Source organism: Oncorhynchus masou, chromosome 14, assembly GCF_036934945.1.
Source record: "Oncorhynchus masou masou isolate Uvic2021 chromosome 14, UVic_Omas_1.1, whole genome shotgun sequence".
Lineage (NCBI taxonomy): Eukaryota > Metazoa > Chordata > Actinopteri > Salmoniformes > Salmonidae > Oncorhynchus > Oncorhynchus masou.
In genome coordinates this window covers 876,175-1,019,430 of record NC_088225.1, presented here as the reverse complement: position 1 = coordinate 1,019,430, position 143,256 = coordinate 876,175, and the positions used below count along the sequence as shown (strand labels likewise).

General features: G+C 42.8%; 8 protein-coding genes and 1 pseudogene across 13 annotated transcripts in view; 5 read left to right on the top strand and 4 right to left on the bottom strand.

Annotated features, from left to right (window-relative positions):
- Positions 1-8,602, bottom strand: part of LOC135553935 (interleukin-2 receptor subunit beta-like) — a 16,173-nt gene extending 7,571 nt beyond the window's left edge. Inside the window, exons 1-6 of one of the 2 annotated variants that reach the window (XM_064985881.1) lie at positions 8,355-8,602; positions 3,488-3,575; positions 3,134-3,254; positions 2,944-3,016; positions 2,551-2,644; positions 1,592-1,728 (exon numbers count right to left, since the gene is read on the bottom strand). In XM_064985881.1, coding sequence (XP_064841953.1) covers positions 1,592-1,728; positions 2,551-2,644; positions 2,944-3,016; positions 3,134-3,254; positions 3,488-3,575; positions 8,355-8,558 — 717 coding nt within the window. In that variant the 5' untranslated portion in view covers positions 8,559-8,602. Of the gene's footprint in view, positions 1-1,591; positions 1,729-2,550; positions 2,645-2,943; positions 3,017-3,133; positions 3,255-3,487; positions 3,580-8,354 lie in introns of both variants that reach the window. The other variant, XM_064985882.1, reaches the window with a different exon arrangement.
- A 12,988-nt stretch (positions 8,603-21,590) lies between these two features.
- On the bottom strand, positions 21,591-26,308 carry LOC135553934 (SUMO-conjugating enzyme UBC9-like). 2 transcript variants are annotated; one of them, XM_064985880.1, is made up of 8 exons: positions 26,005-26,308; positions 24,930-25,023; positions 24,255-24,340; positions 24,073-24,156; positions 23,759-23,831; positions 22,895-23,004; positions 22,549-22,628; positions 21,591-22,349 (listed from the first exon to the last, which is right to left on the bottom strand). In XM_064985880.1, exons 3-8 carry the CDS (start codon positions 24,318-24,320, stop codon positions 22,286-22,288), a joined length of 477 nt encoding a protein of 158 aa, XP_064841952.1. In that variant the 5' UTR covers positions 24,321-24,340; positions 24,930-25,023; positions 26,005-26,308; the 3' UTR covers positions 21,591-22,285. The 2 variants fall into 2 exon arrangements, with proteins under 2 accessions (XP_064841952.1, XP_064841951.1); XM_064985879.1 differs by lacking the exon at positions 24,930-25,023 and having other exon boundaries at positions 26,005-26,307.
- A 20,834-nt stretch (positions 26,309-47,142) lies between these two features.
- LOC135553933 (mitochondrial ribosome and complex I assembly factor AltMIEF1-like) lies at positions 47,143-51,282 on the top strand. Its single transcript, XM_064985878.1, has 3 exons — positions 47,143-47,230; positions 50,485-50,682; positions 51,033-51,282. The coding sequence occupies exons 2-3, from the start codon at positions 50,619-50,621 to the stop codon at positions 51,272-51,274; spliced, it is 306 nt and encodes a 101-aa protein (XP_064841950.1). The 5' UTR covers positions 47,143-47,230; positions 50,485-50,618; the 3' UTR covers positions 51,275-51,282.
- Positions 51,283-51,521: 239 nt separating this feature from the next.
- On the top strand, positions 51,522-60,295 carry LOC135553931 (mitochondrial dynamics protein MID51-like). The gene is made up of 4 exons (XM_064985875.1): positions 51,522-51,668; positions 51,895-52,075; positions 55,769-56,031; positions 56,229-60,295. The coding sequence occupies exons 1-4, from the start codon at positions 51,522-51,524 to the stop codon at positions 57,054-57,056; spliced, it is 1,419 nt and encodes a 472-aa protein (XP_064841947.1). The 3' UTR covers positions 57,057-60,295.
- A 3,236-nt stretch (positions 60,296-63,531) lies between these two features.
- LOC135553932 (cathepsin D-like) lies at positions 63,532-71,250 on the bottom strand. 2 transcript variants are annotated; one of them, XM_064985876.1, is made up of 10 exons: positions 71,149-71,250; positions 70,726-70,976; positions 70,170-70,338; positions 69,749-69,872; positions 66,397-66,515; positions 65,963-66,162; positions 65,370-65,492; positions 64,923-65,067; positions 64,623-64,721; positions 63,532-64,397 (listed from the first exon to the last, which is right to left on the bottom strand). In XM_064985876.1, the coding sequence occupies exons 2-10, from the start codon at positions 70,791-70,793 to the stop codon at positions 64,236-64,238; spliced, it is 1,209 nt and encodes a 402-aa protein (XP_064841948.1). In that variant the 5' UTR covers positions 70,794-70,976; positions 71,149-71,250; the 3' UTR covers positions 63,532-64,235. The 2 variants fall into 2 exon arrangements, with proteins under 2 accessions (XP_064841948.1, XP_064841949.1); XM_064985877.1 differs by having other exon boundaries at positions 70,726-71,195.
- A 17,008-nt stretch (positions 71,251-88,258) lies between these two features.
- Positions 88,259-91,411, top strand: LOC135553929 (cyclic AMP-dependent transcription factor ATF-4-like). The gene is made up of 3 exons (XM_064985874.1): positions 88,259-88,468; positions 89,364-89,774; positions 90,109-91,411. The coding sequence occupies exons 2-3, from the start codon at positions 89,480-89,482 to the stop codon at positions 91,023-91,025; spliced, it is 1,212 nt and encodes a 403-aa protein (XP_064841946.1). The 5' UTR covers positions 88,259-88,468; positions 89,364-89,479; the 3' UTR covers positions 91,026-91,411.
- A 10,980-nt stretch (positions 91,412-102,391) lies between these two features.
- Positions 102,392-112,617, bottom strand: LOC135554851 (GTPase IMAP family member 4-like; annotated as a pseudogene).
- A 540-nt stretch (positions 112,618-113,157) lies between these two features.
- Positions 113,158-132,307, top strand: LOC135553928 (adenylosuccinate lyase-like). The gene is made up of 11 exons (XM_064985873.1): positions 113,158-113,363; positions 115,715-115,918; positions 118,128-118,172; positions 118,361-118,440; positions 124,122-124,340; positions 124,492-124,582; positions 124,727-124,796; positions 125,176-125,414; positions 128,213-128,302; positions 131,390-131,566; positions 131,829-132,307. The coding sequence occupies exons 1-11, from the start codon at positions 113,217-113,219 to the stop codon at positions 131,913-131,915; spliced, it is 1,449 nt and encodes a 482-aa protein (XP_064841945.1). The 5' UTR covers positions 113,158-113,216; the 3' UTR covers positions 131,916-132,307.
- Positions 132,308-133,483: 1,176 nt separating this feature from the next.
- tmem150b (transmembrane protein 150B) lies at positions 133,484-139,534 on the top strand. Of its 3 annotated transcripts, XM_064985870.1 has the most exons (8): positions 133,484-133,590; positions 133,795-133,864; positions 134,388-134,471; positions 135,998-136,057; positions 137,332-137,399; positions 137,480-137,607; positions 138,098-138,275; positions 138,578-139,534. In XM_064985870.1, the coding sequence occupies exons 3-8, from the start codon at positions 134,407-134,409 to the stop codon at positions 138,772-138,774; spliced, it is 696 nt and encodes a 231-aa protein (XP_064841942.1). In that variant the 5' UTR covers positions 133,484-133,590; positions 133,795-133,864; positions 134,388-134,406; the 3' UTR covers positions 138,775-139,534. The 3 variants fall into 3 exon arrangements, with proteins under 3 accessions (XP_064841942.1, XP_064841944.1, XP_064841943.1); XM_064985872.1 differs by lacking the exon at positions 133,795-133,864 and having other exon boundaries at positions 133,487-133,590; XM_064985871.1 differs by lacking the exon at positions 133,484-133,590 and having other exon boundaries at positions 133,599-133,864.
- The last annotated feature ends 3,722 nt before the right edge of the window (positions 139,535-143,256 follow it).

The window sequence follows — 143,256 nt, the reverse complement described above, 5'->3', positions numbered from 1 at the left end:
CTCACATCAACACCATCATCCCAGAAAACCTAGACCCACTCCAATTTGCATACTGCCTCAACAGATTCACAGATGACGCAATATCCATTGCACTCCACACTGCCCTTTCCCACCTGGACAAAAGGAACACCTATGTGAGAATGCTATTCATTGACTAAGGCTCAGTGTTCAACACCATAGTGCCCTCAAAGCTCATCACTAAGCTAAGGACCCTGGGACTAAACACCTCTCTCTGCAACTGGATCCTGGACTTCCTGTCAGGCCACTCCCAGGTGGTAAGGGTAGGTAACAACACATCCACCACGCTGATCCTCAACACCGAGGCCCCTCAGGGGTGCGTGCTCAGTCCCCTCCTGTACTCCCTGTTCACTCATGGCTGCCCGGCCAGGCACGACTTCAAAACCATCATTAAATTTGCAGATGAAACAACAGTGGTAGGCCTGATCACCGACAACGACGAGACAGCCTATAGGGTAGGAGGTCAGAGACATGACCATGTGGTGCCAGGACAACAACCTCTCCCTCAATGTGATCAAGACAAAGGAAATGATTGTGGACTACAGGAAAAAGAGGACCGAGCAGACGGGGCTGCAGTGGAGCAGGTTGAGAGCTTCAAGTTCCTTGGTGTCCACATCACCAACAAACTAACATGGTCTAAGCACACCAAGACAGTCGTGTAGAGGGCATGACAAAACCTATTCACCACCTATTCACCCTCAGGAGACTGAAAGGATTTGGCATGGATCATCAGATCATCAAAAGGTTCTACAGCTGCACCATCGAGAGCATCCAGACTGGTTGCATCAGTCCCTGGTATGGCAACTGCTCGACCTCCGACCACAAGGCACTACAGGGTAGTGGGAACGGCCCAGTACATTACTGGGGCCAAGCTTCCTGCCATCCAGGACCTCTATACCAGGCGGTGTCAGAGGAATGCCCTAAAAATTGTCAAAGACTCCAGCCCCCCTAGTCATAGACTGTTCTCTCTGCTACTGCACAGCAAGCAGTAACGGAGTGCCAAGTCTTGGTCCAAGAGGCTTCTAAACAGCTTCTACCTCCAAGCCATAAGACTCCTGAAAATCTAGTCAAATGGTTACCCAGACTATTTGCACCACTGCTACTCTCTGTTGTCATCAATGCATAGTCAGTTTAATAACTCTACCTACATGTACATACTACCTCATTTAACCGGTGCCCTGGCACATTGACTCTGTATCGGTGCCCCCCTGTATATAGTCTCGCTGTTGTTATTTTACTGCTGCTCTTTAATTACTTGTTACTTTTAGCTCTTATTCTTATCCATATTTTTTTAAATTGTATTGTTGGTAAGTAAGCATTTCACTGTAATGTTTACACCTGTTGTATTCGGCGCATGTGACTAATAACATTTGATTTTATTTTATTTTGATCATGCTTTGATGTCTATGGAAGTGAAGAATCAGCCAAAAATCACAGCTAAATACTCAGGCACCGGTATTATGCATGACTACCCACTAATCAGATTCACTCTAACTCATTCAGCAGGAACACTGCATGTTCAGCCAATACCACACTTTCACACCCACCCACACAATGGTTTTGTCTCACTCACCCCCCATAGCTGGTCTTCCCTCTTCACCTTCACCTGGAACTCATATGCAAAGATCTTCTTAGACAGCGGACTACCAGCTCTCCAGGTAGCATTTGTCCCATTGATGATGAGTGGGATACCAGGAGGATGCATCTTAACTGCGAGGAAACAGAGGGAGATGTCACAGTCATCTAATACCATGAAGTGGAAATATAGAGGAGGCGTTTTGGTGAACTAAGACCAGGTGATGGGTAACCATGTCTTGACACCTGAAGAGTTAATAATATTGTCATTTAGCAGATGCTTTCCAAAGCAACGTTTACATTGATAGTGGTACATACATTCCGTATTGAATATGTGAATATGGCCCATGCAAGAATCAAACTCTCAAATGAACCAGTGAAGAAAAAGTTCACCCGGCACAGCCGGAGGAGGACTGGCCACCCCACATATGCTCTCTCTACTTCTCTTTCTTTCTCTCTCTCGGAGGACCTGAGCCCTAGGACCATGCCCCAGGACTACCTGACATGATGACTCCTTGCTGTCCCCAGTCCACCTGGCCGTGCTGCTGCTCCAGTTTCAACTGTTCTGCCTTATTATTATTCGACCATGCTGGTCATTTATGAACATTTGAACATCTTGGCCATGTTCTGTTATAATCTCTACCCGGCACAGCCAGAAGAGGACTGGCCACCCCACATAGCCTGGTTCCTCTCTAGGTTTCTTCCTAGGTTTTGGCCTTTCTAGGGAGTTTTTCCTAACCACCGTGCTTCTACACCTGCATTGCTTGCTGTTTGGGGTTTTAGGCTGGGTTTCTGTACAGCACTTTGAGATATCAGCTGATGTACGAAGGGCTATATAAATAAATTTGATTTGATTTGATTTGAAGAAGAACAGCTATAACAGCTATATACAACAGTGAGAGGCTACTCTCGCAGGTACACTAGATAAAAGAGAGCACTGAAAAAGTGGACACTCACTGTGTTCAATAGGTGTGTATTTTATGAGGTTTGCCGCCTCAGACCCGTTACACTCCACCTTAATGCTGGGGAGGTTCTCGTTTGAACTGAAATACTGTAGAGAAACACAGTCAGGAAACAGATTGCATGTTTAATACAGTAAGAACTCCTTGCATCTGTTCTACATTCATGGAGAATAATTCCATTCTAACTTTAATTCTCATTTTCACAAGTAGTTACTATAAAATACATTTCACATGATATATTTAGTTCACGTTTGAAAAATACAATAGAAATCAATATACATTGAAAACAATGAAAATTATATGGAAAATAACATATATGTACAATAACATATTGATGGAGAATAACATACTGTATATAATTCTGATTCTGATATCAGGAAAAACTTACATGGCCCTTAAAGACAAAACTGCAGCCTCCAAAAGAATGACCTTCCAAGGGTTTGAGATCACAACCACTCTGGCTATACAAAACAAAAGAAATAAAATATTTCACAAGGATGCATTTATACCTCAAAACACAATGCAGTCATTTTCTGTATTGCAGTAATAATAAAGACAGACAAAAAAATATTCCTTACAAAAAATTGTTTTCATAGTCTTCTCTTGTACCGAGGAGCTGGCAGGCCACGTCTGGATCTATTCCCGAGCTGTTCCACACACAGGCGATGTTGTTGATGTAGTCATTCACACAAAACAGTCCTTGGAGGGAAAGACAGCAAAGGCAAACCAAAAAGAGTATTACTGTACATTAACACCTATCATTTTAAAATCCACAAACTCACCAACTTCACAAATCTAACTTACATTTTTTTTGGGGGGGGGATAAATTCAATCAATAAATCGTGTTTCTCCACAAGGTGCAGGTACTGTTTGTTTTTCACAGATCTTATTTGAATGAGTAGGCCCGAGAGTAACATGAAGTCACTAGTTACCTTGGAGGTTGTGAGTGAAGCCTGGTGGGACAGACAGCAGGAACAGCAGGTGAAGCATGGACCACATCATTACCGCCCCCGCCCCTGTCTAACTGGAAAACAACAGACGGCATAGATGAAGAAAAGAAGACAAAGAACAATCACTCACAGAGTCTTGGCCATTGCCACCACTGTTTAAATGTAAAACAAAGATGATGAAAACGTAAGATGAAGAGGCTGTTATAACAAAGCACTGGAACACCAGCAACATTTAGACAGTAAAAATCCTGAGTAACAGTTGCATAGAACAGGAGCAGACACGACACTGATAAGGGACATCCTGAATTGATTGTATACGACGTGAAAATCTTTCCGTCACAAGCCCAATACCATTATGACCCACTGTCATCACCTTTGTGCAGTGCAGCTATTCCCTCCGCAAGGCAATCAAACAAGCTAAGCGTCAGTATAGAGACAAAGTAGAATCTCCATTCAACGGCTCAGACACAAGAGGTATGTGGCAGGGTCTACAGTCAATCACGGACTACAAAAAGAAAACCAGCCCAGTCACAGACCAGGATGTCTTGCTCCCAGGCAGACTAAATAACTTTGTGCCCGCTTTGAGGACAATACAGTGCCACTGACACGGCCTGCAACGAAAACATGCGGACTCTCCTTCACTGCAGCCGAGGGGAGTAAAACATTTAAACGTGTTAACCCTCGCAAGGCTGCAGGCCCAGACGACATCCCCCAGCCGCGCCCTCAGAGCATGCGCAGACCAGCTGGCTGGTGTGTTTACGGACATATTCAATCAATCCCTATCTCAGTCTGCTGTTCCCACATGCTTCAAGAGGGCCACCATTGTTCCTGTTCCCAAGAAAGCTAAGGTAACTGAGCGAAACGACTACCGCCCCGTAGCACTCACTTCCGTCATCATGAAGTGCTTTGAGAGACTAGTCAAGGACCATATCACCTCCACCCTACCTGACACCCTAGACCCACTCCAATTTGCTTACCGCCCAAATAGGTCCACAGACGATGCAATCTCAACCACACTGCACACTGTCCTAACCCATCTGGACAAGAGGAATACCTATGTGAGAATGCTGTTCATCGACTACAGCTCGGCATTTAACACCATAGTACCCTCCAAGCTCGTCATCAAGCTCGAGACCCTGGGTCTCGACCCCGCCCTGTGCAACTGGGTACTGGATTTCCTGACGGGCCGCCCCAGGTGGTGAGGGTAGGCAACAACATCTCCACCCCGCTGATCCTCAACACTGGGGCCCCACAAGGGTGCGTTCTGAGCCCTCTCCTGTACTCCCTGTTCACCCACGACTGCGTGGCCACGCACGCCTCCAACTCAATCATCAAGTTTGCGGACGACACAACAGTGGTAGGCTTGATTACCAACAACGACGAGACGGCCTACAGGAAGGAGGTGAGGGCCCTCGGAGTGTGGTGTCAGGAAAATAACCTCACACTCAACGTCAACAAAACTAAGGAGAGAATTGTGGACTTCAGGAAACAGCAGAGGGAACACCCCCCTATCCACATCGATGGAACAGTAGTGGAGAGGGTAGTAAGTTTTAAGTTCCTTGGCATACACATCACAGACAAACTGAATTGGTCAACCCACACAGACAGCATCGTGAAGAAGGCACAGCAGCGCCTCTTCAACCTCAGGAGGCTGAAGAAATTCGGCTTGTCACCAAAAGCACTCACAAACTTCTACAGATGCACAATCGAGAGCATCCTGGCGGGCTGTATCACCGCCTGGTACGACAACTGCTCCGCCCACAACCATAAGGCTCTCCAGAGGGTAGTGAGGTCTGCACAACGCATCACTGGGGGCAAACTACCTGCCCTCCAGGTCACCTACACCACCCGATGTTACAGGAAGGCCATAAAGATCATCAAGGACAACAACCACCCAAGCCACTGCCTGTTCATCCCGCTATCATCCAGAAGGCGAGGTCAGTACAGGTGCATCAAAGCTGGGACAGAGAGACTAAAAAACAGCTTCTATCTCAAGGCCATCAGACTGTTAAACAGCAACCACTAACAGTGGCTGCTGCCAACACACTGACTCAACTCCAGCCACTTTAATAATGGGAATAATGGGAATTGATGGGAAATGATGTAAAATATATCACTAGCCACTTTAAACAATGCTACCTAATATAATATTTACATACCCTACATTATTCATCTCTTATGTATAGGTATATGCTGTACTCTATATCACCTACTGCATCTTTATGTAATACATGTATCACTAGCCACTTTAACTATGCCACTTTGTTTACATACTCATCTCATATGTATATACTGTACTCGATACCATCTACTGTATCTTGCCTATGCTGCTCTGTACACATCACAGTGTGTCAAATTCGAGGGTCTGCTGTCCGGACCTCTGGCATGGGGGTGCCACAGGGTTCAATTCTTGGACCGACACTCTTCTCTTTATACATCAATGAGGTCTCTAGGATAGGATAAGTAATCCTTCTCACCCCCCCCCCCCTCCCCCTTAATGATTTAGATGCACTATTGTAAAGTGGCTGTTCCACTGGATGTCAGAAGGTGAATTCACCGATTTGTAAGTCGCTCTGGATAAGAGCGTCTGCTAAATGACTTAAATGTAAATGTAAATGACTTAAATGTCTCTCTTGCTGCTGGTGAGTCTCTGATCCACCTCTACGCAGACGACACCATTCTGTATACTTCTGGCCCTTCTTTGGACACTGTGTTAACAACTCTCCAGGCAAGCTTCAATGCCATACAACTCTCCTTCTGTGGCCTCCAATTGCTCTTAAATACAAGTAAAACTAAATGCATGCTCTTCAACCGATCGCTACCCGCCCCTGCCCGCCTGTCCAACATCACTACTCTGGACGGCTCTGACTTAGAATACGTGGACAACTACAAATACTTAGGTGTCTGGTTAGACTGTAAATTCTCCTTCCAGACCCATATCAAATATCTCCAATCCAAAGTTAAATCTAGAATTGGCTTCCTATTTCGCAAAACAAAGCATCCTTCACTCATGCTGCCAAACATACCCTTGTAAAACTGACCATCCTACCAATCCTCGACTTTGGCGATGTCATTTACAAAATTGCCTCCAATACCCTACTCAACAAATTGGATGGAGTCTATCACAGTGCAATCCGTTTTGTCACCAAAGCCCCATATACTACCCACCATTGCGACCTGTACGCTCTCGTTGGCTGGCCCTAGCTTCATACTCATCGCCAAACCCACTGGCTCCATGTCATCTACAAGACCCTGCTAGGTAAAGTCCCCCCTTATCTCAGCTCGCTGGTCACCATAGCATCTCCCACCTGTAGCACACGCTCCAGCAGGTAATATCTCTCTAGTCACCCCCAAAACCAATTCTTTCTTTGGCCGCCTCTCCTTCCAGTTCTCTGCTGCCAATGACTGGAACGAACTACAAAAAGCACTGAAACTGGAAACACTTATCTCCCTCACTAGCTTTAAGCACCAACTGTCAGAGCAGCTCACCGATTACTGCACCTATACATAGCCCACCTATATTTTAGCCCAAACAACTACCTCTTTCCCTACTGTATTTAATAAATTTATTTATTTTGCTCCTTTGCACCCCATTATTTTTATTTCTACTTTGCACATTCTTCCATTGCAAATTTACCATTCCAGTGTTTTACTTGCTATATTGTATTTACCTTGCCACCATGGCCTTTTTTTGCCTTTACCTCCCTTATCTCACCTCATTTGCTCACATCGTATATAGACTTGTTTATACTGTATTATTGACTGTATGTTTGTTTTACTCCATGTGTAACTCTGTGTCGTTGTATGTGTCGAACTGCTTTGCTTTATCCTGGCCAGGTCGCAATTGTAAATGAGAACTTGTTCTCAACTTGCCTACCTGGTTAAATGAAGGTGAAATAAATAAATAAATATATCTTTATGTACATATTCTTTATCCCCTTACACTTGTGTGTATAAGACAGTAGTTTTGGAATTGTTAGTTAGATTACTTGTTGGTTATTACTGCATTGTCGGAACTAGAAGCACAAGCATTTCGCTACACTCGCATTAACATCTGCTAACCATGTGTATGTGACAAATAAAATTTGATTTGATTTTGATTTGACTGTAGTACATGAAGAGTTTTGGTAGGCACTTAAAGGCAGCAGCAGAAACTCCTCTAGAATTGATATCTATACAGAATACACATTCATCTGACTGATGAATACTGCATGACTTAATGTTGAACTCTCAATGAGAAAACCTTTTGTACTCTTGTCTCCCCTTAATAGGCTGATGTTGTAGTTCGTTTGCACCAATAGACAGCTAAAAAACTAGACAGTCTAAACACTATCCTCTTGAGTGCTTGTTGGACAGATTCACCAGGTTGGCCTAGATGTAAAAAAACATATATATATATATATATATATATATATATACAGTATGATGAAATGTCACATACGCCGGATAGGTGCAGTGAAATGTATTGTTTTACAGAGTCAGCCATAGTAATTAGGGTTAAGTGTCTTGCACAATGGCACGTCAACAGATTTTGCACCTTGTTGGCTTGGGTATTCAAACCAGCGACCTTCATTGTGGCTCAATACTCTAACCGCTAGGCTACCTGCCGTCCTAAAGATTAGTTTTAAATGACTACATTCGGTGATGCGGCTGACACCTTGATGATAACAAGAACGATACAGGGATAGATACTCAATGATAATTTGGCTTTTATATATATATATATATATATATATATATATATATATATATATATATATATATATAAAATATTAGTCTAAGTTGAATCTTAGAGAGTAAGTGCTAATGCACATGTAAACAAATAGGTATTCAACCTCTTCAGACTTACCCTCTTAGTCAGGGTCGACGTGTCAGCACAGTCCTCATTCTGTTCTCCTACTTTCTTTGCTCTGTTTTGACTATTTGACTTGTGCAGATGCTCTCTCCTCTCTGTCTCCTTAGCCTCAGGTCTCTGTCTGTCTGTCTCTCCCTTTGTGACTGTCTCTCTTTGTGCCTTTAGCGCTCTCTCACTCTGACTTTCTGTCTCTATCATTCTCTCCTGCTCCTTAACGCTATCGCTCTCTTACTCTCTCTCTCTCCCCCCCTCTCGATTGAAGTGCCCAATGACATTTCATGGTGACAAACGTAACCACAACCTCTCGCTAAGGCTGACATTTGCCTGTGTCTTGCAGGAAGCCACACAAAACATTGAAGATTAAAAAAAAGTATAATTACCATTCTCTACAACAGTGTTTATCAACCTTGGTCCTGGGGACTCAAAGGGTTGCCCATTTTTGTTTTTGCCCTAGCACTCACACACCTGTTTCAAATTAAAGGCATGAAGATGAGTTGATTACTTAAAATAACTGCAATAGTGCTTGGTCCAAAACGAAGATGTGGTAGCCCTTCCTAGGACCAGGATTGAGAAACACTTCTCTACAACACATACTCTACAAGCAAAGCCATTAGGGCCCTGAGCCCCGTTATGTGTTAAGGTATAAATGGTGTAGGTATAAATAGTGAATACACGCATCTTGTTTCAGTCAAGCACCGATAAAGTAGGCTAGAACAGAGACGCACGTTTACACAGACATTGCGTTGGAGAGGCAGTTGCAGCACGTTCTGTGTGGTGCATACCTTGGATTGCATTTCTCAAGCGTATGCCTCAAACTGTATGCCTCAAACTGTATGCGTAGACGGCTTGACAGAAATGGTAGCAGAAGGTGAATGTTGAACTTTTGTTGCACACATAACCAGATGATGTAACATCCGGGGTGTAGTGGGTGAGAAGTCAGTTGCAGGAAGCAGAGAGTTCAGCGTAGTGCTATACTTTTTAATGCACAAAAATGGTGACCATAAGCCAACCCCACGAAACACAGGCCGCACACCAAAACAAATGCCCCAAACACGGGGGACTTAAACAGTCCAGCAAAACCTACGAAAATGGGAAAACCGTAACTCACAGACATGCACACAAGTACACCAAACAATCCCAAACCAGGCCTGCTGGTAAATAAAGCCCGACTAATCAGCCTAAAACACAAACAGGTGAAACCAATAAACAGAAAGGGGAAAGGGGATCAGTGGCAGCTAGTAGGCTGGTGACGACGACCGCCGAGCGCCACCCGAACAGGAAGGGGAGCCACCTTCGGTAGGAGTCGTGACAGTGCCCCCCCCCCCAACACACGGTTCCCGCAGCGCGCTGACACTGGGCTCGAGGGCGACCCGGAGGGCGAGGCGCAGGGCGATCCGGATGGAGGTGATGGAAATCCCTCAACAGTGATGGGTCCAAGATGTCCCCCACCGGTACCCAGCACCTCTCCCCTGGACCGTACCCCTCCCAGTCCACGAGGTACTGCAGGCCCCTCACCCGGCGTCTCGAGTCCAGTATGGCCCGTATCGTGTACGCCGGGGACCCCTCGATGTCTAGTGGGGGCGGAGGGACCTCCAGCACCTCCGGCACCTCACCGTCCTGCAGGGGACCAGCTACCACCGGCCTGAGGAGAGACACATGAAATGAGGGGTTAATACGATAATTGATAGAGAGTTGTAATCTATAACACACCTCGTTTATCCTCCTCAGGACTTTGAAGGGCCCCACACAATGCGGCCCCAGCTTCCGGCGGGGTAAGCTGAGGGGTAGGGTTCAGGTCGAGAGCCAGACCCTGTCCCCCAGTACAAACACGGGGGCCTCACTGCGGTGGTAGTCAGCACTCCTCTTCTGCCATCCACTGGCTTGTTTGAGGGATTCCTGGACAGCTCTCCAGGTCTCCTTGGAGAGCTGCACCCACTCCTCCACCGCAGGAGCCTCGGTCTGACTCGGATGCCAAGACGCCAGGACCGGCTGGTAGCCCAACACACACTGAAATGGTGATAGGTTCGTCGAGGAGTGACGGAGTGAGTTCTGGGCCAACTTTGCCCATGGGACGTACCTAGACCACTCCCCTGGCCGGTCCTGGCAATACGACCGCAAAAACCTACCCACCTCCTGGTTCACTCTCTCCACCTGCCCATTACTCTCGGGGTGATAACCGGAGGTCAGGCTGACCGAGACCCCCAGACGCTCCATAAATGCCCTCCATACACGGGATGTGAACTGGGGACCCCGATCAGGGACAATGTCCTCCGGCACCCCGTAGTGCTGGAAGACGTGGTTAAATAGTGCCTCCGCAGTCTGTAGGGCTGTAGGGAGACGGCAGGACTTAGAAAACCGATCCACAACAACCACGACCGTAGTGTTCCCCTGAGACGGGGAGATCGGTCAGGAAATCCACTGACAAGTGAGATCATGGCCGTTGTGGAACAGGGAGGGGTTGTAACTTCCCTCTAGGAAGATGCCTAGGAGCCTTACTCTGAGCGCACACCGAACATAAAACCTAACGTCCCTAGCCAAGGTGGACCACCAATAATTCCCCCTGAGGCCCCGCACTGTCCTCGCCACACCAGGATGACCCAAAGAGGGTAGTGTGTGAGCCCACCAAATCAGTTGGTCACGAACACCAAGCGGCACGTACTTACGACCAGCCGGACACTGAGGAGGCGCAGGTTCCGCCCGTAACGCCCGCTCGATGTCCGAGTCCACCTCACATACCACTGGTGCCACCAGCCTCGACGCTGGAAGGATGGGAGTAGGCTCGGTGGACCGATCCTCCGTGTCATAGAGACGGGACAGCGCGTCGGCCTTCGTGTTCAGGGAGCCTGGTCTATAATACAGAGTGAACCTGAATTGGGTGAAGAAGAACATGGCCCACATTTCCTGACGCGGATTCAGTCTCTTAGCTGCCCGGATATTCTCCAGATTCTGATGGTCGGTCCAGATGAGAAAAGGGTGCTTAGCCTCCTCAAGCCAGTGTCTCCACACCCTCAGGCCCTTTACCACTGCTAACAACTCCCGGTCCCCCACATCATAGTTACGCTCCGCCGGATTGAGTTTCCTCAAAAAGAAAGTGCAGGGGAGGAGTTTTGGTGGCGTACATGGCACCCCAGCCTCGGACACGTCCACCTCCACTATGAATGATAGAGAGGAGTTCGGGTGCGCCAACACGGGTGCATCTGTGAACAGCGCCTTCAACCTATTGAAGTCTCTGTCAGCCTCTGCCGACCACTGCAAACGTACCGGCCGCCCCTTCAGCAGTGAGGTAATGGGGGGCGCTACCTGGCCAAAACCCCGGATAAACCTCCGGTAGTAATTGGCAAACCCTAAGAACCGCTGCACCTCCTTCACCGTGGTTGTAGTCAGCCAATTGCACACGGCCTTAATGCGGTCATACTCCATCACCATCCCCGAGGTGGAAATGCGATAACCCAGGAAGGAGACGGCTCGTTTGGAGAACACACACTTCTCAGCCTTGAAGTATAGGTCATGCTCCAGCAGTCTACCAAGCACCTAGCGCACCAGAGACACATGCGCAGCGCGGGTGGCGGAATAGATCAGAATATCATCGATATAGACAACTACGCCCTGCCCGTGCAGGTCCCTGAGAATCTCGTCTACAAAGGATTGAAAAACAGCTGGAGCATTATTTAACCCATACGGCATGACGAGGTCCTCATAGTGGCCCGATATGGTACTAAACACGGTTTCCACTCATCTCCATCCCGAATACGCACCAGACTATACGCGCTCCTGAGGTCCAGTTTTGTGAAAAACTGTGCTCCGTGAAATGATTCCACCACCGTAGCGATGAGAGGTATTGGGTAATCCCCCTGTCGATGAGGTGGTAATTTAGTCGCCCTCTTCTTACTGAAAGCGATAGCCAAATCGGCATATTCAGGGGGAATGCGCACAATGGAAACCTGGTCTGGACTCTCCACCGAAGTGGCACCGATGGAAACTCCCATACACCTCCCTGAACACTCCTCTGACCACCCCTGGAGAACCCCCTGTCTCCACGAAATCCTAGGATTGTGACTAGCCAGCCAGGGAACCCCCAGCACCACTGGAAATGCAGGTAAATCAATAATGAAGAGACTAATCCGCTCCTTACGATTCCCCTGCATCACCATGTCCAGTGGAACCGTAGCATCCCTGACCAACCCTGACCCTAATGGCCGGCTATCTAGGGAGTGCACGGGGAAGGGTGAATCTATCGGCACTAGCGGAACACCCAGCTTGATGGTGAGTCCACGATGCCTGAATCGACTAGCGCCTTATGCTAGGAAGAGGGAGAAAAGTCAAGAAACAAAATCAAGACAAACATGTGACCAATAGGGGGTTCTGGGTGAGTTTGGTGCTAACTCACCTGGGGTGACCGAGAAGTGTTCCGCCTGCCCTCTCGACTCCCAGACGGGCCCCCCCAGCACCGATCGGCCGTGTGTCCTGTCCGACCACAGCTGGTGCAGAAGGAGCCTCCTCCTCCGGTACCCCTCGGCACGGCCCCCCCTAACTCCATAGGAATGGGAGCGGGAGTGCTAGGTGGTGGAACGGACGGGACCCTCTCCGAACGCCTGGGGGCAGCCAGCAGATTGTCCAGACGGATAGACATGTCTATTAGTTCGTCAAGGGAGAGAGCGGCGTCCCGACGCGCTAGCTCCCTCCGGACTTCCTCCCGGAGACTACACCGGTAGTGGTCTATCAAGGCTCCACCCAGCCCCAGCGGCCAAGGTCTGGAAACCCAACGCGAAATCCTGCGCGCTCCTCTTCTCCTGCCTAAGATGGAACAGTTGCTCATCTGGGTAGTGCTCCTTCGCCGAGTCTGGGCCATTCCAGACCGCGTTGGCCCACTCCAGAGCACGACCCGTCAGGCAGGAGATGAGGACACTCACACTCTCCTCCCCCGAGGGAGTTGGCCTCATGGTCGCCAGGTACAGTTCAAGTTGGAGCAAAAGCCCCTGACACCAGCAGCCGCACCATCATAATCCCTCTGGAGCGCAAGACGGAGAGTGCCAGAGACGGATACGGAGGGAGGAGAAGGTGGATCCATCGATGGAGGAACCAGAGGTGCAGAGAGGAGACCACTCCTCTCCCATCAGTCCATTCTCTCCATCATCTGATCCATCGCCGATCCTATCCGATGGAGGACGGTGGTATGATGGAGGACACGTTCCTCCATCGATGGAAGGGGGTTGGCAGCTGCTCCTGCTGACTCCATCAGGTGGTGCGGCATTCTGTAACGTCCGGGGTGTAGTGGGGGAGAAGTCAGACTCAGGAAGCAGAGTTCAGGGTAGTGCTATACTTTTTAATGCACAAAAACGGTGAACATAAGCTAACCCCACGAAACACAGGGCGCACACCAAAACAAATGCCCCAAACATGGGGGACTTAAACAGTCCAGCAAAACCCACGAAAATGGGAAAACCGTAACTCACAGACGTGCACACAAGTAAACCAAACAATCCCAAACCAGGCCTGCTGGTAAATAAAGCCCGACTAATCAACCTAAAACACAAACAGGCGAAACCAATAAACAGAAAGGGGAAAAGGGATCAGTGGCAGCTAGTAGGCTGGTGACGACGACCACCGAGCGCCACCCGAACAGGAAGGGGAGCCACCTTCGGTAGGAGTCGTGACAGATGATGCTGTATGATTTTGCGCAATGACACTGTCGATGTGATCAAGGCGTCAGGTGAATACACTACATTTAGACGTGTTAAAATAAATAATGGTTTTCCAATATACTGTATATCACTCATGAATGCAAGTCAGCTCATAAAAATGTTTCAATCAAGTAGTAAATGGATAATGGAGTCAAAAGATCCTTGTGAAAGTCAATAAAGTGCAGAAGTAGAAATGGCAATAGAAAGATGAAGATGAGTTAGTATTTTATGATGAGTTAGTATGACAAAGCAAAGGTCATCGGACATCTCATTTTGTAGCCATAGAAAGACAGGCCTTTTCCTCATAGAAGGAGTATTGGTTTGTCTATGGTGTCATGCAGAAGGTCATGGCAGGCACCTGACAGTGTCAGATCTCCAGCATGATACCCATTTCCTCCATTGTTGGATTGCACATACTTACATGTTATGCAACCTACAAAACAACATAAGCAATAGGTAGATAGCTATTTTATGTCACACGGTTACATGAAATGCTTTGTATCAATCAATGTAGTGGAATGAATTTGTTATGAAAATGAAAATCATCCATTCATCATAGAAACCGATGGAAACCTCTACTTGTTACAACATAACAAAAAGCATGCTGTAGTAGAGGCTTAGCACATTGAGATGAGCAGGTCCTGTGAAGTGTATCTGCACATCTTAACTCATGCTTTATCTTTTGGTACAGGAGTGCATTGTGAAACACTCTCTTTATGTGAACGGTGAGGAACAAAGCATTCAATAAACAAAGTGAAGTTCAGGCTTGTGTCGCAACAACTGCCTGTTTGTTCACAGAATGCAAGTGAATGCGTTGGTTTGGCCATGATGGCACTTTGACACCATCAGATATATGGGCTCTGAGTACTTTTCACTCTGCAGCATGGGTTAGGGAGGCTTGCAGAAGAGTGGCGGGGGTGGGGTAGGTGACACACATGACGCTTGTTGAAAGATCAGAGTCCGCTTTGTGGCGGGAAGTTGGTGCGAGGCCTCAGTGTTATGTGCAGTTTGTGTAGAAGCAATAAGAAAAACAATCTCCATCTGTAGACCACAGGAGGGACAGGGGTACAGGGGCTGTGGTGTGTAAAGGGAGAAGGTGAGAACAATGTTTTGTAAAGTGAAGGTGTACCATCACAACACCTCTGACACTTTACTTACTTTTGATGTATTTTTAGACTGTGTTTGTCCATGTATTTATCTGTTAATCAATGCATTTCTATGGGCTAATAGCAGTAAAGCCAAATTCATTGTTTGATAAAAAAAATAAAAAAATATTGATAAATAGATACCTAAAAGGGTCATAAAATTCAAAATCAAATAGCGAAATGATCATTGGTAAGACCATCTTAAAACAATTCCATGTTAGCTTAGTGGAACGTGTTTTGTAATTACTCTAAGTGGGGCCTATCATTCTAATCAGATTGAAATCATATCCTAAACTCCAAAATGAGTAATTTGGTGTTCAAACATTTCATTTTAGAAATGATATAATTGTTTGACTAATTGGTTTCTATTCTTAGAATAGAGGGAAAAGTCACAGCTGGGCTAAAGCTTTTAATTCAAGGCCACATAGTGAAAGTGTTTGTGTCACCCACACTCACAATTGCTGAAAATAAAATACACTATATATACACACACACGAAAGTATGTAGACACCTTTCAAATGAGTGGATTTGGCTATTTCAGTCACAGCGAGAGGTGTATAAAATCAAGCACACAGCCATGCAATCTCCATAGACAAACATTGGCAGTAGAATGGCCTTACTGAAGAGCTCAGTAACTTTCAACGTTGCATCGTCATAGGATGCCACCTTTCCAACAAGTCAGTTTGTAAAATGTCTGCCCTGCTCCGGTCAACTGTAAGTGTTGTTATTGTGAAGTGGAAACGTCTAGGCACAACAACGGCTCAGCCGCGAAGTGGTAGTCTTACGTGGAGTGGAACAGGGGAACCCAAGAGCAGACTCAGACATGGAGACTGAGATGAAGTAACCAAGGCGGATTGCTGGAAAACTAGGGTTGTTGGAAACCAGGTGCAGAGGCCGAGGCTGGAGCAAGAGGGGTTGAGACAGGGTAAGCGGGTCTGGAGGGGAATCCAAGGGAGTAGTAGAGTGGGGAATCCAGGTCAGTGTAGCAGGATGATGAGACGTGGGGCTGGAGACAAGGACCAGAGTCAGAGCAGGCAGAACTGTAGCGGAGAGGAAAACAGCGTCAGGCAAGGAAAACAGGCACAACGGGATAACAGGATCTGAATAGTAATAAACGGCTAGAAAAGTAGACTGACTGAGCAGAGATTACTATCTGGCAGCGTGGAATTGGCAGGGCTGAGTATTTGTTGAGGTCTTGTTTATGGAACAGGTTGCAGCTGGAGGGGATCTGCTCTGACTCCAGCATACCTGTCGCCGCCCACACAATCACACACACACACAGAGAGAGGGAGAGGGAGAGAGTACCAGGGGAGTGGCGGCAGGTCAAGGAGACACAGGATGAGCAGTTGAGGGCGTTGCAGGAGCAGATGTGACAGGTAGGCCACACAAGCTCACAGAATGGGACCGCCGAGTGCTGAAGCGCGTAAAAATAATTTGTTCTCAGTTGCCACACTCACTACCGAGTTCCAAACTGCCTCTGGAAGCAACGTCAGCACAATAACTGCTCATTGAAATTAGTTTACATAACCGAGCATCCGCGCACAAGCCTAGGTTCACCATGCGCAATTCCAAGAGTCGCCTGGAGTTGTGTAAAGCTTGCCGCTATTGGACCCTGGAGCAGTGGACACACGTTCTCTGGAGTAATGAATCACACTTCACCCTCTGGCAATCCGACGGATAAATCTAGGTTTGGCGGTGCTAGGAGAACGCTACCTGCCCCAATGCATAGTGCCAACTGTAAAGTTCGGTGCAGGAGGAATAATGATCTGGGGCTGTTTTTCATAGTTCGGGCTAAGCCCCTTAGTTCCAGTGAAGGGAAATCTTAATGCTTCAGCATACAATTACATTCTAGACAATTCTGTGATTCCAACTTTCCCCCAGTTTGGGGGAAGGCCCTTTCCTGTTTCAGCATGACAATGCCCCCGCCCACAAGCAAGGTCCTTACAGAAATGGTTTGTCGAGATCGGTGTGGAAGAAATTGACAGGCCTGCACAGAGCCTTGACCTCAACTCCATCGAACACCTTTGGGATGAATTGGAACGCAGACTGTGAGCCAGGCCGAATCGCCCAACATCAGTGCCCAACCTCACTAATGCTCTTGTGGCTGAATGGAAGCAAGTCCCTGCAGCAATGTTCCTACTTCTAGTGGAAAGCCTTCCCAGAAGAGTGGAGTCTGTTATAGCAGCAAAGGGGGGACCAACTTCTTATGAATGCCCATGAATTTGGAATGAGATGTTCAACGAGCAGGTGTCCACATACTTTTGGTCATGTAGTGTACTTTAAAAAAATATATTGAAAGATTGTAGAGTGGTTTTGAACCAGCAACTTTGCCAGATATTGAATTTAGATGAATAAAAAAATATGAATTATAATTTAATTATAACAGATACACAGTTCATCAAAAGCTAATTTCCCTAATTTGACACCACAGTCAAGAAATATGTAAGAGTAACATGACGCACAACCCCCCACCACTAAATGTCAGAAGGAGAAAGGGGAACATGATCTGTTGAGATGTATTACTGACATCTCAGGATTCCTTCCACTGGGCTCGGTATGACAGCTTATTTACTGTTGTTGAGTGAGTGAGGTGAGTCAGTATAAAAAAAACACCCCTTTTATCCTCTAAAGCCCCAGTATGAATCATCTCTATAGTCTCTAGACTGAACACAACAAATATAGAGATATGGTTGTGACAAAAAGACAGTTTCGGTGTTTTTTTTTGTTGAAACCACGTTAGTGATGCTGCCACTTTGCATTAGTCTGCTACTTGTTCACTGTAAAAAGACAGCCGAGAAAAAAATCCCCTGCAACCATTGTCATCCTTTGAGCTTTTTAATTTTTTTCCTGTTTCGTTCATTCCATCAGTATCTTATTCTTGTCATTTGAGCAACTTCATTGATAATATGGTCAGGTGGATTATAGCTACTTGCATGTACATTTGAGACTTGAGCACAGATTAAGTAAAAATGTACTTCAATATTACTTCCAATTGTACTTGAAGAATAATACAAAGCCGCTACTACAACTTTCCAACCTTAAACAAAACCTTGGTTGATGTGGTAACCACCTAATTTTGGTTTATGTCATATTCTTTTGTTGGTAAAATTGAATTTCCATTTTACAGTTTTATCTGAATATTGATAGATGCTGGTTTAACCGACAATCACATTCAGTGGGTTTCAGTACTATGAGTAGATTGTTTGATGACAGCTATGAATCCCCTCAGAAGTAAGTGAGTTCTACAATACACAGAACATCAGGTAACTAAGGTGAGGGATGCTGTTCTACTTTTATTGCGGTAAAAGAGAGATCATGAACTTGTGTCTACATACAAATGTGTTGGAATGTGTTTAGAGGTCAGGAGATGGGTTGCTTTTGTAGTTTTGAGAGTTTGTGACAATGTTTGTGTGTGTATGCTTGTGCGTGTGTGTATGCTTGTGCATTGTGTGTGAATGTGAGACTGAACGTACCAGAAAGGGTTTGTAAAGGCTTGCATGTAAATATATGTGTAAAAAGAGATGTGAATAATGTGGAGGGTGCATGGGCGCTGCGGTGAGGGTGTGAAATTGCCACTGCACCCTGGCCTAATTTAGACCACTTGTTCTCCATTGCCTTTAGCGCCTTGTTCAACTTCTGGTTCACAATGTTTCTTTCTGTCCATTTCACTATGAAAGAACAAATAAAAGGAGGAAGAATGAAAACGTGGTTTGAGTATAAGTGGATGTAGCAAGGATAGAGCTATTTGTCATATCATTGGTAGTAGTAATCAAATGAGTGGTGTTTATTATTAGCTTATTATCAAGCTATTATCTAGCTTATTATCAAAGCATATTATGAATACTGTAGCACTATTTGTATTCATAGTACTACTAGGAGTGGTGGTAGTAGTAGTGGTAGTAATAGTTGCTGATATAGCAATAAGTGGCATTAGCAGCAGGTCACCCACCAATGTCATCAGTCCTGCGGCCGTACCAATGCTGGGTGTCTGTAGGAGGGGCGGGCAAGGGGTGACCGATGTAGGAGTCTTTTATCTGGGACTTCCACACTGGAGGAGCTCCTGGGAAGAATAGAATAGAAACATGGACAGGAAAAGAAAAGAACATGAGCATTAAACAGAGGAACCATAATCCTTGACTGAGCTAAACGACTACCACCCCGTAGCACTCACTTCCGTCATCATGAAGTGCTTTGAGAGACTAGTCAAGGACCATATCAGCTCCACCCTACCTGACACCCTAGACCCACTCCAATTTGCTTACCGCTCAAATAGGTCCACAGACGATGCAATCTCAACCACACTGCACACTGCCCTAACCCATCTGGACAAGAGGAATACCTATGTGAGAATTCTGTTCATCGACTACAGCTCGGCATTCAACACCATAGTACCCTCCAAGCTCGTCATCAAGCTCGAGACCCTGGGTCTCGACCCAGCCCTGTGCAACTGGGTACTGGACTTCCTGACGGGCCGCCCCAGGTGGTGAGGGTAGGTAACAACATCTCCTCCCCGCTGATCCTCAACACTGGGGCCCCACAAGGGTGCGTTCTGAGCCCTCTCCTGTACTCCCTGTTCACCCACGACTGCGTGGCCACGCACGCCTCCAACTCAATCATCAAGTTTGCGGACGACACAACAGTGGTAGGCTTGATTACCAACAACGACGAGACGGCCTACAGGGAGGAGGTGAGGGCCCTCAGAGTGTGGTGTCAGGAAAATAACCTCACACTCAACGTCAACAAAACTAAGGAGATGATTGTGGACTTCAGGAAACAGCAGAGGGAACACCCCCCATCCACATCGATGGAACAGTAGTGGAGAGAGTAGCAAGTTTTAAGTTCCTCGGCATACACATCACAGACAAACTGAATTGGTCCACTCACACAGACAGCATTGTGAAGAAGGCGCAGCAGCGCCTCTTCAACCTCAGGAGGCTGAAGAAATTCGGCTTGTCACCAAAAGCACTCACAAACTTCTACAGATGCACAATCGAGAGCATCCTGGCGGGCTGTATCACCGCCTGGTACGGCAACTGCTCCGCCCTCAACCGTAAGGCTCTCCAGAGGGTAGTGAGGTCTGCACAACGCATCACCGGGGCAAACTACCTGCCCTCCAGGACACCTACACCACCCGATGTTACAGGAAGGCCATAAAGATCATCAAGGACATCAACCACCAGAGCCACTGCCTGTTCACCCCGCTATCATCCAGAAGGCGAGGTCAGTACAGGTGCATCAAAGCTGGGACCGAGAGACTGAAAAACAGCTTCTATCTCAAGGCCATCAGACTGTTAAACAGCCACCACTAACATTGAGTGGCTGCTGCCAACACACTGACACTGACTCAACTCCAGCCACTTTAATAATGGGAATTGATGGGAAATTATGTAAATATATCACTAGCCACTTTAAACAATGCTACCTTATATAATGTTACTTACCCTACATTATTCATCTCATATGCATACGTATATACTGTACTCTATATCATCGACTGCATCCTTATGTAATACATGTATCACTAGCCACTTTAACTATGCCACTTTGTTTACATACTCATCTCATATGTATATACTGTACTCAATACCATCTACTGTATCTTGCCTATGCTGCTCTGTACCATCACTCATTCATATATCCTTATGTACATATTCTTTATCCCCTTACACTGTGTATAAGACAGTAGTTTAGGAATTGTTAGTTAGATTACTTGTTGGTTATTACTGCATTGTCGGAACTAGAAGCACAAGCATTTCGCTACACTCGCATTAACATCTGCTAACCATGTGTATGTGACAAATAAAATTTGATTTGATTTTGATTTGATTTATATGTGCTGATAATTCACTTTGCAACACTGACCTGGAAAGATGTTGGTGCGCAGACAGTGTCACAGGCTGTGGTAGGAGCAATGGGGAGGGACGAAGGCTGACCCTTTGTCAGTATAGTGAGGCAGCACGAGAGGAGGAACCTCCGGGCATGCTAAAACTCTCACACAGTTGCAAAAACATAATTGAGAGCTCTGTAGTGTGCATAGGTTATGGTGGAATACCAAGTTTTGGGATATAAACTGAATTATACCATTCCTCTCCAACGCTACTGACCTGCGGCTTGTCTCCAACTGTTATCTCCGGCTGGCCAGTGGAGGTCATTGCCTTGACTAACAAACAAGAGGCGTCGAGGATTCTTGGTCATGTAAGCAGAGAACAGAACTAAAGAATGCACTGCCTGACCACAAGTATTCTTGTTGTTGGTACAGTCCTGTAGGTTTCCCATGTGGTAACCCTAACCCAATTACCTGACATTTGAACTCCATACTCAAGAGCTAAAGGTCACTCAGTTATCCACACAGACAATAACAAATTCAACTATCAGCAAAGAAAGTAAAAGGAACAAGGGACACCTTTAGTATTTTCCATTCAATTAACTTTAATTCACAATTCTTACATTTTGTGTTTATTACTTTTAATACCACAGACAAATATCAACTTGCTAAAACAATAGAAAAGAACATAAGATCCATATGGACCTACATATTTATATTATATACATACACTCAAGTCTTTGGAGGTAAACCTCTTCAGCTCTCTATGCAGCACACTCTCAGCTCTGACATCCATCTTATTAAAGGGGCATCCCAATAAACAATCTACAATTAAAATCAATGTGACCAGACATACAGAAAAATAAGGCTCACTTAACTTACGGGGTAATTTATTTAAGTACAGATTCAGTTACAAAATGATGTATCAGACACTGCAATTTGAAATTATTTGTTATTAAACCTTATGAATATTTGATAAGACTAAATATAAGGCAAAGTAGCTTCCTGATTTATAGATCACAAATTCAAATGGAATCTTACTAAATTATAAGAAAGTGTTTTAGAAGTGAAAATGGCAACAACAAAAATTGTGGACAAATGATTTTTTTGTTTTGTTTTAAAAATGGCTCTCATGTAGGCTACATGACACTTTTCTCATGTAAAGAAGAACATATCAAATTGTAGATTGATCATTGGATTGGTCCTCTAAGTGCTGCTTGCTGTTCAGTACCCAGGTGTTGTATCAGGCTTCTCAGGCAGATGTTCAGCTGAGCTTTATGTGGGGGCAAACTTCTTGGCCTGCGCCCTCACCCTCTTCTCATAGTCCATTCTGTTCTGACTAAAAGAGACAACAAAGGGGGATTAGTCCATTATGAAATTGAGTATCACCCAACAAGGCTATTATTTTCAGTTTAACGAAGTGAGATTATGTATGTTTGAAGTGTCTTAAAGCACACTAAGGGCCCCTTTACCTGTATCAATTATACAGTAGAACTTTCAAAAATATTTTTTTAAAGTATCTATCAACTGAAACTCACCAGTAAATTGTGTAGGCTTCTGCTTGTGCTGGGTCTTGGATGTTGGGTTCATTGAGAAGCTCTTGGATACCCAACAGGATCTGTGAACACAAAACAGATGAAGTCAGCTTTTAGAATGGATTGAAATACAAAACAATGCAGATCAGAAGACAATCACTCGACCAGAGTGTACCATGCTTTGATCCACAAAAAAAAATACAGTAATTTGATACCCGTTGAGCCAATGTCGTGCATTCCTCAAACCGGTGAAAGCACTGATGCCTCTCCCATTCTTTGTGTGTGTGTGTGTGTGTGTGTTTGTGTGTGTGTGTGTGTGTGTGTTGTGTGTGTGTGTGTGTGTGTGTGCCTGTTTTATGGTGATGGCTGGCCTCCAGTCCTTCTCCTCCTCCAGGATGGAAAGACACACCGTGCCAGATGGGTAGACATTGGGGTGGAAAATGGGTGGCTCAAACTTGCCTGAGAGGACATAGAAGAGATTATTAAAAAGCATTTGACGACTTCCTTACCATCGATATCAAAAATGACTAGGAACAAAACACTGCACATCAGGGGTGTTAAAATGTCGAAATTAAATTGGGATTGTTAAAGTAAAGAAAAAATCCTTAATTGTTTTGTTTTTCACAAAATGAAAATCGAAGTGCAGCAATCACAAAACCACCAATTATAGGTCCTGATCGTCCTCATATAGGGGATTAAAGAAATATTATAGAAATACCTAATGCAACAATGCTGTAACAATTTACGCTACTTTATTAACTGGAGCTGTAATCAATGACTGTATATACAGTATGAGAGTAGCAGCTCAAGCAGGCAGAGGCGAGGGGCCATGCGGTGTGAGTGAGTGATGAAGGGAACAGGAAGGAGAGAGATAGCAACCAAGTCGACTCGCGCTGGTAAACTAACTTATTGCTAGTTATTGCTCATCTCATTACATAGTACCCGTCTTGAGCTAATGTTAGCTTGGCTAATTGAGACTACATAACTGTGCTTTCTCCTCTTCAACTTAAGAAGCAGCCTACCTGTTGGCTCTTGGTGATGTAGCCTGTCCTTCTCATTTAACTTAAGTTCTGTCATTTTAATTCCATCTTACTTGATTAGCCTAGATATCTCCTAATAACTTGCCACACGGAGGCTCTAGCTCTTACTATAGCCTAATGCCGGTTTGATGACTTGTGAATAGTCGATAACAACAAGCTGCAGGTTTACTCACATTTTGGCGGCGAGGAAGGATAATCATCCTTGAACAGCATTCGGAGTTTGTATTGGCCTCCCTCCCACAGCGTCTAGAGAATTGAAGAACATAGTTATTACATGCATTAATTGTTCCAGTACACGAGGGTGTGCCTACACACTATAAAAAATACTTTTAAATGAGAACACATCCGTTTGTATTTGTACTTGTGTTGGCCATTTTTTTATGTACTATAAGAAACACTATGATATCTGTTTACTCATTCTGACAGACTGGTAGTGGTTGTTGGGTCTTGTTAGAGTAAAAACTAGAGAAAGTAAAAGTTGACATACCCCCTTCTTCCCCGGAATGGCACATTCCCAGTTCATGAGGTTCATAGTGCCATCAGGATTTTTGGTAGGCACAGCGACAAAACCCTGAGAGAGAGGGAGGGAATAAGGTTTGAGGAACAAGCTTGCCTTCTGCAATTCATCAGAACAAGTTTATTTTCACTGTTTGTATGGTAGCTCCTCACAAATGGGTGGTCTTTCCTCCATGCTTTGCGCTCCTGTGACAGTCTGCTAAGAGCGATACCAGACATGTCTACTCATTAACACAGTCCTGTGGGAAGACAAAAAACACTCAATTAACATGGCTAGATAGCAAAACCACTAGAGAACAAGGATGTGTAGATAACTAACATTTTTATTAGAAATGTCCACGATATACTACGGTTGGATTGAGGGTTGGGGAGTAACTGATAACATGTAATCAGTTACATGTAAAATGATTACAAAAAACCTCACTGTAATCAGCTACATTACAAGCCAAAAATATTGTAATCAGATTACAGATTACCTTGAAAAACAAGATGAATTACTTTTAAATTCAGAAAGGATGTTTGCGAAAAAATATATTACAACTCCTTTGTTTTCTTAATGACATTCAAGTCAGTTCAAGTTTGTTCAACCTGAACGAGTCTGACCACATGTCAGAGACCACTATGATGACACACCAAATGTGTTTGATGGATCCTTTGTCTTCTTCTCATGCCTCTTAAGGGGAGCGTAATCGAAAAGAAACAAAGTAATCAGATTACATTACTGAGTCTGGGTAATCCAAAAGTTACATTACTGATTACAATTTGGGACAGGAAACTAGTGCCCTGCCCAGCAGGTAGCCTAGTGGTTAAGAGCCTTGGAACAGTTACCAAAAGGTTGCTGGTTCTAATCCCTGAGCCGTGCAGCCCTTGAGCAAGGCACTTAACACCATTTGCCTGTGTAAATCACTCTGGATAAGAGCATCTGAAAATGACAAAAATCTAAAATGTAAAATGTTGACTTTCCATATTACTCATGAAAAATTCTTATGACATGAACTTGAAAGCTAATTAACCTCTTCACTAGCTAGCTATAAAGATTTCCCCTCGTTAATTGTGGATAGCAATGATGTGGATATTGCATTGGTCAAATACCACAAACCCCTGAGGTGCCTTATTGCTATTATAAACTGGTTACCAACGTAATTAGACCACTAAATAGTAATTTGTCATACCTATGGTATACAGTCTGATACATCACGTCTTTCAGCCAATCAACATTCAGGGCTTGAACCACCCAGTTTATAACTACGTTTATATAATGGCATTGTCGAATACTCGTTTCTTATTGGCTTGAATGGTATTCTAGAGCGTGCAATATTTCCCTAAATTACATGGTAGAATTAAATGGCTATTTGAGCTACTTTTTGAAAGCAAAAGTCAAATTGAAAACGTTATTGGCATTGTGGAATTCGATATTCATATTAGCAAGCTAGGACTTATGGTTAGGTTAGCTAAACTACAAATATGTGATTACCATGGCAACTACTGTAGCTATGGAGTAGACGTATGTACTTCAGTGGTGTTGAACACATTTCTAGCAGCTAATGCTAATGTGTTAATTTATAGCCATGGTATAAAAAGGGTTTCAACTAGGTGCTCTGTGTTTTCTGTAAAATAATGCAACTCCGTGGAAGGTTACTTCCACTCCCGCAACACACACTCCACGTTATTCATTATTTTCCATAGCACACATAACGTTAGCCCCTAGTGATTATCCCTTACATATGGCTCTGGTTATTGATATTGCCAGTAACAAGCTGGCTAAGCTACCCAGCTAGCAGTCTAATTAGCAACAAACCATCAAACTAGCCAACCAACATACATGCACCCACCCACCTGTAAGCCTAGTTAGATAATATATTAAAGTTCGTTTACAGGTCATTGGTTAGTAGTAGTTGCTTACCTTATAATTCAATTGATAGATGGAGTTCGCTTGTTGGTGTTTGTCAAAGCTAACGTTAGCTAGCTAAAAACTATGAGCTGGGTCGCCTATTTTTTTTACTATCAAAACTAGCTAAAGCTGCTTCGTAATGACGATACTTTCGTGCTAGTAATTCGACCAAGTTAGTTCCCCTGACATAAATAAACTGATTGAGAGATTTCCTTATCTGTTACCGCATATGTGAATACCTGAACGATAGCATTCAGCTAGTTAGCTCGCTAAAGTCAAGAAAGAGGACCTAAATTTGTTTATCTCGACATATCCTACAGGCACTTCGCAGGTCACCTTTCATGGTCTTTCTTTTCGGCCATCTTTGGTGTGGCGTCGTGTTGGCTTCATCTGGTGTTCGACTATTTTTTGGAGATATATTATATATCGAAGCTTTTTATCAATTAAAGATCACTTTGAGTCAAAATGCAAGCCGAGATCTACAAAAACAAAAAAACAACAACATTACTTTAACGTAAGCCAATGCAACGTTAACCAATTAAAAACAGTTATGTAGCAATGACATTTGTGCAGTAGGCTATATTTTATTTTTATTTTTATTTCACCTTTATTTAACCAGGTAGGCAAGTTGAGAACAAGTTCTCATTTACAATTGCGATCTGGCCAAGATAAAGCAAAGCAGTTTGACACATACAACAACACAGAGTTACACATGGAGTAAAACAAACATGCAGTCAATAATACAGTAGAAAAATAAGTCTATATACGATGTGAGCAAATGAGGTGAGATAAGGGAGGTAAAGGCAAAAAAAAGGCCATGGTGGCAAAGTAAATACAATATAGCAAGTAAAACACTGGGGAATGGTAGATTTGCAGTGGAATAATGTACAAAAGTAGAAATAAAAATAATGGGGTGCAAAGGAGCAAAATAAAGGACCAAGGTGGGTGCTACAGGTAGGTGCTGCTATGGTGACCAGCTTGCTGAGATAAGGGGGGACTTTACCTAGCAGGGTCTTGTAGATGACCTGGAGCCAGTGGGTTTGGCGACAAGTATGAAGCGCGGGCCAGCCAACGAGAGCGTACAGGTCGCAGTGGTGGGTAGTATATGGGGCTTTGGTGACAAAACGGATGGCACTGTGATAGACTGCATCCAGTTTATTGAGTAGGATATTGGAGGCTATTTTGTAAATTACATCGCCAAAGTCGAGGATCGGTAGGATGGTCAGTTTTACGAGGGTGTGTTTGGCAGCATGAGTGAAGAATACTTTGTTGCGAAATAGGAAGCCAATTCTAGATTTAACTTTGGATTGGAAATGTTTGATATGAGTCTGGAAGGAGAGTTTACAGTCCAACCAGACACCTAGGTATTTGTAGTTGTCCACATATTCTAAGTCAGAACCGACCAGAGTAGTGATGCTGGATGGGCGGGCAGGTGCAGGCAGCGATCGGTTGAAGAGCATGCATTTAGTTTTACTTGTATTTAAGAGCAGTTGGAGGCCAGAGGAGAGTTGTATGGCATTGAAGCTCGTCTGGAGGGTTGTTAACACAGTGTCCAAAGAAGGACCAGAAGTATACAGAATGGTGGCGTCTGCGTAGAGGTGGATCAGAGACTCACCAGCAGCAAGAGCGACATCATTGATATATACAGAGAAGAAAGTCGGCCCAAGAATTGAACCCTGTGGCACCCCCATAGAGACTGCCAGAGGCAGTGCCTAATACATTATCACTGCGTATTGACTATGCTTGAATTGCCCTGCCAATGTTGTTCTTATCAGACCATTTAAAAATATGATATTTTTTAAAAGTATGATCACACTGGTAATTCATAATTTGTTGTATTACATGTGAGGCACTAAGTGCCTAAGTGAGCATAACAATTGGCTTTTTTTTCTGGACTGATGGCCTGCAAGGAGGGAGCAACGGTCTGCTAAGAAAAGGCGATATTCTACAGCTGATGGCGAAAGTCACATTATTTTTGCCTCATTCACCAATTAAGTTTGTTACTCTGATGACCAGAGAACGTGAAATATTCCTCGATATGAAAAAAGACACCTCATAGGACACATCACTGCACTCTATACTCTTCTGTAAACTGGTAATCTCTGTATACCCGTCGCAAGACCCCCTGGTTGATGCTTATTCATATAACCCTCTTAGGCCTCACTCCCTCCTGTCTGATATCTCTCCTGCAGCCTTCATCCTCCACATACAACATCCGTTTTGCCAGTCACATTCTGTTAAAGGTCTCCAAAGCATACACATCCCTGGGGCACTTATCTTTTCAGTTCGCTGCAGCTAGCGACTCGAACGAGCTGCAACAAAGACTGAAACTGGACAATTTTATCTCAATCTCTTCATTCAAAGACTCAATCATGGACACTCTAACTGCCAGTTGTAGCTGCTTTGCGTGATGTGTTGTTGTCTCGATCTTCTTGCCCTTTGTGCTGTTGTCTGTGCCCAATAATGTTTGTACCCTGTTTTGTGCTGCTACCATGTTGTGCTGCTGCCATTTTGTGTTGCTGCCATGCTATGTTGTTGTCTTAGGTCTCTCTTTATGTAGTGTTATGTTGTCTCTCTTGTCGTGACGTGTGTTTTGTCCTGTATTTTTATTTTATTCATTTGTATATTTAATCCCAGCCCCCGTCTCTGCGGGAAGGCCGCCATTTGAAAGGCTGCCATTGTAAGTAAGAACTTGTTCTTAACTGACTTGCCTAGTTAAATGGAAATAATGTCCATTGCTTGTGTTTCTTGGCCCAATCAAGTGTCTTCTTCTTATTGTGTCCTTTAGTAGTGATTTCTTTGCAGCGATTCGACCATGAAGGCCTGATTCACACAGTCTCCTCTGAACAGTTAATGTTGAGATGTGTCTGTTACTTGAACCCTGTGAAGAATTTATTTGGGCTTCAATATCTGAGGCTGGTAACTCTAATTAACTTGTCCTCTATGGCAGAGGTAACTCTGGGTCTTCCTTTCCTGTGGTGGCCCTCATGAGAGCCAGTTTCATCATAGTGCTTGATGGTTTTTGCGACTGCACTTGACTGACCTTCATGTCTCAAAGTAATGTTGGACTGTCATTTCTCTTTGCTTATTTGAGCTGTTCTTGCCATAATATGGACTTGGTCTTTTACCAAATAGGGCTATCTTCTGTATACCACCCCTACCTTGTCACAACACAACTGATTGGCACAAACGCATTAAGGGGAAGAATGCTACAAATGAACCTTTAATAAGGCACACCTGTTAATTGAAATGCATTCCAGGTGGCTACCTCATGAAGGTGGTTGACAGAATGCCAATAGTGTGCAAAGCTGTCATCAAGGCAATAGGTGGCTACTTTAAAGAACATAAAATATATTTTGATTTGTTTAACACTTTTTTGGTTACTACAAGAGTCTATATGTGTTATTTCATAGTTTTAATGTCTTCACTATTATTCTACAATGTAGAAAATAAAGAGAAGAATGTAGACAATTAGAATGGCAAAATGTACTCCAAGTAGTAACACTTCCGGAAGACCAGTCAATCTGTGGGTTGTGTAGCTTTAACCATGAGACGCCCAGAACCAGAGGTGGGTGAGAACAGTCAATTATATGGAAACGGATCTTTTCCTGGTGATTACCAGAGAGACGCAGGATAGCAGGAACATTTCCCTCCAAAACACGGAAGAGTAGCTTTCCATTGAGAGCGTTGGCTTATAGAGGTGAATCGAGCAAAACAGTGTCCAAGCCCAACTGCTTAACAACCCCTCGGTCCAGAAAACTCTCGTCGGCGGCTGAATCGACGAGAGCAGACAGAGGAAAAGCCTGACTCTGCCAGACAAGGTTGGCCTCAAGCAGGGGTCTGGGAGATGATGGGCAGGCGATTTGGCTCATCCCCCACTACTGCTGAGCCCTCTCTTTTACTGGACACAGGGTACAAGTGGAGACCAGTTGACCAACCTGGCCACAATACAGACAGCTCCTAGTACTACTGATACGCCACTGCCTCTCCTCTGGAGATAGACGGTCCGGCCGAGCTGCATGGATTCATGCCACTATAGCTTTGACCAATTCCCCCTAGGTTGTAAAGCTAGGGTTAATAAGAATTAGGCAAAGACTCAGATTCTGCAAAAGGTTCATTGTAGTTTATTCATGAGAGCTCTCAAGTCAGCCAACATTTGAACAGTCTTTATAACCCCCTATACACACACACACACACACAGGTTTATCCCTTTTCTACCAGCCTTGGCAGTTTCTCGCCGTTCTCTCCTCATGTGTAGTCTACCAACCATCATGTGTAGTCTACCAGCCTGTTTTCTTCCTCTTACACACACACATACATTATTAGAATTATAGTATTAGATGTTTCAGGGTGGAATTCTTTAGTCATTACTTTAAACATATACTGTGCATTCCTTTATCAGTTCATGATTGGGATCTGCCTGGTGATGTGATGCAGTCAGAGAAGACAAGGCACAGAAGCAGACGTCATGGGACATGCAACCCTACCTCCCCTCTCCCTTCGACGCTAACGGAGACGGTTGTCAATGCGGATAGTGAGAGAAATTAGATCATCATGTCCATCAGGCTCCTCTCTGGACACCAACTCGTCCTCGAGGGTCTCAGTAAGTGTGTTCCGGAATGTTTCCTGAAGGGCCTCGTCATTCCAGCCACTCTCTGCGGCGAGGGTGCGGAACTCACATGCCGTCTCAGCCACACTCTGACAACCTTGACGAATGGACAGAAGTCGTTTAGCAGTATCCTTTCCACAGACCGGGTGGTCCAAGACCTTCCTTAGCTCATCTGTGAATCCACTGTAGGAGAAGCAGATAGATGGCTGTCTCTCCAGGAGAGCACCGCTCCCTGAAGGCAGCCAATAAAGAAAAAATAGGTTTAGGGCTGTTGCTCAAACACTAGTGAACATTGTGCAAGAAAGGCTCTGCAAACCCTAAGATTGCCATCATAGCACTCAGGAGTCGGAACAAAAGGCTCCCGGGAGGAGAAGAGGAACTGGAGACAGGTTGTGAATTCTGAACAGAGATTCAGACCTGTAGGTCAGACAGGCTCTGTGAAAACTCCTTGATGTTCTCCAGCAGGGTTTTCAGGGCTTGGTCATGTTGATCAAGAAGAGTGCCTTGCCCCACAAGAATTCGGCGAAGAGTAGTAGAGTCTGCTGGGTTCATTTCTTGGCCTGGTCGTACTGTTACGCAGAGCGAAAACAGGGGAACCCAAGAGCGGACTCAGATGCGGAAGCAGGAATGAATGAACCAAAATGTTGATTGTACACAGAGAGATGTGGAGTGCAGAACCGGGGTAGCTCAGATGAGTTACATAAAAACCAGAAGTGTAGACTGAGGTTGGAGTTGACTAAGTTGAACAGGGTGAACAGGTCCTGAGGGGAATCCAAGGCAGTGGTGGTGAGTGAAGTCCAGAGCAAGGTGGTTGGGTGGTGAGACGTAGTACAGGATCCAGAGACAGGGCGGTAAATGAGCAGATATTAAGATCTGGCAGAGTGGAAGTGTCCGGAATGAGTTTATGTAGAGGTCTTGATTTATGGGACGATTTGCAGCTGGTTGGGATCTGCCCAGACTCCAGCACATCTGTCTCTAACAACACAATCACACCAAGAGAGAGAGAGAGTACAGGGGGGAATTGCAGGTTAAGACGCCACCGATAAACACCAGAGGGCGTAGTGGGAGCAGATGTGACAGTAACATGCTGATTGGTCGACTGTTTGAACCATAAAAGGGTGCTCTGCTATTCTTGAGTAGTTGAATGACCTTTACTCCCTCCGTGTCTGAGGGCACACATCGTTTTCTAGGCTTAAAATGAAGATGTGGCAAACAGGAGTCACAATGTATTCCACTACCAACCTCAGCAATTTACCATCCACGTTGTCGGTAACAGGTGTTTTTTTCTTTATTTATAGATAGCAAAAAAAATGTAACCTCTTCTACACCCACTTTGTGGACCTCAAAACTACAGTGCTTGTATTTCATTATTTGGGCCATTATGCATGAATATGAAGGCTCAGCATTTGCTGTTTGCATGTCATACCTCAGTTTGCTAATCTTGTCAACAAAGAAGTTATTAAAGTGGTTGGAAATATCAAAGGGTTTTGTTATGAACAAGTCATCCGCCTCAATGAAGGATGGAGCCGAGTTTATTTTTTGCCTAGAATTTAATTTGAAGTACTCCAGAGCTATTAACTATATTTCTTTATATCATTTATCTTTTTTTCCATAGTATAGTGATTTCTCAATTTACTGTATGTTTGCCAGTCTGCTGCCTTGTCAGACTTATTTTCTATTCCCTTTGCCTCATCCCTCTCAGCCATACAGTTTTTCAATGTATCATCTATCCATGGGGATTTGGCAGTTCTAACAGTCAGTTTCTTGATGGGTGCATGCCTATCAGTAACTGGAAGAAGCAGTTTCATAAATGCTTTCAAGTGCAGCGTCCAAATGTTCCTCATTGCACAAATTAGACCAACAAATATTATTCACATCTTTGATGTTGTATGAATGATGAAACACAATTTTAGGTCCAGTCTTTGGAACTTTGGTCATAGAAGTAGTGCAGATCTATCAGTGGGGAGTACAGTAACAACAAATAACCAAACCCCAGGGTGTTAGTAAAAATCAGTTTGTTCTTATTGATGCCCTATTACCAGTGGTGTAAAGTACTTAAGTAAAAATACTTTAAAGTACTACTTATGTAGTTTTTTTTAGGTATCAGTACTTTACTTTACTATTTGTATTTTGGACAATTTTTACTTTTACTCCACTACATTCCTAAAGAAAATAATGTACTTTTTACTCCATACATTTTCCCTGACACCCAAAGTACTTGTTACATTTTCTATGCTTAGCAGGACAGGAAAATGGTCCAATTCACTCACTTATCAAGAGAACATCACTGGTCAAATCAAATCAAATGTTATTTGTCACATGTGCCGAGTGCAACAGGTGTACAGTGAACAGTACACCTTACAGTGAAATATTCACTTACAAGTCCTCTTTGCACAAGCCCTGAACCAACAATGCCGTTTTAAGAAAAATAACTGTTAAGTAAAAAATAGATAAGTAAAAAATGTTAAATAAAAGTAACAAGTAATTAAAGAGCAGCAGTAAAATAACAATAGCGTGGTAAATACAAAGGGTACCGGTACAGAGTCAATGTGCGGGGGCACCAGTTAGTCGAGGTAATATGTACTTGAAGGTAGAGTTAAAGTGACTATGCATAGATAATAAACAGAGAGTAGCAGCAGTGTAAAAGGGGGGAAGCAATGCAATAGTCTGGATAGCCATTTAATTAGCTGTTCAGGAGTCTTATGGCTTGGGGGTAGAAGCTGTTAACAAGCCTCGTGGACCTAGACTTGGCGCTCCGGTACTGCTTGCCGTGTGGCAGCAGAGAGAACAGTCTATGACTAGGGTGGCTGGAGTCGTCGACAATTTTTAGGGCCTTCCTCTGACACCGCCTGGTATGTGGTCCTGGATGGCAGGAAGCTTGGCCCGAGTGATGTACTGGGCTGTTCGCACTACCCTCTGTTGTGCCTTGCGGTCGGAGGCCGAGCAGTTGCCATATCAGGTAGTGATGCAACCAGTCAATATGCTCTCGATGGTACAGATGTAGAACATTTTGAGGATCTGAAGACCCATGCCAAATCTTTTCAGTCTCCTGAGGGAGAATAGGCTTTGTTATGCCCTCTACACAACTGTATTGGTGTGATTGGACCATGATAGTTTGTTGGTGATGTGGACACCAAGGAACTTAAAGCTCTCAACCTGCTCCACTACAGCCACATTGATGAGAATGTGGGCATGATCGATCCTCCTTTTTCTGTAGTCCACAATCATCTCCTTTGTCTTGATCACATTGAGGGAGAGGTTGTTGTCCTGGCACCACACGGCCAGGTCTCTGACCTCCTCCCTATAAGCTGTCTCATCGTTGTCGGTGATCATCGGCAAACTTAATGATGGTGTTGGAGTCGTGCTTGGCCATGCAGTCATGAGTGAACAGGGAGTACAGGAGGGTACTGAGCACGTCTGCATGTCAGCCCTGCTGCCTCTGATCTTGAGGACTCACTAAACACAAAGGATTTGTTTGTAAATGATGTCTCTGTGTTGTAATGTGCCCCTGGTAATCTGTAAAAAATCTGACTGATGTGCTTATTGTAAGCTATTTGAAGAAACTTTTGATACTTACTTAATTAATATTTTTCTGGGTGTCTTTCGCTTTTACTTGAGTCATTTTCTGTTAATGGTATCTTACTTTTACTCAAGTATGATAATTGGGTACCTTTTCCACCACTAGCTACTACAACTCTGGTTCAATTGTACAGTATGTAGTTAGACCAGGAATGTGTTGGATATGTGCCATTGAGCATGATCATGCCATCATCCGATGTACCCATGTGAGAGATAGATACACTGTGTCCTGTTCTCTCTGTGTGTTTCCTTGTGCCCATCCTGCCTCGGTCAAAGTCTGCAGAAAGGCGATGTTGTGCTGCCTGCCCTGCGGGAGATGGTTTCAGCTGTGGGAATGTGTGCTTTGTCATGGGGCTCTGATTACATTCTCAATGTCTGGCATTTGTGTTGCTCATCGACTGGACAATTGAAGGAAATGACAAACCTGATCCCTGGCCTGCCTCTATTTGTTCAATTCTAGGCTATTTGATAAATTTCTGCTTATTTGACAACTTGAGGAATTTTAGTGATTTGCTGATTTCTGAGGCCTTTACCTCGACTAACCCTTTGATTAGCAATTAACTTAAATGTTATCTCAGTGTTTAAGTTCATTAAGTCTACAAACTTGCACACAGTCTTTCAAAAGTCTTTCAAAAGTGCAAGACTACTCTCTCTGTGTTTCTCGGGTGTCACGAGAAACTTCTGTGTTGTTGCTTTGCTTGTGATCTTGTGGATTTTCAGGCAAAAGTATTTTGCCTCAAAGTGTAAGGTTCTGCATTTATTTTCTTAGTCAACCTTGTGTTCTGTTTTGTTGTGTTCTGGAACGTAGCCCTGTTTCTTTGTGTTTTTGAACATAACCCTGTCTTTCATTTTTGTTCATTGTTTTCACCTGTGTTAGTTACTCACCTTGTCTCATAAGCTCCTTATTTAGTTCAGTTCATTGTTTTTTGTGCCTTTGTGAGGTATTGTTCATTTTGACTCTACTAATCCTTTTCCTAGCTTGGGGAGAACCAGTTATAGCCTTCAGTCCTAGTTTTGATTCACCTGCCTGTTTGTCTAAATGTGTATGACCGTTGCCTGCCTGTGACCACGATTCCTGCCTTCTGCAATGGCGAAATAAACACCTGCCGCGCTCTGCGTGTGAATCTACACCTTTTTTCCCCTGAGTATTCATTCCACAGAGAGACTCTTGGTGATGGAAGAGATTTAGGAGAGTTGTTTTGGGAGATCCGCTTGTTACAAACAATTTCTACTGCTGTTTTTCTATTTAGGCCCTACTCAAAGCGTTCCAGGAATAAGAATAAGGAAAAATAATAATAGGACCCAGCAACAATGTCATTTGAATGTTAAAAATACCACAAAGTACAAGATATTGACATTGTTTGATGGCTGACGAAGACAGCGTTTATTAACGCCTTGGTAAGAGAGGAAACAATTGAAAGGATCATACATATAAAACAAACAACAATTCACCTCATAATAATCAATATTTGAAAATTCACACAAGTGTGGAATTCTCAAGTGTTTTTATAATCATACGCAAAACCTCAATTTTTTTAAATAGGGCAGAGAAGTGTCCACCTTGACCGATGTGTTATGTTAACAAATATCTTCTCTCACTTGTTTAGACAGTTGACATGCCTGTGAACAGTAATTATTTTGTGTGAATTGAACCAAGTTATTTCTCATTTAACCAGATATTTTGTAACATGGATAGAGAATGATTAAGGGTTTTACATAGAAGAATTTACAGACAGATACTAAAGAATTACAGACATACCGATGTTTCTACATGTAACAAAATCTTGCTTTGGAAAAAAAATGTTATTTGGTACAATTGGCTTGTCTATACAGTACCAGTCAAAAGTTTGGACACACCTACTCGTTCAAGGGTTTTTATTTTTACTATTTTCTTCATCGTAGAATAATGGTGATGACAAACTATTTAGTAACCAAAAAAGTGTTAAACAAATCAAAATATATTTTGATTTCAAAGTAGCCACCTTTTGCCTTGAAGACAGCTTTGCACACTTTTGGCATTCACTCAACCAGCTTCACCTGGAATGCTTTACTAAACATTCTTGAAGGAGTTCCTACATGTGCTGAGCACTTGTTGGCTGCTTTTCCTTCACTCTGCAGTCCAACTGATCCCAAACCATTGTTGAGGCCAGGTCATCTGATGCAGCATTCCATCGCTCTCCTTCTTGGTCAAATAGCCCTTACACAGCCTGGAGGTGTGTTGGGTCATTGTCCTGTTGAAAAACAAATGATCGTCCCACTAAGCGCAAACCAGATGGCATGGTGTATCGCTGCATAATGCTGTGATAGCCATGCTGGTTAAGTGTGCCTTGAATTCTAAATACATCACAGACAGTGCTACCAGCAAAGCACCCCCACACCTCATCTATGCTTCTTGGTGGGAACCACACATGCAGAGATCATCCGTTCACCAACTATGTGTCTCACAAAGACACGGTGATTGGAACCAAAAATCTTAAATTTGGACTCAGACTAAGGACATATTTCCACCGATCTGATGTCCATTGCTCATGTTTCTTGGCCCAAGCAAGTCTCTTTTTATTATTGGTGTCCTTTAAAATATATTTCAAGGCAAAGGGTGGCTACTTTGAAGAATCTCAAATATAAATTATATTTGGATTTGTTTAACACTTTTGGTTACTACAAGATTCCATATGTGTTATTTCATAGGTTTAATGTCTTCACTATTATTCTACAATGTCGAAAGTAGTAAAAATAAAGAAAAACCGTTGAATGAGAAGGTGTGTCCAAACTTTTGACTGGTACTGTATATGAAAATATACAAAGGTATATGATAGGAAATACCTCCTATTTGTTGCCCTTCCTCATCTACACAATCAGCACATTTTCAACACACAATCACTGCTCTCTCATAACTGTAACTCATCTCTTGTTCCTAGTGTTATAGTATACTTTCAGAGTTTTATAGATATGTTGTCTCGCTTTCTATGCATCCCTTAGGACATTCAATGAAAGAGCTGACAGTTAGGGGAACTTTTTCATCAGTCTTTGAGTAACTAATGGGTTAGGGATATTTTAAGGCATGTATTTCCTGGCCTTCAAACGGGGTATGATATGTATGTCTCTGATGTCATTATGCTGAAGCAGCCAACACAAATAGCGCTCTGTACCCATGCCCCACCCACTGGTGAGTAGAGGAATGACCTGCCGCATGTTGATGTACCACTTGTAGGATTCCTCTAAGACAGCGTGATGTCTGAGGGCTTCTTTCACCATCTCGGGGTTGGAGTGACGCTCCCCAAGGCCCAGAGTCTCTCCCAATCCCAAGAGGAGGTCCGATGCTTTTGCCTTGCGTCTGCCCGAGCCCTCCACATATGCTTGATAGAAAGCCACTCCCAGGTGGTCCATCTCTGTCAGCCAAACAGCGCCTCCGTACTTCTCAATCAAAACCTTTTCTCCTTTGCGGGTTAACTTCCTGCCAAACTGGGGCTGGTCGTCCTGTACCCACTCCAAGCAGTCTGGGGAGGGCATCATAGGGATGGCCTTGTCCAGAGTGACTCTTGGGAGAGCGGCTCCTCCTTCCAACTTCTCCAGTAAGTCCTGAACATGTGAAAGGGTTCCAGCAGTGTTCAGGATGATGTTGGAGTGTTTTTTCAGCATTGCATTGGTAAGATGAGCCAAGTATCCCTCAGCTATGTGCATGGCAGTATCCATGTCACCCAGGAGCTCACACTCAACATGGTAGAACTGGTTAAGATGCGTGGCATCTGGATCTTCTCCCCGAAAACTTGGCGATATATAGTATGCCCCCGGCAAGTTCTCTTGGAATCGCAAGAAATACTCCAGCACAAATTGCATGGAATCAGCCAAGTACACACCCTGCCCCAGCAAGTTGACATAAACGGGCTCAGAGTCTGATCCCAGGCCCATCGGAGAGGAGATTGTGTCAGTGGTGAGAGGAGTCAGGGCGTACGCGTACTGACAGGTGTTGTTGAAGTACTCCACTGTGCTGTGGAAGAGGGTATTTTGAATTTGAAAGAGATTGCGGTACCACTGGCTCTTGATGGCTAACATGGAGTGGCTCTGTGGGTCCTCCCAGGAACGAGGAGGCCTGCAATGTGTGATTTTGGTGTGGATTTCTTTTAGAGATTCAGGGCTGGCGGGAGGGCCATCGGCAGATGAGACATACCCGGGGTAGCTTTGGAAGTACTCTGGGAACACCTCAGCAGGCTTGTCACCACGTGGAGGAACCATAGGTATCAGCTTGACATGGGCATAATCAATCTCAAAGCCCTCAAAGATGAGTGCAACACCTCGAGCATGCATTCCTTCCTCCAGCAGCCCAGCTACATTACGAGTGGCCAGGATCAGTGATGTGTAATCAGTCTCTTCCAGACAGAAAATGTTGCTTGGCAGTGGTTTACGTGGCACTAGAACTGTGAGTCCAGGTGTATTAGGGTAGGGAGTGAGGAAAGCCACATGATCACTGTCCTCCCACACCCGCCACTGTTGCTCCTCACCACGGACGATACGGCAGAACAGTCCATTGTGGGAGGGATTTCCTAAGAAATCATAACACAATGGTGCGTTAGGCGTTGGCAGCTTGTCCCGAATCTTGGCCTGAACCCGGTCCAGATCTGCATCTTCCCAGCGTGGGCCACTCTTTGAGCTGCAGTAACCTGGGTCACAGGGCTGAAAGTCCTCCTCCCCGGTCAGATGGGGGCACCAGTTGGTTTCCAGGCCATGAAGTGGTAGCACTCGGATATGGGCCGGGGTCTCGGGATGTGGGTTAAATACTAGGGCACAACGCTGTACCCCCAGTCGTTCGCATAGCAGGTTTGAAACAGCCCGTGCTCCTTGCAACAGTTCTAAGAAATCTGGTACAGCCAACTGAAAGATGCTGCTCGGTCCACTCAGAGTCTTTTGGGTAAGGATGGTGGCACCTGGTGTCCAAGGGTTTGAGTGTAGGTGAGCAACTAGTTTGTCAGTCTCCCAGATCACATTGGAATAACTCTTCATGGGTCTTAGGACTTCGACACGTGCAATGCCACCAACCATGGATGCTACAAAAAACACCCCAGCATTGGTTTCAACAACAGCATCGCCTTTGGCGTCTACAGCAATGATTCCAGCACAGCTGCCCTTCAAGTTCTCAGACATGACTTCTCGACATGCTGCCCTAAGGCTGTAGCCTTTATGATGGTAGAGACTGGCTACTTTTTGAGCAACTGTGTGCCTTAGAAACACATCTCCATCACCAGAGCAGGTTACTGCAAGCTTGTCATCAGCAAATATACCTGCTCCCACTACTGCTGTGTCCCCAACTCGACCCTTCCATTTTCCCACCAACCCACCAGTGGACGTTGCAGCAGCTAACCTACACCACCGATCCAAAGCAACAGCTCCCACTGTCTGTGGATGGTTGTTCTTGGAGGCATTACCAGCACTGAGTTTTGCTATCAGCTCTCTGCGACGGATATCAGTTTGGAAGTACTCCGCCCTCATAGGCTTCTCACTCTCTTCTAAGCCTTGCAAAAACTCTTCTGCACCTTCCCCTACTAAGAGTGAGTGTGCACTCTTCTCCATGACCTGTCTTGCTGCTTTCACTGGGTTCTTCACACTCTGCACACAAGCCACCGACCCAGAGTTCATCCCATTTCCATCTACTATGGTCGCCTCCATCTCATTTTTCCCATCTTTGTTGAAAACTGATCCCTTCCCGGCGTTGAACAGAAAGCAGTCCTCAAGAGCTTGCACACTCCGCTGCACTGCGTCAAGACTACTGCCTCCTTGTTGTAGCACTTGTGCTCCGAGGGTCAGGGCTGTCTGCAGAGCAAATTCAATGACCTCTACCACCTTTGTATTTAGCATCATCTCCTCCCCAGCTCCACCATGGATCACCAGAGTAAAGTCTGGACTCATGTTGGAGGCAGAGTCAGAGGGAAGTGTTGACTTGGACAGTGTCTTGCCTTGGTTTTGGCCTGCTGGACTAATACTTTTGTGAATTTCCCCTTGGGTGGATCCATTCCTTCTTCCTACTTGTCCTTCTTGCAGCAGACACTCCATTGCTCCCATTTGCCCGGCTACGGCATATCTGACAGCGAGAAGCATCACCAGCTTCAGATTTACTTTCAGGCTATCTTGAAGCTTCTCCAACACTGTGGCAAAGGTGCCTTTCCCATTGAGCACCATACGGACCCGGTCTCTCCTCCCCAGGTAGGTTACAGCCAGTTGGTCTTTAGCGTACACATTCCCTACAGCAACCTCCACTCCCTCCATCAAATCCTTGCCAGTAAGATAAACGGAGGGGCACCCAAAGGGGTCAAGAAACTTCTTGAGAGGGTTGTCTGGAGACATGGACCAGCGTAGGGCTGCGAGGTGAGGGCCCACACCATGTCCACTTTTAGTGGCTTTGATCAGGTTCTTGTGCTCCAGGAAAGCCACATGGAACAGACGGAGCAGGTCGTTCGTGTATCGAGGATTGTTATCTGGTCCGATGCAGGATTCCAAAGCACTAATGAGCTGGCAGGATTGCATGGTGAGGGAGTATGTCGGATCGCAGCGGCCGTGCTTGTAGTGACGCATATGGGTAGGGGTTACAAGAATGTGGCTGGCAGCAGATTCCCCAAGAGTCTGCCTTAGGGAGAGCTGCAAGGAAAAGTTGATCCAGGCATCGTACAGGCCCCTGTGACCCCGGAGGGTAGCAAAGACATCTGGGTAAGAGGGAACCTCAAACGTGATTATGGGATTAATTGCTTTAGGGGAGGACTTTGGGGGGTCTGTTTTAGTTATACCCTTTAGTGGGAATGCTAGGGGTCTTGGGGAGGAGGAATCAGCCTTGTTAAGATAGGCTGACCCATTGCTTCCTGTGTTGGCCTGGACTAGGTCCACATTAAGAGACTCAGAGAGATACCACACAGTCTCAGCCACTAACCCAGCCACCATTCCATCCAGTGCACTGTGCTCGAACACCATCCCTGCTGTGCTGTCTTTGAATACCACCAGGTTCACCACCTGTAGAAAAAGTATAGAAAAATCGTTTTTATTTTACTTGTGATACTTGTGATATTTGCTTGTGATGTTGAGCTAAAGAGGAACCGATGTTTTCAAGTCTTGTGTCAGTGAGTTAATAAACTGAAGCTTGTTGGGTGCAATTATGTATGGCTGATGAGCAGTAAAGATCCACTTACAATTTGATTCAATATAGAAAAATTGATTTAACTCCATTATCTAGCATATATTTTTGTCAACACATAAAATCATGTTCCAAGGCCATATCCTCATCCGATAACCCAATGAATCCAGTTGATTCACTACAACACCACTGTACTGTACTGTATTGTAGGGACAGACGCTGGGAGACAAGAAGCAAGTACAGGGAGCAAAACACGAACAGCGTCTGGACAAGGCACACATAACAACATTAATACTGACTCTGGAAAGAAACAGAGGAAATTATAGATATAGGGGAGGTAATTAATAATGTGATGGATTCCAGGTGAGTCCGATGAAGCGCAGATGCGCGTAATGATGGTGACAGGTGTGCGTAATGATGAGCAGCCTGGCGGCCTCGAGCACCAGAGAGGGGGAGCGGAAACAGACGTGACACTGTATTGTAGTAGTTGTCATCCACAATTACAGTACCACAAACATCCCATACTGTACCTTGTCATAGTATCTCAGACAGGGCCCATCTCCTCCTCCCAGTCTGACAGCGTTGAGGGTGTCTGCCAGATCAGCTGGTGGATTGCAGTCTTCCAGGGAGAGAGCCACCACAGCACTCTCCATCAACCCCAGTGAGGCGGCCACTTCCCCACCTGCTCTAAGGATCTCCTCCCTCACTGCACTCCAGGCTTGCCGCTGCAGGGCAGAGAGGCCGCAGATGGCAGAGGGCTCATTGTTCTTGGCAGCTCTATGTTGGCTCATCACATGAGCCACTTGGCTGTAGATGTCAGGGAACGGTAAAGGGGACATAGGACCACTTGGGCTGAGACGCTGCAGTATGTTGACTGAAAATACCTCTCCAGCACAGATTACGATGGCATGGAGGCAGTCTGGGTATACCTGTAATACAAATAGCACATTAAGAAGTAGGAGATAATCACATTAGATGAAAATAAGACAAGGGAGTATGATGAACTGTTATCATTATCATCAGAGATGGTGTATGAAAACACAAAACAACATTGAGTCAAAGTACTCTATTTTTTTCCCAAAGCTTACTTTAATTTCATCTTGGGTCTTCCCAGGAATGCGGCTGGCAGCAAACACCTCTGATTGCTGTGTGCGCTCAGTTTGCCCCTCTCCCTCTACCAGCGAAGGCTCACTATACATCTTGGCCACAGCCCAGAGCAGAGCAGCAGCCCTCTCAAGTTGGGCACACTCCTTCTTGGCTCTGGAAGGGGAAAGGACAGCGGGGATGGCTGTCGAGGTGGGCAGTGGGTCGGTGCATGAGAGCAGCCGGCTCTTGAATTGCTCTGTCACCCAGTTCTCTCGGCCAGAGGCGGCAGCCGCCAAGCAGTTTTGGGCCTCCTGCAGGACCTCCCTCTGTTGGCTAAGGGTGTTTTTGAATTGAGGGTAGAGCTTGGGGCTCAGGGTGAGCTGGAGCACACGGCTTGCCTCTTGTAAGGTGACATCTAGCTCTGGAATAGGGTAATTGAGAAGTGCCATCCTGTCCTGTTGATAGGGGGAACCTAATGCAATGAGAGAGCGAGGATGCACAATCAATTGAGTTACTGTAAAGACACTCAGGAAATTTGCCCCAATATTCCCTCTCAACCATAGTATGCAAAAACGTGACATATTAACCTGTATGAGTAGCAAAGGCTGGAATTCAATCAGGCTATTCATATTATCTAGGAGAAGAGCTCATGAGATACACAGAGGACTCTTTATGGATTCATTTGGCTGAGGTGAATACAATACCTCCTGTAAGGTCAATGTGTTCTTCGAAGATACATTGTGACTTCTCCTTTATCACATTGTGTGTAAGAGTGGCTGCTCTACATTACCCTCATCCCTTAATAATAAGAGTAGCATAGTGTGTGTATTGCCAGTTGTCATGGGAATATGTCTCATGCTGCATGACCCTGTTGGGGTAATTAGATTCATGCTGATTCGCCTAGTCAGTCTCTCTTTACAATGCTGCCTGTTTTTCATTCTTCTAAGGCCGATTCAAGTTCAGCTATGCCTCTGACCTTGTGATTACCAGGAAGTTACTAATTATTATAGCTAAATTAAGTTACAATTGATAGGTTTCTTGTAATACCACCTTCATAAATGGTATAGGTAATATATACGTTCCGAAATAAACTTTAGGATTAAACTGTAGGATTTAAGTACCATATTGTAATATTTACCATAAAAATAAACTAATAACACAGTTGTGTCACTTTTGTCAAAATTGAGTTTCATTTAAACCAGTTATCAGCAAACTAAACCAGCTTATTAGATGTCAAAATCATGTCACAGAATACATTTTTGTTTATTTTGAATTTTCTCTCTTGTACTTTGGAAATTAAATGTTTACAATTCACTTTTGAATGTAATAGCAGCTCTCTTCAAGAGAAGAGCTCTCGACAATCTCAGGGCAACACAACCAAAATATTCTGTGTGTAAGGGTCACAATGTGTAAGTTCCTCAAATGTGATTGTGACAACCAATGCTATTATATTTTGCATGCCTAAAATACATGTAAAATAGCAACACAGCTATTATATTAAAAACATTTTCGATCTGCCTAAGGCAACTTTTTGTCATCAAAGTTGCTAAGACCAATTACAATGATTTAGACTATAAATAGGAGAGTAAATCATTTAAGTTGACATACATTATCAGGGGTATGTCCTGAAGTCCATACACCTCTCAACAGTATTAGCAAGGAGGCTGCCCTCTACTAAATAATGTATCATACCACTATGACTCATTCAAGCGTGACTAACATTAAAACATGCATTTCAAGATAGACCAGCATACACATCTGGCTCAGCTTCGTAAGTGAAAAATAATGCAAATTGTAGGTACACAAAATACCACTATGATCAACAACACAAGCATTCACAGATACATGGCTCTTACATTACACTCTATAATTAGGCTACACATAAGTAGATACAGTTGTGTTATTCCTACATCCATTGTTTGTGTGTGTATAAGCTCATAAAATGTCATTTATAAAAGTAGAAACTAGTTTACCTCAATACCGAATACACTTCAAGATATGCACGCTCCGTAAGATGCAGCGATAGTCAGGGAACAGCAAGTTTTGTTGTACCACACAAACAAGGGTTGGCTATAATATGTACCTAGTGATTCCAATTAAGGAATTACATTTCCTGTCTCTCAATAGACACTGGGTGAATCTGAGGCAGCCTCTCACTGCAAATACTCTCCCGAATGGCCAATGTCAATGTTCAATGAACGTTAAATCTCTTTTTAAAGGTTTTTCAGGTGCATAATTAGTTTCATGCTCTATGCTCTATTTCACCCAAACAGTCATTGACAGATAGTTTCCACATGACCTTTTAACCCATGTGACTGAACATTACACGCACTAACTGGTTTTGAAAATTTCTCCTGGTACATGACTCCTGGTCTCCATAATTAGATTTGTAACTACAGTAGAATTAGAGGCATGAGGCTGAATTAGTAATGACTGTCTCTGCAATGGCTTATGCCATCTCCAGTTACAATAGGCTTAACGATTTAACACAATTTAGACCATATTCGAAAACACTTTTACAAATATCACTGCTGCCAGTGACTTGGTTCCTTGTGAAGTTCAGTTAGGTAGACTAACATTATCTGACTCACAAACATCATCCTGATGGGCATAGGGAAAGAATCTGTGGTTTATTTTTTAATACAGACCACCATACATTCAATCATGTGACGTAACTATTCAATTATTTCCTTGGTATTCTTGATTATGATCAATAGTATCCAGTTCTGAAATATTGGAATAGCTCAGGGTTCCCTTGGACTGGCGCAGCGGTCTAAGGCACTGCATCTCAGTGCTAGAGGTGTCACTACAGACCCTGGTTTGATTCCAGGCTGTTCCACAACCGACCATGATTGGGAGTCCCATTGGGTGGCACACAATTGTCGTCGTTAGGGTTTGGCCAGGGTAGGCTTTTGTTGTAAGCAAGAATTTGTTCTTAATTGACTTGCCTAGTTAAATAAAAATCCCTATTTCAGTAAATTAGCAAATTGCCAAAAATTGTCCATACCTCCAGTCAAAGTGTCAAAGATGTGTGATGAGCCTCCTGAGGTTTCACACCTATATTTATACTCTGGTGCATGCTTTTTCTTATTGTGTACATAGTAAAAACCCATGCCTTGTTTCCCTTTCCTCCCTTAGTGGAAACTGTTCTTAACATATGGGTCTGGCCAATGTAGTTTCACTTTCAAAACTGGTGCTTTTCCCAAAACTCACTGACCACAACTACCCGAAGCCCCCTGAACTCAGCTGCCCGAAACCCCCCTGACCTCTGACCTCAGTTGCCCGAGACTCCCTGACCGAAGTAGGCCTCACCAGCCTTAGACAGACACACCTTAGACAGTACTGTGCTGTACATTTTTATTGTAAATCTTAGCCATTTTTTAAACCTTTTTTTAACTTTATACATATAGTATTCAACATTACTCCTTTTGTCAGTCTTTCTATTTGGAGTTGTGCTCTTCATAAAGGCACCTAGCCAAAACGTGGGGCATTGTTTCTGTTTGTTTAAGATTATGATTTTTTGAGAGAATATAATTAATTGTAAGCCTTTGGATAAGATTGCTGACAATGCAGATTATTGTGCCTCATTTTCACTAAGGGTAATTTAGCAGACAAAGTACTCAGACATTCTTAATGGGGACAAACAGTATGTGATTGTTTGCGAGCTGCTTTGGTAAGCTAGTTGTGAGATTTCACCACTTAATGGCGTTTGGTTCCCCAATCTCAGAAACAACTTTGATTAGTTATGTGTAATTCCTAAGTAGCTGTTTCTTCAATTACACAACAATAAGGATGTAGATATTAATGATAACAACATTTTTATATTTTGTTATTAGTTATATTATTTGATATTGAATACTGCACTGTTGGGTAGGGCAAGGGCAAGTTAAGCATTTCAGTGTACTTAGGCATGTGACAAATAAAACTTGAAACCACCAGCAACATGGTGCCCAGGCCGTATAACCATATAAGACAAGATATCAAGTGTCACGTATGTGTGTACAAAACACAAAACAAAATGTTACATTAAACAAATGGAATGCAATTAACACTTAAATGCATAATTAGCAATCATAACAAAGTACAGTTTTCACCTTGACTCTCTACACAAACAATACAATTCTCCTTCTCTACCCCAGGAAAATAAATTGTGCAATTTGTGAAAAAGATCTTCAGCCTGTGTTCATCCTGTAGTCAAACACTTCATGAGTGAGCACCAACAATTTTACCAAATAAAACATGTCTCAAGTTATCATACAGAGGGCAATTAAACACAAAGTGGGCTTCACTTTCTATTAACCCAAGATCACATAATACACACATTTTTCTTCTTCTGGGACTTGTTGAATCTACCCATCTCTGGTGCCAGAGGGATTGTGCAGTATCTTAGCTACTCACAAACTGACCAATACATATTAATATGAGTTTGTTTAATTATATGTGTTATATTTATCCTTGTCGTGTCCTTGTAATCAGTGATAATACTGCAGGCGATAAAACAATTCCCCAACAATAAAGTAATACTCCACTCTCCTCTAGCCTACTCTGGTCTACTCATTTAGTCCTAATATTACTTTGGCTTATGATCTTATTCACATATGTTTCTTATACGACTTCTTTATAAAAATGCTTTATTCCACCATAGAAATGTGTAGGTTTGTAGGCTAAATAAGATTGAGTGCTGTAATGTCACATTTCTCAACCATAAAAATACTTCAAACCGGATGTAGTAACTCCAGTGCAAAAAATAAGTAGCCAATACCTTCCTGTTTGTCATTCTGACCCCGGCGTGAGGGGGAACTGTGTCTGTTGTACTTTTAAGGATAAATCTTTGAAATAGTTTCTCGAACGTAAGTTCAGCGTTCTCTCTTGACAATGTAAAAATGTTGTTCTGTCCTATATTTTTATTCAATTGATTGTGAGTATCAGTTCCTCAATGTGTAAAGTCAGCCTCGTTCAGCTTTGTTCCCTTTGATTGGCTAGTAGCTAATAGTATTTTATTTTTTTAGATCAGTTAAGGTTAGTTAGCTTTTTACAGTAGTACTAACGTGATTTTTGTATTTTATTTTTTACTGTTAGCCAATTAAAGGGAACAATGCTCATGCTACTGGTTTTGCTATTCTAGTAACGTTATCTAGCTAATTGTTAGCTCACTTATCGTACTGTCTATACGGACAACGGGGCAGAAGCAACTAAAAAAGTTTGCTAGCTAACATTAAATTGTTAACGTGTGTTCTGCTGGGCTAGTGCTATCGTAAACTATATTGCTAGCTAATGTCAGATGAAAGGGGTTAGCTAGCTAGTTCAGTATCTTTGGTGTATTTTATGTGTTGCTCTGGTCTGACACGGCTGCATAGCTGACTAAACTCAACTCACGATTTCATGTTGAGTTTAATCGGCTAGGCTTCCTGCAGGCTAGACAGGCGTAACGTAGCTAATGTTAGCTCGTTTTCAAATGAACTTGATGCCTTGCTGCTAGCTAGTAGTACCAACAATCGGTATAACGACCACCGAATCTACAGCAGCAAATGACCAGTTTCATCTCTTATCTCATCATTCACAATGGTTATCTAGCTAAATTTGCCCTATCAAATTGTATTGGTCTCACACACACGTGGTTAGCAGATGTTATTGCGAGTGTAGCGAAATGCTTAAGATTCTAGACCCGACAGTGCAGCAGTATCTAACAATTAACGTTAATATCTAACAATTCCACAACAAAACCTAATACACACAATCGAGTAAAGGAATGGGATGACTATATGGATGAGAAGTGACAGAGCGGCTAAGATGCAATAGATAGTAAAGTATAGACAGTGAAGGATACAGTATATACATATGAGATGAGTAATGCGAGATATGTAAACATTCTTAAAGTGCCATTATTAAAGTGACTTGTGTTCCATTTATTAAAGTGGCCAATGATATCAAGTCTGTAGGTAGGCAGCCGCCTCTGTGCTAGTGGTGGCTGTTTATCAATCTGATGGCCTTGAGATAGAAGCTGTTTTTCAATCTCTGTCCCAGTTTTGATGCACCTGTACTGACCTCGCCTTCTGGATGGAAGCAGGGTGGACAGGTAATGGCTCGGGTGGTTATTTTCCTTGATTATCTTTTTTGCCTTCCTGTGACATTGGGTGTTGTACATGTCCTGGAGGGCTAGTAGTTTGCCCCGGTGATACGTTGTGCAGACCGCACCACCCTCTGGAGAGCCCTGCCGTTGTGGGCAGTGCAGTTGCCGTACCAGACGGTGATACAGCCCGACAGGATGCTCTCAATTGTGCACCTTTAAAAGTTAGTGAGGGTTTTCGGTGACGAGACACATTTTTTTCAGCCACCTGAGGTTGAAGAAGTGTTTTTGCCTTCTTCACCACACTGTCTCTGTGCATGGACCATTTCAGTTTGTCGGTTATATGTACACCGAGGAACTTAAAACTTTCCACCTTAATGATGAGTTTGGTGGGTACTGTGGTGTTGAATGCTGAGCTGTATTCAATTAACATTCTTACATAGGTATTCCTCTTGTCCAATTTGTAAGTCGCTCTGGATAAGAGCGTCTGCTAAATGACTTAAATGTAAATGTAAATGTCCAGATGGGATGGTGCAGTGTGATGGTGATTGCATCGTCTGTGGACCTATTGGGGTGGTAAGCAAATTTGAGTGGGTCTTGAGTAATGGGTAGGGTGGAGGTGATATGATCCTTGTCTAGTCTCTCAAAGCACTTCATGATGACAGAAGTGAGTGCTATGGGCCAAAAGTCTTTTCAGTTACCTTAGCTTTCTTGGGAACAGAAACAATGGTGGCCATCTTAAAGCATGTGGGAACAGCAGACTGGGGTAGGGATGGATTGAAAATGTCTGTAAACACACCAGCCAGCTGGTCTGCACATACTTTGAGGACGTTGCTAGGGATGCTGTCTGGCGAGGGTTTTACTCACGTTGGCCACGGAGGGGGAGAGCCCACAGTCTTTGGTAGCGGGCTGTGTCGGTGGCACTGTATTGTCCTCAAAGCTTGCAAAGAAGTTGTTTTAATTTGTCTGGGAGCAAGATGTTGATGTCTGTGACAGGGATGGTTTTCTTTTTGTAATCGGTGATCATCTTTAGACCCTGCCACATATGTCTCATGTTTGAGCCACTTTGTCTCTACTTACGCTTTGCTTGTTTGATTGCCTTACGGAGGGAATAACTACACTGTCTGTATTCGGTCATATTTCCAGTCGCCTTGCCATGATTAAATGAAGTGGTACGCGCTTTCAGTTTTGCGAGAATGCTGCCATCAATCCACGGTTCCTGGTTAGGGAAGGTTTTAATAGTCACAGTGGGTACAACATCTCCTATACACTTCCTTTATAAACTTGCTCACCGTGTCCGCGTATACGTCAATGTTATATTTCTGAGGCTACCCGGAACATATCCCAGTCCACGTGATCGTAGCAATCTTGAAGCGTGGAATCCAATTGGTCAGACCAGTGTTGGATTAGACCTAAGCAAGGGCGCTTCCTGTTTTAGTTTTTGCCTATAGGAGGGGAGCAACAAGATGGAGTCATGGTTAAATTTGCATGCTTCGCGGAAGTTAGAGTAGCAGTTGTTGAGTGTGTTACTTGTTTGTGTACTGCAATCGATATGCTGATAGAATTTAGGTAGCCTTGTTCTCTGATTAGCTTTGTTCAAATCCCCAGCTACAATAAATGCAACCTCGGGATACATGGTTTTCAGTTTGCGTGAAGTTCCTTGATGGACGTCTAGGTATCCGCTTTCGGGGGGATATGCATGGCTGTGACGATAACCGAGGAGCGTTCCCTTGGGAGATAATACAGTCGGCATTTGATTGTAAGGAATTCTAGGCCAGGTGAACAAAATGTCTTAAGTTCTTGTATGTTGTTACAATTACACCTTGAGTCGTTAATCATAAAACATACACCCCCGCCCTTCTTACCAGAGAGATGTTTGCTTCTGTCGGCGCAATGCACTGAAAATCCCGTTGGCTGTACGGACTCTGACAGCAAGTCCCCAACTAGCCATGTCTCTGTGAAACAGAGTATGTTACAATCCCTGATATCTCTTTGGAAAACAACTCTTGTCCTAATTTCATTTACTTTGTTAACTAGGGACTGGACATTAGCGAGTAATATACTCCGAAGCGGTGTGTGGTGTGCACGCATCCGAAGCCTCACTAGAAGACCTCTCTGGCACCCTCTCCTTCTACGGCATTGTTTTTGGTTGGCCTCTGGAATCAGTTGAAATGCCCTGGGAGTTGCAGACAAAGGATCCGCTTTGGGAAAGTCGTATTCCTAGTCATTGTGCTGGTAAGTCTGATATCCAATATTTCTTCCCGGCTTTATGTAGTAACACTTAAGATTTTCTGGGCGAACAATGTAAGAAATAATACATAAAAAAAAAAAAACACTGCACAGTTTCCTAAGGACTTGAAGCGACGCTGTCATCTCTATCGGCGCCATCTTGCCACCAAGTAGTTGAAGTTACTGTTCAGGATTAGTATAGCCTGACTTGGTCCATGTTGTCCCTCTGCTTCAACAATGGCAGATGCCTAGGCGACAGTGTTCAAAAATAAAATAGAATACTACCCTTGCATATAATGATGAAGACCTATTCTATTGAAATAAATAAATGTCCTACTATCTCTCTCTCCTCACAGGAGTCCTCCCCTCTCCATGTGCATCCCTAATGGGCGGCTGGTCTCGTATTGCGGTGCTGGAGCTGTACCGAGCACTGCTCCGTGCAGGGCGCCACCTTCACTACACAGACCACAACTGCTACCAGCGCGCCGTGGCCAGGGAGTTCCGCCGCTGCCAGGCCCTGACCGCGCCGAGCGACAAGGAGGACGCACTGAAGAGGGGCCAGTTTTTCATCGGCAGTAGACTGGGGGGGCTGATGTAGGTGGGGGTCAACCATCCAACCACACCTTTAGCAAGACGTGCTTGTGTCAGACCACTAACGGGTAAACTATTTAGATATTTAACTGACCACCTATCCTATCATAAGATGACAATACATATTTTAATAATAAAAGTTACAGTCCTTGAGTTATGGTAATAGAACGCAAGACTCTTCACATCTTCATAAGTTCTTTCTTTGTTCTTCTCTCATAGTTTTTCCCTTCTAACTCTACATTCACAAAGACAGAATGGCGGGAGTGAACGGTGACCGTAAAGGAAAGAAGGATGACAACGGCATGGGCACGGCCGTTGACTTTTTGCTCTCTAATGCCAAGCTTGTGCTTGGGGTCGGAGGAGCTGCCATGCTTGGCATTGCATCACTAGCAGTCAAAAGAGTAAGTGGGACATTCTCTAAGCAATTATTTTCTTGTAAATGTTATCATGTAGGTTATTTGTCCCCTGTGCCAGTTCAGTTGTAGGTTAAATGTGATCACCTCTCACTATTTGGCTTCTGATCTCCATATCAGTAATTTCACTGTTTTTAACCACGAGTGGAAGACATGTCCATTTCATGAAACATTCTAATGGACAATAAAGCTTTTCAATTCAATCTCCTTTCAGATGTATGACCGTGCCATAAGTGCTCCAACCAGCCCTACGAAGATGGAACCATCAGGGAAAAAGAGCTGGGAGGAGCCCAGCTGGATGGGCTCGTCGCAACGGGTACTTAACCATGACATGAAGTCAACAGTGAGCAGGTCACTGCAGACTCTACCCTCCACCTCCAACTCCTTTGAACCAGGTAAGGTACGCTAATGTATTTAGAGTGTCACACACAATATTATTCCGCATTACAACTATCAACATTGCTCATATAACAGTTACAATCGTGCCATTAGCTCACCCCACAGCGTGAAACGTTGCCAATGGCGCTACCAAACTGGTACTTTTTCAGTGGTGCGACTGGTTAGTACATTGTCAAGCAGGATGGTTACGCGTGATGGCAAGGTCGAGGATGTGAGATCAAGTACCGGTAAGGATTGGTGAGCGAGGAATCTATACTGCTAAGCACCACAGGGACGCCTGTTACACTCACACTTGCTCACATTGCCTATCTGTGTTCAGAGTGAGGCCTGAACGGTAACACTTGGGATTGATGTAGTAGCAGGTGGTCACAGTGGGTTAGTAGTGTGTTTCAGATGGTTTGACCTCATCTCTGTGCAGTGTTTTCTAATCCTTGGCTTTGTCTATTGACGACAGGATGGCTGATGGCAGGATGGCTGTCCTTCCTGTATTGTGGGTGATGCTACTGACTCAGTGCTTGTTGTAGGAAGCTATAGGGTTGTTCCATTTGATTTCAATCAGTTTTTGACCGCACCTCTTTTGATTTGAACTAAACTTTTCATACATATTTGCCCATGGTTGAAGTGATCAGAAAATTACTTTTTGGACCTGAATATTAAAACATGCAGGAGATAGAGGTGCTCAAAGTTTACCCATTTTTGCATACCCCACCATACCATGAGACAACCATGTATTCATCACTTGAAAAGATTAACGGTTAAGTTTGATATAATTTAAAAGCTTGAAAACAGGGTTGTCAAACTATATATTATAAATTGCATTAAAATATTTAATTGATCTAAAAACATGTAAACTCAGATTTATTTTCATTTTTTACATATGTTGATGCTTAGACCCTGATGTATATCATCTGAGGTGTACTGTATGTGTTGTGCCTGCCATTGGTTGAGACACAGCACACATTTACATTTACATTTAAGTCATTTGGCAGACGCTCTTATCCAGAGCGACTTACAAATTGGTGAATTCACCTTATGACATCCAGTGGAACAGCCACTTTACAATAGTGCATCTAAATCATTTAGGGGGGGGGGGGTGAGAAGGATTACTTTATCCTATCCTAGGTATTCCTTAAAGAGGTGGGGTTTCAGGTGTCTCCGGAAGGTGGTGATTGACTCCGCTGTCCTAGCGTCGTGAGGGAGTTTGTTCCACCATTGGGGGGCCAGAGCAGCGAACAGTTTTGACTGGGCTGAGCGGGAACTGTACTTCCTCAGTGGTAGGGAGGCGAGCAGGCCAGAGGTGGATGAACGCAGTGTCCTTGTTTGGGTGTAGGGCCTGATCAGAGCCTGGAGGTACTGCGGTGCCGTTCCCCTCATAGCTCCGTAGGCAAGCACTATGGTCAGCTCCGTAGGCAAGCTCCGTAGGCAAGCACCACACTCTTGAATACTGGGTGGGTGTCATTTTAATCATATAAATATAATTCATAGAATGGACCCATCCCTTCAGACAGCTGCAATTTAGCTGGTACACCTTTTGAAATGAATTGAATTGAAATTTGACATTCCAATTACTACCGCAAAGATGGCCACCGGTCTACCCACCGTCGAATGTCAATTTAAATGGATTCTATTATCTATATTTATATGATTTCAATAGGTTTCTTATGGAAGATTGACATTGTAATTTTAAAACAACTGATATTCCCATTCAAGTCAATATTTTCTGTGTGGACCTCTGTTAGCAGTTACATTTAACATTTACATTTAAGTCATTTAGCAGACGCTCTTATCCAGAGCGACTTACAAATTGGTGAATTCACCTTCTGACATCCAGTGGAACAGCCACTTTACAATAGTGCATCTAAATCATTAAGGGGGAGGGGGAGGGGGGGGGGTGAGAAGGATTACTTATCCTCTCCTAGGTATTCCTTGAAGAGGTGGGGTTTCAGGTGTCTCCGGAAGGTGGTGATTGACTCCGCTGTCCTGGCGTCGTGAGTTGATGTTACTCTTCAATAACACAGACCTCAAAGCAAATCAGGGGGAGGAAAATGGGTTTATTCTTATTCAAAGAGGACGAATCATGCATGGAGGTAGATGTTCATGCTCCCCTGCCCTCAGTGATTCTCCCCAATGATTCATTACACAGAACAAAGGGACAGGATGTCATTTTTTATAACCCAGCCCTAGCCTGTGGTTGACCAATTAGAATTCCTTGCGATAAAACTGGGCCAGTGGCCAAATAACAAGTATCCTATCTCAGGTTGGACCAATGAGAACGTGCCACACGTAGCTAGCTATAAGTTCAGGACTGACATTCCTAACAGATTTTGAACTGAAAACCAACTATTTCCATTGATAATTCCCTATTGACTTTCAGTACTTTTGACCTCATGTCCTCTGCGTCGTGTATTTATCTTCGACATATTCATACACCTCCAATCATCTTTGTGGTCCAATTGGAAAGTTGAAATGTTGATGTCAATCCCATTTTAGTGCATTCATCAGCCAAAACATTACACCCACTCTGTATTCAAGTGCATGCTGTAACTCAACCGATGGTGGTCTCAACATAAACCTCAGATGTAAAATAGGATCCAAGCTACAACATTTGTGAAGATCTGTGTTCACACATTTTTAGATAATTGACGTTGAGGTTTAAAAAAAACATTTAAAAAAAGGCTTTTTATTTCCTTTTTTGTTTTTAAGAAATTACCAAATAGTTTGACAATCCTGGTTTAAGCTTTTAAATGATATCAAACTGAGCCATTTTATCTTTTCAAGAGATAAAGACATGCAGTGGATGTCCCATGGTATGGTGGGGTATGCAACATGAATCACATTTTGGGCACCTCTCTCCTGAATGTTCTGGCATTCAGGTCCAAAAATTCCCTTTCTGACCACTTCTACCATGGGCAAACATGTATGGGAAGTTTTGTTCAAATTTAAAGGGGTGCTACCAAAGCTATTGAAATCGAATGGAACGACCCTATAGTTTTGTTAGTAGAAGCCCCACTAAATAGACTCAGATGGCTAGTTTCTATTGAGCTCCATTAGATATTTATTTTATAAAGTAAAAAAAAATACCTCAAATAAAGTCTAGTATTTGGATGGTTCTCTTATGCCGGGTGTAAACTACACAACTTTCAAAACCCTAACATTGCTGAGCCTCTCACATTTAACGACTGTCTTTCGTGTAGTTTCTTTGTCTTCCCAACATATTGGTGCTCACGCTAAACAATGTGGCACAAACCAGGGGGGTCACACACTACAAGATTCTCCACTTGGTCGTGAGGATTCTCAATACGGTCTGATCTCAATTTAAGAAATGGTGTAGCGTATGCCCGGCTTTAGTAGTAGGTTACTCTCTGTAGGAGAGTAAACCCAATGGTTTACTCTCTGTAAACCCAATGGTTTAGCAGCTTCTCTTTTACCATTTAGCTTCTCTCGTGGTACTTGTTCCCATTAGTTGGGTTTGATTTCCTGTCGTCACCCAATATCCTTTCTTTCGTTCTTATTTACCTCCCATGCCCTTTCAACATATTTGATGTATTTATTTCATTATTAAAGTGTCTGGCATTATCAGAATGTCCAGCCCACATGGGCTTATATACATTGTATATGCTGATTTATTGTTATTTTACCCATACCTGCACATTACTAACCTCTGCCTGTCGTGGCTGTATCCCCCTCAGACTGCATGCGGAGGGCGACGGGGCGAGGACGTAGCGCTGCAGAAGAGACCGACCTCCTCCGGGCCAGGATGCGCCTCTCCTTACAGGAGAAACTGTGGGAGTTCTACCAGGAGCGGGTGACCATTCCCGCTGAGGAGCAGGCCACAGCCCGCCGGGCCGCCCTGGACATCTGCGCTGAGCTGAGGATCTTCCTGCACGGCAAGCTGCCCGACATGCCCCTCCGAGAGATGTACCTCAGCGGCAGCCTCTACGATGACCTGCAGGTAATAAGAGGGTGGTAGTAGTAGGACAATTGTATTATCCCTCCGGGGGAAGGGGATAAAGGATAGATATCACTTCACAGGCTTAGGAGTGTTGTGACCACAAACAATGCTTTTTTTTATCTCTGTGCTCGTCTCTGGGTTTGAAATGTTGTGGTTCACAAGAATAACACTATTTGCTCTCTCCCATTCTTTCTCAGGTGGTGACAGCGGATCACGCTCAGCTCATGGTCCCTCTGACCCTGGAGAAGAACCTGTGGTCGTCAGTGCCCGGTGAGGACACCATTATGAATGTTCCGGGCTTCTGGCTGATTCGCAGAGAGAACCTGGAATACTTCCCCCGAGGCAGCAGCTACTGGGACCGCTGCATGGTAGGAGGCTACCTCTCCCCCAAGTCTGTCTTGGAGGTGTTCGAGAAGCTGGTGGCGGGCTCCATCAACTGGCCGGCCATCGGCAGTGTTCTGGACTATGTGATCCGGCCGGTGGTTCCCTCGGAGACGCTCACCCTGGAGGTCCAGTACAAGACGGACCGCCATCTTTATGTGGACTTCCTGCCTCTGCTAGTGATGGACGACGGCGCCTCGCTGATCGCCAAACCACACAGGCTGGCTGCTGAGCGCCACGAAAACCTTTGGCGGCAAAGCTTCCGCGTGGCGGAGACTGCGCGCCTGCGGGCGCTGGACCAGGAGGACGGGGGCTGCCGCTGCGCCTGCCTCAAGGTGACTAAAGCTGTGTGCAAGCTGAACAGCGCCCTGGCGCGCCTGTCGGCCGGTCAGCTCACCAGCGCCATACTGCTGCTGAGCGAGAAGGAGGGCGACTGGACCCAGGAGGCACTGGCTGACCGCTTTCTGCAGTTGCTCCGCTCGCTCGTGGGACACCTAGAGGCCGGGAGGCTCCCCTGTGCCCTGATCCCAAAGGTCAACCTGTTCTGTGAGCTGACGCCAGTGGAGGTGGATGAGCTCGGATATACCCTCTACTGTTCTCTCTCTGACCCAGAGGGACTCCTAAGGACTCATTATTCTGACTGAGTCTGGTCATGGGTTCTAGGGTTTAGGACAGATAGAATTATATACCAACTAAGGTTCCATAGATTCCATACTGCGGAAGAGGATATGATAGGTAATTCATATGTGCTTTAGACATGGACCATGTCCCCTGTGACCACGTTGCTGTGTGATTGAGTCAACATCACGTGTCTGGAGTTGCTGTTTCATCAATCAGTATGTTTCTCATGTACTTTTTTTATTTGTGTAATTATGTTTGTGATTAAGTAGAAATGCAAAATCAACCACTTTGGTAGGATATGTTTAAAAACATATTTTTGACATGCAAGCCATATCTGCTAAATTCAAATACAGGATCATCCAAATACCAGTTAAACCTCAGATGATGAAACCAGTCTCTTCATAATGGTGCACGTAAGCCATTTAGAAATAGTACTGTTCAGAGGGGTATACTAAAAAGCATGATCAAGAAGTTAGCCAGCTAACTTGCCTAGATATCCTAAAAATGACTTTTTACGTAGAAAGATAATCTTTAAATGGGCTTGGTCTAAATTAAGCTTTCTTAATGAACCAAAATAATCTACAGTTATTTCTGGTTGTTGAACCTGCTTTGTAGTATATCCCTTGGTTTAGGGCTCAGTGTTTGTTGAATTGGGGATTGCTTCATTGGCTAATATTATGTTACCGTAATATTATGTAACCAATTTGGAATTAATGATGTCAGAAAAATATTATATTTATTAATTATAATTTATGTGGGAATGGAAATTGTGGTCTATTTGAAAGATATTTTGTTAGCTCCATTCTCAGATTGCTGGTCTTTCAAACTGAGATTATGATGGGTAACATTAGTCTAATGCGAGTGAATATCATGTCTTAACAGGGGCATGAAAGAGATCTTTCAGTCAAGTGAACAAGCCTCAATAATCGGCTCTAGCATTATTGGTCTCTACATACATTACCGGTCAAAAGTTTTAGAACACTTACTCATTCAAGGGTTTTTCTTTATTTTTACTATTTTCTACATTTTAGAATATTAGTTAAGTTCTCAAAACTATGAAATAACACACATGGAATCATTTAGTAACAAAAAAATTGTGAAACAAATCAAAATGCATTTTGTATTTGAGATTCTTCAAATAGCTACGCTTTGCCTTGATGACAGCTTTGCACACTCTTGGCATTCTCTCAACCAGCTTCACCTGGAATGCTTTTCCAACAGTCTTGGAGTTCCCACATATGCTAAGCACTTGTTGGCTGCTTTTCCTTCACTCTGCGGTCCGACTCATCCCAAACCATCTCGGTTGGGTTGAGGTGAGGTGATTGTGGAGGCCAGGTCATCTGATGCAGCACTCCATCACTCTCATTCTTGATAAAATAGCCCTTACACACCCTGGAGGTGTGTTAGGTCATTGTTCTATTGAAAAACTAATGATAGTCCCACTAAGCCCAAATCAGGCATATCGCTGTGGTAGCCACACTGGTTAAGTGTGCCTTGATTTCGAAATAAATCACAGACATTGTCAACAGCAAAGCACCCCCACACTTCCTCCTCCATGCTTTACGGTGGGAAATACACAAGCGGAGATCATCCGTTCACCCACACCGCGTATCACAAAGACATGGTGGTTGGAACCAAAAATCTCCAATTTGTACTCCAGGCCAAAGGACAAATTTCCACCGGTCGAATGTCCATTGCTCGTGTTTCTTGGCCCAAGCCGGTCTCCTCTTCTTATTGGTGTCCTTTAGCAGTGGTTTCTTTGCAGCAATTTGACCATGAAGGCCTGATTCATAGTCTCTGAACAGTTGATGTTGAGCTGTGCCTGTTAATTGAACTATGAAGCATTTATTTGGGCTGCAATGTCTGAGGCTGGTAAACTCTAATGAACTTGTCCTCTTCAGCAGAGTTAACACTGGGTCTTCCATTCCTCTGGCGGTCCTCATGAGAGCCAGTTTCATCATAGCACTTGATGGTTTTTGCGACTGCACTTGGAAGAATCTTTAAAAGTTCTTGGAATTTTCTTTATTGACTGACCTTCATGTCTTAAAGTAATGGACTGTAATTTCTCTTTGCTTATTTGAGCTATTCTTGCCATTTTATATGGATTGGTCTTTTACCAAGTAGGGCTATCTTCTGTATACCACCTCTACCTTGTTACAACACAACTGATTGGCTCAAACACATTAAGAAATAAATCAATTCCACAAATTAACTTTTAACCAAAGCTGTCATCAAGGCAAATTGTGGCTATTTGAAGAATCAGAAATATATCAAATATATTTTGATTTGGTGTAACACTTTTTTTGGTTGCTAAATGATTCCTAGTGGTTAGTGTTGGACTAGTAACCGGAAGGTTGCAAGTTCAAACCCCTGAGCTGACAAGGTACAAATCTGTCGTTCTGCCCCTGAACAGGCAGTTAACCCACTGTTCCTAGGCCGTCATTGAAAATAAGAATTTGTTCTTAACTGACTTGCCTAGTTAAATAAAGGTAAAATAAAAATTCCATGTGTTATTTCATAGTTTTGATGTCTTCACTAATATTCTACAATGTAGAAAATAGCAAAAATAAAGAACCCCTTGAATGAGTTGGCGTTATGAAACTTTTGACCGTTAGTGTATATAGCTTATAGCTGTGTTAGTGTATATAGGTCATTTTAGCTGTGACTTGGAGGCAGGGTGCTTATTACACTATGACAAGAGATGCCAGTTCAAATGGACCGATACTTTTGTGACACCGTCAGTACTGCCACCCCTAACAAGGTAAATTGTCTTAAGCACTGTTGTGGTCCACGAGGAAACAAGACCAGTGAATGGGACATGGCAGGGGTTGTTCTTCTACTGCAGGGCACTTCTGGTACTGTAGAATGGTATCGTACAGTTTGTGCTGTAGCCAACTCTTCTCGTCATGTATGGTATTGGCATGGCTAGAAGAGTTGCTTACAGTATGGGACCAGGTCACACTTAGCCTATTCTACCACTGTGTATATGGATAGAATGTAATATTGACCATGTGAGCTGCCCCTAAAGCAAATAAATGCTTGTGGTACAACTGAAATCTTGACATTCTTGAGTTAAAAAAGAACATGTTGCGCCACTTCTTTATTTTTCGTTCTTGAAGCGAGTGTTTTTGATTTTGGTTCAACTTAGCTCAACTTGCAGTTATTTCTGAAATTGAAGCAACTTTGCAAAGGTCGAAACCAGTGGAGGCTGCTGAGGGGAGGACGGCTCAATAATGGCCGGAATGGAGTGAATGTTATCAAACACATTCACTGCATGCTAACCATTATCGTCCTCCCCTCAGCAGCCTCCACTGGTGGAAGCACCCACTATACGGCCTATTGTATATATCACATAGAGGTTTCTATCTTCATGGGATTTAAGTTGCAGATGATTTGTGTGTTTCCTAGTACTCCTCCCACAAAGTTTTTGAATGAAGGTTGAGAAATAAGAATATATTCTTTCATGTTAGGTAGGTTTGCCGTTTGCATGAGTAAGAATACCAATGTAGAAAGTTAATCAAACATTGAGTTGTTATACACCATCTTTGTACTGTCTATGATGTCAAATGTCTTGTGACATTAAGATGAAATGCTTGACCTATATGTTCAGATCTTTGTTAGGTAGAACTGGTTGTTGCATACCTTGTATGACAAATCTGCTGTGACTTTCTCCTACTCATAACACAAAATGGTTGGTGTGCATTTGCAAATGAAACTTTGATAGTTGGGATGTTAAGCTGAGAGCAGAATTACCTCTTTGTCGGTCACTGTGGAAGAAAAAAAAATTGTTTCCAGTTGCACATAGTGTTTGCCTTTCGGGTCTGATCTTGCTTCAGTGGCCCCTACTGGTATAAGGTAACTCTTGCTCAGTCATGATACAGTGTCTTCAGAAAGCAATCATACCTCTTGACTTCTTACACATTTAGTTGTGTTACAGCCCCAATTCAAAATGTATTAAATATATATTTGTCACCCATCTACAGACAATACCTCATAAATGACAAAGTGAACATGTTTTTGCAAATGTATTGAAAATGAAAAACAGAAATATATAATTTACGTAAGTATTCACACCCTTAGTCAATACATTTTAGAATCACTTTGCAGCGATTACAGCTGTCTAAGTGCTTTGCACACCAGGATTGAACATTTATCTGTACTTTTATTTTTTATTCTTCAAGCTCTGTCAAGTTAGTTGTTGCTAGACAGCCATTTAAGTCTTGCCATAGATCTTCAAGCCAATTTTAAGTCAACTGTAACTAGGCCACTCAGGAATATTCAATGTTGTCTTTGGCCTTGTTTTTTTAGGTTATTGTTCTGCTGAAAGGTGAATGTGTCTCCCAGTGTCTGTTGGAAAGCAGACTGAACCAGGTTTTCCTCTAGAATTTTGCCTTCGCTTAGCTCTTTTTTCTCTCTTTTTATCCAAAAAAACTCCCAAGGCGTTGCCGATGACAAGCAGACCCATAACATGATGCAGCTACCGCCATGCTTGAATATATGAAGAGTGGTACTCTGTGATGTGCTGTTTGATTTGCCCCAAATATAATGCTTTGTATTCAGGACATAAAGTTGATTTCTTTGCCAAAGTTCTTGCAGTTTTTATTCAGTGCCTTATTGCAAACAGGATGCATGTTCTGGAATATTTGTATTCTGTACAGGCTTTCTTCTTTTCACTCTGTCATTTAGGTTAGTATTGTGGAGTAACTACGATGTTGATCCATCAGTTTTCTATCGCAGCCTTTAAACTCTGTTTTAAATACACCATTGATAAACCAATGTAATTAATAACTTCACCATGCTCAAAGGAATATTCAATGTCTGCTTTTTTTTTACCCATCTGCCAATAGATGCCTTTCTTTGCGAGGCATTGGACAACCTCCCTGGTCTTTGGGGTTGAATCTGTGTTTGAAATTCACGTCTTGACTGAGGGACCTTGCAGATAATTGTGTGTGGGTTACAGAGATGAGGTAGTTGTTCAAAAATCATGTTAAACACTATTCTGCATAGAGTCCATGCAATGTATGTGACTTGTTAAGCACATTTTACTCTTGAACTTATTTAGGCTTTCCATAACTAAGGAGTTGAGTACTTATTGACTCAAGACATTTCAGCTTTTCATTAATTATGTGGAAAAAGTCTAGGGTTTTGAATACTTTCTGAAGGCACTGGACATGTGGCTCATTTCTCGAAGAGCTACTTTGGCCGAGGACACGTGGGCTATATTCCCATATCCACTTTGTCATACCACTTATTTGGAATGCATGCCCAACCCTATACATTGCTTCATTCTTGGTGGTACGTTAGTGTGGATATTGGAACAAAGGAGTGTTCACTTGAGACATTTCCCTTATTTATGATAGTTCCATTAACATACTGTGTGCATTTAAGGGCTCTGGTAAACCCACATTGACAGCCAAGGTTAATCTGGTGTTGACCGAGTTGATGTCCAGCAGACCGGGATTTAAACCAGGTCAGGTGGCAGCTATAACCATCCCATGCCAAGATGTCCAGCGTTCAATCACAAGCCTTCAAGATTGTTATGCATCATTATTCCACATTTGATTTTTTTTCTCCCAATTACCACAATATTGTCTCACACAGGTAGTCTTCTACTTGGAGTGGAGGGTGTGCTTTGGTACAGTAGTGCAATGTACAACTAAATCTTTGTGTAGAGTTTGCTATTTATTGTACATTTGTAACCAGAAAGTGTTTGGCAATGCTACCACCACAACCACAGTGTTCTGAAGAAGTGCTTCACTTCAGATGTACTGAATTCATGGGACTTTCTATAAATAGAGGGTGTGTGTGTGCAGATGTCTTTGTTTGCAGACCTGACTTCAACTATAATTTCTGTGCTGTTGGGGTCATTTTGCCATGCAAGCTTGTTACATCTTATGAAGCCTAAAATAGACAACATCTACCTAGTGGATTTCAGCCTAGCGACGATATGCTTCCATGCAATGTATGTTTTTTTTTTGAGTTTTCTATTTAACTTTAGCTCTGGAACTGAAATGGTACACAGCACTTTGTATACTCTGATAAATGTTGCAGCAGATGTTTGTGGTTTTTCTGTGAAATTTTAAATGAGTAAATCATTTCAAATCATGAGGCTTGTAGGGAAAATAATCTTTGGGTGGGATACAGCAGCAGGTGAAGCAACGGGTAGCTGGCTGCCGGCAAAGATGGAAATTAAGCTAGCCCACAAGACTAGTACTTTTCAGACCAAGCTAGTAGTAAATGTTCAACTAGTCAAAAATGGCATAGATTTTGAAACCGGCTAGTAAAATCGGGCCTACTAACTCAGTTGACCAGTGCTTAAAATTCTTAATTTTAATCCCTACACCTGTAATAGGGAAAAGGGTGGGGTTGTGACAGTTGTGTGTTAAGTACAGGGAAGGAAATCAACACATGTATAGCTTCTTTAAGGGCACTTAAACTCCAAGGGTGTCTGCCGAAGCATACAACCATTAGCTAAAAAAATAATAATTGAAGATACAGTTCATTCTGGAAAAGGCTTGATTTTTATTTAATAAAAAGCACTTATTTCAAGCGGTTCGAATCACTTGATGCTGTAATGCATACATTTTTAGGCTATAAACAGAAGCATTGTGGTCTACATACAAGAGTACGTGTACACATGACAACATTGTTTCACAACCCTTGATAGTATTACTGGACCCTGGTACATAGTTAAAGTCACTGGACATCAGTTTTGTTAAATCAACAATGATATGCATGCAGTCTTCATCTACAAAGGAAATGTATTTTGAGTAAAGACATGCATTCAGTAATCTGCTTTTCAAAAACAAAGTGGTTGCGTTGTCAGAGAGGAGATAGTGTATCTTTTCTGCCTCGTTGCGTCACTTTGTCTTCATACAAAACACCAAGCTGAACTGCCTACAGCAGCTCATATCAGTCTCGTTCTGCAACTATTTATTAATCATTCACCGAACTCACGAACACTTATTGTCTTAAAGGAACATTTTAAACACACACCACCCCCCACCCAAAAAAAAAAAAGGGACCACAAGGAGTTTGTTCATTTTGGTGGTGTGCTTTTCCTCCTAATTCAGCATGATCTGTGGGGATTTAATAGGTACTAGTTCCACCTTGCACACCTTGGTTTCATAAGCCCACCATATTTCTTATACTCAAATCCTTTCAAATCTCCACAACTGGCTAGGGGCTGTTTTTTCTCCCTTCTACTTTGCAGGGGCGAACCCCATGCGGTCTGCGTCCCTGTCAAACACGCTGTAGTAGCGTCCAATGAACACATCTCCCAGGATCCACAGTGGTCCAGCCGGAGGAGGGATGTCCATTGCCATGAAGCCTGACAGACAGATTTTTAGACCCATCTGGGACTCCTGCAGCACATAGGGGAGAGGCTTTGAATGATTTGTCACACTTCAACCTCTACAGGTATGTCCACAGAATGAAATAGATACATTTTATAGACGTAATGAAACGCATCTCTATGCATGCGAACTTTGATTAACCGTTTAATTCATGCTGATTGATGTCAAATTTTACAGACCATTTTCTACTGGCAGGCAGGCCACAGTGAACACTGGTCAGAAGGAGTAATTTACCTTCAGGATATAGTCATCTCCAGTCAAGTTGAACATCTTCCCTCCTAGGTTGAATGCGATGACGGGCAGAGATGGAACCTTCTTACAGTCAATCCAATACTGAGAGGAAGTGAAAGTTAAAAATAATTGCATGTACTTCACAAATCAAAACTTAACTTCTGTCAGTACAATACAAATAAACAACTGAGGTTACAAGAAAATAGAGCCTTACCAAGCATGATTGAGATCTTTTGTTGACCATTCAGGAGAACTAAAACAGAGGTTGGAACTGACAGAACAACTGGTAGACATTTAACCTACCTCTCCCATCAGTAGAGGCAAGGCTCCGATGGCCTTGTGCAGTGCCCTGACCTCCTCTACAGGCCCGGTGATGAGGGATGTTCCCGTGTCAACAATCGCCTGGCAACCGGCCTTGCACAGTGTCAGCTGGTTGCCCACTTCCACACTGCAGAGCACCAATTAGCTGTGATCACTCAAGACATAACTTCTGTGTGCAATTTTATAAAATCGGTTGAAGGACATGCATCTGGTGTAATAGAAGCAATTATTGTTACCATGATTGTCTTTGATTATTTAAATTTACATGAAGATTGCAATTTTTCCATTCACTATAATGGGGACCCTGCTTTCTGGAAACAGCATGCAGTACCCCATCAGCCTTGAACTTCATGGCTTCGACAAGGGGGCCGTTCTCTTGTATGGATATTATAATAGAGCCTCTGTGTAGATGAGAACCAAGTTGCTTACTTGTTCATCTCGATCTGCCAATAGGCCTTGCGTGTGACGTTGACATAGTGCAGGTCTCCAGTGTAGTACAGTGGGTCCGTGCCTCCCAGCATCAGCTCTCCTCCTACAGCAGCCGATGGATCTCTAAGGAACAGGATATCAAAGGGGTTACAAGTTATTCGTTCATTAGATAAATCTACTAGTGCACTGGAAGAGGGTCTTGATCGTCAATCTAATATCAGAATATGTATTGCCTCAACCCCATTGAAGCTAGTGGCGACAAGAATAGAAAGTTGTACAAGTTATGAAAATGAATTGAATTAACCTGTGGTTTATGTTCAAAGACTTTACCCTGTTGTCACAAACTGAAATTAGGTTAACTATTTCACTTCCTTGTTTGAGGAAATATGACAGCAAATTTAGTTAAAGAATTTCAGGGTAACAGGAGCTCAAAATATCCCAGTTCAAATACAAGAAACTCCTTTCAGTTGACCTCCACCAACGGTGGACAGGACAAAAGTTTTAAAACAAATCACAGTCACCAAACCACACATTGATCTAGGGCCCTCAATAAGAATGTATTCAAAAAGGTAAAACCCCTAAAACCAACCAACCTGCTAATATAGAAGGAAAATATGTTCTGAGGCAACAGCTTGGCAGCCATGGCGGTGTCAAACACAGGGGTTATATTTCTGACAGATATGGTAGGGTAGCCCATTCCCAGCACCCCGTCAAAGCGTGCCACTGCAAACGTGATGCCAGGTTGCTTTACGGCCTCACCAAACTGTTGACCAGTGACCTGCATGCCGGCCAACTGAGAAAGGGATGGAATGAAGAGCAGGAAGTGTGATGTACAAAGCAAACTATTATTGAATACTAAAACTGAGGTTTACAGACAATACACAGTAAGGAATGGTATGCAGACTATGCTCCACATTCAATCACTTAAAATGGACAGTGGTAAAATGACACAAAAATGCTGTGGATTAGCCCACTTAAATGAGAGGAATGCAAAGGAACAATGGACAACACAGAGCAGTCCACTTACAGAGACGGTGTCCCCACTGATGAACCCAGACAAGCTGCCTCTGCCATACTGGATGGAGAACTTGGTGCCATTCTGAACGTAGCTGCTCGACTTCTTGGAGTTATAACGATGGTGGAGCCCTAAGCAGAGGTGCAATATGAAGTTCACACCTTTCTCAGGCTGGATAAATGGCATTCATTTTCATACAAAACAAACACGTCCTTCATGATGCCTTAAACATATGAATATGACGTCCAATGCCAAAACATGGCTGAGCAAACAAGGTATCTGCAACTTTGGCTTTTGCACCCATCTCATGACTATATGATAGGAGACTCAGCAGGTAGTAAAACCATAATGTTATGAGTGAAGTGCATAGCCACGGGAAGTAGTTTGGGGGTGGGGGTGCTGCAGCGACAGGATGCAAAAAAGAAAAAAAATCTGCACTGTAGACATCTATATTGTCCTAATACAGGACTAGTGAAGGCCCAGTGCACTAGTGTGAACATTTTTTCAGCTAAATGTATTTCTATTTCAGTGTTCACAAGCATTTGTAACGAGTCCAATAATTATCTGATCAAATGGCGCTGACGGAGACGGCAGCATAGTGGCTAGCTCTTAGGAAACTTCGAAGTATTTATGTAAAAAAAAATGCATTATTAGCTCAGGAAATGTCTCATTACATACAGTTATTGGATATTAGAGCGGTGTTAACTCACCAGAACTACCTGCATTACGACCAGGAATACGACTTCCCTGGATTTGATCCTTTGTTCACTCTCCCCAGAGAAATTTAACTCATTCCACAGGCTGACCAAAAACGTCACTGGCGGAGGAGAGGCACTCTCCACACACCAGCAGCCTGCTGGTTCAACTTAGGAGGTGCGCACACCACCCGCCGCTTCCAAGTATATTACTCCCTAATATTTCAGTCTTTGGATAACGAAGTTGAGAACAAGGAATTTTTCCTAGAGCGACTTCAGGGCCTGTATCATACTTTGTTTCACTGAAACATGTCTCTCGGGATACTCCGTCAGAGTCGGTAAAGCCAGCAGGATTCTCACTACATCGCGCAGACAGGAATAAATATCTCTCCGGGAAGCAGAAGGGCGGAGGGGTGTTTCATGATTAACGACTCATGGTGTAATTCTAGGAACATACAGGAACTCAAGTCCTTTTGTTCACCTGATTTAGAGTACCTCAATTAAATGCTGACCATAATATCTCCTAAGAGAATTATCCCCCGTCATTGCCACGGCTGTTTACATCCCATCCCAAGCCATTACCTCAGTCATCAGATAACTTCTGGACTTTATGCAAACCACATATCCTGAAGCTGCATTTATTGTAGCTGGGGATTTTAACCAAGTAAATCTGAGGACTAGGCTGCCGAAGTTCTATCAACATATCGACTGTACTACTCGCGCTGCTAAGACTCTGGACCATTGCTATTCAAACTTCAGGAATTCTTACAAGGCCCTCCCCTGCTCTCTTTTATGCAAATCTGACCACGACTCCATCTTGCTCCTCCCGTCCTATAGGCAGAAACTCAAACAGGAAGTATTCGTGCTTCGAACTATTCAATGCTGGTCTGACTAATCGGAATCCACGCTTCAGGATTGTTTTGGCCGACGTGTTTTACTCATGTCGGCCACGGATAAGGAGAGCCCTAAGTCCTCGGTAGCGAGCCGCGTCGGTGGCACTGTGTTATCCTCAAAGCGTGCGAAAATGTGTTTAGCCTGTCCGGAAGCAAGACGTCGGTTTCTGGTGGTGCCTGGTTTTCCTTTTGTAGTCCTTGCCACATTTGTCTCGTGTTTGAGCCATTGAATTGCAACTCCACTTTATCTCTATACTGACGTTTAGCTTGTTTGATTGCTATGAGGAGTGAATAACTACACTGTTTATATTCTGCCATATTCCCAGTCACCTTGCCATGGTTAAATGCGGTGGTTCGAGTGCACATACATGCAAACATAATGAACAAAAATATAAAACGCAACATGTAATATTGGTCCCATGTTTCATGAGGTGAAATAAAAATATCCCATACTCTCAAAAAACAAATTTAACTCAGATTTTGGGCACCAATTTGTTTACATCCCTGTTTGTGAGTATTTCTCCATTGCCAAGATAATCCATCCACCGGACAGGTGTGGCATATAAAGCTGATTAAACAGCATGTTCATTACATATGTGCACCTTGTGCTTGGGGACAAAATGCAACTCAAATGTGCAGTTATGTCAAGTTGAGGGAGCGCACAATTGGCATGCTGGCTGCAGGAATGAATGTTAATTTTCTCTACCATAAGTCACCTTCAACATCCATTTAGAGAATTTGACAGTCCGTCCAACCAGCTTCACAACTGCATACCCCGTGTAACCACACCAGCCCAGGACCTCCACATCCAGCTTCTTCACCTGCAGGACCGTCTGAGACCAACCACCATCTGAGAACAGCCACCAGGATTTTCTGATGAAACTATGGGTTTGCACAAAGAATTCCTGCAAATTGTCAGAAACCATCTCAGGGAAGCTCATCTGAATGCTCGCCGTAATCACCAGGGCCTTGACCTGACTGCAGTTCGGCATCGTAACCGACTTCAGTTGTCAAATATTCATTGGCATGCTAGAGAAGTGAGCTCTTCACAGATGAATCCCAGTTCCAACTGTAGCGGGCAGATAGCGTGTATGGCATTGTGTGGGTGAGCAGTTTGCTGATGTCAACACTGAACAGAGTGCCCCATTGTGGCGGTGAGGTTATGATCTGGGCAGGCATAAGCTACGGACAATGAACACAATTGCATTTTATCGATGGCAGTTTGAATACACAGCGATAGCGTGACGAGATCCTGAGGCCCATAGTCGTGCCATTCATCCGCCACCATGTTTCAGCATAATGCATGGCCCCATGTCGAAAGGATCTGTACATAATTCCTGGAAGCTGAACATTTCCCAGTTCTTCCATGGCCTGCATAGTACATTGAGCATGTTTGGGATGCTCTGGATCAACGTGTATAAAAGTGTGTTCCAATTCCCACCAACATCTTCACACAGCCATTGAAGAGGAGGGGGACAATATGCCACAATCAACTCAACTTGAAGGAGATGCTGCACGAGGCAAATTGTGGTAACACCAAATACTGACTCATTTTCTGATCCACACCCCTACCTTTAAGGCATCTGTGACCAACAGACACATATCTGTATTCCCAGTCATGTGAAATCCATAGATTGGGGACCAATTTGTTCATTTAAATGGACTGATTTCCTTATATGAACTGTAACTCAGTAACATCGTTAATTTTTCCCCCCAGCACCCCTACTTCCTGCGGCTATGGAGAAGTGCAGTGAATGCAATAATAGACTGACTCACAGCATGCAACATCCAGAAAGGAGCAGTGAATGGAGGGCACCCACAGGTTGGAGGAGCCAGTGTCAAACAGCACAGTAAAATCCTGGGGTGGTGTGCCTATGCTGATCACCCCATAGTACTGAGCCTGTAGAGAGATTTGATACAAACAACATTCATATGATAAATACATATGCCTAAGTCTATACTACAGTTCTCTTCTCCTCGCTCCTAGGGAGAGATTCTGAATGTGCAAGCTTTTATTCAACCATATATTACATGATCTTCATTCTGGGCCATAATTAGAAGATTGGCCATGTTATGAAGGGTTGGAACAAAAGCCTGCACACCCAACTCCTGGAGAACCCTGGATTTACTTATAATTGCTTTAGTCAACCTAGAACAAGCTAGTGTTAACCCAGGCCTAGTGACAATATCCACTTACATCCATGAAGTTGGTGAGTCTCTCAACTGGCACTTTCGGGCTCGGAGTGTTTAATGGTACGTTAACTCCTGCACCACCAACGGTCTTGGCCATGTCCTGGAGTTGTTCAAAACTCCTCCCATTGTCACTCATCAGGCGGCGCATACTGCGCGTCTTGTGGAGGGGAATTCTAAGGGCAAGTATGATAAGGAGAATAGAGACCGTTTGTCGTAATTTGTTTAACGAATCATGCAGAACTCGTGCGCTCTACTTCCTGTTTTATAGAAGTGTTCTACTGATGGCCCCATTCATTTACGAGCAGCTTGGTTCTTTTTTAATGTACAATCTGTTAACCTCAATGCAAACTAGATGTCATGGACATGCCAGCGTTATGGAAACGTTCTACGTGTGCACCAAAATCTGAACTACATGTGCCTAAACAAACATGCATGTAATAACAATTGCATAATGTCAGGAAATTAAACTACCCCAGAGATAGCCTATTCTCACAGGATGGCGTAAGAGTAATTATTATATAGTTATTCAAAAGTTTCCCAAACAGTAGACAAATATTTACCTTATAATAGCGGAGCTGTGCGCTATCAACAGCGCGATGGTTATATACAATATTTTAAGACACTTCATATTCTGTCTTTGATAGACCAACTGGATGGTAAGTTCTTTCACTTTAAGCACGAATTTTGGACGTCCAACCAGTCTGTCCACAGAAGACCCGCGCACTATCAAATCTACGCACTAAACCAAGTTATATCCGTATGTCTTTCGGTGATTGCCGTACACACTCGATTTTCTTCACTCGGCCGAACCCTGATTGGAGAGAGCACATACATTAGACGGTCTTATTGGCTAGTAAAGTGTCCATCCTTTTAAATTGGTCTGCAATCGGGGATCCTTTGGACGTCCGGAGTGGACATTTTTTTATATACTGCACAGTTGATTCAAATTATAGAAGTTTAGGGGGATCCCGGATAGCACCTACCATTTTAAATCAGCCACCATCCAGCGCACTTGACAAGTCGTTGTCTCAGGATCACAAGATACACGGAGAAGGGTCTGATTGCGGTCCGCAATTCAGGGCGTAACTGCATCTGCAAGAACCCCTCTTAAAGACCGACTGCCTTTAAAAGGCAACGCATCACTTTTAAAACAGCCTATCAGGCATCGATATGAGTCGTAAAAAGTTATTATAGTGTCAAAATTTACTACAAAGTGTAAATATAATAATTTTGTTCATAAAGTCAGTCTCGTCTAAAACGGAGTTTCGAACATCCGTTTGTCACAACGGGTACGTCCCTTGAAAGCTTTTCTGAAAAGCAAGGTCTTGAGCTGTGCCTTAATTAAAGGAGGACCGAGATTCTTCAGCCCTAATAGTGTCTGTAAGTGCGTGTCACAACCGTGGTGCAGCGCAACTGAAAACCATCTCCCATAGTTTTTAGTCTGCTGCAGGGAGATGTGCCAACCAAAGGGGCATTACATTAGTCCAGCCTGGATGAAATAAAGTCGTGGATGAGTTGCTCAGCTGCAGATTTTTTATTTATTTCACCTTTATTTAACCAGGTAGGCCAGTTGAGAATCAGTTCTCATTTACAACTGCAACTTGGACCGAGGTAAAGACAGTTTCAGGTTGGATATTCCACGGATATATGTCTGTAGTCTTCCTTACGTCCACGAACAGCAGTTAGGGACCGTCAACATAGTGACAAATCAAATTTCAATAGCTATTTAACCATTACTCCTAAAACGTTCAAAACTGTTTCGAGCTAACCCGATGGCATAGATACACATTGCACACATTTATTTTTTGTCGATTTACATCTCGCACTATTTTAAATTATTTATTTACATTTTGAATTTGAATAGCTCATTGGTTATTTGACCAACTGGACTCAAACAAGGTTCAGAATGTTCACTGACTACCCTTCTATATTGCACACCCTTTAGTTTTTCCGTTTTCATCTCACAAGATCTTACATGAATTTGTCTAAATTTAACATTTCAATAGCTCCTTGGTCATGTGACCTACCAACCTCAAACAAGGTTCAGAATGTCGACTGACTATACCTTCATATTGCACGCTCTGATGTTTGCTATTAGACTTAAATCTGTAAGTGTTACAGGCCTCTATTTCACATGGGTGTTAAAAACATGTTTTGAAGTGAACAAATGTTCCAGCCTTGCAATAACCATCTTTCACATTGACACTGAAAAGATCTGCAAATGGCTGAATGTGGTATGGATCAAGGACAGGAGAGGTGTTCGAAGCAGAGATGCTTTAAGGAAGGCGCACAGGTGGGCCTCATGAAAACAATGTTTCACATGCTCTTTTTAATCACAGTAATAGGCAGTGATTTGTCAGTCAGAGTGAGCTTGATAAGGTGAAAGAATCATTTTCATAGCATCACTTTCATACACTGTACATTAAGACATCCTTCTGGACAACTACAAATACCTAGGTGTCTGGCTAGACTGTAAACTCTCCTTCCAGACTCATATTAAGCATCTCCAATCCAAAATTAAATCTAGAATTGGCTTCCTATTTCACAAAAAAAGCATCCTTCACTCATGCTGCCAAACATACCCTCGTAAAACTGACTATCCTACCCATCCTTGACAAAATAGCCTCCAACACTCTAGTCAGCAAATTGGATGCGTCACCAAAGCCCCATATACTACCCACCACTGCGACATGTATGCTCTCTTTGGCTGGCCCTCGCTTCATATTCGTCGCCAAACCCACTGGCTTCAGGTCATCTGTAAGTACTTGCTAGGTAAAGCTCCACCTTATCTCAGCTCACTGGTCACCATAGCAGCACCCACCCGTAGCATGCGCTCCAGCAGGTATATTTCACTGGTCACCCCTAAAGCCAATTCCTCACTTGTCTGCCTTTCCTTCCAGGTCTCTGCTGCCAATGACTGGAACGAATTGCAAAAATCACTGAAGCTGGAGACTCATATCTCCCTCACTATCTTTAAGCATCTCAGCTATCAGAGCAGCTTACAGATCATTGCATCTGTAAATAGCCCATCTGTAAATAGCCCATCCAACTACCGCATCCCCATATTGTTATTTTATTTATATATTTTTATTTTTTGCTCCTTTGCACCCCAGGATCTCTACTTGCACATTCATCTTCTGCACATCTATCACTCCAGTGTTTATTTGCAAAATTGTAATTATTTTGCCACTACAGCCTATTTATTGCCTTTACCTCCCTAATCTTACTTCAATTGCACTCACTGTATATAGACTTCTATTGTGTAGGTCACATGACCAATGAGCTATTGAAATTCGAATGTAAAAAAAGTTAGTATTTTGTTTACTAATTCAACTAGGAATTCAAAATGCTGCTCACATTTCCACATGTTTATTAGCTTTGGAAAGATAATTAATGTCCAAATCATAAAAATTAGACCTGTGCAATGTTGTGCGCAACTTATCCAACATAATGACACTTATTTGGAGTCTGTGGCTCAAGTAGTTTGAAAGCTATTGAGGTTTGAAAGCCTGAATATCCGTCGAATATCCATCTTGAAACTGTCTTTACCTCGGTGCGACCTGGTCAAGATAAAGCAAAGCAATGCGACAAAAACAACATCACAGAGATACACATAAACAAATGTACAGTCAATAACACAAAAGAAAAGAAAAATAGAAAGATCTATGTACAGTGTGTGCAAATGTAGAAAAGTATGGAGGTAGGCAATAAATAGTCCTTAGAGGCAAAAATAAATACAATTTAACATTAATACTGGAGTGATAGATGTGCAGATGATGATGTGCAAGTAGAGATACTAGGGTGCAAAAGATTGCCTGTGTACAGGTACAGTAAGCTGCTCAGACAGCTGATGCTTAAAGTTAGAGAGGGAGATATAAGACTCCAGCTTCAGAGATTTGTGCAATTCGTTCCAGTCACTGGAAGCAGAGAACTGGAAGGAAAGGCGGCCAAAGGAAGTGTTGGCTTTGGGGATGACCAGTGAAATATACCTGCTGGAGTGCGTGCTTTGGGTGGGTGTTGCTATGGTGACCGGTGAGCTGAGATAAGGCGGGGCTTTACCTAGCAAAGACTTATAGATGACCTGGAGCCAGTAGGTTTGGCGACGGATATGTAGTGAGGGCCAGCCAATGAGAGCATACCAGTCGCAGTGGTGGGTAGTATATGAGGCTTTAGTGACAAAACGAATGGCACTGTAATAGACTAAATCAAGTTTGCTGAGTAGAGTGTTTGGGGCTATTTTGTAAATGACATCGCCGAAGTCGAGGATCAGTAGGATAGTCAGTTTTACGAGGGTATGTTTGGCAGCATAAGTGAAGGATGCTTTGTTGCAAAATAGGAAGCCAATTCTAGATTTAATTTTGGATTGGAGATGCTTAAGGTGAGTCTGGAAGGAGAGTTTACAGTCTAGCCAGACATCTAGGTATTTGTAGTTATCCACATATTCTCGGTCAGAACCGTCCAAAGTAGTGATGCTAGTCGGACAGGAGGGTGCGAGGAGCAATCGGTTGAAGAGCATGCACTTAGTTTTACTAGCATTTAAACGCAGTTGGACGCCATGGAAGGAGTGTTGTATGGCGTTGAAGCTCGTTTGGAGGTTTGTTAGCACAGTGTCCAAAGAAGGGCCAGATGTACACAGAATGGTGTCGTCTGCGTAGAGATGGATCAGAGAATCACCAGCAGCAAGAGCGACGTCATTGACAAATACGGAGAAAAGAGTCGGCCCGAGAATTGAACCCTGTGGCACACCCATAAAGACTGCCAGAGGTCCGGACAACAGGCGCTCCAATTTGACACGCTGAATTATATCTGAGAAGTAGTTGGTGAACCAGACAAGGCAGTCATTTGAGAAGCCAAGGCTATTGAGTCTGCTGATAAGAATGCGGTGATTGACAGAGTGGCCACAGTGCTGTCGAAAGCCACAGTACTGTCCTTTATCGATGGCGGTTATGATATCGGTTAGGACCTTGAGCGTGGCTGAGGTGCACCCATGACCAGCTCGTAAACCAGATTGCATAGTGGAGAAGGTATGGTGGGATTCAAAATGGTCGGTGATCTGTTTATTAACTTGGTTGTGATAGCATAGGTCGTAACCAGGGTAACATGGGGACCAATTGTGGTGATTGCTCTCCATAGGCTCTATGCATTTTTCCGCCTCCAACGTTCTAATTTACTTCCTACCGGGTTGATGACTTCCGGAATGATTTCTGCTATTGTTTTTATCATTAGCTTACTAGCTACTAACTGTTGTCAATGCATTTTTGACTGAAATAGTTCCCAATGACTACGTTTAAATTACAGCCCCGCGAAGGAGGTGCTAATGAACTTTGTCCAGTGCCTCTGAGTTCAGTTTCTTCCAAATGTAATGATTTTGTGAGCTTCCATAGTTTCCCGGTCGATGTAGAGCTCAGAAAAAGGTGGCTGGTGGCAGTACGTTGTGACAACTTTACTGTCACCAAACACACAAAGGTGTGTAGTACACATTTTGTCAAGAGTTACTTTGTTGTGGGAAAAATTGGGGGGGGGGGCGACGATACCTAAAAAGAGGTGTTGTTCCTACAGTCTTGGTTCTTAGTCCACTTCCCAGGTTAAATAACGGAACATTTAAAACAAATTCACTGCTGTGATGATCGCTGCTGTGAATTACAGTATGAATTGCAGTAACAAGAAAAACAGGGTACAATAGCAGCTAGGTCACGTCTAGTGCTACTTAATGCTTAGAGAAGATGGGCAATAATAGTAATGAGCTTTTTTGGTTTTCAAATACTCTGGGTCTGTCTTTAGATTTGCAAGCTACACCCACCTGATGGCCTTCTGGCAATTGATTGAGCGGGCAGCAGAGACCAAGTTTATAAGAGTCACAAGCAAGTGTTACTCGAAGAAGAGGGACAACTTCATGAAATACTTAAGAGAGTATTATTTGATCTTACTGTAATTGTTAAACATCATTTACTTTTTGTTATTGTTTCAATATGCTTTGTGTTGTAGTCACAACAGACAAAGATATATAGTTAAGCAAACTTTACTAGGCATGTTGTCAACCAGCACGACTAAGGTAAGTGACAACTGGTTTCTGTTTCCTGTGTAACATCAATATTGCTACAGTTATGGACCGAATATAAGGACTATATTGTACTAAAATGGTTTTCTTTACATTTAGACACTGCCATTGTAACCGATGTGAAATGGCTAGCTAGTTAGCGGGGTGTGCGCTAATAGCGTTTCAATTGGTGAATTCACTCGCTCTGAGACCTTGAAGTAGTTGTTCCCCTTGCTTTGCAAGGGCGGCAGCTTTCGTGGAGCGATGGGTAACGATGCTTCGTGGGAGGCAGTTGTTGATGTGTGCAGAGGGTCCCTGGTTCAACCCCAGGTAGGGGTGAGGAGAGGGACTGAAGCTATACTGTTACACCATCAATCGACGAGTTCTTGTTTATGACTCATCTGTCGCTGGGCCTGAAGCAGAAGGATTTGGCCCATCGGTTCAGCATCCACAAATCGACAGTGAGTCGGATTATCATCTCTTGGGCCAACTTCCTATTCTGTCTGATTGGATAAGCACAGATATGGATCCCCAAGGAAACCATCAAAACCCACCTGCCACCTGAGTTCAAGGACTATCCAGACACCCGGGTAGTGATTGACTACACTGAACTCCGCTGCAAGACAGCATCTTCACTACTACTGCACATTGAGATGTTTTCTTCCTACTTGTCACACTGTACCTTTAAGGGCATGTTGGGAACATCACCACATGGAGCTGTCACTTTTGTGTCATCGTTGTATGCTGGACCTGTGAGTGACAAGGAGATCTTCAAGCAGTCTAGAATGATTTCCATACTCAACCCTGACATGGCCATTATGGTGGATAAGGGCTTTCTCGTAGATGACATTGTTCCCTGCAGGGTCTGCCGTCCAGCCTTTCATTCAAGACGCACACAGATGCCAGCGCAATAACATCGACAGTGAGACAGACCTGCCCAGCAGCTCCGACTTTGTTTACAAAAGACTACACAAGAAATACTGCACAAAACACCTTAGATAGATGTAAAATTACACAACTAAAACATCCTCTGCAAAAACGTCTAAAATAATTACAGATTTCTTGAGTTTGTATCAATTCGGGTGATTTTGAGGAAGTGAAAAAGGCTTCCACTTCTACAGTGAGTCATAAGGGACAAATATCATTAACCAAACATGGGAATCATCAGGAGACTTGGTTTGTGTGCTTTTGGATAATTCATTTTATCTCGGCAAGGCCAAAAAGAGGAAACTAATAGTTTTAGAATTTTTCTAGTTGATAACCAAAACGAAAACCAGGTGTCAACTCGTTATCTTGTTTATGGTGTCCAAATTGGAAATAGACTAACAAAAAACAAATAAAAACAACATTTATCAAATGTGTTTTGTTCATACCTGGAAATACTCACCCATAATATTATTCATGGATGGTGTATGTTTACCGTCTGGGTTGAGCTGCAGTGTCATTAGCACTGAGAAAGTTGTGTGACGGCCAGGTAGATAAAAATAGTAATGTTAGCTAAGATGCTTAACTTATCATGAAGTTGGCATGCCAATAGAAGGAACTCAACAACAACTGAAAAAAAGTTGGCTGGCGCCAACTGGCTGGCTACCGTTAGCCGGCAAATGTTACTGCTGACTAGCTAGCAAGCTGGTTAACTGACTGTCTAGCAGGTTGGCTAGCTAGTCATGCTAGCTAGTGGAAGTAAGTTAGTCCCTCATGCTAGCTATTAGTAGCTAGCTAGAGTGATACATGATTAAGCTGCCCGGCCATGGGTACCTGCTGCAGAAAGCTGAAATTTCTACATTACATTCTGTAGCTAATTTATCTAGATCTTGTGCTTACTTACTGAGTAGACTAATAATGCACTGCAGATACTGTAAATGGTTACCTAACTGTTCCTTTGCATATATATTTTACACATTCAACACAACAATATCCAATCAGGCAGTACATGGAGGGACCTGATCAGTGATCCTAGATCAGCAATGCTACCCTAAGACACTGTGAATAGACTTAGATCTTCAAATCAAAATCAAATCCAATTTATTTATATAGCCGTTCGTACATCAGCTGATACTCAAAGTGCTGTACAGAACCCCAGCCTAAAACCCCAAACAGCAAGCAATGCAGGTGTTTAAGCACGTTGGCTAGGAAAAACTCCCTAGAAAGGCCAAAACCTAGGAAGAAACATAGAGAGGAACCAGGCTATGAGGGGTGGCCAGTCCTCCTCTGGCTTTGCCGGGTGGAGATTATAACAGAACATGGCCAAGATGTTCAAATGTTCATAAATGACCAGCATGGTCAAATAATAGGTCTGGGACAGGTAGCACGTCCGGTGAACATGTAAGGATTCCATAGCCGCAGGCAGGACAGTTGAAACTGGAGCAGCAGCATGGCCAGTTGGACTGGGGACAGCAAGAAGTCATCATGCCAGGTAGTCCTGAGGCATGGTCCTAGGGCTCAGGTCCCCAGAGAGAGAAAGAAAGAGAGAGAGAATTAGAGAGAGCATGCTTAATTTCACACAGGACACCGGATAAGACAGGAGAAGTACCCCAGATATAACAAACTGACCCTAGCCCCCCGACACATAAACTACTGCAGCATAAATACTGGAGGCTGAGACAGGAGATGTCAGGAGACACTGTGGCCCCATCCAATGATATCCCCGGACAGGGCCAAACAGGAAGGATATAACCCCACACCACTAGAGGGATATCTTCAACCACCAACTTACCATCCTGAGACGAGGCCGAGTATAGCCCACAAAGATCTCCGCCACGGCACAACCCAAGGGGGGGGCGCCAACCCAGACAGGAAGATCACATCAGTGACTCAACCCACTCAAGTGACGCACCCCTCCTAGGGACGGCATGAAGAGCACCAGAAAGCCAGTGACTCAGCCCCTGTAATAGGGTTAGAGGCAGAGAATCCCAGTGGAAAGAGGGGAACCAGCCAGGCAGATACAGCAAGGGCGGTTCGTCTCTCCAGAGCCTTTTTGTTCACCTTCACACTCCTGGGTCAGACTACACTCAATCATATGACCCACTGAAGAGATGAGCCTTCAGTAAAGACTTAAAGGTTGAGACCGAGTTTGTGTCTCTCACATGGGTAGGCAGACCATTCCATAAACATGGAGCTCTATAGGAGAAAGCCCTGCCTCCAGCTGTTTGCTTAGAAATTCTAGGGACAATTAGGAGGCCTGCGTCTTGTAACCGTAGTGTACATGTAGGTATGTACGGCAGGACCAAATCAGAGAGATAGGTAGGAGCAAGCCCATGTAATGCTTTGTAGGTTAGCAGTAAAACCTTGAAATCAGCCCTTGCCTTGACAGGAAGCCAGTGTAGGGAGGCTAGCACTGGAGTAATATGATCAAATTTTTTGGTTCTAGGCAGGATTCTAGCAGCCGTATTTAGCACTAACTGAAGTTTATTTAGTGCTTTCTCCGGGTAGCCGGAAAGTAGAGCATTGCAGTAGTCTAACCTAGAAGTAACAAAAGCATGTATACATTTTTCTGCATCATTTTTGGACAGAAAGTTTCTGATTTTTGCAATTTTTTTGCAAAAAAACTGTCCTTGAAACAGTCTTGATATGTTCGTCAAAAGAGAGATCAGGGTCCAGAGTAACGCCGAGGTCCTTCACAGTTTTATTTGAGACGACTGTACAACCATTAAGAGTAATTGTCAGATTCAACAGAAGATCTCTTTGTTTCTTGGGACATAGAACAAGCATCTCTGTTTTGTCCGAGTTTAAAAGTAGAAAGTTTGCAGCCATCCACTTCCTTATGTCTGAAACACAGGCTTCTAGCAAGGGAAATTTTGAGTCTTCACCATGTTTCATTGAAATGTACAGCTGTGTGTCATCTGCATAGCAGTGAAAGTTAACATTATGTTTTCGAATGACATCCTCAAGAGGTAAAATATATAGTGAAATCAATAGTGGTCCTAAAACGGAACCTTGAGGAACACCGAAACTTACAGTTGATTTGTCAGAGGACAAAACATTCACAGAGACAAACTGATCTTCCTTGAATTGTATGTGTGTAAGTAACTGGGGGTGGGGAGAGGAGTGTACTGCAGATGTTTGTGGTGGCCTGGCTGGTCATTTGTTAGTAGGCTGTAGCCGCAGGCCTTTGCCTCTTAAATATTTAACATATATCTGTTGCAGTAATTCTGAAAAAAAATTATTTTATAGCAGAGTGAACAAATGGGAACATTTGTGCAATCAAAAGGGAATATTCAGACCACACCTGTGAGTGACAGACTGGGCTCAACATTAACTACTTAGTATAACACTTGAACTTTGCATGTCACATGTGTATGGATCACAATAGGTCATATCTAGTATCCATTAAAGCGACATTCACAATGCAAATTCAGTGAATTTCATACATTTTGACATTTGCTCAGTACTTGAAGGGATGTGGCCAGTAGTGAAAAGATGTGTAAAGACAAAATAATATCATGAAATCAAATATTGTCTTAGCTTGTAACTTATAAAATATTCAATTTGATTTGGGATCACAGATAAAATGTAGAAATGAAAATCAGCCATTCCAGCTAAAAGTCATTTACAACATTAACCATGTCTACACTGTATTTCTGATCAATTTGATGTTATTTTAATGGGCAAAAAAATGTTTTTCTTTCAAAAACAAGCACATTTCTAAGTGACCCCAAACTTTTGAATGGTAGTGTATATCGCCCTACCATTTCCAAAAGGGAATGTTGTGAAAATGGTTGGATATCCTTTTCATTGGTTGGTTGTTGTGTTATCATTAAAGCAGCGCCCACTTTCAGTGTGAGACTAAAGCCTTAACCCACATTATAGCTAAACGTATTTGTCATCGCTCATAGTTAGATGTATCTTGTATTTCTGAGTCTTGGATCTTCCTCACACAGTAGACTTGATATCAAGGGGGAAGTGCAACATTTCAAAACAAAGCTCTCACTGGATATTTGCCATGTAAAAAGAAAAGCGAGATTTTGCAGTGATTTGATGTATTAGGTGTAGTGGTTTCCCATCATTCTGCCCCTAGCCTCCTATACCTCCCAGGAAGTCATTCTTGGTGAAGTCGTCCACTGCCATCGGGTCCTATGACCTCCCATCCTTGCAGGTGGATTCAGACAGCCAAGAAGAAAACGCATATCAATGGTAAGGATGATGCCAGAAGGAAAATGGCCAATTTTTCAAATCCTTCTTTGACAGTGTTAAATATTTTTGCATTGCAATTGATAGAATTATAGGGACAATGGAAGCCCATGAAATAGCCAGACACCAGATTCTGCCAGGTCAAGGAGCCGGCCCCCCTTTCGGCCAAACTTTGTGACTGCTGGTGACCTACGGCCTCAGATGTCAGAGCCCCAGGTGAGTAGAAGCCAAGTTCAAATGCAGGACAGCACTAACCTCTTCCCCATACTCAATTGCCATGACAGCACTAAAAATTTATGATTTAAAGACATGAAGAAATGTACCTTATACTGTCGTATGGAGGAGACCTGAGTTTCAAAACTCTGGTTGGTCACAATAGCTACATTATCATTTAATTCATACTAATGGGCTGTAACAGTAAGTACTTATTATTCATATTATAATAATAATACTATTTTGGGAAGGTGCTTGTATTTGTCTTGATACACAAAAGTGTGTAATGGAAATGTATTTATTATTTTTGGCATATCCCAACTTCCACTGAGAAACACCCGCAGGGAGTAGAGTCACCATTGTACAGCGCGCCTGGAACAATTAGGGTTAAGTGCCTTGCTCAAGGGCACTGTGGCAGATTTTTTACATTTGTGTTTTACCTTGTCGTCTCAGGTATTCAAACCAGCAACCTTTCCATTACTGGCCCAAAGCTCTATGACACCTTAACAGTCTATATACCGTTTAACTGCACATAATCGTGACTTTGTGATTTGTGTCTCAGCTAAGTCTAACAGGAAGAAGTCAATCTGTGTACCAAATCTAGACTCAGCCAACATTACCCCAGTATATGTCCCACTCAGAGCCCCTGGACAAGAGACAGAACCCAGGCTTTCCAGGCCTCTCCTGAAGCTACAGCAATGTGATGGATACCCAGGTGAGTCAACAACACTCTCTCTCAGTTTTCCTGTCAGAACCAGCGTAGAAGATGCTGCTGTGCAGAAGCCGGGGCCTCTTCCTCTTTTTCCCCTCTCATTCTTCCCTTTCTAGTCTGGCTCACTTTGTTTTGCAGTTAATGTTCCAATTGTTGTTGCTAAATGATTTGTGAACTGTTTTGACAGACCTCCAATCAGACTGGCTCCCTAACAGACTATCAGAGTCCCCGTTTGAACTCCCGTCCTGTTCGCCGCCCTCCAGTTCCTCCCAAGAAATATGGCACTCTTCTGAGGCCCTCTCCATCTGCAGGTGGGGACGATGACAATGTTGATAGATCTAAACTTGGAATGACTGAGAAGGTAAACCAAGAGAACCACTGAATAAGCCAGTATATAGTGTATACAGTAAGATAGCTTAAATAAAACAAATCAACCCACGACTCTTCGCTGTGGTTTAACACAGGCCTTCGACGGGTTTAGCAAAAAAATAAGCCTTCCCCTCCTCCTCTCCCATGGTCTGTGAGACCCCTCGGTCCCCCATGATGTCCCGCTCCTCTTCAGCCTCTTCAGAGTATGAGAGGACGCTACCAGAAATGCACCTACTACAGCCTCAGGTGAGAGAGAGTACTTCATATTCATTGCAAAGAAGAAAAGACATTAATGTTCACTGTTTTATCAGTGTAACTTTACTTTCTGTCAATCAGATATCTTTGCTTTCTTTGTATTGGTATAGGATTCCATAGAACGAAAGCACAGTCAGTCCCCTCGCCCTGTTTGACCACCAGCTCTACCCAAATCTGAACCCCTGTCCTTGCTATGACGTCAATAGATCCCAGAGTCCGACGGTAAGCATCACTCAAATGACTTTTTAGGCCCTCATATCAATTCACAACTAACATCGCTTCTGGGATTGTACATGTTCAATAGCCCTCCAACACAGACAATGAGAGGTTGCCTCACCCCTCACGGCCCCCACCATGGTCGGTAGGGCCCCCCTCCCACACTCGGTCTCATTCCCCCTCAGAGATTGGCCACACAACTCCAACCCCTGCTGCAGGAGAAAGCCGTACATGCCCCTGTCTCCAACTGGTGCTGACAGAAGCACAAACGCAGCTCACAACTATAGATACACACATGGTGCCATTCAAAGGATATAGTACACCATTTATTTATTGTGATATGCTTTCATCTGAGGTGAAACAGATACTGCATGTGTGTGACAAAGACAGGGAAGTGTTCAGTGAAATATAACTACCTCTATTTATGTTCCTTCCTTCCTGAAACTCAAAAAGTCCCCTGATGGTTATTAAATGTACTTGTGTCTTGTTGATTTGTTGTTCACGTGTGAAAACATGTGTTCTTGGGACACTTCACATGTGTAAGTGTAATTTCACGTGAAATCATTTGCAAACATGTTTTTGGAACATTTCACACCATGTTTTCACTATACTTAACTATACTTCATTATGATTTTATTGAGACCTCGATAATTAATGCACAGGCGCAAACATCCCTTCTTCTTTACCTAAAATGAACTCGAGGAGACGGGAGAAATGGAGGGCTGAATGTACCCCTGATGCAGGGATTCAGAGACATATGTCTCCATAGCCACCGTCTCCGCTTGCGACAGGGGATACACGTGACTCCTGGGAAGTGCAGTGTCTACCAGGAGATCTATCGCACAATCCCCCCCATCGATGGGGTGGTAATTGAGTAGGGGGGGGTGCGCACGGTGGAGACCTTGTCTTGACTTTCCACTGTAATAGCACCAACGGAAACCCCTAAACACCTACCTGAACACTCTCGCAAGCACCCCGTGAGAGCCCTCTGTGGCCACGAAACAGTAGGGCTATGACAAGCTAACCAGGGTAGGCCCAGCACCACAGAATATGCAGGAGAATCAATAAGAAAAAGACTAATATTTTCCCTGCGACCCCCCCCCCTGCCTTACCATACTCAAAGGAGCGGTGGCCTCCCTGATAAACCCTGGCCCTAATGGTCGACTATCTAAGGCATGAACGGGGAAAGGCATATTTACAGGAACAGGTCCTGCCTAAGCCAAAACCAGGCTTCACATGAGGTTTCCCCTCTTTCTGTTGCTGTTCACCTGCATTATTAGATGTTCCATAATTTCAATTTGATCTAAAAACCTGTGTGTACCTATTTTTGTTTTTCAGCAGGAATTTGAAAGTCTAATGAGATGGATGAAGACAGTGGGATGTGGGTTAAACATTATTACCACAGATGTACAGTACCAGTCAAAAGTTAGGACACACCTACTCATTTCAGGGTTTTTCTTTACTTTTACTATTTTCTACATTGTAGAATAATAGTGAAGACATCATAACTATGAAATGACACATATGGAATCATGTAGTAACCAAAAAAAGTGTTAAACAAATCAAAATATATTATATTTTAGATTCTTCAAAGTAGCCACCCTTTGCCTTGATGACAGCTTTGCACACTCTTGGCATTCTCTCAACCAGCTTCATGAGGTAGTCACCTGGAATGCATTTCACTTAACAGGTGCACCTTGAAAAAGTTAATTTGTGGAATTTCTTTCTTTCTTAAGAGCCAATCAGTTGTGTTGTGACAAGGTTGGGATGGTATACAGAAGATAGCCCTATTTTATAAAAGACCAAGTCCATATTATGGCAAGAACATCTCAAATAAGCGAAGAGAAATTACAATCCATCATTACTTTAAAACATAAAGGTCAAGTTTCTTCAAGTGCAGTTGCAAAAACCATCAAGCGCTATGATGAAACTGGCTCTCATGAGGACCGCCACAGGAAAGGTAGACCCAGAGTTACCTCTGCTGCAGAGGATAACTTCGTTACAGTTACCACCCTCAGAAATTGCAGCCCAAATAAATGCTTTACAGAGTTCAAGTAACAGACAACATCAACTGTTCAGAGGAGAATGCGTGAGTCAGGCCTTCATGGTCTAACTGCTGCAAAGAAACCATTGCTAAAGGACACCGATTAGAAAAAGAGATGCCATCCCATCTGGTTTGCACTTAGTGGGACTGTCATTTGTTTTTCAACAGGACAATGACCCAACACACCTCCAGGCTGTGTAAGGGCTATTTGAGCAAAAATGAGAGTGATGGAGTGCTGCATCAGATGAGTTGGCCTGCACAATCACCCGACCTCAACCCAAATGAGATGGTTTGGGATGAGTTGAACCGCAGAGTGAAGGAAAAGCAGACAAAAAGTGCTCAGCATATGTGGGAACTTCAATCAATCAATCAAATTTGTTTATGAAGACATTTTTACATCAGCAGATGTCACAAAGTGCTATACAGGAACCCAGCCTAAAACCAGAAACAGCAAGCAACGCAGATGTAGAAGCATGTTGGCTAGGAAAAGACTCATGGGAAAACATTCCAGGTGAAGCTGGTTGAGAGAATGCCAAGAGTGTGCAAAGCTGTCAAAGGCAAAGGGTGGCTACTTTGAAGAATCTAAAATATAAAATATATTTTGATTTCCATCTTTTAGTTACTACATGATTCTGTATGTGTTATTACATAGTCTTCACCATATGTGTTATGTCAATTTCTTCACTCTTATTTTACAATGTAGCAAATAGTAAAAATAAAGAAACCTTAAAATGACTAGGTGTGTCCAAAGTAATGACTGGTACTGTATATTGCATTATTTGACACTACATTACATTGTATTTAATTCATTTGTGAGGATGAAAGAACGTGCAACTGTTCTTCTGTAAAAAAAATGTAACTGTTCTCAGCTGTTAGGATGCAATATGTGACCATAGATTACTGAGGGATAATACATTTGGTTTGTAATTGTGTATGTGTCTCTTTCAGGCTGGGAAAACATGCCACCTTCATTTTATGGCCTCAGTCTAGAGGATGAAACCAGGTGAGACCTGACTAACCTCTTACTGTACACATGTGGTTAATACACCATTTCAAGGATAGAGCTTTGATCTTACATCCAATACAGGCAGGCATACCATTAAATCAGCCCTCTGTCTTTCATTAAATCGGTCTTTCCATCCCACCAGGGAGTTCAACCAGAGGTGCCTCTATGTGAAAAATGGCCTCTGTCTGTTCAACTGCCTGCTAATGAAGGGTAACGATACCCTGTGAGGCCTTGTCACAACGACCTCGCCGGGGGCACCACGGACGCCATGGGAGGGACGGTGGCCGTTGTGGGCATCGTCCTCACACACATGACCATGGGTTCCTCCCTCATAGCCACAGCAATTAGGCGGGCATGGTGGCGTCGGGTAGCGGGATAGGCATCAAAGCGCCCATGGGCAACAACAAAATCAACTCTGTGGACCGGAAGAGGCTGGAGGAGGTGGTGCAGAAGTACAAAGCCGAGATAGCAGACTTGGAATTGTGTCTTTGTTTCATCCAGAGTGGGATGGCTGAGCTGAGGCGGTACAACTTCCACAGACTCCATCATGCTGATCCTGAGGCCCTGCGAATAGCCAGGGTGCTGGAGGCAGCGCATCCTGGGTGTAATAAGTCCCAACAGTTGGGCATGAAGTCTGATCCTAAAGGGTTTGCCAGAGACATGGACCTGTATTATACTGACAAGGACAGCCAGAGGCTGAAAAGGGCTCTGAGACTAAGTTTGCAACCAGGATTCGTGGTGTGACCCAAGAGCTACAGGCGGAGCTCAATGAACTGCACCAAGTGTGGCAGGCTTTCTCTCTAGCAGCCAGTAGATTTTGAGGTGTGTGTGTGTGCTGTCGTTAATGCAGTAAAGGTCTGGCAATGTTTTGGACACATACAAGATATTGTTTTTTGGGGGAGGCCGGAGGGAGGTGCTCATTTTTGAAGTGGGTTGCCCTATTGAAGACTACATGAAGCCAGCCTTTGCTGACAAGTTACTGAAATGTCAGCCCCCGTGAACAGCCTCGGTTATCAGTGCAAACTTGCAGTGCTAATATTTGGGAGTCTCAGCCATGTACATAGGCTGACAGTACGTGGCTTTCAGATTGCAGGCCTGAATAGGACAAAGCCAAAGCAGCGGTATTGCTCTGTGTCCGCTGTTTTGGCAGCCATGGTGTTTTCTGTATCCATAAATCTCCATATATCCATGAACTTTGAAATGTTTGAATCCTCTCGACTGTAATGTGATATGTAGTTTCAAATAAAGTATTTAAAATGTATGAGTATGAATGTGAAATGTTTTACTATGCAGTGTGTCCTGCTGAGAATATCCACAGGACATTTTATCTATATCCGATTTGTGAATTATCTGAATACTAAAAAGGACGTGCAATAAACTTTATTGAAAAGTTGTTGACTCACATAAATTATGTGATTAGTATAAGACATCACAGGATGATTTCTAAAACTGGCCCCTGTTAACTCCCAATGTGCGGAATGATACGGTTTCCACTTCTATAGCCACAAAGTCAGATTCCACCAAAAAAAAATTGCTTTGGTCTTAATTTAAATTTAGGGATTAGGCATAAGGTTAGGAAGAGAATTTAAGAAGAATTTGTAGAAATGGGTGAGGTTTATGACTTTGTGGCTACAGAAGCTAGTGAGGACCTATGGAAGGATATCCTAGGTGTGCATCAGCGATGTATATAAACCCTTGATTGCTGGGTTTTGGCCATTTAGAGTCTTCGAAGCCACTGGTCGGACATATTGGCACTCCCCACTAGGCGCAGTCCGCCATAGGAATGAATGGAATTCTATTTCACTTTAATGTTTCAAGGACAAAATTACATGTATTTAAGTATTTGTTACTGTAGTGGGGACAGTAACATCAGTAACCTCAAAGAATCTGACTAAGGAAAGTGTTTTTTATTTTTTCACTTTAAATGTTTATCTCACATAATATAATTTCAAAGTATGCATTAAGGTGTCTGTAATAGTATAAACGTGACAAAAATGAATGTAGACATTAATAAATGCTTTTCTTTAACTTCCAAAGTATGTTTTACAATGGGGGGGCAAGATGGATGCAGGGTGGCTTCAACACAAACCCTCCTATAAGTAATCTAGTGTGTATATATATACCATTGGTCTTTTTGAAAGTTGTATATTAGGCTGCGCCCTCAGCATGTGCCATTTTCAACCAGCACCCAACAACATTCAAGTGACACCGCTTTCTTGGGCGAAATGGCAGTTTAACGGTTCGCGGCGGTCCTAGCAGCAGCAAATTCAACAGTGCATCAATCCAGTGCACTGCTTCAACTTCATATTTGTCAAAATGACGTAAGTATATATTTGTAGGCAAGTGGCTGGCTAACGTGAATCTGTGACAGGTCAATGACAATGCGCACTAACCTCAATTTGTGAAACTATTAGCCTGCTTATGTTGTGTAGCGAAGTATTTTTATAAATGCATATAGTATATCTTGCCGTAAGGGTGCCATTCTCCAGACAAATCCTTGGAATGACATTGGATACAGACGTCACGAGTCAGATCAGAGAATGTTACATTGTATCTCTTTCTGGTAAACTGGCCAGTGAGCTGTTAACATAACAACCCGCGACATTGTCACCAAATTGTTAAAAATATAGATTTTTTTACATCGAATGTGTGATACGATTTTATTCCAGGAATGCCAACGTGGAACAAAATGGTTCGTGTTCTTTTTCGAACAAAATGGCGATATAATCAATGTTTAAGGCGGGAGGGTGAACACAATCGTGGCTGTTAGGGAGGCGGAAGCAGCCATCTCATTGCTAGACACAATTCCATCACAGATAGAACCATGTTTAGTTATACAAATCTTTGCTTCTGTTCTGACGATGGTTGCTGTGGAAACTGACTGACCTCATTTGGCGCGTGTGCGAGTCACAAGACAAAGGCAGTGAGGGTATTCAGTGCCAGTGCAAGGAGATGCGCTGTAAAATGGTAGGGGCAGTGTTGTGCACAAAACGCATTACAGATATAACCATAAGTTCAGACTTGCATATTTTTTTTGCCACCCAATTAAAAATGTGTGCAGACAAATATTACATTACTCAATCATAGCATAACATGACTGATCATGACATAATATAGAATCAACGTAAAGGAGAAAAGGCAATTTCTTTAGCCCACATGAGCTTCGGTTTACATTATTACATGAACTCACCATGTCATCTCCTATCTCTTTCCCAGGTCCCTTGTGGAAACCCTTAGCACTGCTGTAGTTGACAGCATAAAAGAACCGCTCGACCTCCTACTGCAGTACCTACCGTCTCAGATCCTAGTGACTGTACTACGACAACAGAGCTATGACCATGATGAGCTCACAGTTTGGCCTGGACGATATGGAGGCCATACTCTGGGGGCCTTCCTCTCTCATGGCCGACCCTATGGGGTCGCTGCTCCACCATGATGAAGTTACCTTGATAGAGGGGGCTTCACCCCGCTCGTCATCTTCTCCAATTCTCCTTCTATCCCCTCTTCCCTCTCCACCTTCGCTGCTCCTCCAGGAAGAGAAGGCTGAGGTAGACTTGCTGTCCTTCCCTTGGCTATCTGCTGATGAGCTAGGCCACACCCATCACATTGGTGCAGATAATGGGAAAGGTGAGGACCACCACGTCCTAAGTCCTCCAAACGTATGTTCATACTGGTTGACAGTGTGTAGAAATCCATAGGAATTTATATTTTATTCCCATGATCTGTTTTTTTTTTGCAGTATAGAAAAGCTGATAGGTTTTCAAATCAAATTTTATTTGTCACATGCGCCGAATACACCTGTTGTATTAGACCTTACAGTGAAATGCTTTTATCACAAATATGAAAACTTAAGACTTCCACTTTGACATTTATGATCACCACTTGTAATGCAAATATTTGTATTTTCATATTACTTTGGCTATTGAGCAGTTGAATAACCCGCTTTCTTTGTCCTCCACAGAAGATGCCTTTTCTGGCATGGACTGGATGGCTAAGAGGGTCGACCTGAGTGAGTTTGACCTGGACTCCCTTATATGTTTCCCCAGCTCCCCTGAAGACCTCATTACTTCCTTTGAGTGTCCCATGGAGCTGGACTCACTCCCCCTCCCAACTCTCCCTACTCCCACGGACCTTCCCACCACCACTGATCCACTCCTCCCCCCGACCGTCTCACAGCCCCAGGAAGACCCTCAGGAGGTCCATTCACCTCCCCCCTGCGTCCCCGATGCCCAGGAGGAGCTGGAGATCAAATCGGAGCCCCAGTCCCCAGCCCCCTCTCTTCTTCCATCTCCCACCTTCACCTTAGAGTTGGACAGTGAGGTGGATGCCTCGGCGAGTGTCAGCGAGAAGCTGCTTCACCTGGAGTTAACCCAGCCGGTCCCCAGCATCATGCTGTGTCTCTCCCCAACCCGCATCGTTGTCCTCCTGGCCCCTAAACATGAGGTTGGCATGACAACCATCCCAGAGATCCTCTCCTCTGACAGTGACAGCAGCTTAAGCTCCTCCGGGCAGCTCAACTGGCCCTCCATCGCCACAACTCGGTCAAGGTTCCAAAATAGGAGAAAACCGTACCCAACAACCCCCAAGTCTAGGCCACAACATCCAGATCAGCCATCTCCCACCACCACATGCACTGGAGGACCCCCGAAGGAGAAGAAGCTCAAGAAGATGGTGCAGAACAAGACGGCGGCCACGCGCTACCGCCAGAAGAAGAAGACTGAGCAGGAGGCCCTGAGCGCGGAGTGCGACAAGCTGGAGCAAAGGAACCACAAGCTGGCGGAGAAAGCAGACTCCATTGCCAATGGGATCCAGTATCTCAAAGACCTCATGGAGGAGGTGCGCCAAGCGAAGAGCAAGAAGGGACTCGGTGACCTCTAACCGTAGTGTAACCCAGCAAGTATCCTACTATCTATAATGCTTTTTAAATGCATGTATTGAGACTCCCAAAGCCCAAGTTCTATTGCCCTTCCTGCCTGTGTCTTCCTTTGAGTTTAAAGAGACTGTTCTTGTAGCTTGAGTTTGATGTCGTCCCTGATCTCTTGTATTAAAACCTTAAGTATTTTCCTAACAGTATATTGACTTGTGTAATTAGTCTGATCTTCTGTCGTCTCTGTCATTGTTTATTCTTATCAAGACGCGTCTATTTCTGTAGAAGCATGTAGTCTTAAATAGATTTTGAATCCTATTATACATGTGTATTTTTACTGTAGTATGAATTGTATCTAATTGTATTCCTTTCATTATCTATTAAAAAGTAGAATCCATTTGGTCTTGTGCAATTAATTTAGCAAACTCTGGGAATATACAGTATGATCATAATACAGTGAAGACAGTATATTATTAGGACCAATCTTGCCATTTTACTGCGTCTCAAATAAGTATTGCGATTTCAAAATAGGGTCCTCGGCCTCATTTAGCTAATACCGGTGTGAATGTGTTCAGAAGTGCGGAGGCCAGTTGTTGAATATAGCCCAGATATGACCTGCTCCAGTGACCTCCTGACCCATACAAATACTGGTTCAATGGAGGAATATTATCAGTATGTTCTGGCTCAACATAACCATTTACCCAGATAAGGGTCAGGTTTAACATTTGCACCATATCCCCTATATAGTTAATTTACTTTGTTTTAGTTCATTCTGGGATACATCCAAGTTCCAACAAATTTTGTATTTTCTGATCATCTTGTGTTGACACAGTTTCCAGCTACCTCACTGACCTGTTCTCTACAGTATATTGTGTGTGATAGACAGTGTGTTTGTGTGCTGACCTTAAATAATGGAGGTTGACCACAGTGACACGACACTATTCAACCTAAAACTGGGACTAGGGTTCTCGCACACTTTTTTTGTTACTCTGGGGCTTTTGTCCAGATAGCTTGGGGGAAATTCTCTATTTGGGATTGTGCCAAACTTCTCTGGGGTAGGTGGGACGCTTGTCCACATGGCCAATAGCCAGGGAAAATGCAGAGTGCGAAATGCAAATACATTTCTATAAAAATCTAACTTTCATTAAATTACACATGCAAGATAGCAAATTAAAGCTACACTCGTTGTGAATCCAGCCAACATGTCAGATTTCAAAAAGGCTTTTTGGGGAAAGCATAAGATGCTATTATCTGATGATCGCACAACAGCATTTTATTATTATTTTACTAGGCAAGTCAGTTAGGAACAAATTCTTATTTTCAATGACGGACTAGGAACAGTGGGTTAACTGCCTGTTCAGGGGCGGAATGACAGATTTGTACCTTGTCAGCTTGGGGATTTGAACTTGCAACCTTTCGGTTACTAGTCCAACACTCTAACCACTAGGCTACCCTGCCCCCTGTAAACAATGAGAGAGTAGCATATTTCAACTGTAGGCGTGACACAAAACACAGAAATAAAATATAAATCATGCCTTACCTTTGACAAGCTTCTTTTGTTGGCACTCCTATATGTCCCATAAACATCACAAATGGTCCTTTTGTTCAATTAATTCCGTAAAATCCAAAATGTCAATTTATTTGGCACGCTTGATCCAGAAAAACACCGCTTCCAACTTACAAAATATCTCAAAAGTTACCTGTAAAGTTGCCAAAACATTTCAAACTACTTTTGTAATACAACTTTAAGTATTTTTTTAACGTATATAATCGATTAAATTGAAGACTGGATGATCTGTGTTCAATACAGGAGCAAAACAAACTGACCCTACTTTTCTGGTTACACGCCTCTATCAAAAGATACACATGAAGTGACGTTCATTCTGAGCTACGGTACTTCTTCATTACACAAAGGAAAAACCTCATCCAATTTCTACAAACTGGTGACATCCAGTGGAAGCAGTAGGAACTGCAGGAAAGTCGATTAGAATTCTGGATTCCCCATGAAAAAACATATTGACAAGACAGTGACTTAAAAAAAAATCTGAATGGTTTGTCCTCGGGGTTTCGCCTGCTAAATAAGTTCTGTTATACTCACAGACATGATTCAAACAGTTTTAGAAACTTCAGAGTGTTTTCTATCCAATACTAATAATAATATGCATATATTAGGATCTGGGACTGAGTAGGAGGCAGTTCAGTTTGGGCACGCTATTTATCCAAAAGTGAAAATGCTGCCCCCTACCCCAAACAGGTTTTAAGTGGTGAATGAGGCACAATGTATGGATCTCTGAAACCATTCACAAGCTCCCCAAAGATGCTGTCTGTTCAGTGAGAAGCACAACCAGTTCCGTAGGAAAATTAAACCTAATTTACCACAACTTCTGTTAACTCTTGATGTTACAACTGGTCTGTCTGATAGCTCATTTTTAATTAAACCCTTATGTTGCATCATTTAATAATGGATAATAACCCTCACCGCAAAGCAGGAAGTGTCCTGGCTCCAGGAGTGTCATGCGACTCAGTCTTCCTTGGGAATCTCATGCGAAATCCATAGTGGACATGTTACTGGCCAATCTTGACCCTTGACTGAGACAGTAGGCTTCAACAAGCTGTGGGTTCTGTTGATTCCTCAGTTGTGGTTGGTGTCAGCAACACTTGAAGTGTATGTTCAGTTCACAGACATCTTTTAAATATGGGAAGACATGCAATAGGCCTACATTGGACATATAGACCTACAAAATATCTTTGGATGGTATTTGAATGGTATTGCAAAAAAACAATTAATGTTTGTTAAATACAGTTCAGTACAATAAGCTCTTCATTCGTTTTTTCTTCTAAGTTTTCCTTATTTAACATTGAGAAAGGATATAAAAGTAAAGTATTTCCTTGATTAGCTCATTGGATCCCTGTTATGATTTTTTGAAATTGGATTGAATAGGAATGGTCTTAAAACTGTCCCTTAAGGCGCTCCTGTGTTTATGTTGCTTACCTGCAATGCAATGAGGGATGTTGTGTGACAGCATTGCTATGTATTACTGGAATGAAACATTCCTTTTTTATATCGCAACTCTGGACACTCCTAATGCTTTACTGACTGTTTCATCTAATAGTATATTGCAGAACACATACTCAAAAAGCTTGCACATTCATATTTGAATGTTCAATTGCACTCAATGAAATTTGTGGGAACAACATGTATTGAATCATTTTATACTGTAGGCCTAAAAGCAGCCAACAAGTATTCAGCATATGTGGTAACTCCTTTGAGACTCTTGGAAAAGTATTCCAGGTGAAGCTGGTTGAGAGAATTCCTAGAGTGTGCAAAGCTGTCATCAAGGCAAAGGGTGGCTACTTTGAAGAATCTCAATTATAAAAATGTATTTTGACTTGTTTAACACTTTTGGTTACTACATGATTCCATATGTGTTATTTCATAGTTTTGATGTCTTCACTGTAATTCTACTATGTAGAAAATAGTTTTAAAAAATAGAGAAAAACCCTTGAATGAGTAGCTGTGTCTAATCTTTTGACTGGAACTATATATTATATATATATATATATATATATATATATATATATATATATATATATATACAGTTGAAGTCAGAAGTTTACATACACTTTAGTTGGAGTCATTAAACTTGTTTTACAGCCACTCCACAAATTTCTTGTTAACAAACTATAGTTTTGGCAAGTTGGTTAGGACATTTACTTTGTGCATGACACAAGTAATTTTTCCAACAATTGTTTACAGACAGATTATTTCATGTATAATTCACTGCATCACAATTCCAGTGGGTCAGAAGTTTACATCAAATCCAAATCAAATTTTATTTGTCACATACACATGGTTAGCAGATGTTAATGCGAGTGTAGCGAAATGCTTGTGCTTCTAGTTCCGACAATGCAGTAATAACCAACAAGTAATCTAACTAACAATTCCTAAACTACTGTCTTATACACAGTGTAAGGGGATAAAGAATATGTACATAAGGATATATGAATGAGTGATGGCACAGAGCAGCATAGGCAAGATACAGTAGATGGTATCGAGTACAGTATATACATATGAGATGAGTATGTAAACAAAGTGGCATAGTTAAAGTGGCTAGTGATACATGTATTACATAAGGATGCAGTCGATGATATAGAGTACAGTATATACGTATGCATATGAGATGAATAATGTAGGGTAAGTAACATTATATAAGGTAGCATTGTTTAAAGTGGCTAGTGATATATTTACATCATTTCCCATCAATTCCCATTATTAAAGTGGCTGGAGTTGAGTCAGTGTCAGTGTGTTGGCAGCAGCCACTCAATGTTAGTGGTGGCTGTTTAACAGCCTGATGGCCTTGAGATAGAAGCTGTTTTTTAGTCTCTCGGTCCCAGCTTTGATGCACCTGTACTGACCTCGCATTCTGGATGATAGCGGGGTGAACACGCAGTGGCTCGGGTGGTTGATGTCCTTGATGATCTTTATGGCCTTCCTGTAACATCGGGTGGTGTAGGTGTCCTGGAGGGCAGGTAGTTTGCCCCCGGTGATGCGTTGTGCAGACCTCACTACCCTCTGGAGAGCCTTACGGTTGAGGGCGGAGCAGTTGCCATACCAGGCGGTGATACAGCCCGCCAGGATGCTCTCGATTGTGCATCTGTAGAAGTTTGTGAGTGCTTTTGGTGACAAGCCGAATTTCTTCAGCCTCCTGAGGTTGAAGAGGCGCTGCTGCGCCTTCTTCACGATGCTCTCTGTGTGAGTGGACAAATTCAGTTTGTCTGTGATGTGTATGCCGAGGAACTTAAAACTTGCTACTCTCTCCACTACTGTTCCATCGATGTGGATAGGGGGCTGTTCGCTCTGCTGTTTCCTGAAGTCCACAATCATCTCCTTAGTTTTGTTGACGTTGAGTGTGAGGTTATTTTCCTGACACCACACTCCGAGGGCCCTCACCTCCTCCCTGTAGGCCGTCTCGTCGTTGTTGGTAATCAAGCCTACCACTGTTGTGTCGTCCGCAAACTTGATGATTGAGTTGGAGGCGTGCGTGGCCACGCAGTCGTGAGTGAACAGGGAGTACAGGAGAGGGCTCAGAACGCACCCTTGTGGGGCCCCAGTGTTGAGGATCAGCGGGGAGGAGATGTTGCTCCCTACCCTCACCACCTGGGGGCGGCACGTCAGGAAGTCCAGTACCCAGTTGCACAGGGTGGGGTCGAGACCCAGGGTCTCGAGCTTGATGACGAGCTTGGAGGGTACTATGGTGTTGAATGCCGAGCTGTAGTCGATGAACAGCATTCTCACATAGGTATTCCTCTTGTCCAGATGGGTTAGGGCAGTGTGCAGTGTGGTTGAGATTGCATCGTCTGTGGTCCTATTTGGGCGGTAAGCAAATTGGAGTGGGTCTAGGGTGTCAGGTAGGGTGGAGGTGATATGGCCCTTGACTAGTCTCTCAAAGCACTTCATGATGACGGAAGTGAGTGCTACGGGGCGGTAGTCGTTTAGCTCAGTTACCTTAGCTTTCTTGGGAACAGGAACAATGGTGGCCCTCTTGAAGCATGTGGGAACAGCAGACTGGTATAGGGATTGATTGAATATGTCCGTAAACACACCAGCCAGCTGGTCTGCGCATGCTCTGAGGGCGCGGCTGGGGATGCCGTCTAGGCCTGCAGCCTTGCGAGGGTTAACACGTTTAAATGTTTTACTCACCTCGGCTGCAGTGAAGGAGAGACCGCATGTTTCCGTTGCAGGCCGTGCCAGTGGCACTGTATTGTCCTCAAAGCGGGCAAAAAAGTTATTTAGTCTGCCTGGGAGCAAGACATCCTGGTCCGTGACTGGGCTGGATTTCTTCCTGTAGTCCGTGATTGACTGTAGACCCTGCCACATGCCTCTTGTGTCTGAGCCGTTGAATTGAGATTCTACTTTGTCTCTGTACTGACGCTTAGCTTGTGTGATAGCCTTACGGAGGGAATAGCTGCACTGTTTGTATTCAGTCATGTTACCAGACACCTTGCCCTGATTGAAAGCAGTGGTTCGCGCTTTCAGTTTCACGCGAATGCTGCCATCAATCCACGGTTTCTGGTTAGGGAATGTTTAATCGTTGCTATAGGAACGACATCTTCAACGCACGTTCTAATGAACTCGCACACCGAATCAGCGTATTCGTCAATGTTGCTATCTGACGCAATACGAAACATGTCCCAGTCCACGTGATGGAAGCAGTCTTGGAGTGTGGAGTCAGCTTGGTCGGACCAGCGTTGGACAGACCTCAGCGTGGGAGCTTCTTTTTTTAGTTTTTGTCTGTAGGCAGGTATCAGCAAAATGGAGTCGTGTTCAGCTTTTCCGAAAGGGGGGTGGGGCAGTTAGAGTAACAGTGATCCAAGGTTTTTCCGACCCTGGTTGCGCAATCGATATGCTGATAAAATTTAAGGAGTCTTGTTTTCAGATTAGCCTTTTTAAAATCCCCAGCAACAATGAATGCAGCCTCCAGATAAATGGTTTCCAGTTTGCAAAGAGTTAAATAAAGTTTGTTCAGAGCCATCGATGTGTCTGCTTGGGGGGGATATATACGGCTGTGATTATAATCGAAGAGAATTCTCTTGGTAGATAATGCGGTCTACATTTGATTGTGAGGAATTCTAAATCAGGTGAACAGAAGGATTTGAGTTCCTGTATGTTTCTTTCATCGCACCATGCCTCGTTAGCCATAAGGCATGCACCCCCACCCCTCTTCTTACCAGAAAGGTGTTTGTTTCTGTCGGCACGATGCGTGGAGTAACTGGAGAGACGGATAGCGTCTCTCCAGTGAGCCATGTTTCCGTGAAGCACAGAACGTTACAGTCTCTGATGTCCCTCTGGAATGCTACCCTTGCTCGGATTTCATCAACCTTGTTGTCAAGAGACTGGACATTGGCAAGAAGAATGCTAGGAAGTGGGGCACGATGTGCCCGTCTCCGTAGTCTGACCAGAAGACCGCCTCGTTTCCCTCTTTTTCGGAGTCGTTTTTGGGTCGCTGCATGCGATCCATTCCGTTGTCCTGTTTGTAAGGCAGAACACAGGATCCGCGTCGTGAAAAACATATTCTTGGTCGTACTGATGGTGAGTTGACGCTGATCTTATATACAGTAGTTCTTCTCGACTGTATGTAATGAAACATAAGATGACCTGGGGTACTAATGTAAGAAATAACACGTAAAAATCAAAAAACTGCATAGTTTTCTAGGAACGCGAAGCGAGGCGGCCATCTCTGTCGGCGCCGGAAGATGACACTAAGTTGACTGTGCCTTTAAACAGCTTGGAAAATTCCAGAAAATTATGTCATGGCTTTAGAAGCTTCTGATAGGCTAATTGACATGATTTGAGTCAATTGGAGGTGTAAGTGTGGATGTATTTCAAGGCCTACCTTCAAACTCTGTGCCTCTTTGCTTGACATCATGGGAAAATCTAAATAAATCAGCCAAGACCTCAGATTTTTTTTTTGTAGACCTCCACAAGTCTGGTTCATCCTTGGGAGCAATTTCCAAATGCCTGAAGGTATCACGTTCATCTGTACAAACAACAGCCATCATACCGCTTTGGAAGGAGACGTGTTCTGTCTCCTAGAGATGAACATACTTTGTTGCAAAAAGTGCAAATCAATCCCAGAACAACAGTAAAGGACCTTGTGAAACGAGTCCTATATCGACATAACCTGAAAGGCCGCTCAACAAGGAAGAAGCCACTGCTACAAAACTGCCATAAATAAAGCCAGACTATGGTTTGCAACTGCACATGAGGACAAAGATTGTACTTTTTGGAGAAATGTCCTGTTTGGCCATAATGACCATTGTTATGTTTGGAGGAAAAGGGTGGAGGCTGAAGAACACCATACCAACCATGAAGCATGGTGGTGGCAACAAAATGTTGTGGGGGTGCTTTGCTGCAGGTGGGACTGGTGCACTTCACAAAATAGATGGCATCATGAGAAAGGAACATTATGTGTATATATTGAAGCAGCATCTCAAGATATCAGTCAGGAAGTTAAAGCTTGGTTGCAAATGGGTCTTCCAAATCGACAATGACCCCAAGCATACTTCCAAAGTTGTGGCAAAATGGCTTAAGGACAACAAAGTCAAGGTACTGGAGTGGCCATCACAAAGCCCTGACCTCAATCCTATAGAAAGTTTGTGGGCAGAACTGAAAAAGCGTGTGCGAGCAAGGAGGCCTACAAACCTGACTCAGTTACACCAGCTCTGTCAGGAGGAATGGGCCAAAATTCACCCAACTTATTGTGGGAAGTTTGTGGAAGGCTAACCTGAAACACTTGACCAAGTTAAACTATTTATAAAATAGGTGCCTCTATTTGAGTAATTACGGTTGTCATGTGAATTGTATATGCTTTCCAATTGGTCTGTTTGAATGAATTGTTTGAGTGTTCTGATTAGTGGCAGAAGTGGCTCAGCAGAAAGCACCTCCACCTGCTCCTACAAAATTGTGGTTTATTTCCTGGAGTGGCAGAAGGGAAAGAGTTGTTGCTGTCTCACACTAGACCTATGGTAGCTTGCTAACTTCCATCATGGAGGACATCTTCTATATAGTCTCTGTGTTAGCTGTAAGCATCTGGAGTACACTTGTTTGGTTGTGTAGACTTGCAGACAGCCAGCGAGGTAATTCTTGTGCTTTATATGTATTGCTACATTTAAAGGGCTTACCTATTTATTGCATGTGCACTTTAGTCTGAAGACCTTTTGATATTTAATCCTTATTGAATACAGGATGTGCTTTGCTGTGTTTTACACTATGATCTGGTTTGCGGTGTTTTCCACCAGTTTGCTGTGCATACCAGCCATGGTTGTCCTTAACCAACTCCTCTGCCTTCTCTCGCAGCTTGTGAACCCATGTCTTCACCGTATTGTCATCCCTACTCTGCTGTGTGTTATGATCCAGTCCATGGTATATGTGTTACCACACATCTCCACCAGCCACCGAAGGGTCTCCCCAGCTGTGCTGAACTCATCCACAAATGTTCCTTCCGGTAGCTGGTCGACCCCAGTGAAGAGCACCATGGTGGACCTCCAGGCCCCTCCTCCTAGGTGACCCATCTGCTTCTCTGCAGCCTTCCTGTGGCCCTCTAAAGGGCTGCGACACGGAGACCCCCAGAAGAAGCGTGCGGGGCCCTGGGGGGCAGAGTGTGTCACCCACACACAGTCCCTCCTTGCTCGCCTGCTCCGGTGGGGCCCCGGTGGCATTATTCGCTGAGTCACGGGGTGTTATTCAGGGTGGGGTGTCAACTACGGTGATCTGCCTTCCACAGACTTCCCCATGGCCAATGGTATTGTGGACAGTCTCTGTCCCGGTTTGGTAGACCTCCTCACCTAGAATGGTGTTCCCTGTAGTTCTTTTCTCAGCTCCTGCCCCCCCCCCAGAGAGAGAGCTCCACAAGATGCTGGCAGTCCTCTTCTTCTGGGCTCTCATTCTATCGCAAAACATTTTACTCTATCCCATCTCTGACTCCTCCACTCTCGCTCTCCCTTCCTCTTTACTCCACCCTCTCTAATGGTTTTTCCCTCACATTCCCGTATCTCGTCAAACTCAGCCTTAAAGAGAACAGATTGTACACAATGCAGACTGGAAGGCAACACAGTGCAGCACTTCTCTGGACAGGGACTTATTATTCAGATGACGCATATTAGGGAGCTGCTCCCACACAGGAATTATGTTGCTGAAGATGGTGGGGACTGGCTGGGGCAGGACTGGACTGAAGTTACAATGGTTTTCTGTTGTTAGTCCTGGTATATTTGACAGATTCTTCATTGAGTATGCAATACTCCAATTACTAGGGTTAATCTGTGTCCTGGAAACATGAGTGAAGGATGTTTTGTTGCGAAATAGGATGCCGATTCCAGATTTAATTTTAGATTGGAGATGCTTAATGTGAGCCTGGAAGGAGAGTTTACAGTCTAACCAAACAACTAGGTATTTGTAGATGTCCATATATTCCGAACCGTCCAGAGTAGTGATGCTAGACAGTTGGGCAGCGATTGGTTGAAGTGCATGCATTTAGTTTTACTTGCATTTAAGAGCAGTTGGAGGCCACGGAAGGAAAGTTGTATTGCATTGAAGCTCGTCTGGAAAGAAGGGCCAGAAATATACAGAATGGTGTTGTTTGCATAGGGGTGGATCAGAGAATCACCAGCAGTAAGAGCAACATCATTGATATATAGAGAGAAAAGAGTCGGCCCGAGAATTGAACCCTGTGGCACCCCCATAGTGACTGCCAGAGGTCTGGACAACAGGCCCTCCGATTTGACACACTGAACTCTCTCTGAGAAGTAGTTGGTGAACCAGGCGAGGCAGTCATTTGAGAAACAAAGGCTATTGAGTCTGCCGATAAGAATGCGGTTATTGACAGAGTCGAACGCCTTGGCCAGGTCAATGAATACGGCTGCACAGTATTGTCTTTTAAAGATGGCGGTTATGATATCGTTTAGGACCTTGAATGTTGCTGAGGTGCACCCATGACCAGCTCGGAAACCAGATTGCATAGCGGAGAAGGTACTGTGGGATTCGAAATGGTTGGTGATCTGTTTGTTAACTCTGCTTTCAAAGACCTTAGAAAGGCAGGGTAGAATAGATATGGATCTGTAACAGTTTGGGTCTAGAGTGTCAGCTTTCCAATCTTTGGGGATCTCAGACGATACGAACTAGAGGTTGAACAGTCTAGTAATAGGGGTTGCAAAAATTGCGGCGGATAATTTTAGAAAGAGAGAGTCAAGATTGTCTAACCCAGCTGATTTGTAGCGGTCCAGATTTTGCAGCTCTTTCAGAACATCGGCTATCTGTATTTGGGTGAAGGAGAAATGGGAAGGCTTGGGCAAGTTTGTGTGGGGTGTAGAGCTGTTGACCGGGGTAGGGGTAGCCAGGTGGAAAGCATGGCCAGCCGTAGAAAAATGCTCAATTATCTTGATTTATTGGTGGTGACAGTGTTTCCTATCTTCAGTGCAGTGTGCAGCTGGGAAGAGGTGCTCTTATTCTCCAAGGACTTTACAGTGTCCCAGAACATTTTGCAATTAGTGCTGCAGGATGCAAATTTCTGTTTGAAAAATCTAGCTTTTGGCTTTCCTAACTGCCTGTGTATATTGGTTCCTAACTTCTCTGAAAAGTTGCATAACGCGGAGGCTATTCGGTGCTAATGCAGTACGCCACAGGATGTTTTTGTGCTGGTCAAGGGTCTGGAGTGAAGGTCTGGAGTGAACCAAGGGCTATATGTGTTCCTGGTTCTACATTTTTTGAACGGGGCGTGCTTATTTAAGATGGTGAGGAAAGTACTTTTTAAAGAATAACCAGGCATGATGAAAGGATGTCAATATCCTTCCAGGATACCCGGGCCGGGTCAATTAGAAAGGCTTACTCGCTGAAGTGTTTCAGGGAGTGTTTGACAGTGATGAGGGGTGGTCGTTTGCCCGCGGAACCACTACGGACGCAGGCAATGAGGCAGTGATCGCTGAGATCCTGGTTGAAAACAGCAGAGGTGTATTTAGAGGGCAGGTTGGTCAGGTTGATATCTATGAGGGTGCCCGTGTTTACGGATTTGAGGTTGTACCTGGTATGTTCCACAGCGTTGATGAAAATAGATCAAATGATTAGGTGGGCACATGGGCTACTAACAGCTTACTACACAGCATACACTTAGTATACTATTTCTTAGCTACAGTATACATATATCCCCTGCATACTACATCATTTATGCTGCAGCATACAATACATTTTTTTTGGGGTGGGGGGGCAGCCACTCCATTGAATAGCAGCAGGCTAATGTTAGTGGTTGCTTTGCAATGCTTGCAGTTCGCCACTGATTCCTTCCAAACGACTCATTGTTGAATTTGCAATTTCCAACTTGTGTTATCTTTATGTCCAATGGCCGATGAGCACAGATAAGTTTTATCTATAATTTCTCATCATTATTTATCTTCATATGACAAGGACTAAAAAGAATTTGCCAGTAGACTGTCGACTTGATTCATGATGATGACTGCTAGCTAGGATGTTCACATGATCTGTCCAATCAAAGCTACATATAACGTGATTTGACGTCATTTTATCTGTGGCCAATGACCTTGAGCCTTCGTGGAAGGGCACTTGTAATATAACTCTATGGCAGGACCCAAAGGGCTACATTTTTGGACGTCTACCCTTACTAAGGACTTCAACTTGGCGATGACTTACTGACCCCATGAGTGACAGAACACAGAGCCAATCACGGTGCAATGCTCCTATTTTCTGCTGAGCTAGGCTGAAACACCTGCATTTTGGAGCTGCCTTCCTCAAGAAAACAAAAAAAGAGACCATGTGTGGATGCAGCTTTATTAACGAATGATATATATGTATTTTTTACATTGTTCGCAAACTGATATGTAACACGTATTAATGTCAAAATAACATGCAAAACAGGGAAGCCCCCCAAAAATATTTTTATAGATACAGTATATATGTATTGCCATATGTTGTTTCCATGAATTTCAGTGCAATTAAACATTCAAATAACATCATGTGCATGTATTTTTAAGTATGTGTTCTGCAATGCACTACTGGATAAAACTTTCAGTAAAGCATTAGAAGTGTCAGAGTTGCGATATTTCAAATAAAAAGTTAATGTTAGATTTCAATAATACACGGCAGTGCTGTCTCACAGAACATCCATGACTAAAATCCAGTTAGGTATTGTTCTGACGACACAAACCAAAGTCTGGTATAATGATTAGATTGATGTGATTATTTTAAGAGTGCCTTTTATCTTTAGGATGCCCAGCACACATGCATTTCTAAGACCATGTATTCATAATGCGTAGTTGCATTTGTAATTGCCGTAACTCCTTGAGGGAAACAATGGCAACTGGGTCGTTCTTGAATTGCTGTGGCATTTGGGGATTTTGGAAACATCCATTCTCTAGATAGGAATTTTTTAAATGTACAGTGGGGCAAAAAAGTATTTAGTCAGCCACCAATTGTGCAAGTTCTCCACTTAAAAAGATGAGAGAGGCCTGTAATTTTCATCATAGGTACACTTCAACTATGACAGACAAAATGAGAAAAAAATCCAGAAAATCACATTGTAGGATTTTTTATGAATTTATTTGCAAATTATGGTGGAAAAAAAGTATTTGGTCAATAACAAAAGTTTATCTCAATACTTTGTTATATACCCTTTGTTGGCAATGACAGAGGTCAAACATTTTCTGTAAGTCTTCACAAGATTTTCACACACTGTTGCTGGGCAACACAGACTTTCAACTCCCTCCAAATATTTTCTATGGGGTTGAGATCTGGAGACTGGCTAGGCCCACTTCATCTGGGAGAGTGGTGGCAGAAAAATAACCTCTTACTCAACGCCAACAAAACAAAGGAGATGATCTTGGACTTCAGGAAACAGCAGAGGGAGCACCCCCCTATCCACATTGACAGGACTGCAGTGGAGAAGGGGGAAAGCTTCAAGTTCCTTGGCGTACACATCACTGACAGTGTGGTGAAGAAGACGCAACCTCAGGAGGCTGAAGAAATTTGTCTTGGCCCCTAAAACCTTCACAAACATTTACAGATGCACAACTGAGAGCATCATGCAACCCTGCACCTTAGAGGCTGCTGCCCTCTATACAGAGACTTGGAATCACTGGCCAAACTGAGGACAACCATCTCTGCAGCACTCCACCAATCAGGCCTCTATAGTAGAGTGGCCAGACGGAAGCCACTCCTCAGTAAAAGGCAGCTTCAAGTTTGCCAAAAGGCACCTGAAGGACTCTCAGTCTCTGGTCTGAGCATCACATCTGGAGGAAACCTACCACCATCCCTACGGTGAAGCATGGTGGTGGCAGCGTCATGCTGTGGGGATGTTTTTCAGCAGCAGGGATTGGGAGACAAGTCAGGATTGTGGCAAAGATGAACAGAGCATAGTACATACAGATTATTGATGAAAACCTGCTCCGGAGCACTCAGGACCTCAGACTGGGGTGAAGGTTCACCTAACAACATGACCCTAAGCACACATCTAAGACAACACAGGAATGGCTTCCTGACAAGTCTCTGATTTTCCATGAGTGGCTCAGCCAGAGCCTGGACTTGAACCAGATCAAACATCTCTGGAGAGACCTGAAAATAGCTGTGCAGCGACACTCTCCATCCAACCTGACAGAGCTTGAGAGGATCTGCAGAGAAGAATGGGAGAACCTACCCAAATACAGGTGTGCCAGGCTTGTAGTCATACCCAAGAATACTTGAGGCTGTAATCACTGACAAAGGTGTTTCAACAAAGCACTGAGTAAAGGGTCTAAATACTTATGTAAATGTGATATTTCAGTTTTTTGGTTTTATACATTTGCAAACATTTCTAAAACCTGTATTTGCTTTGTCATTATGGGGTATTGTGTGTTGACTGATGAAGGAAAAAACTATTTCATCCATTTGAGAATAAGGCCGTAACGTAACAAAATGTGGAAAAGTAAAGCGGCCTGAGTACTTTCCGAATGCACTGTATAACAAAACAATGCTTGACAAAAACAATCATAACAACATACACTACCGTTCAAAAGTGTGGGGTCACTTAGAAATGTCCTTGTTTTTGAAAGATTGCCAAGAAACTGAAGATCTCGTACAACGCTGTGTACTACTCTCTTCACAGAACAGAGCAAACGGGCTCTAACCAGGATAGAAAGAGGAGTGGGAGGCCCCGGTGCACAACTGAGCAAGAGGACAAGTACATTAGAGTGTCTCCCGCAAAACACCAGTCTCAACGTCAACAGTGAAGAGGTGACTCTGGGATGCTGGACTTCTGTTCTTTTGCCCATCTTAATATTTTATTTTTATTGGCCAGTCTGAGATTTAGCTTTGTCTTTGCAATTCTGCCTAGAAGGCCAGCATCTCAGAGTCGCATCTTCACTGTTGATGTTGAGACTGGTGTTTTGCGGGTACTATTTAATGAAGCTGCAAGTTTAGGACTTGTGAGGTGTCTGTTTCTCAAACTCAGCACTATAATGTACTTGTCCTCTTGCTCAGTTGTGCACCAGGGCCTCCCACTCTTCTTTCTATTCTGGTTAGAGCCAGTTTGCTCTGTTCTGTGAAGGGAGTAGTACAGTCGTGGCTAAAAGTTTTGAGAATGACACAAATATTAATTTTCACAAAGTCTGCTGCCTCAGTTTGTATGATGGCAATTTGCATATACTCCAGAATGTTATGAAGAGTGATCAGATGAATTGCAATTAATTGCAAAGTCCCTCTTTGCCATGCAAATTAACTGAATCCCCCCAAAACATTTCCACTGCATTTCAGCCCTGGCACAAAAGGACCAGCTGACATCATGTCAGTGATTCTCTCGTTAACATAGGTGTGAGTGTTGACGAGGACAAGGCTGGAGATCACTCTGTCATGCTGATTGAGTTCGAATAACAAACTGGAATCTTCAAAAGGAGGGTGGTGCTTGGAATCATTGTTCTTCCACTGTCAACCATGGTTACCTGCAAGGAAACACGTGCCGCCATCATTGCTTTGCACAAAAGGGGCTTCACGGGCAAGGATATTGCTGCCAGTAAGATTGCACCTAAATAAACCATTTATCGGATCATCAATAACTTCAAGGAGAGCGGTTCAAATGTTGTGAAGAAGGCTTCAGGGCACCTAAGAAAGTCCAGCAAGCGGCAGGACCGTCTCCTAAAGTTTATTCAGCTGCGGGATTGGGGCACCACCAGTACAGAGCTTGCTCAGGATTGGCAGCAGGCAGGTGTGAGTGCATCTGTACGCACAGTGAGGTGAAGACTTTTGGAGGATGGCCTAGTGTCAAGAAGGGCAGCAAATAAGCCACTTCTCTCCAGGAAAAACATCAGGGACAGATTGATATTCTACAAAAAGCACAGGGATTGGACTGCTGAGGACTGGGGTAAAGTCATTTTCTCTGGTGAATCTCCTTTCCGATTGTTTGGGGCATCCGGAAAAAAGCTTGTCCGGAGAAGACAAGGTGAGCGCCTCCATCAGTCCTGTGTCATGCCAACAATAAAGCATCCTGAGACCATTCATGTGTGGGGTTGCTTCTCAGCCAAGGGAGTGGGCTCACTCACAATTGTGCCTAAGAACACAGCCATGAATAAAGAATGGTACCAACACATCCTTCGAGAGCAACTTCTTCCAACCATCCAGGAACAGTTTGGTGACGAACATGCCTTTTCCAGCATGATGGAGCACCTTGCCATAAGGCAAAAGTGATAACTAAGTGGCTCGGGGAACAAAACATTGATATTTTGGGTCCATGGCCAGGAAACTCCCCAGACCTTAATCCTACTGAGAACTTGTGGTCAATCCTCAAGAGGCGGGTGGACGAAATACCCACAAATTCTGACAAACTCCAAACATTGATTATGCAAGAATGGGCTGCCATCAGTCAGGATGTGGCCCAGAAGTTAATTGACAGCATGCCAGGGCGGATTGCAGAGGTCTTGAAAAAGAAGGGTCAACACTGCAAATATTGATTATTTGCATCAACTTCATGTAATTGTCAACAAAAACCTTTGAAACGTATGAAATGCTTGTAATTATACTTCAATATTCCATAGTAACATTTGACAAAAATATCTAAAGACACTGAAGCAGCAAACTTTGTGGAAATTAATATTTGTGTCATTCTCAAAACTTTTGGCCACGACTGTACACTGCGTTGTACGAGATCTTCAGTTTCTTGGCAATTACTCGCGTGGAATAGCTTTCATTTCTCAGAACAAGAATAAACTGATGAGTTTCAGAAGAAAGTTCTTTGTTTCTGGCCATTTTGAGCATATAATCGAACCCACAATTGCTGACGCTTGTGGCAGATGAATCAGAATTAGTTGTGTAACATAGATTATTAAGATGTCTTATCTGCGTAATATGCTTATGTGATATACTTGTTATTAGAATGTATCCCTTCGGACTCTGGTGTTGGCAGTTGCACTTCTTCCCTCAGCTGGGGCTCAGTCACCTGGGGCCCAGAGAGGGGAGAGGTCAGGCTTGTTTTTCACATGTCCCTCGTGTTATGCAGAATATCAGAAAGGGAAGAGGACAGGAGGGAACATTGTCTTCATATGTGAATGTGTCTTTACCTATTCTAAACCATGTGAAGGGATGGCGTGATTAATGGGGAACCAATTACTGGTTTCCACAATGTGTGTGCGCCAGTCCCTGCCTCCTTTGGCCTTGGGGGATGTTTGTGATAGTGTCTGGAGTTGACTATTTATTTATGTCATTGGTTGAGTTGGTGTTTTTGTGCTATGAGTACCAGGAACGAGATTGGAACCTCGTCTTAGGGACCAAACTGAACGATAATTCATAGCGAATGCTATCTGGCTACGGGATACTCCTTTCTCATTTAAAAAGTCCCCCCTTGTGATTCATTCTATGTATCTGTTGTTCGTCATGTAGGTTGAAATGGGGTGTATCTTGGCTATAAAAGACCTTTGTACTTTTGTCTCACCACTCTTAGAAATGGTGAATCGTTGACAAGTCATTGCTATTGCAAAGATTTAGTTTAAGTATAACTCTGACTTGTGTGATAAGCTTGTCTCTCCTCATTTGATAGTAAAGAAATGAACCACCACACGCTCCAGATAGTCAACTAGTCTAAAGAAGGCCAGTTTTATTGCTTCTTTAATCAGGACAACAGTTTTCCGCTGTGCTAACATAATTTCAAAAGGGTTTTCTAATGATCAATTAGCCTTTTAAAATGATAAACTTGAATTAGCTAACACAATGTGCCATTGGAATACACGAGTGAAGGTTGCTGGTAATGGGCATCTGTACGCCTATGTAGACGTTTCCAGGTACAATAGTCATTTACAACATTAACAATGTCTACATTGTATTTCTGATCAATTTGATGTCATTTGAATGGACAAAAATGTGCTTTTCTGTCAAGAATAAGGACATTTCTAAGCGACCTCAAACTTTTGAACAGTAAGTGTTTGAATTTCATCCAGAAGTGAATTAATGATAGCAGGGAAAGAAGAGTGCAGTTCAGTATCATCTACTGTCTACTCACTCTGTATTGGCAAGAAGGCCTCATCACCGTTCTCTCTGATCATTTCCTCTATTTTGTCCAGCAGATCTAAGATGTTCCTTGTGTCCTTCCCCGGCATCTTGCTGTCCACCACGTGATAATAGTTCCCACAGTATTCCAACAACCTGTGGAGCTCCCGCCCTCCCCTCTGAATGTGCTCCTCAACGGGCGTTCGGCCCAGCCAATCCCCGCAGCACCATAGTGTGGAGACACGCCCTATCACCAAACAGGCCCTCCAGGTGGGCCTCCAGGGTCCGCCTCTTGCGTGAAGTGAGGGTGGAGATGATGGGCAACACCAGGAGAAGGGTGTGGGGGCCAGGCCGGAGGAGGGTGGCCCCTCGCTTTGACTCCTGTCTGACGTGTTTCAGGGTGCGTCTTATGGAGAACCAGTCCCAGCCGCCTCGGCCTGCCTCCTAAGGCTCTGCTCCGTCTCTGTCCCCGACTCAAAGTCCCGCCGGCCCAGGATGGTGTTCCCTACAGAACTTTTTCCCTCTCCTTTCCACCCCAGCAAGAGGACCCTCAGCTCTGAGAGAGATAGAAAGCTTTATATCGTGTAGGTTATTTATTCAAACCTTAATGAACTTTTATGAACTATTATGCCAAGTATACAAAACTCTGTAACAACGTTAACCGGTGTTATTAAATTAACCGTTGTTAAAAACTTTTTTTAAGAACCCTTTTAGGTCCCAGGTAGAACCCTTTAGGAGTTCCATCGAGAACCCTTTCCACAGAGGGTTCTTACATGGAATCCAAAAGGGTTCTTCAAATGGTTGTCCCGTGGGGACAGCCGGAGAACCCTTTTGAAACCCTTTCTTCTAAGAGTGAAGGCAATAAGAGCTGGTCACCTCTGGGAGGCCCTCCGACCATCCGCAGCCTCTGCCTCTCCCTCTCCTCCCGCTCCTTTCTCATCCGCCTCTCTTCCACCGCCTTCCTTTGCCTGCTCGTCCTCTAGCAGAATCAGTTTGTTTTACTGGAAAATACCAGCCATGGTTTTGCTTAACCTGCTCCTCTACCTTCTCCAGCAGCTCCTGAACTTGTGTGTTCACTGTGTTGTCATCTCCACTCTGCTGTGTGTTACTATCCAGGCCATGGTATCTGTTACCACACCTCTCCACCAGCCACTGAAGGGGCTCCCCAGCTGCAATGAACTCCTCTACGAACGTCCCCTCAGGTAGCCGGATAACCCCAGTGAAGAGCACCATGGTGGACCTCCAGGGCCCTCCTCCTAGATAACCCAGCTGCTTCTCTGCTGCCTTCCTGCGGCCCTCTGTGAAGGGCTGTGACACGGGGACCACCATCAGGAGCGCGTGGGGCCCCGGGGGACAGAGGGTGGCACCGACACATGGTCCCTCCCTTGGGGGTGACTAGAGAGATATACCTGCTGGAGCGTGTGCTACAGGTGGGAGATGCTATGGTGACCAGCGAGCTAAGATAAGTGGGGGCTTTACCTAGCAGGTCTTGTAGATGACATGGAGCCAGTGGGTTTGGCGATGAGTATGAAGCGAGGGCCAGCCAACGAGAGAGTACAGGTCGCAATGGTGGGTAGTATATGGGGCTTTGGTGACAAAACGGATTACACTGTGATAGACTGCATCCAATTTGTTGAGTAGGGTATTGGAGGCTATTTTGTAAATGACATCGCCAAAGTCGAGGATTGGTAGGATGGTCAGTTTTACAAGGGTATGTTTGTGTTTGGCAGCATGAGTGAAGGATGCTTTGTTGCGAAATAGGAAGCCAATTCTAGATTTAACTTTGGATTGGAGATGTTTGATATGGAAGTCTGGAAGGAGAGTTTACAGTCCAACCAGACACCTAAGTATTTGTAGTTGTCCACGTATTCTAAGTCAGAGCCGTCCAGAGTCGTGATGTTGGACAGGCGGGCAGGTGCAGGTAGCGATCGGTTGAAGAGCATGCATTTAGTTTTACTTGTGTTTAAGAGCAATTGGAAGCCACGGAAGGAGAGTTGTATGGCATTGAAGCTTGCCTGGAGGGTTGTTAACACAGTGTCCAAAGAAGGGCCAGAAGTATACAGAATGGTGTCGTCTGCGAAGAGGTGGATCAGAGACTCACCAGCAGCAAGAGCGAACTCATTGATGTATACAGAGAAGAGAGTCGGTCCAAGAATTGAACCCTGTGGCACCCCCATAGAGACTGCCAGAGGTCCGGACAGCAGACCCTCCGATTTGACACACTGAACTCTATCAGAGAAGTAATTGGTGAACCAGGCGAGGCAATCATTTGAGAAACCAAGGCTGTCGAGTCTGCCGATGAGGATGTGGTGATTGACAGAGTTGAAAGCCTTGGCCAGATCAATGAATACAGCTGCACAGTAATGTTTCTTATCGATGGCGGTTAAGATATCGTTTAGGACCTTGAGCATGGCTGAGGTCCACCTATGACCAGCTCTGAAACCAGATTGCATAGCAGAGAAGGTATGGTGAGATTCGAAATGGTCGGTAATCTGTTTGTTGACTTGGCTTTCGAAGACCTTTTAAAGGCATGGTAGGATAGATATAGGTCTGTAGCAGTTTGGGTCAAGAGTGTCCCCACCTTTGAAGAGGGGGATGACTGCAGCTGCTTTCCAATTTTTGGGAATCTCAGACGACACGAAAGAGAGTTTGAACAGGCTAGGAATAGGGGTGGCAACAATTTCGGTAGATCATTTTAGAAAGAAAGGGTCCAGATTATCTAGCCCGGCTGATTTGTAGGGGTCCAGATTTTGCAGCTCTTTCAGAACATCAGCTGAATGGATTTGGGAGAAGGAGAAATGGGGAAGGCTTGGGTGAGTTGCTGTGGGGGGTGCAGTGCTGTTGACCGGGGTAGGAGTAGCCAGGTGGAAAGCATGGCCAGCCGTAGAAAAATGCTTATTGAAATTCTCAAATATGGTGGATTTATCAGTGGTGACAGTGTATCCTATCTTCAGTGCAGTGGGCAGCTGGGAGGAGGTGTTCTTATTCTCCATGGACTTTACAGTGTCCCAGAACTTTTTTGAGTTAGTGTTGCAGGAAGCAAATTTCTGCTTGAAAAAGCTAGCCTTGGCTTTTCTAACTGCCTGTGTATAATGGTTTCTAGCTTCCCTGAACAGCTGCATATCACGGGGGCTGTTCGATACTAATGCAGAATGCAATAGGATGTTTTTGTGTTGGTTAAGGGCAGTCAGGTCTGGGGAGAACCAAGGGCTATATCTGTTCCTGGTTCTAAATTTCTTGAATGGGTCATGTTTATTTAAGATGGTTAGGATGGTTATTTGAGCTCTCCAAGGCAGAAAGGTAGTGAGCGATATATAATTTCCTGTTTTAATGTTTATGCTGTCAGATGACCAGAGAAGAGAGAGCTATTACTGACAGTAGCTCCTGTTGGGATTGTCCATGGAAGAGTGCAGATTAATATCTGTAGCAAAACATAGAAGTGCAGAGCTACAGAATTAAACTCACCTACCGGTACCAAATGCAGAGCCAGTGGAGACTGTAGCCATTTTGTCTCTAACCTCTTGTTTTCTTTCTCACCCCTCCACCTTCATGCTTTTCCCCTCCTGCTCCTTCAAGGGATACCAGTCGTCTGTCATATGGTGTATCCTGACTGGTCCACAGAATGCTGGCAGTCAAAAAGGTTTCCTCTTCTCGTCTCTCTCCATCTCATTCCCACTCTCATTCAATCGCAGAACATTTTACTCTAACCCCCCACACCCTTTCTCTCTCTCTCTTGCTCACTCTTTCCACTTTCTCTCTTTGTCTCTCCTTCTCCCTCTTCCTCCCCTTTTCTTTCTCCCGTTCTCTCTGTAGGTCTTTCTGTCTTGCCCCCCCTCTTCCCTGGAAGTACGTTTTTTTGGGTGTGCAAGACTTGACATCAGAAGAGTGACAGGGTGTGTTAAGTGGTGGTGTCCCATCCTTTCAGGTTGTCAGCCTTAGTTAGGACTAAATAGATGTAAATAGTCGAGTAGGGTTGTGTTATTTTTAATTATTATATATAGCATTTTTTTGTGAGTGTTGTTAGATGGTAGGGTATTTGTTTATTTTTTCAAGCAAAGTATAAGGGAGTTGTACTCCAGTCGAGTAGATGGCGGTAATGCAACATTTATTGAATTGCCAACCGCCGTTAAACCTCATATAAGAAGATGAGGTTAAACCTGTGTGCTGCCTGAGGCTTGCAACATACGTTTCAGTCATGGACACATTTGGAGACGAATTTAATAAGTATCGTTCACCGCTGGTGTCACGATATGCCAGCAAGGAAATGGCCTATAACTTCAGTGACAAGAAGAAATTCACAACGTGGAGAAAATTGTGGATCTATTTGGCCAAAGCGGAAAAGGTTTTGCCTCTAATTAGCCACTTAGCTAGCTAGCTGTAATCTTGGCTAGTTATCGTGAATGAGCATGCATGTCATTGTCTGTGTTTCAGTAGCTATCGTTTTCCATATTTTTTTGGCACTTTCTGCTACAAAATTAAGTCTATTTTAAGTTTGCGACCTTGAGAGATCCTTCTCAAGTTCCCTGCTCTAAATATAGGAGGACCTTATAGTAAATGAACAGCTTCAGAATATAACGTTACTGTATTTGCCTTACAAGACAGAATATGCAAACCAAACAAACTAGCTAGTAGGATGCAGTGTCTTGTGATACGCTGTGGAGTATCGATGCATGGTTGTGGAATGTGGATGTAACAATGCATGTAGTTATTCATCAACAGTACCCAGGTTTTGGCAAAGTCAGGAAAGTGACTGGGATGGTTGGTATAGTAAGTTACGCTAGTCAATCAACCATGTAGATACATCCTGAAGGACATCTATCTTCAATAATCTCGTCTCTCTTTAACTTGATATCAGGGTTCCAAATCACTTTCAGCTAGTTCAGTGACCCCACTGTTGGCCTACACTATTTGGAAACTATATAGATTTCCAGCTATTCCACATGATAAACACACCCGCAGACAGTGAACCCTAGATACGAGTTGTCCAGCAAAGACCTTTTTAAGAGGGAAACACTAGGCTATTTTTAAAGACAAAAATGACTTTCACTACTCTTCTAATTTACCGGGAGGCTGTGTGTTTGTAATTAACCTTACTATCAGACCATCTGTCACATGCAACAGCTCATCTGATCTGTTAGTGGAGGGGAACTGCACTACACAAAGATAAGGATATAGGCAGGGCCTAGACTATGCCCAAAAAGTACAAAATACAGATGCAGTGATCTTTATGATATTTTGTATCAAAATAAATGACCAAATTCTTGGACAAATATATTTGCAAGTATCAGGCCCAAACAGCAAAAATATTCTCAGTAATGGTTTTACATTGACTGTATTATGTTTTTGTTTACTTATCTTAGTTGAGCAAGTCTACTCTGTTTGCTAAATCACCTACATGTATATGTGAAAATGAACTACAAAGCACAGTGTATTGTTTCGGGCCAGAGCTATTAGAATAATACTCAGCATGCTTTGCAATTGTTACAATTTGTATATTTAGTTAATTTAGCAGCTGCTTTTAGCACACACATAGTGCTATCAGACTTCTGATACCAAGGTGAAAGGTGGGCCACAATGTGAACCACTATACAAAAATGGTGTAGGAAAGTATTTTGAAAATACAATTTACATTGGAGTGTAATTCAAATGTCGAAGTACTCAGAAGTAATTAAAATACACATTTCAAATAGATGTAACAGAAATACTGCCTATGGGGCCTTTTAGAAGCTACACACACATACAGCAGGGCTAATGTGGTGGAATCTGTCTCTTCTCACACTCGCTAGTCGCTACTATAGTCTTGTGCCCTCATGAAAATGAATGTACAGACAGTGTTCCCATACAAAATGTTGTTTCGTCAGATTTCAAATAGCAAGATTGTCTCCAATGTCTCTCTGAAATCTGCTGGGGTGGGTTTGTGTCAAAAATAGCCAGGCCTTAATGTCATGGTAATAGGACACTAACCCCCTGAGAGTTAGCCTAGCTTCTTTACGCTCTTCACTCTCCTTCCTTGTCCTTGGCCCTAAATAACCCTTCTATGTTTTCAGATATGTAAGTTGCATGTGATTATTAGTGGGAACTCCACCACTGCACTGCTTCTAGCCTACCTATCCAGATCCAAGTAAAAAACATTTAAGTGTTCCTAACGGCTAAGGGGAAAGAATGTCGCTCGCTATTGTCATTAACACATGGCCAAACTCCTCTGCTCTGCTACTCGAACAACATATTCTATTTTTCAATGGTTTTAAATAGACCTGCTACCATAACGAAGATTGTGCTCGAATAGTTTTCCTATTTTCTGTGCGAGATATGGAGCGGAGCAAAGCAACCACCTGTAGCTATCTGTTTGAAAGTGATCTGAAAATGTTGACCCACTTTCTAGACAGTTCCACCACACATCCCATTGACACAATTGTTATTATATAGTACCATACAATGGGCAATTACTGCAATGTAGCAACAATGTTTCAGCTTAATAAAAGTCAGAGAACACTTGATAAAGTAGCTAGCGCTTACACTGAATGCATATCCCAGAGTGTCAGTTAAAAACCTACAATGACAGGCTGCAGTGCTTTCATTACGCCTCTAGGGTACCAGCTCTACTTTTCTCTGCTCCTCTTGTCCTTCCTGTTGACCTCCAGGCTCTTGGCCTGCTCCTTATAACTCCATCTCCTATTATTCTCCCTTCTCCAGGCTCTTGGCCTGCCTGTCACCGAAGCCCAGGTAGCAGAGATGGAGAGCCACGCTGAGGACATCGACTTTGCCATGGCGGCAGAGGAGGAGAGCAAGCTGAGGCACGATGTCATGGCCCACGTCCACACTTTTGCCCACTGCTGCCCCACTGCTGCTCCCATCATCCACCTGGGTGCCACTTCCTGTTACGTGGGAGACAACACGGTAAGAGAAGCCCAATCCCAAATAGACCTCTAGATCTGAGATGGTTTGACAGGTGTAGGCATTGTTACTTAGCCTCTGGTAGACTAGGTGAAAGTTTCACCATATTGCTTATACCAATCAAATCCTCTTAGATCTCCACAAGGGCACATTTTGTGTTAATTTTGGGTGGGGCCATGTATTCTACATGCAACAGACTGCAGACAGTTACTTTTAGACCAAAAGGACCACGTTATTTTGGGATGAGTGTGCTTAATGGTTACGTTTGTTTCTCATGGGTATATATATATATTTTTTAAAAATTGACCTTTATTTAACCAGGCAAGTCAGTTAAGAACACATTCTTATTTTCAATGACGGCCTGGGTTAACTGCCTGTTCAGGGGCAGAACGACAGATTTGTACCTTGTCAGCTCGGGGGTTTGAACTCACAACCTTCCGGTTACTAGTCCAACGCTCTAACCACTAGGCTACCCTGCCGCCCCATCTTAGATGTCGACCAATTAATCGGAATGGCCGATTTCAAGTTTTCATAACAATCGGTAATCTGCATTTTTGGACACTGATTATGGCCGATAACATTGCACTCCATGAGGAGACTGCGTTGCAGACTGACTACCTGTTATGCGAGTGCAGAAAAGAGCCATGGTAAGGTGCGAGCTAGCATTAAACTTATCTTATAAAAAACAATCAATCTTAACATAATCACTAGTTAACTACACATGGTTGATATTACTAGTTTATCTAGCTTGTCCTGCGTTGCATATAATCAATGCGGTGCCTGTTAATTTATCATTGAATCACAGCCTACTTCACCAAACGGGTGATTTTTAACAAGTGCATTCATGAAAAAAGCACTGTCGTTGCACCAATGTGTACCTAAACATCAACAACCTTTCTTAAAATCAATACACAAGTATATATTTTTTAACCTGCATATTTAGTTGAAATTGCCTGCTAACATTAATTTATTTTAACTAGGGAAATTCTGTCACTTCTCTTGCGTTCTGTGCAACAGAGTCAGGGTATATGCAGCAGTTTGGGCCGCCTGGCTTGTTGCGAACTGTGTGAAGACCATTTCTTCCTAACAAAGACAGCCAACTTTAACAAAAGCCCATTTGTGAAAAAAGCACAATCATTGCACCAATGTACCTAACCATAAATATCAATGTCTTTCTTAAAATGAATACACAGAAGTATATTTTTTTTAAACCTGCATATTTAGTTAAAAGAAATTCATGTACGCAGGCAATATTAACTAGGCAAATTGTGTCACTTCTCTTGCGTTCATTGCACGCAAAGTCTGGGTATATGCAACAGTTTGGGCCACCTGGCTCGTTGCAAACTAATTTTCTAGAATTTGCCAAAATTATGACAACATTGAAGGTTGTGCAATGTAACAGCAATATTTAGACTTATGGATGCCACCCATTAGATAAAATACGGAACGATTCCGTATTTCACTGAAAGAATAAACCTTTTGTTTTCGAAATGATAGTTTCCGGATTTGACCATATTAATGACCTTAGGCTCGTATTTCTGTGTGTTATTATAATTAAGTCTATGATTTGATAGCACAGTCTGACTGAGCGGTGGTAGGCAGCAGCAGGCTCGTAAGCATTCATTCAAACCGCACTTTCCTGCATTTGCCAGCAGCTCTTCGCTGTTTATCACTTCAAGCATATCAACTCCAGAGATTAGGCTGGCAATACTAAAGTACCTATTAGAACATCCAATAGTCAAAGGTATATGAAATACAAATGGTATAGAGAGAAATAGTCCTATAAATAACTACAACCTAAAACTTCTTACCTGGGAATATTGAAGACTCATGTCAACAGGAACCACCAGCTTTCATATGTTCTGAGCAAGGAACTTAAACGTTAGCTTTTTTACATGGCACATATTGCACTTTTACTTTCTTCTCCAACATGGTTTTTGCATTATTTAAACCAAATTGAACATGTTTCATTATTTGAGACTAAATTGATTTTATTGATGTATTATATTAAGTTAAGTGTTCAATCAGTATTGTTGTAATTGTCATTATTACAAAAATATATATATAAAAATCGGCAGATTTAATCGGTATCAGCTTTTTTTGGTCCTCCAATAATCGGTATTGAAAAATCATAAACGGTTGACCTCTAGTGTGTGTGTATATAGATGTCTATGCATAAAGACTGATATGCCTGCTGTTTTTTTCCCTTCAGGATTTGATCATGCTTCGTGACGGTTTTGACATTCTCCTGCCGAAGGTAAGTTAGTGGTAGACCAGGGAGGATAAGTTGTAATACCCCCAGGCCTGCGCTAGATACAGATAGTATGCTGTAGTTATGTGCAACTTTGTGTTGAAAATGTCTGAGAAAGTCAGCCAAGTATGATCCTGTATATCCCTCATCTCTTCCGTAAACTAAAAACTAAAAACAAGTTTCGGTCTTTATAGTTGGCCAGAGTGATCGACAGACTATCAAACTTTGCTGAAAAATACGCTGGTCTCCCCACCCTGGGTTTCACACATTACCAGTAAGTATGAACACCTCAGGACGTTCTAACTGTTCTAACTGTTAACTCGAAATGACACAACGGCAAGTTTCCAGTTCAACAAAGTTTATTATACCGTATGAACACACTATAAGGTAGCCATTCCACTCAAGGCTAGGTCCATCAACAACCAAACTTCCTGCGCTTCCCGTGTAGGCACACTCTTGACAGAGTGATAGTCCCATAATAACAATCTTCCTCTGTTCTTTAAAGACAAATAAAACATCAACAGCATAATTAAATGTCCAAGTATTATTCAAGTTCCCCATCAGTGATTTTCTTCAAGGTCTATGTCTCTAGAGTTGGAAAATGTGTGGTAGCAGTACAGCAATGGTAGCTTTCTGTGTTATCACTCCTTAATTTCATCCCTCCATCCCATAGATTTTCCCCATAGGGATTTTACCCTATGACAAACATTGTCAGTATAGAACAAGTTATTGCTCACGTATGGCCTTTAATCAAATATCATTGAAAAGCTTAGTTTCACAGATATCCATCAGGTCAGTATTCAACAGTGTTCAACAGAACCTTGACCCCCTAGGGTACATATAATAATTACCTGTGTAAATTGCTTTAAAAAAAGGAAATCCTGATACATTTCCATCTTTGTTTGACAAGTGGTTCTGAAATGCCATGAATTTACATTTCAAATTATATATAATATAACCAACTTTTGAAGTACCAGCTACAACTACTGTTTTAAAAATAGCCCATGTGATGGAGGCACCACATTTCACACACACTGCTAAAACAGGCTTTTAAAAAGATTTGTAGGCAGGGACATCACAGGATTCAAGTATTAACTCCACAGAAGCCTTTTTCTAATATGGTCGCCGAATAACTCAATAGGGTCTTATTGGATCAATTTCGCATGATCATATCTGTATGAAATATAATTCTAATATCATAAAATGTTAATTGATGTAGAATACACAACAAATGAGCCAAGTGTGCAGATATAAAGATTATTCACAGCTTTTCGGGTACATTCTTACCACAATTCTGTCTGAATTGCTGATTTCTGAAGATGTCATTTTTTTCACCTTTTATTTAACCAGGTAGGCAATTTGAGAACAAGTTCTCATTTACAATTGCGACCTGGCCAAGATAAAGCAAAGCAGTTCGACACATACAACGACACAGAGTTACACATGGAGTAAAACAAACATACAGTCAATAATACAGTATCAACAAGTCTATATACGATGTGAGCAAATGAGGTGAGATAAGGGAGGTAAAGGCAAAAAAAGGCCATGGTGGCAAAGTAAATACAATATAGCATGTAAAACACTGGAATGGTAGATTTGCAATGGAAGAATGTGCAAAAAATAAAATAATAATTGCAATATTTTATCTTCATGTAAAATGGATATGTACAAGTGAATAGTCATGGATGTGAGCTTATTTTAAAATGATATACAATGTTATCTTATTAACTATTTCAGAACCACTTGTCAAACAAAGATTAAAATGTATCAGGGTTTCCTTTTTATTAGCAATTTATACAGGTATTTGTGATATGCACCCTAGAGGTCAGAGGTCAAGGTTATGTTCACCTGGGGGAGATTAGTATCTGTGAATCTGAGCATTTCAATGATAAAATTGAAGTTGAGCATGTAACATGTTGTGTACTGACACCTTTCCAACTCTAGGGACATTATATATATATTTTATTTTTTTATATATATATATATATATATATATTTTTTTTATATATATATATTATTTTTTTTAATATATTTTATTTATTTATTTATTTATTTACCGAGGCAAGTCAGATAAGAACATATTCTTATTTACAATGACGGCCTACATGGACTTTCAAGGAAATCAAATCACTTTATTTGTCACATGCGCCGAATAAAACCAGTGTAGACCTTATTATGAAATGCTTACTTACAAGCCCTTAACCAACAGTGCAGTTCAAGAAGAGTTAAGAAAATATTTACCAAATAAAGTAAAAAGTAACACAATAAAATAACAATAATGAGGCTATGTACCGGGGTACTGGCACCCGTGTACGAGGGTACAGGTTAGTTGAGGTCATGTGTACATAGGGGTAGGGGTGAAGTGACTATGCATAGATAATAAACAGTGAGTAGCAGCAGGGTTTGTCATGAAGAGGGCTTCACGACTGTCTTGGTGTGTTTGGACCATGATAGTTCGTTGGTGATGTGGACACCAAGGAACTTAACTCTCCACCCTGCTCCACTACAGCCCCGCCGATGTTAAAAACTTCTTTAGGATTATGTACCTGTACAGGAACCAAATCAGCGGAAATTCCAGAGCGCCAACTAATTGTACTCGATACAACTCAAACTTTCATTAAAATTCACATGCAGGGTACTCAATTCAAGCCACACTCATTGTGAATATAGCCAACATGTCAGATTTGTAAAATGCTTTTCGGCGAAAGCATGAGAAGCTATTATCTGATAGCATGCAGCCCCCAGAAACACACAAAGGGGACGTAAACAAAGAAATTGGCGTAGCCGGCGCTACCCAAAACGCAGAAATAAAATATAAAACATTCATTACCTTTGATGAGCTTCTTTGTTGGCACTCCTATATGTCCCATAAACATCACAATTGGGTCTTTTTTTTCGATTAAATCGGTCCATATATACCCAAAATGTCCATTTATGAACACCGAGAAATCCATTGAAAAAGTCACGTTTCCGAACGCGACGTCATTTTATAAAATTCATAAAGTTGCCTATAAACTTTGACAAAACACTTCAACCTACTTCAGTAATCCAAGTTTAGGTATTAGTAAACGTTAATAAACGATCAAATTGATCACGGAGAGATCTGTATTCAATAGCTAGAAGTTTTCAAAACGAAGTCCAGTTCCTCACTGACATTTTTTTTCAGTTGCGCACCTGAAGACCGGATGTGCTATTGACTAATCTGACCAAGGATAAAGGGCCCTGGTAATCACAACACTGGCGACATTGTGTGGAAGCTGTAGGAATTGCAAGCACAGTTCCATCATTTATGGCAAGCCATAGACAATACAAACACTGGCGGATGGATTTATTTCTTTATAGATTTTGTGATCAGGTTTTCTTGCGATTTTGACAACGGAACTCGTTCTGTTATAGTCACAGACACCATTGAACCAGTTCTAGAAACTTCAGTGTTTTCTATGCACACATACTAATCATATGCATATACTATATTCCTGGCATGAGTAGCAGGACGTTGAAATGTTGCACGATTTTTAACAGAATGTTGAAAAAAGTAGCTCGATCTCCAACAGGTTTTAATGGGGGCCTGTTTGGCCCGCCTTTTCCTGTAGTCCACGATCGGCTCCTTTGTCTTGCTCACATTGAGGGAGAGGTTGTTGTCCTGGTACTACACTGCCAGTTCTCTGACCTCCTTCCTATGGGCTGTCTCATCGCTGTCTGTGATCAGGGCAATCACTGTTGTATCGTCAGCATACTTAAGGATGGTGTTGGAGTCATGTTTTGGCCACGCAGTTGTGGGAGTACAGGAGGGGACTAAGTATACACCCCTGAGGGGCGACAGTGTTGAGGATCAGCGTGGTAGACTTTTTGTGGCCTACCCTTACCACCTGGGGGTGGCCTGTCAGGAAGAACAGGATCCAGTTGCAGAGGGAGGTGTTTAGTCCCAGTGACCTTAGCTTAGTGCCCACGACGCTCATCACTATGGTCAATGAACAGCATTCTCACATAGGTGTTCCTTTTGTCCAGGTGGGAAAGGGCAGTGTGGAGTGCGATTGAGACTGCGTCATCTATGGATTTGTTGGGGCGGTATGCGAATTAGTGGGTCTAGGGTATCCAGGAGGATGCTGTTGATGTGAGCCATGTCCCAGTCTCAGGTCTTTTGCAGACTCCATCAGGTTTTCTTCCAGAATGGTTCTGTATTTGGCTCCATCCATCTTCCCATCAATTTTAACCATCTTCCCTGTCCCTGCTGAAGAAAAGCAGGCCCAAACCATGATGCTGCCACCACCATGTTTGACAGTGGGTATGGTGTGTTCAGGGTGATGAGCTGTGTTGCTTTTACGCCAAACATATCGTTTTGCATTGTTGCCAAAAAGTTCAATTTTGGTTTCATCTGACCAGAGCACCTTCTTCCACATGTTTGGTGTGTCTCCCAGGTGGCTTGTGGCAAACTTTAAACAACACTTTTTATGGATATCTTTAAGAAATGGCTTTCTTCTTGCCACTCTTCCATAAAGGCCAGATTTGTGTAATATACGACTGATTGTTGTCCTATGGACAGAGTCTCCCACTTCAGCTGTAGATCTCTGCAGTTCATCCAGAGTGATCATGGGCTTCTTGGCTGCATCTCTGATCAGTCTTCTCCTTGTATGAGCTGAAAGTTTAGAGGGACGGCCAGGTCTTGGTAGATTTGCAGTGGTCTGATACTCCTTCCATTTCAATATTATCGCTTGCACAGTGCTCCTTGGGATGTTTAACGCTTGGGAAATCTTTTTGTATCCAAATCCTGCTTTAAACTTCTTCACAACAGTATCTCGGACCTGCCTGGTGTGTTCCTTGTTCTTCATGATGCTCTCTGCGCTTTTAACGGACCTCTGAGACTATCACAGTGCAGGTGCATTTATACGGAGACTTGATTACACACAGGTGGATTGTATTTATCATCATGAGTCATTTAGGTCAACATTGGATCATTCAGAGATCCTCACTGAACTTCTGGGGAGAGTTTGCTGCACTGAAAGTAAAGGGGCTGAATAATTTTGCACGCCCAAAATTTCAGTTTTTGATTTGTTAAAAAAGTTTGAAATATCCAATAAATGTCGTTCCACTTCATGATTGTGTCCCACTTGTTGTTGATTCTTCACAAAAAAATACAGTTTTATATCTTTATGTTTGAAGCCTGAAATGTGGCAAAAGGTTGCAAAGTTCAAGGGGGCCGAATACTTTCGCAAGGCACTGTACGTACGGTCACTGTGGGGACAACTTCGTCGACGCACTTATTGATGAAGGCGTTGACTTAGGTGGTATACTCCTCAGTGCCATTGGATGAATCCCGGAACATATTCTAGTCTGTGCTAGCAAAACAGTCCTGTAGCGTAGCATCCGTGTCATCTGACCACTGCCGTATTGAGCGAGTCACTGGTACTTCCTGCTTTAGTTTTTGCTTGTAAGCAGGAATCAGGAGGATATAATTATGGTCAGATTTTTCCAAATGGAGGGCGGGAGAGAGCTTTGTATACATCTGTGTGTGGAATAAAATCACTATGAGACATTGTCAGCCTAAGTGAGCCTGACCAATCCCCCCCCCGGCTCATGGACTATGTGCCATTGTGGATATATCCCATTTGTCTATGAACACTTATGTTCCTCTCAGATTAAAGAGTGATGTAATTCAGTGCGTCTGAGTCCACTTATCTCTCTGCCTTATATTTCTTTCTGTTTTATTTTTATATGAATCTTTATTTTTCCCCTCCACATTTTATTTGAACTTTTCTTCTCCTCTCACCATTTATATTTTTTTCCACCTCTCTCGTTTTCTTTTCATCTTTATCGCTATTATATATATATATATTATATATTATATATAATATATATATAAAATATATATATATATATATATATATATAATATATATATTATTATTTTATATATATATATTTTATATATATAATATATATAACCTACCTCTACCAGGCCGGCCCAGTTGACCACAGTGGGTAAGAGAGCATGTCTGTGGCTCCAGGACCTGGCCATGGACATGCGGAACCTTCAGCGCGCCCGCGAAGACCTGCGTTTCCGGGGTGTGAAGGGTACTACGGGCACCCAAGCCAGCTTTCTGCAGCTCTTCCAGGGGGACCATGATAAGGTGGAGGATCTGGACAGAATGGTCACGGAGATGGCAGGCTTCAAAAAGTGAGTTAAATGTATACTTTTATGTAAACAGTCTCTTGAGTTTCCCATTTGCCACACGTTTTGTCATTTGAGTACAAGCAAATCCCTGAAATCCCCTTTTTTTTGGGGGGGTGATTATTTGTCTTCAATCCTGTACATTTTTTCCTCCCAGGGCTTACATGGTGACTGGACAGACGTACAGTCGTAAGGTAGACATCGACTCCCTCTCTCCCCTGGCCAGCATGGGAGCCACCATCCACAAGGTTGGGATGAGATTTGACTGGACATCAGTTTGTTATTCTTACTACTGTAAATCACAAGTCTGTCTATGGAGAAACAATGCCTCCTGGTGGTCTTTGACAGTAGTGGAATGACCCACAGGTAATATATTATACTCTCTTCCTCAGATCTGCACTGACATCCGCCTGCTGGCTAACCTTAAAGAGATTGAGGAGCCTTTTGAAAAGGAGCAGATTGGTGAGTCATAAGAAGGAAATTGGTCCACTTCCTACCCAGGTATAAAGGTATCTAATCCCAAAACTAGGGTTGATATCCTTTGCATGTCCTTGATTCCTCACATCCTCTCTCCTTACCTCTCAAAGCAGATTGGAGCAAAATATCAGAAGAACCTTCACCTCTGATCTTCTGCACCAATGTACTTTGAGAAAGAGGCAAGGAGAGAGGATGTGAGGAATCAATAAAATAAAATTGAGTTTTAGCCCTAGATTTCACTTTGATTTAAGGCACCAACTGGTAAACCATCCTGATATTTCAGAGTAAACAGCTAGTTTAAGTTATTTCCTAAATGCCAACCCATTGTTACTTGTCTGGGTCCCTCTGACTGCCTCTCCCCCAGGCTCCAGTGCCATGCCCTACAAGAGGAACCCAATGCGTTGTGAGCGTTGTTGTAGTCTTGCCCGCCACCTGATAGCGCTGCTCGCTGACCCCCTCCAGACCGCCTCTGTCCAGTGGCTTGAAAGAACACTGGATGACAGTGCCAATAGGAGAATCTCTCTCCCTGAGTCTTTCCTTACCGCTGACATCATCCTCAGCACCCTGCAGAACATCACCGAAGGCCTGGTGGTCTACCCCAAGGTAAATTCGTTGAATTTATTAGATAATTAAAAGTAGTAGGCTTGTCCAGACAGAAGTGATTGAGGATAAAAAAAAACAATAAACCAGGAGGCTTACTTCCATTGTTGTCCTCATAAGGTGTTATCACCACCATTTTAAACCTTGTCATTTCATGAGTAATGCACACACAACTGCACTTATCCCACAGTACGTCTGTTGGCACATCACAGAGGAACAACATTCAACACAAACGGTCTTGAATGTTATGTAATGGTGTAACAGTTGTGTGCGGGAGAGAGAGCGCTCCTCCTCCTCCATTTAAATCTCTAGTTTGACAACATTTTGGCTTCCCAGTAGACAAAAAAAATGTATTTAACTTCTGAGGAAATCAACTAAATGTATTGAATTTATTAGAACATTAATTAATTTGTCCAAAATGCACAAGTCATTTGTATTTTTCCTTTAACTTTCTGACCAGGTAATGGCGTGAGAATGCCCCTGTCTGTGTATAGCTGTACACAATGATGCTAATGACAACTGTCTTCTGGTAGATGGAAAGTCTTTCCCATAAACCTTCTCAAGAAATGATAACCATAAAGTAATCTATGGACAGTGCCTTTGGAAAGTATTCAGACCCCTTGACTTTTTCCATATTTTGGTACGTTGCAGCCTTATTTTAAAATGGATTAAATAAAATCCTCAGCAATCCACAACAATACCCCATAATGACAAAGAGAGAACAGGTTTTTAGAAATGTTTGCATATATATTAAAATTAAAAACCGCTGCCTTATTTACATAAGTATTCAGACCCTTTGCTACGTGACTTGCTACATAAACACTGTTAACCAAACAAGGCACTTGCTGGTGTGCACCTAAATGAACACCCAAAACTGAAAATGTCTCCAATGTTGTTTTTTCTATTGAAGTGATTTTGACAGTGGAAAATCAGAAACCTAGAAAAACAAAACGGAATTAGGCAAAAAATAAAACCATTTTATTGGGCTCTACATTAGGGGCAAGAAAAAGTATGTGAACCCTTTGGAAATACCTGGATTTCTGCATAACTTTGTCATAAAATTGGATCTATTCTTCATCTAGGTCACAATAGACAGTCTGCTTAAACTAATAACACACTTATATGTTTTCATGTCTTTACTGAACACACTGTGTAAACATTCACAATGCAGGGTGGGAAAAGTATATGAACCCTTGAATATAAAAACTGGTTGACCCTCCTTTGGCAGCAATAACCTCAACCAAATGTTTTCTATAGTTGCGGATCAGACCTGCACAATGGTCTGGAGGAATTCTGGACCATTCCTCTTTACAAAACTGTTTCAAGTTCAGCAATATTCTTGGCATCTCTGGTGTGAACTGCTCTCTTGAGGTCATGCCACAGCATCTCAATCGGGTTGAGGTCAGGACTCTGACTGGGCCACTCCAGAAGGCATATTTTCTTCTGTTGAAGCCATTCTGTTGTTGATTTACTTCTGTGTTTTGGGTCGTTGTCCTGTTGCATCACCCAACTTCTGTTGAGCTTCAATTAGCGGACAGATAACCTAACATTCTCCTGCAAAAGGTCTTGATAAACTTGGGAATTCATTTTTCCGTCATTGATAGCAAGCTGTCCAGGCCCTGAGGTAGCAAAGCCTGCCCCAAACCATGATGCTCCCTCCACCATACTTTACATTTGGGATTAGGTTTTGATGTTGCTGTGCCTTTTTTTTTCTCCACATAGTGTTGTGTATTCTTTCCAAACAAGTCAACTTTAGTTTCATCTGTCCACAGAATATTTTGTCAGTAGCACTGTGGGACATCCAGGTACACTTTTGTAAATTTCAGACATGCAGCAATGTTTTTCTTTTCATTTTTTGGACAGCAGTGGCTTCTTCTGTGGTGTCCTCCCATGAACACCATTCTTGTTTAGTGTTTTACGTATCGTAGACTTGTCAACAGAGATGTTAGCATGTTCTAGAGATTTCTGGATGTCTTTAGTTGACAATCTAGGATTCTTCTTAACCTCATTGAGCATTCTTTGCAGTGCTCTTGCAGTCATCGATGCATGACGGCCACTCCTAGGGAGAGTAGCAACAGTGCTGAACTTTCTCCATTTATAGACATTTTGTCTTACCATGGACTGATAAACATCAAGGCTTTTAGAGATACTTTTTGACCCTTTCCAGCTTCATGCAAGTCAACAATTCTTAATCTTAGGTCTTCTTGAGATCTATTTCGTCCGAGGAATTTTTCACATCAGGCAATGCTTCTTGTGAAAACTCCAATTTTGTGTTTTTTTTTTTTTTTTTAGGGCAAGGCAGCTCTAACCAACATCTCCAATCTCGTCTCATTGATTGGACTCCAGATTAGCTGACTCCAATTAGCTTTTGGAGAAGTCATTAGCCTAGGGTTTCACATACTTTTTTCCAACCTACACTGAATGTATAAATTATGTATTCAATATAGACAATAAAAATACAATAATTTGTGTATTAGTTTAAGCAGACTTTGTCTATTGTTGAGTTAGATGAAGATCAGATCAAATTTGATGACCAATTTATGTAGAAATCCAGGTAATTCCAAAGGGTTCACATACTTTTTCTTGCCACTGTATATGATCTATTCCTGGGTTAGTTTTGCATATTTTGCCCTCACTAAAATGAATTACAGTAACTTGGCCATTCATTTTCCTGCTGTACCGAAACTAAACCGTGACCGCAATACGTACCGAAACCTGGATTTGGTGAACCGTTACACCCCTAATGTTTTGTATCCATTTCTCGTCACTAGAATCTCTTTCCCTCTCGCTCTCTCTGTCAGGTGATCGAGAGACACATCCGTCATGAGCTTCCCTTCATGGCTACAGAGAACATAATCATGGCTATGGTGAAGGCTGGAGGCAACAGACAGGTACGCACCCTTCTAGTACAGCATGACACCACAACTTATTAGAACAGAACGTATTTCTCAGACTCCACGTTGCATAATTAGTCACACATTGCATAATTAGTGTAGCACATCTATTCCTCCATCAGTTTTTAAAATATAATTTAACTGTGGTGGCGAGTGGGGATGCAGACCCCAATGGGTTTTCTGTTACATGTGCATTTTATACATTGGAGCAGGGTGAGCAGAGTTGATACATTGTGTCATTTCATCATCTGGTATAACCAAGAGCACAGGCCAGTCTGAGTAGGCTTTTCAGTTGCAAGTTCGCTGTCATGTAGCCTCTGAGTGACATAGCGGAACAATGAAGCACCATTTCTCGACAGGCATGCTTGCAGCTTTATAGCAAAGAAAATGGCTCGTCTCTAGATTAAAAGGTTAATAAAATTACCTTTTTTCTTCCGGTGCGATTTCATGCACATTTGAGATAAATACACAAACCATGAGTCCCTTTTTAAACTAATCCTAGGTTGCTAATTATTAGTTTGATAACAAACAATGTTGTTCGGTCATGTTCTTAGGGCTGCAATCCCGTTAACGGGATCGATATGACAACAGCCAGTGAAAGTGCAGGGCGCCAAATTCAAAACAACAAATCTCATAATTAAAATTCCTCAAACATACATGTATCTTATACCGTTTTAAAGGTAATCTTGTTGTTAATCCCACCACAGTGTCCGATTTCAAATAGGCTTTACAGCGAAAGCACCACAAACGATGTTAGGTGACCACCAACTCACAGAAAAACCCAGCCATTTTTCCAGCCAAAGAGAGGAGTCACAAAAAGCACAAATGGAGATAAAATTAATCACTAACCTTTCATCTTCATCAGATGACACTCATAGGACTTCATGTTACACAATACATGTATGTTTTGTTCGATAAAGTGCATATTGTTTTATATAAATCTCAGTATACATTGGCTCGCTACGTTCACTAGTTCCAAAAACATCCAGTGATATTGCAGAGAGCCACATCATTTTACAGAAATACTCATTATAAATGTCGATGAAAATACAATTCGTAGACATGCAAATATTGATATACCTCTCCTTAATGCAACTGCTGTGTCAGATTTCAAAACAACTTTACGGAAAAAGCAAACCATGCAATAATCTGAGACTGCGCTCAAAAAAATTTAAAAACTGATCCGCCATGTTGGAGTCAACAGAAATCAGAAATAACATAAATATTCCCTTACCTTTGATCACTCCCAGGAATAGCAGTTACACAATAAATGCTTGAGTTGTTCGATAATGTCCATTATTTATGTCCAAGTAGCTACTTTTGTTAGCGCGTTTAGTACACAAATCCAAAAGGTCGTGCAGGTCCAGCCAAACGTCGGACGAAAACTTCAAAAAGTTATATTAAAGGTCGAAGAAACTTGTCAAACTAAGTATAGAATCAATCTTCAGGATGTTATCAGAAATCTTCAATAACGTTCCAACCGGAGAATTCCTATGTCTGTAGAGAAGCAATGGAACGCAGGTTGCTATCATGTGAAATGCGCGTGACCTGGCTCTCTGCCATCCGGCTCCACAACACAGTAGAAGCCTCATTCAAGTTTCTAAAGACGGTTGACATCTAGTGGAAGCCCTAGGAAGTGCAACTTGATCCATATCCCACTGTGTATTTAATAAGGGCTGGGTTGAAAATCGACCAATCTCAGATTTCCCACTTCCTGTTAGGATTTCTTCTCAGGTTTTTGCCTGCCATATGAGTTCTATTATACTCAGACATCATTCAAACAGTTTTAGAAACTTCGGAGTGTTTTCTATCCAATACCAATAATAATATGCATATATTAGCAACTAGGACTGAGGAGCAGGCCGTTTACTCTGGGCACCTCTGGGCACCTTTCATCCAAGCTACTCAATACTGCCCCTGCAGCCATAAGAAGTTTTAATTAACTAGCTGGCTAACAACCTTGTGACTTGACAGTAGGTCTAGTCAAATTTGATTGGCACTAGCAGAAAGGAATAGACTCTGCTATTTAAGATATGTGCTTCAAAGGTATGATTCGTACAGGCCTAATGTAAGCATAAACTATACCAAAAATCAATCTCTTTCTGGTGCTCCTTAAATTCTGTTTGTTGCCTAATGCTTTTAGTTTGGTGCCTAAGTTGTGAACTGTGTGTGTGATAGAGGCTAATGGATACTTGTTACCGTGACAATACTGCTACCTCCTGTATGTGTGCTTATTTTCTTAAACAGTACAGTAACAGATTGCATGTATACTGAACTAAAATATAAACCCAACAAGTGTTGATCCCGTCATTCATGAGCTGAAATAAAATATCCCAGAAATATTCTATAAGCACAAAAAGCTAATTTCTCTATACTTTTGTGCACAAATTAGTTTACATCCCTGTTATTGAGCATTTCTCCTTTGCCAAGATAATCCATCCAGCTGGCAGGTATGGCATATCAAGAAGCTGATTAAACAGAATGATCATTACACAGGTGTACCTTATGCTGGGGACATTAAAAGGCCACTCTAAAATGTGTAGTTTTGTCACACAACACAATAACACGTCTCAAGTTTTGAGGGAGCATGCAATTGGCATGCTGACTGCAGGAATGTCCACCAGAGCTGTTGCCAAAAAATGTAATGTTAATTGTTCTACCTAAAGCCGCCTCCAACGTCATTTTAGAGAATTTGGCAGTAAGTCCAACCGGTTTCAACCGCTGAACACATGTAACCACGCCAGCCAGGACCTCCACATTCATCTTCTTCACCTGCGGGATCGTCCGAGACCAGCCACCCGGACTGCTGATGAAACTGTGGGTTTGCACAACTGAAGAATTTCTGCACAAACAGTCTTAGGGAAGCTCTATGCGAAGATGTGTTGCGCTGCATGAGGCATATGGTGGTCACACCAGAAACTGACTGGTTTTCTGATCCACTCTACATCTGTGGCCAACAGATGCGTATCTGTATTCCCAGTCAAAGTATTTGAAATTGTTGCATGTTGCATTTGTAATTTATGTTCAGTTTATTATTGTGTAATCACACAGTAACAGTTTCTCGTATCTGTGTTCTTTCACCAGGACTGCCACGAGAAGATTCGTGTGTTGTCCCAGCAGGCTGCAACTGTGGTCAAACGGGAGGGGGGGGACAATGACCTTTTGGCCAGGGTCCAGGCTGACCCCTACTTTGCCCCCATCCTGGGCCATCTAGACAACATCCTGGACCCCAAGACCTTCATTGGCCGCGCCCCCCAACAGGTACTATACAGAACACCTGTTATCTTTGTTTTTCTCAACTTTGCCTCAGTTTTGTAATATCATTTTAAAATACCTGTAGTTAAACAGAAAATAATATCCAGCACACTGAGGATCTTGGTACAGATTTAAATGTGGCAAAAAGATCCATTCAATCTGTTAAGCATCAGAATCACATGCTGTTTTGTATTTATTACATTATACAGCTTTTCTCCATGTATATATAGTTGACACAACCTAACTCATCATTCTCTCACTCACTCAGGTGGCGATGTTTCTCTCTGAGGAGGTACGCCCACTGCTGGAACCTTACAAGGCCGAGATTGACGTTAAGATCGAGCTGGAGCTCTAAAATTGGGGACAACCCTGACCTGTAAAACGACTAGCCAAAATACTAAAACTGACCCTTAATTTAACCCTGACTTAATTTAAACCAATTCTGAAATATTGTTTAGCAAGTTAGGAGTGGCCTTCTCACTAAAACAAACACATACTGTTACACACCAAAATAAACCTCATGACTGACATTGCATGCTTTCCTGTACGACAATAAAAGACTGAAATCAGAAGTCAGTGAGTTTGTAATGATGTAATGTGAAACTAGCAGAGTTAGAAAATATACATATGAAATCTCTGAAATATTTCATGCCCTACGTCTATATATTTCATACTGTTCCAAAACGGTATTTTCCTAACTTAATGTATGATTCACTAAGTAAAAAATAAACGTTGTTGTTAATTAAATTCCTTGTTACCTATTTGAGGCACAGTAAACCTTTTAGACTAAAGGACCCAGCTTCCTCTTCAAATGGTTGGATCAAAGGTCCTTTGTCCCACCAGTCTTTATTACCAAGAACGTCATCGTATGAAGTTGATAATATTGGTTCAGTGGAACCATTATTACACTCATTTATTGCTTTGTATTTGAATGATCTAATACTCAACAGCAGACGCCATGTTACAGCTTTCAGTCTGGAGAGAAAGAAGACTATATGAAGTCCTGTGTTTGATATACTTTGGTTTCACTATGTTTGTGGATGTACAATATGAATTATGTATGACAGTTTATATTTAGAAGATAGGTACCTGAAATGGAAAGAAAGGGTAATGTGGAGTGTGAGAACGAGGTGTGCAGAGGAAGCCCACAGCTTGTACAGTATGTTACTGGCAAGCAAGTAGTTGTAAATAAAAAAAATATTGTTGGCCACGCTGTTACCGTAATGTCTTGCATAGCAAACCCCTTCAAAAATGTACTAAGTAGAATAGTTACACATTCTAAAAAGAATAGGTTTAATGTATAAAGCGCTTTTCATTACAAAGAGAATTTCAAATACGCTTTAAAAAATAATACATTTAGGGTTCTGGCAGTGGCAAGTGATGGTGTTCCACTGCTGATGGGGTGTTTAGGCAGTTCAGAAAGGCAGTGGTAGTGGAGGGAGAAGTGTCAGCTCTTCCTCGGGCACCGTTGCCGTATCCTGCACGATGTTTTTTTTAAACATTTTTATCTACAGATATCCACAACACACACGAATAGAAAAAATCCTATCAAGTACAGTATTACCAAGGAAACTCGCGTATCTGTCTAAACCCAAATTCCCCAGTTCCACCGATTTGGGCATGATCTGATGCTCAAACATGGGCTATGTCTTTACCCTTTGTATTCATGGTGATTCGTGGCAACTTTATTTGAATTAATCAAAACACTGCCATGGTCAAAATCACTATCGGGTCACATCACACACAATCAATACCGTCCTCCTCGTAACAATCTTCATTATCACCGTTATAATAATATAAAATATCTAAACCCCGGTGCATATTTCTTAATCCAGCCCTGACCCAACGCAATACTTCTACCATACAACCTCTCTGGTAAAGCGAGTGAGAAATAACTTTCTACTGGTGTTATTACGGTATATTTGACAATCAAGGCCAAGGGGGAGAAGCATTTCGAATTGAGTTAGAGGCGAAAAAAAAATCTAGTTTGTCAGCTTTCCCTCTTTCCTTGTACATACAAGAAAACCTCTGTGAGTTTAAACCACTTTTTTTACTAAACTTCTCTTACCTTTGGCTTAAATATTCTTCTCTTGTATGTTACTATGACATCTTGTCATAGAGCTTGCGGGAAAGGTAATTCACTGTACTTGTGCATGTGACATCAACTTGTAACGTGAAACTTGTCAATGTATCTTTATTTGTGTAAATTGTGTCTTTTGTCGTTATTGCGGCAGGTAGCCTAGTAGTTAGATCGTTGGACTATTAACCGAAAGGTTGCTAGATCGAATCCTCCGAGCTGACAAGGTAAAAATATGTCGTTCTGAATCACTCAGTGATTTCTCAAGTGGGTAGCCTATAGCTTCAAAATGTCCTTTTCACCTCATCAGCGTTGATCATGTAAGATGTGTATGAACAGATAATCAACCGATACTAATGTTACCGGACCTGGGTTCAAATACTATTTTAATTACGTTCACATCCACTTCAAATTAAGATATTTGAAAATACAAGAAGTTGCATTTTGGAATGTATTTGGATGTGTACTTGGAAAGTATTGGCATGTATTTGAAAATGCTGAAATACAACTAAATACTCCAATGCATTTGATCCCAGGTCCAAGGAGTATTTAAAATAATGAATTTGCATTTTATATGAAATTATTTGACAATAGGTTCAAATAGTTGATTTGACCACATTATTTGAAAATACTAAAGTACACAAAATAAGTATTTAAATCAAAAATAATTAAATACACGTATTTAAACTCAGGTCAGGATACTACATGGTATTCAAAGAAACTACAAAGGAGTAATTGTGTCTTTCCCAGGTGACCTTAGTGTACCATTATGTGGCTCTGGGCACTGCTTCCGATCTGTTTGGCGGTGTTTGGCACTGTGGGCATATGGGTGGTGTAAGTATTTATCTGACATCCACGTGTGCTCTCCTCTTCAGCCACTTCTTTATTAGTGATAGGCAGAAGAATACTGTGGTCTCGTACTACAATGATATGGCGATGAGGAAAATGTTCATGTTGCTTTCAGTAGAAGTAACAAACATAGAACACTTGTGCTCTGAGTGCAAGAAACAAAACAAACATCAAATGATTGCCTCTGTCACCCTCCACAGGGTTTGGGCTGAAAGATGCACGGTGCCTTCGGAAAGTATTCAGACCCCTTGACTTTTTTCACATTTTGTTACGTTACAGCCTTGTTCTAAAATATTTATTTTTTTAAATACTAAAATCCTACATTATGGGGCATAATGTGTAGCAATCTACACATTATACCCCATAATGACAAAGTAACCCCCCCCCCTCCCACAGAAATACCTTATTTACATACATATTCAGACCCCATGCTATGAGACTCGAAGTTGAGCTCAGGTCCATCCTGTTTCCATTGATCATCCTTGATGTTTCTACAACTTGATTGGAGGCCACCTGTGGTAAATTCAATTGATTGGACATGATTTGGAAAGGCACACACCTGTCTATATGAGGTCCCACAGTTGACTGTGCATGTCAGAGCAAAGACCAAGCCATGAGGTCAAAGGAATTGTCCATAGAGTTCTGGAACAGGATTGTGTTGATGAACAGATCTGGTGAAAGTTACCAAAAAATGTCTGCATCATTGAAGGTCCCCAAGAACACAGTTGCCTCCATCATTATTAAATGGAAGAGGTTTGGAACCACCAAGACTGCATAGAGCTGGCCGCCTGGGAAAACTGAGCAATCAGGGGAGAAGGGCCTTGGTCAGCGAGGTGACCAAGGACCCAATGGTCACTCTGACAGGGACTGGGAGACTAGTCAGGATCGAGGGAAAGATGAACGGAGAAAAGTACAGAGAGATTCTTGATGAAAACCTGCTCCAGAGCGCTCAGGATCTCAGACTGGGGCAAAGGTTCACCTTCCAATAGGACAACGACCCAAAGCAAACAGCCAAGACAACACAGGAGTACTTTAGGGACAAGTCTCTGAATGTCCTTGAGTGGCCCAGCCAGAGCCCGGACTTGAACCCAATCAAACATCTTTGGAGTGAGCTGTGAGCTGAGTGAGCTGTGCAGTGACGCTCCCTATCCAACCTGACAGAGCTTGAGATGATCTGCATAGAAGAATGGGAGAAACTCCCTAAATACAGGTGTGCCACGTTTATAGCGTCATACCAAAGAAGACTTGAGGCTGTAATCACTGCCAAAGGTGCTTCACCTCAGTACTGAGTAAAGGGTCTGAATACTTAATGTAAATGTGATTTTTCCGTATTTTTGTTGTGTTAGCAACAACAACAAAAAAATCCTGTTTTTGTTTTGTAATTTATGGTACTGTGTGTAGATTGATGATGGGGGGAAAAACTGTAACCTACCAAAATGTGGAAAAAGTCCAAGGGTCTGAATACTTTCCGAAGGCATTAAAATACTAACTACAGTTCTTGTTCTTGCCAGGTTTGGTATCGCTGTATCGAATGAGACTGTTAACATCACAGGTAGATTCCCTTACATCAGGTAGGAGTCACACGGGTCTTTCAATCAAGTCAATGTTTCACAGTACTTCTTAAATATTCCCAAAGGCATGGATCAAAATGAAAAGTGAATCCTTGAGGAATCAACACTAGATAACGTTAATATTAAGATGATAACATTATTCAAATTGTATTAGTCATATGTATCGGATACACATGGTATACATCGTCCAATTAAAAACATACTTGCAGGTTCCTTCTCGACAACGCAACAACAATAACAAATAATAAAATATAAGAATACCAATATAAAGTAAATTAATAAAATAAACATTTTAGCATACACAGAACAGCGTCAATTTTGTCAGGACATGGACTCTACAATGTCAAGTTGGCTGGATATCTTTTGTGTGGTGGACCATTCTTGATATACAGGAAACTGTTGAGCGTGAAAAACCCAGCAGCCTTGCAGTTTTTGAAACAATCAAATTGGTGAGCATGGCAAAGACACTTAAATCTTTTGTCTTACCCATTGGCACACATACACAATCCATGTCTCCAAGGCTTAAAAATCTGTCTTTAACCTGTCTCCTCACCTTCATCTATACTGATTGAAATGGATTTAAAAGGTGACATCAATAAGGATCATAGAATGGAATGAGCAGGTGTTCCTAATGTTTTGTACACTCAGTGTAAGTATAATACAGGAAAACACAATTTATAGTCCAATATTTACACGTGTATTGGGGAAGGGTGAGGGGTGCACATGTATAAATTGAGCAGTATAATACGAGTCTGGTAACAGCAGCTGTTGTGTGTGTGTGTGTGCTAAGGTGTGGAGAATCAGAGCAGGTGTCCTGTCCAGTACAAGTGTTCAGCAGTCTGATAGATTGTGGATAGAAACTGTCTCTGAGCCTGTTGGTATCAGACCTCATGCTCCGATACCGTAGCTAGCATGGAGCATTAAAGTTCACCTAAATTACAGAATGACATTGGTTTTCTATGGACAAGGTATGACAGCAATCCATACTTTGGTTGTGCTTTCCTGTCTGCATGACAATGGTACTTATATTAGTTTTTTTGCGCTTCATGTCCAAATCATGTAGAAGCAACTTCATTGAGTTATACTATCATTTTTTGAAATATTGTTTTTGCTTCAAATCATCCCAAAATAAGACACATTTTTTACATAAAGTATGAGAGGGGAAACAATAAGGTTTGTATTGTTAAATTAACCAATACACTTTATGAGGTTGTTACATCTGATGATGTGTTTCTAATCGTAGATAATTGAAATGTGAATTTTGTGTTCCACAGTGAGTGTGGCACCTATAATCCACAGAGCTGCATCTTTGCTCAGATCTGCAACGTCTGTGCTGTCTTGGGTAAGTGTATAGATGCACGCGCGTGCAGGCGCACACACGCACACACACACTTTTAATACCCCCTTCTCTCTCTGTGTCAGCCCTGTGGGTTGTGGTGATCCGGTTTCAGCAGATCAGGGACTATGGTCAGAACAGCAAGGTGAACATCGCCAGTATCGTACTGGGCTTCATCTCCTGTGTGGGCATCTCCCTCATCGGAAACTTCCAGGTATTGTTTAGAATCTCACTTCAGTGTAAACTGAAGTTATTGCAATACTATTATAATATCTCTGTATTATTCTGATACAAGTCCTATTATAAACTGGGTGGTTCGAGCCCTGAATGCTGATTGGCTGACAGCCACTGGTAACCAGTTTATACAGTGCCTAGGCATGATGTGTAAATAAAATGATACAAACCCCCCCAAACATCCATTGATACATTCGCAAGCCACTGTAATAGCAATAAGGCAACTTGGGGGTTTGTGTTATAATGCCAAAACATCCCGTCGAAGGGCTGTGTCCAGGCACTCTGCATTGCGTTGTGTATAAGAACAACCATATACCACACCTCCATGGGCCTTATTGCTTAAATATCCTCCACCCCTTGCATGTACACATAGAAAGTTGACATATTGTTATACCCTGATAATTGCTGACAATATCTCCTTCATTCCATCTTCTCTCCCATCCCTCCATCTCTTCATCCCTCTCTTTCAGCAATCTGTAGTGATGGGGATCCACTTGTTGGGAGCGTTCTTGGCGTTCTTCGTGGGCCTGGCCTACTTCTGGCTGCAGGTGTGGCTCTGCTACAAAGCCCATCCCTTGAAAGACCGTCACTGGGTTGGACCTCTTCGAGCTACATTCTGTAGCATCTGCACCGTCCTGGTCATCACCAGTATCCTTACAGATATAACATTGGGGCGCTCTCCATTCTCAGAGAATGTCTCTTCATGTAGGAATATATAAAGCATCTATTACTCACTTTTGATGCATGCTAAACAGTGTTTATGCAAAATATATCAACTTGAATACCGGTGAAAATATGACACAAATACAGTGGAGGCTGTAGTGTATATTCCCTGGCCAGACTGGCAGAACACTTAGCTGGGAATGAGACTGTATACAAACTGTATCTTTTAGACATTGACAGGTCATCTGCTTGTGTTTTTGCTCCTTGACTGGCCTTTCCCTCCCCAGTGGCTATACTTCATAATACCGGCTACAAATCTGGAGCGGCCATTTGTGAGTGGGCCTTGGTCATGTCCTTCTTTGTCCTTTTTGGCCTCTTTGGGTCCGAGTTCCGTCACATCGACTTCCACCAGCTCACCGTGCAGAAACAACGTCTGAAGACTCAGAGCACCAACGGAGTGGTCAGAATGAATGATGTTTCATAGTACAGCCAATGAGGCAGGTAGCCTAGTGGTTAGAGTGTTGGACTAGTAACCGAAAGGTTTCAAAATTGAATCCCCGAGCTGACAAGGTAAAAAAAAATCTGTCGTTCTGCCCCTGAACAACCCACTGTTCTTAGGCCGTCAATGAAAATAAGAATTTGTTCTTAACTGACTTGCCTATAAAGGTTAAAAAATAAATACAAATGAGACTGTGACCATGCATTGATACACTGTTCATAGCTTAACATCTAAAGACACACACACACAGGGTTATTTTGACTAGCTAGTTGGGTTGCGTGAATAACCCAACTGACTGTTAAATACACTACCAATGGTTAAATTAACCCATGTTTGGGTATTCCAAACAAACAACATGTTGGGTTGTTTGGAATACCCAAACATGGGTTAATTTAACCATTGGTAGTTTTTCAACCGTCAGTATGGTTGACCCAGCAGCTGGGGCTTTTTTTAATGTAACCCAGGTTATTTTCATGAGGCGTGGCCTATTAGGGGCGTGGCTTTCAGATAAGATTTTCTCCCTTTTGGCTTTATTTTTGTACCAACAGAAATGATTTAAATGAGCACATCAAGACATGAACACTGTAAACATATCTACACTATTTATGTAGAAGAAGATATGATACAGGAATGGAAACTTTATCAAGTCATGAGGGTTTACATAAGTGTCTGATGAGGGTTTACGTAACTGTAAGTGTTTTTAATTTATTCTGCTGATGTTAAATAAAATGTGACTTTAAACATACTGTACAGAGAATATCGAGCCTTCCATCAGTGTCTGTCACGTCAAAAAAATAAAACATGACATTTGTTTTCTCAGTGCAAACACATTTAAAACAGAATTTAAAAACATTTTAAAACAGTAGTTATATCAGATTTATTTTTTACAAACATTTAAACAATCAATGTGCAGTTGCAAAGGTCCATATTGTTGATATATAGTACCAAATCTGTTTTCAGTGCTATTGTTAGTGTTTCTGAATAAATATGCATATTAGCATTATGTGTCCAAGCCTTTAGGACAAGCAGCCTTGAATGTGGGTTACCAAAAAACATAAAGAATACCTTTGGGAAACTTACCACTTCCTGATTTCCTCAAGGCGAGGGCTGTTTGCAGGGGGTGGCTGTGATCAGCTGTGCTGCCCTTCATTTTCTTCAGAACTACCCATTAAAAACGTTGCAGATAGAAATACAATTTATAGACGTGGCATGACACCCAATTCTATGTGACATAAGTATAGCTGTTCTACATAACCAATTTCTATCTGAACGTTTTTTTAACATTGCACCCTCCTGAACACAGCCAGTCCTCCACCGATGCAGCCGCACAGACTGATTGACTGCCTGCCAAGGAGAACACTGCCGTTTTTTCAGCCTCTGTTTTTGTCAGTCCATTTAGCCAGGCTATCGAGCTGAAGGTGAAGACTGACTGATTCACGCTGCATTAGAAAGACAGCATGCTACATGGTGTCTCAAGTCAACCCTGAGCATTACTGCAGAAAATACAGGTCAAGATTTGCTTGGGAGTAAGTAGTCTGCAGCATCTATTCACCTAGAGCCTACATCTTTGTTTCTGTTGAAAGGGCAGAATTTGTCTTCAATGTTTTGACTGCTGCAGTGGTGGATGCTATGTTTCGTTCCTCTGTTGTCACATAGTATTGCTTTCACTGTTACAGGAATCTGTGTGTGAGGGTGATGCAGAGGAGCTGTACTGCACTTAATCAATTCTACCACATGGTGGCACCACCAAGCCTATACTCACTTCAACATACAACGATTAACCTTAGTTTTGTTTGACTATTCCACTTCGTTGCCAGGTTATAGGTGCCTCTGACAGTTTCCTGTCTAAGTCTCTGAGGCAGGTGTCTGACATGCCCAATTGTAAGGCAGTTTGTTTGTCCTGTCAATAAACCTCAAAGATCATTGCAGATATATGCGTTTCATTTTTCTGGGATAGTCACCATTTGAAGTGGCCTGGGGTAAGATGTTTTTATGAGTTCCTTAGTTGAGGACCTTTGTCCCTTTTTATTGAAATTGGTCTCAAGTGTATCTGGGTGTCTCAGTTGTCTCGTTTCGTCTTTCCCAGGTGACGTAAGTAAACAAAAATCTGGGCGCTGCTTCCAATCTGTTTGGCACTGTGGTAATATGGGTGGTGTGAGTATCTAACAGACTGGTCTGCTCTCCAGCTACTTGTCTAGATAGAATAATAGTGTGGTCTTATGCACAATGAGATGGTGTTGATAAGAAACATACTATCAGTGCAAATAACAAACAGAAAATCACTGAAGTATTGATATACTAACGGCAGTACTTGTTCTTCCCAGGTTTGGTATCGCTGTATCAAATGAGACTGTTAATATCACAGCGAGATTCCCCTACATCAGGTAAGAGTGACGCTGGTCACTGTAAAGGGTTTACCCCGAATTCCACTGTGTATTTGGACTATGTATATAGAGGCACTACCACGGTTAAACTTGTATAAACACTAACAAATCATGCTGGGAAATGTTAATGAGCCCACAATGCCACAATACCATACACACATGGGTGGCTCATTGTTTTAAAGTCAATTTAAAACCTCTTTGCATCCGAGTTCCGTCATATCGGCTGTCACCAGCTCACCATGCAGAACCAAGGCCTCAGCGAGACACAGAGCATGGGATCATAATGGGATCATAATGTACAGTAAACAGAATAGTAATGTAATAATGAATACTTGAACATTCAGCTCTGATTGAGCTCTACATAAGTGTACATATTTTAAACATATTGTTGAATAAACTGCTACTCTTTTTATTTAATAAAATACTACTAACTTTGATGCTGCATCTCCTTAGCGAAACCTTTTTGTTTGGTTTCTGTTGAGTTTAAGGGAAATATTGATGATATTTTCCTGATCTTTGTTCATCTTTTGACTACAGCAGTGGTGGTTGTTATGTTTCCTCTCTCTGTAGGTTGTCTCATTGTATTGCTTTCACTGTGACAGGAATCTGTAGGATGAGGGTGAGAGAGGTGCTATACTGTAGTTAGTCCATTCTACTACATGGGAGCACAATCAGGCCATGTAAATCAGCCTGGCCTCAGAGCCATATGAAACATACTTCAAGACGTATGATACCTACTAACAAAAGAAACAAAAGGAAGGAGGGAGGGAGGGAGGTCAGCTGGGTGGGGGGTGTAATCCACTACCATCTAGCGATCCAAAGGTTGCGTGTTCGAGTTGAGTAGGGGACAACTGATACATTTGAGTTAGCCCGTCCCCTAACCCTTATTCAAAACTTGAAGGAAAACTCCACCCCAAAAAATTATATTTTGGTATTTGTTTTATTGGTACGTTGTAGACCCACAATGTTTCGCTTGTCAGGAAATCTTCCCCGTGTGATGCATTTTGCATCCTTACAGGGATGATTTATGTATTTTGAAAGTTACATAGCTTGAAAACTAACCTGCTACTTAAATTCACCTAACCTTTGTCATTTTAGTTCTCCTAACCTTCATGTAAATGATCCTAACCTTTGTAGTTAGTTTCCCATCCAATTCATATGCTATTGTGCGACTGGGTAAGACATATGATACTATGCATCCTCTAATTTAGATGATATTGTACAAGCGTTATTCCATTCATAATGTGACCTAACCTAATTAATAACGGAACCTAAATATACCATACTAAATGGAGTGTTTCACATTTACGAACGTAATCATATGAACTGAGGCAAATATTTTTCAGCTTACAATTTTGAACTTTTAAAGTACATTATACTGCAACTTTGTGTTCCAAAACAGAGTAGAGAACATATGCCATATTTAGCCCATAGCTTGTGTCTATATGGAATTAGATAATCATTAGAAGAGCAAAGAGGATGATTTAAATGACTTTGAATGGGTGTCTAGTTTAATTTATCCCAGGTGACCTAACTGGATCATAATGTGGCACTGTGGGCGTATAGACGGTGCGAGTATCTGACCGGCTGGTTTGCTGTGGTCACCGATATCTCAAGCTAATGTACAATGAAATGGTGTCTATAAAAAAAAAAAGTACTGTTGGTGCAAAGTAATAGACACAGGAAACGTACGTTCTGAGAGCGAGAAACAAAACACATGAACTGAATAGCTACATTCTGTTGGTGTGTTCTGAAAAAAGTTTTATTTTCACTGAAGTGTTGAAATACTAAACACAGTTCTTGTTCTTGCTGGGTATCGCTGAGACTTCTAATATCACAGAGAGATTCCCCTACATCATGTAGGAGTCACACTGGTCTTTACAACACTGTAAAGGGTTTAACGACTCCAGAGTAACGCAGACCTACAGTACACAAATCATGTTGCCACAAATAATCCAATTTAAATGGAGATTAAGTTTATGAATTCTATGACTGGTTATAGAGAAGAAAAGTACAATGGCAATACTTCTATTTTTTAAATCTTATTTTATGTGGTGTACCAAGTAGTGAAACTGTTCTGAAT

What these genes read in the sequence shown, in the direction of transcription:
- tmem150b (XM_064985870.1), top strand. Translation starts at nt 134,407, where the DNA reads ATGTGGCTCTGGGCACTGCTTCCGATCTGTTTGGCGGTGTTTGGCACT. An exon ending in CAACGTCTGTGCTGTCTTGG is followed by an intron (nt 137,400 to 137,479) that starts GTAAGTGTATAG and finishes TCTCTGTGTCAG; the next exon opens with CCCTGTGGGTTGTGGTGATC. An exon ending in CCCTCATCGGAAACTTCCAG is followed by an intron (nt 137,608 to 138,097) that starts GTATTGTTTAGA and finishes CCTCTCTTTCAG; the next exon opens with CAATCTGTAGTGATGGGGAT.
- LOC135553934 (XM_064985880.1), bottom strand. Translation starts at nt 24,320, where the DNA reads ATGTCTGGTATCGCTCTTAGCAGACTGTCACAGGAGCGCAAAGCATGG. An exon ending in CCATTCCGGGGAAGAAGGGG is followed by an intron (nt 23,832 to 24,072) that starts GTATGTCAACTT and finishes TCAATTCTCTAG; the next exon opens with ACGCTGTGGGAGGGAGGCCA. An exon ending in CAGCCATCACCATAAAACAG is followed by an intron (nt 22,629 to 22,894) that starts GCACACACACAC and finishes TTGTGTTCACAG; the next exon opens with ATCCTGTTGGGTATCCAAGA.
- LOC135553929 (XM_064985874.1), top strand. Translation starts at nt 89,480, where the DNA reads ATGACCATGATGAGCTCACAGTTTGGCCTGGACGATATGGAGGCCATA. An exon ending in TGGTGCAGATAATGGGAAAG is followed by an intron (nt 89,775 to 90,108) that starts GTGAGGACCACC and finishes TGTCCTCCACAG; the next exon opens with AAGATGCCTTTTCTGGCATG.
- LOC135553933 (XM_064985878.1), top strand. Translation starts at nt 50,619, where the DNA reads ATGCCCTGGGAGTTGCAGACAAAGGATCCGCTTTGGGAAAGTCGTATT. An exon ending in TATTCCTAGTCATTGTGCTG is followed by an intron (nt 50,683 to 51,032) that starts GTAAGTCTGATA and finishes CTCTCCTCACAG; the next exon opens with GAGTCCTCCCCTCTCCATGT.
- LOC135553928 (XM_064985873.1), top strand. Translation starts at nt 113,217, where the DNA reads ATGGACACATTTGGAGACGAATTTAATAAGTATCGTTCACCGCTGGTG. An exon ending in GCCTGGTGGTCTACCCCAAG is followed by an intron (nt 125,415 to 128,212) that starts GTAAATTCGTTG and finishes TCTCTCTGTCAG; the next exon opens with GTGATCGAGAGACACATCCG. An exon ending in AGGCTGGAGGCAACAGACAG is followed by an intron (nt 128,303 to 131,389) that starts GTACGCACCCTT and finishes TTCTTTCACCAG; the next exon opens with GACTGCCACGAGAAGATTCG.
- LOC135553931 (XM_064985875.1), top strand. Translation starts at nt 51,522, where the DNA reads ATGGCGGGAGTGAACGGTGACCGTAAAGGAAAGAAGGATGACAACGGC. An exon ending in CTCCAACTCCTTTGAACCAG is followed by an intron (nt 52,076 to 55,768) that starts GTAAGGTACGCT and finishes TATCCCCCTCAG; the next exon opens with ACTGCATGCGGAGGGCGACG. An exon ending in GCCTCTACGATGACCTGCAG is followed by an intron (nt 56,032 to 56,228) that starts GTAATAAGAGGG and finishes ATTCTTTCTCAG; the next exon opens with GTGGTGACAGCGGATCACGC.
- LOC135553932 (XM_064985876.1), bottom strand. Translation starts at nt 70,793, where the DNA reads ATGAAGTGTCTTAAAATATTGTATATAACCATCGCGCTGTTGATAGCG. An exon ending in TCAGTGGGGACACCGTCTCT is followed by an intron (nt 66,163 to 66,396) that starts GTAAGTGGACTG and finishes TCCCTTTCTCAG; the next exon opens with TTGGCCGGCATGCAGGTCAC. An exon ending in TGCCTCTACTGATGGGAGAG is followed by an intron (nt 64,722 to 64,922) that starts GTAGGTTAAATG and finishes ACTTCCTCTCAG; the next exon opens with TATTGGATTGACTGTAAGAA.